This window comes from Vigna unguiculata, chromosome 11, assembly GCF_004118075.2.
Source record: "Vigna unguiculata cultivar IT97K-499-35 chromosome 11, ASM411807v1, whole genome shotgun sequence".
NCBI classification, from domain to species: Eukaryota; Viridiplantae; Streptophyta; class Magnoliopsida; order Fabales; family Fabaceae; genus Vigna; species Vigna unguiculata.
In genome coordinates this window covers 37,780,637-37,922,384 of record NC_040289.1, presented here as the reverse complement: position 1 = coordinate 37,922,384, position 141,748 = coordinate 37,780,637, and the positions used below count along the sequence as shown (strand labels likewise).

Here is a 141,748-nt window from a genome sequence, read left to right as displayed (position 1 = left end):
TTATTATACAAATTTCTTTGTTTTGGAATACCATCAACAGTTAATAGTATATTTATTTACAAATCAACATTTTCTTAGATGAGTGCAATGATATATATTCTAAACCAGCTTGAGAAGTACAAGAAGTTGTCAATGTCATGAGAAATAAATTAAGTTTTTTTTTTCTTTTGATGATTTTTTCTAAATTGCTAACTGGTTTGAGGAGAGAAAGGAACCAAGAGAGAGGATTATTTCACAGGAAAACATATATCATCTTTCCTTCATCCACATGGAAGATTAAATTGCATCCTCTCATAAAATCTTGGTCTAAAAATTAATAATATTATCAGAGTTAATGATCAAAACAAAACACACCATTCTCACCAATTTATACATCTTCTGAAGACTTCTTAACACATTTTTTTTATAAATATGAATACTGATGAGTAATCATGACAGGCCAAAAGAAGCATCATGTGTATTGATTATAGAAGTTCTGCAGGCACAGATATATATGCAGCAAGAAAAGGATTATAACCATAAAGAGACATCTATTAATAAAAGGGTTCAAGTGTTCAACAGAAAGAGTGGTTTTAGAAACATGAATAACTCTACAAGATATACTAAAGACCATGATGTTCATGGGTCATATACTATGTAGAGAGATACGTGTGTCTTCCTTCTAACCATGAGCAAATGATTTGAGCTTCAACCCTTTATGGTAGTTTGTTCAGCCATGTGTTCCTGTTCCTTGAAGCTGTTCTATTTTCTCGGCCATGGCATGCTGCTTCTGGTCTCTGGACACAGCATGTGTGTGATATAATATGAGATTAGGTCTTATATCAAAGTCCCGAACAAAATGATCCTTCGCTGCATCTGATTCTTGTGGATCTTGAGCGAGGAGGTCTTTGATCGCTTCAGGCATAGCTTGGCCATTCATCATGTTCTTCCAATAGTCTCCCATGTCTTTTCTTGCATAGCTGAGGTTAACAACCTATTTCAGTCGAAAGAAAACAGAAACATCATCCTTAAACAACATAAAAGAGGCTTCGGATAACACAGAATAATAAACTTTCATAAAACCTTACCAGGAGAAGAGAGAATATTACGAAAAAAGCTAAATGAGACTTCATGTTTTTGCAAAGATACGAAGTTGTTCTCATTGAGTTTGTGAAGGCTAGGATTTTCAGTCTCTGAACATCCTTTTTATAGGCCAGAAGTGACCCTCAAAGAAATGTATTTGTGTCTGTGAAAAAACTTAAAAATAGGAAGAGTAATTAGAAGGCCATGCTTTCCCAAAAAGAAAAAGAAAAAAAAAAATAGTGGTTCAGAACAACTTCTACATTCATCATTTAGGTGCGTGCATTTAAGTTCCAATAGTTCTTGCTCAGTTTTCTTTCTACCTTTAGTAAATTTGAGTTACGCTAATTTTTTATTGCAAAGTAATGATATATACTCCACTAATGCAAGGTGAGGAAACAAAAATGTATATATCAGAATTCAAAATGGGACAACAGAAAGTTGTCTCCTTTAGTTTGTGTGTTTAGAAGAAAATTAAAAAAAAAATGGTGAGAGATTAAGATAATTATATATTATGTATCAGATTATAATGGAATTGGATGTGATTATTAGAGAACTTTATAGGGTCGGTGGCAGTGCTTCTCTACTCCACAGCATATGTTTGCAGAAGTCACGGCACTTCTTCGCTATTGCTATATTATATTTCTAGTAATCATTTCAACTTCATTTAAGTAAAACATGTGAGAGATCTTCATTGAGTTGGTTGGTAGGAAAAGTATATATCACTAGATATATATAAATATATATACATAAATATATAGTTAAATTACGTATAAGAAATATGTTCCGATTCCGACCCAGATTCGTTTGACAGTTATCATTAGGAATGAACTCCGAGTTTTTGAGATGTTGTCCACTTTAGAGTGTTTGAGCTCTGTCACAGTTTTGTTCTTAAAAAACGCATGGAGGGAGGTAAGAGTATTTAAACTTCGTTTGATCTCGACTCCTAAGTGATGTGGAACTGATTGGGTATACCGGAACAAAATATTTCATATCAATAGCATAATTACTTAAAATATTTTGTAAAAAAATTCTCTTCTTTCCTTCAGCTGCACAATTGCAAAGGCTTTGTTTGAACATTAGAATAAACATGCAAAGTAAGCAACATCATCACAACCATTTTGTACACAAATTCTGTCTTATATGCAAATGCTGTGTTTCAAATATTGGATTGACTTTGGAATTAATAATCATGACTGTGACCTGTGTATAAAGTTAGTCATTTAAAAATCCTAATTTTGACACGTTTATATAATTCAGACGCTGATATTTTATCAGTAAATTTTGCAGCAAAAAGTTGTTGTTTTCATGTTCTTGGTATTGGTCTAATCAGAAGTTTCATCCAAGTATTGCATTGAGTTAACATAAAACTAGGTAAAACTAGAACAAGTTCTTGTGCATTCGATGAACCAAGCCTCAAATATCAAAATTGTACATATTTTGAGGAGTAAGGGGTGTAAAGGGTTTACTAATCATGCTTACATACCAAAAACGCATCTGAATATTGGTTTATTAGTTTTTAATTGGCATAGTGTTGCCCCAAGTAGCTTATATATTCTTCTTTTCTACAACAAAAAGGTATGTAGGAAATTTCGTAACCACCATAGATATACAAAATGAAGAAAAACATTTAAGAAGAAACTTGTCGTTCAAAAGTTCAAATCAGTATAATTATTATAACCTTATTTTCTGTATTTCGAACAACACGAAAGATGGTCATATTCAAGACTGTTAGAAGATTTATCAAATCATTTCAAGAAAGACAAAATTCTGTTGAATTTTTTGTTTTATTCTAGCTTCAGTTTTATATAATATCAGTCATACACGAAAATTTCCATACATATTTCAAACGTATCAAGAGTAAAGTTCGTAACTAATTAACATAATCTAATTATACACATTATATATATATATATATATATATATATATATATATATATTAGAAGTGGCTTTAAGTGTAATTCAATCTTACAAAACCGACACATAATGTTTAAAAAAGTTCGCTAGGATAGGCTCTAACTTGACTCTATACTATGTTAGAAATGGACTTTAAGCATAACTAAATTCCACAAAATCGACTTGTAAGATGAGATTTGCACCTTACTTATATATTATGAAATTGTCTTATCTCTAGTCGACGTTTTACTTTCAACTATGTCACTCTTTGTTAATACAAGACTTTAAATGAAAGCACGTTTGTATACAATAATTTTGTTAAATATATCAGACTATTTGAAATAGGGTTTTTCCAAGAGATTCATTGAGAGAAGCCGTTATGAGATAAAGTTGAGAAGACGACAAAAGCCCAGATAAATGCTCCGTTGGCATTTTCTTCAAAGTCAACTTGAATGTGCATCACTTAAAAAAAAAATGATTATGATGCCTATAAAAAAATGGAATAATTAAAAACTTTATTTTGTTTGCTATAGGTTGATGCGTGGCATGTAATTAAGCACTATTTTTGTGAAGATTGGCTTGTGTTTTTCTGTGTCCTGTGATGGATGCGTTGTGATCTATCTGTATGCTAAAGTCAACTTAGTTTCTGCATCAGAATAGCTACTTGTCTCTATAACATATAATTTTCCCAATGGAGTTTCAATTGCTTCAAATTCTTAATTCAATAATGTGCTATTATGTGGTTGAACACACACTGCATTCTATTTTTAATTTTTTTTTGCTTTCAAAAATCTGAGGCTATTTCATCACCCAAAATTAAATTGCCATTGACTATCTCTTCAATTTAGAAATAAATCTTGTAAGTTATTATGGCACCAAAAGTTGCGTACGTCACTCTAATTAAACAATGTTCATTTTTCAACTCATTACAAAATATATATACAAGGGGAGAGATAATTATAAGTTTAGAAGCAACCCATTTGGCAAGTGCTTTTCCATATTATTGGTTAAGCAAAGTTTAGCAATATTATTTGGGAGGATTAGAGAATACTTGGTTAGGGTATAAACCCTAGATTGGGAAGTTGTCGTGTGATTTTGATATAATAATGTTAAATTTTCAGAGCAAAGGAATATCTATGGACGGATACGTATCTATATAAATGGCACAGAACAAGAATGGAATGCGAGTTGGAGAAGAGAACTAGAGTCCTCATTGGCTCATATTAGTTTATGAAATCTTACTCATAATTAATTTGGATAAAGCTACAAGCTTGCTAAGATTTTCAGTTGAGATAAATATTTTTGTTTCTTAACTTCCGCATGAACCCTATATAAATTTATAAAAAATAAAAAGTCAAACAATCTTATTTAAAAGTGTGCATAAATTGGCTTAAATTTGTAAAGAAATAGTTTACATCATTAATTGTTTAATTTTCTCTTGGTTAGTTAAAAATATGGTAGGATCATGCTTTAGATATGTACGCCTACATTCCATATATTAACAATACCGATTATTGAAATATTATTATTATAATTGATGGTTATTTATTTTATTATAATTAGGTGATATATTCTACTCGTCATTTTATATAATTATTTATTATTATTGATGGTTATTCATTATTTTTTGGTAGCCTAATTAAAGTTATGTTTTTTTTTGTCTATTATTCTATAGTCATTGAATTATTTATTAATGTCTAGTTTTATGATTGAAATGTATATGTCTTGTATTGGTATCATATATGTTGAAAGTCTTGCCTCATATAAAAATAAAAATAATTTACAGTATATAAATGAATGAAAATATCACCTTACTCATTAATTTTGTGAAATTGAATTAGGGTTGAAGTTTCAAACTCCCTTTCTCGAATTCATTACCAAATCCTTTTTCCTTCAAGAACAAAAAGATAGGTATGAATATCTTCTGCTGAGCATTAAAAGTACACTCTGTTGGTATTTTAAATATTTTTTTAATATATTTTAAAACATTAAAATTATTAATAATCAGTGTATTATGAAGGTACAATAGAGGAACAACACACAAAAATCCGGCCTGAAAATCCAAATTGTAAATGTTACTAGGGATTAAAAGTGGAGCAATTACACCGTATTTATTTTCTCCCTAATGTAAGAGAGTATTGTGTGTGAGAGAAAAAAAAAAAAAAACTTGCCTACACTATCTATTTAACTTCATAAAACAAACCTAATAAAAAAAAATTACAGTTACTTCATATGTTCCAATTTAATGATAGCTGTAATAATTATGTGAGATATTGAAGAGAAAGAAATTATATAAATAAAGGTTTGATTTGAGTGGTTTGTGTGTGGGATGAGCTAAGGCTTGAGGTGCATGACAGTTGCTGCAGATTCAACAGTTTTTGGCAACAATTTGAGTTTGCCACTACATGGGACGCACAAAGAGTCAAATGATCTGATCAACAAACACATCATATTAGTCAAACATTGAGGAAAGTATATGAATCAAGAAAAGTGATCTATGATCTGTTCCCACTATTCCCACTATTCACTTTAATAGGTCAAAACTAAATGTGGCTCCTTTTTTCTTCTTCCTCCATTTCTTTTTTCATTATTACCCTGTTCATCTGAGAACGATTGCCAGCTATAGCTTTCTCTAACATCATTTTTCAACTCTTTTCTTTTGCCTTTTTGTGCAGGATTAGTACATTGCACAAGCCACTGCTGCTGTATAATGATAGCTACAAAGAATATAAAGAAAAGCATCTACATTTTCAATTTACTTATAAATATCGTACATATCCATAACCCCGAGAAAATGAAAAACAAGGAAATCATATAAAATGTTGTGGTATATCCAACAAGTCTCACACCGTTTAAGAAACCATGATCACAAGTCTAAAATATTGTTCGTTTTGGAGTGTTTGAATTCTGTCATAGTTTTGTGTTTAAAAAACTCTTCGAAAGATAAAAAAAGATAAGAGATTTTAAACTTTGTTTTACCTCAATTTCTAAACAACGTGAAACTTATTAAATATATCGAAACAATATAGAAAATAAGGAAAGGGACAAAAAGATTTGAATTATCGCTGTGGGAATGTGTTATGTATATAGTACTTAGTATTATTGAGGCTGTTCGTACCAAAATTAAAATTCCATTTCTGAAAGTGAAATTAATACGTTAGCTAAATTTCAAATTTTATTACATTCAGAAATAATTTATAACACAATTTTATTAAACACACAGCGACCTAGTAAATGATCTATCAAGATTATCAGTTAAAAATAAAGATTAGAAAGATTATAATTTAATATATATCTGATAAAAATATTAAAACTAAGTGTTTGCAGGAAGAATGGAAGAAAGGAGATTCTTAATACCATAATTTAGATATTTTTAACTGTTTATCTATAATAATATATAAAGATATAAAGAATTTTTTTTTATCTATATTTTAAAATTTTAATTTTTCGAGAATTATCTCTTTTGTGTTTATATTTTAAATTTTAAATTTTATCTTTTAAAATATAATTATTTATTAAATTTTTAAAAATTAACCGTTATTTTTACAAATTTTTTATAAAATCGTTTATCTCTATATTTTTATTTATTAATTATTATTCTCTTATTTTTTTAATATATTTTATTTTATTTTTAATAAATATAATTTTATTTTATATATTTAAAAAATCATACACAAAGTTAGTGTTCAAATAAAAAAAAAAAAACTTAAAACGTAAGTGAATTGCACTTTTTAATCACCTGGTTGTTATTATTCTTGGTTCCAAAACGCTCTTTTATCCCTCATAATTTCGTAACTTTTTCTATTCCTATTTTCGTTTCAGATAATTCGAATATAAAAACATTTTTTTTTATAAAAAAATCAATTGATTATACATTATTGTTTATTTATCCATCAAGTTCCATTTTCTCTTTCAAAATATATTCTGATTTTATTTATTTGTTTAATATTTTAAAACTCAAACATCATTTCAGTGTGGTAAAACGAGTTATTTTGATCTATTTTAGCGAGGTTCATTGTACATAAAAAAAGTTGGAAATCTTAGTCAGTGCCATCAAATAACTGATTGATAGACTAATCTATTAGTACTTTTTTAATTTTTAATGAAATAAATTGAAATTAAAATTATTATTTTTAAATATTAAATTTATTATTTAAAATTTAATTTGTAAATATTAATAATTTAAATTTATAACTTGATGTATATTTATATATTTCAAATAATATAATAAAAATTAACTTTTAGATTAATTTTTAATTTAAAAAAAAACAAACTGATATTTTAGCTCGCCCTGTTAATTTGACAGGTCAATTCAAAATGAGATAACAAATTAAAAATACTAATTTAAATGCGAAAACTTGTATGTAAAATAAATTTACATTTTTGAAAACTTTATCAACTAGAAATTTCTAAATTCAAAACTTATTTTTGTTATGAAGGAAATTAAAAGAAATGAAAACTTAATTGAGTTTTTTTAGAGAATTGATAAAAATAAAAAATAAATCAAGTGTTTTTTTTTAATTCTTTGGACTATGTTAAACAACAAAACGGGCCATAACATAAATGGCCCAAAAATGACCGAGATCCAATGGGCTTGGAGGAACAAAACCATCAATCTAGGTGGGGACGAACTGAAGCTTAGTATCTCTGTTCCATCTTTTTTCGGAGTTTCAGCAATGGTTCCTCAAGCTTTGTCAGTGCCCGCTAGCGCCAGCTTCGCTATAGCTTCTCGCTCCAGAACTCCCTCCCACGTTGTATTTTCTCACAGGTTCATATTCACATTACCCAATTCTGCTTTCTCTCTTCTTCTTTTTTTCCAATTATTTTTCATAACCTGAAATTTGAACTCCCATTTCACCAGAAACCCTTGTTCGGTAGCTTCTTCTTTTCCAAGCCCATATGGCAATTCATCAGAAGTTGGTAACTTTCTAAATTGACAACTTTTGCTTTTGGACTGCAATTCGAGACTTGGTGGATTTTTTATGCTTTGATAGTTTAACTTCGTTTTGGGTGTATTACTTTCTCTTTGCGTCTGCTAACCCTATTTTTAAAGCAATAATATTTCGATTCGTGTGAAATTGAACTAGTTTTATGATAATTAACTCCCTTCCGTAATTTAAGATTTTTAATCAAGAGTTTAATTTGACCGCAATTCCACAAATTAGCAATAACAGTTACTGCTCGTTGTATGACTAGGATTTTTACTTGCTGCCCAGGTTTCTGAACAATTGTTTCCTTATGGTTCACTAATAACTTGAAACTCTATGAACTAAATCCTATAAACAAACATGCAGTTTTTTCGTTTGCGTATTTAGCTACGAGTTATGAACATGGATACACAAAAATATGTTATCGTATGTATATTTTATTTTGTGTAGGGTTATCAAGTAAAAGCGGGGGCTTTCCTTTAAAATTTGATGAGAAAAATATCCATGGTGCAAGCACAAGGTAAAGTTTTGTTCACTTCCTTTTTCAGGCGCTTCGTGTATTATGTGGTTGTTTGATAGGATGCATGTGAATACCTATTGTTGACCATCATTCTTTGTTCAAGGCCTGATTTATCTATGATTACTAACTGGAAAAGGGAAGTGAACTGTGTAGAGGTGAATTAGGTTATGAAGGAGTGCATTTTGAAATACTAATAAAGCTGTAACGCATCTGTTAATAAACAGTGGCATGGCAATAATCATCATGACCTATGTATACACTTAGTTTCTGCAAGTTTCATTGTAGCTAAACTTCCGATTATTTTTGTTAACTTTTTGTATTCTCTCACGGACATGCACTTAGTTTGCCTGCCTGCATTTTTGTTTTTAGTAGTGAATGGATAAAGAACTCATTGATGTTCCAGTTTACTTGTAGTTATGGTGCAATTGAGGCCAAGAAGGGGAATCCATCAATAACACCAGCAGTGATGACTCCTGGAGGACCTCTTGATCTGCAATCTGTTTTGTTCAGGAATCGTATAATATTCATAGGGCAGCCAGTCAATTCACAAGTGGCTCAGAGAGTTATATCACAGCTTGTGACTCTTGCTACTATTGATGAAAAATCAGATATACTGGTTTGTTATGCCTTGACTTGTTACTTTTCTTCTTTCAGTTGTGAAAAGGGATTTATATCGTGCTCATTGTGTGACAGGTATATATAAATTGCCCTGGTGGAAGCACGTATTCAGTATTGGCAATTTATGATTGCATGTCTTGGGTAAGATCAAAGTTTTAATACAAACACACAAGCACTCGTTTTGAGTCCAGTTACATTTTCCCTCCTATTGTAGTTACTTTGATTCCGTATTAGATGTCAATGTTTCTACCTGAAAGAATTTGGTGACTCCATCTTTCAGATAAAGCCCAAGGTTGGTACCGTGTGTTTTGGAGTAGCTGCAAGCCAAGGAGCACTTCTCCTTGCTGGAGGAGAGAAGGGAATGCGCTATGCAATGCCAAATGCTCGCATTATGATACATCAACCACAGAGTGGATGTGGGGTAAGAATGAAACCTCTGAAATTTTGCTACAGAAACCAAGAATTCATAAAACAGAATAATCTACCATACTAATTAAATGCAGGAAGAAAGTAATAAAAATGAAGTGATAAGTTATATCTTAATAATAATAGTAATGTTGAGGTATGAACAAAAATTGATCTTTGCACCATATAGTATATGAGGAAAGTGGTCAAAACCACATCATGTTCCCCTTCCTTCTTACTAGTTACAATTTTTTATGAAACTAGTGGACCAGAGTTTCCTGACTTGAGATTGGAGCTGATGTTCGAATATGTCTGTTAAGTAGACCATTACTTTATTTGACAAGTTGCAATGGATCATCAAAAAGTTATATTGGAAGCCTGATATCTTCCAATCTGAATGTCATGTTTGAACTTTGAAGTCATCTTCCACGTTAATTTTAATGCATTCTGAAATTCGAAATTTGAATTATCACAGCATTTACAAATGAAATTTGATTGATGGCATCTAGGATCTATTTTTGAGCATTATGTAAACTTTTTTTGGTCAATACACAGTAGATATTGTTATTCTGATTGTTCTTAATCTCACTACAGGGTCATGTTGAGGATGTCAGACGCCAAGTGAATGAAGCTGTTCAATCTCGCCATGTTAGTCTTTCTCCCTCTGATTTGCACCATTCTAACAATTTGTGGACAACTTTAATGCTACTCTGATCTTAGAATTCCATTTTTCTGCGTGACACTAAAATCTTCAATTAACATATTTTCTTCATGACGTGCCCAAGTTACCGTGGCTTCTTTCTCCTTGTCATAGCTTTATTTGACAGTTCTTGGAATGCTATGCTCAATTCACTCATTCTATTTGGATTTCAGAAAATTGACAAGATGTATAGTGCTTTTACGGGGCAGCCATTAGAGAAGGTGCAGCAGTACACAGAGAGGGACCGTTTTCTGTCTGTTTCTGAGGTAATGTGAACTGTTTTCCTGCTATAGCAGTGACATAAGAGTTCATTGAATTGGACAAGTTCTCACAGAAACCAAAAATTGTTGTATTTCTAATATGAAATAAAATTTAGAGGAAAAGAAAATTAAGTAAATGTTTCAGTTAAAATTTGTATTGTCTGGTTATTTTATACCGCGTGATTGACTTAATTAATCTATAAAATTAATGCATCTCAAAACACTTTTGGTTCCTGTTATCTAAATAGTCTTTTTGCTTATTTTCTATGAGGAGATTAATAATGTGTTTAATTTTCTTTGTTTCCTCAATTTTTATATCTTACTGGATGGTTTTTGTTATTGCCTTTTCTCTGTGCAGGCTTTGGAGTTTGGTCTTATTGATGGTGTCCTGGAAACAGAGTATTGAATTCAAATTATTTGCAGGATATATATCTTAAAGTGGTTGAAAATGTGAATTTCTGTCAAATTGATATTGTAGAATTTCATTAATTAATGATAATTTGCAAATGTTGAGAATTATATTTTTTTTCTCAGTTCCCCCCGTAGTTGCTATTATTGAAAATTACTTCCATGGAATGGTTTGATCACAGTGTTTACAATTATGTAGTTCCTTTCATTTCGTTACTTAATCTCTCTCATGTTTCCTTTTTTTCCCATTTTGGGGTATTCAATATAGTATTAAAGAGCTTCTGAATCATCAAATGACTATTATATCTTTGTTAATTTTGTCATAAACATAAATAAGTTTCTTTAGATTCTGCGATACCTTTCCATCTTTACTATGTCATAGGTACTTGAAAATTTACTTAACATGGATTTGTGAGCATTAAACCTTAGGCTAAAACAAAAGCTACTAATTAAGAGTGGTGTTATCTAATCACTAGTCATATTTTAATTTAAACAAAAACATATATAAAGTGTTAATATTTTCATTGAGGATATTTTAATTTGAACAACTATTTCATCCTGTTTATAAACATATAAAAACCACTATTAAATAGTTATCATTTCTCTTTTTCTTTATAATTTTGAGTTTCCTTTACCTTTAGATAAAGATAGAATGGATCCTTCTTCCCTCTCTCGTGAACCAAACAAAAAATATTTATCATCTCTTTTAATATAATTATTTTAAGTACTATTTCATCTTGTGCCATTATAATAAATACACACACTCACACTGACAACAATAACTGTTTCAAGTTTTTTAATTAACTCCATATCTTCTTTCTAACTCCATCTATATCTTACACCAAACTTCTATTTCACGTGTATATATATATATATATATATATATATATATATATATATATATATATTGAATTACATATTTTTTAAAATATATTAAAATATGAATAACCTTATATTTTTATTTGATGTTTTTGATCAACTTTGAAAAAATTGTTAGATCAAGTGCTTTATATGAGTTCAAAATATATAACTATTAGTTAAAAAACAATAATTGTAATCACAATTATGTAGAAGAATGGATAAACTAATATTTTATATAAAACTATTAAAACCACAATAATGGAGGTAAACTACACAAGCTTATCACGTGCACTTGTCCACATGTGAAGCAAACTTTCTACTTTTTTATTTTGTTAGATGGGCCTTATCTACTTTAGTTTGTGGTGCTGAAGACGGGTATTACCTATAATTAATTACTATTTGCAATATTTTGTGAGTAAAAATAATTTGTTCTATGCGTGCACTTAAACTTATCTCAAAACAAATTATAAAAAATCTTTCTTAGAGTTGACAAAGCCCGATTGTAGAGGAGTTTTTCTCTCCAATGACGAACGTTTTTTAATTGATGAAGCCGTACATCACTTTCTCTCACTATTAAATGAAGATGCCTTTTAACGTAACTGTACATCTACTGTAAATTAATTTTTAATTTAATTTTTTATTATCTTATAAATTTAAATATTTTTAGTCATATTTCTACAAAGAAAACTTATTATACTAAATATTTAAAGTATTTTTTATTTTCATCTCGATCTGTATTTTTATTTTCTGATTTTTTTTAACTTATCAATCAATTTATATTCTAAAACAGGAAAAATAAGTTACCTATCAATAACAAGATAGAAGAGACAAGAGATGGAAGAAGATTTTAACAATAAGTAGAAGACAAAATAAAAATAAAAATAAAGGTCTAAATTTTGAAATGTATTTTGAACATTTATATAATAATGTTTTTAATAAAAATTCAATTTAAAATGTCTAAATTTATGAAATATTTCAAAATTAATTTGATCTCAAATTTGTAATGTATCATCTTAATAAGGAAAATAAGGCTATTTTACTCATTCATTATTAAAATTATTAAAAATATTGTGTCAATAAACAGAGAAAAAAAATTAAAATTGAAAATGTCAACTATTACATAGGAGATAATGATTGCTTTAAATGATTGAAGAAACAACTTATTTACCTACACGAAAGAAGCGAGACACAAAAGTATCACAAAAGGAAAATATTGGATGAAATTTTCTCCTTAATGTATTATTGACAGGAATAATATATATATATATATATATATATATATATATATATATATATATATATATAAAAGACACAATAATATAATATATTAAAAAAATATTTAAATATGAGTTAAAAATTGTATATCTAAAATTAATAAAGAATCTATTAAAGTACGTAATATGAGAAGTTATTATTTTCTTTCTTAGATGAGTTTTATTGATATTTAACTTCACTGTAGTTTATACCATTAACTTTTTCATGTTAATACTAAAAACATTGTTTCTTCTCACATATAACTTCAGCAAACTAAGCGATATTTCTTTTACGTAAATAAGGAGAAACCATTTAAATGATCAAATTTATTAAATAATATTTTTAATTAAAACAATAAAATCAAAGATATTTATCAAAATATAAATTAATTTAAATCACTTTTATAAAATTAATTTATAATAATAAGTATTTAAAAATAAACTTTAAATTGATATGAAATACAGTTTGCATCCATTTTATATAATGTAGAATGCTTTATCTTTAATTGATACAAAACTTCCAACTAAGTATATGTCTTGTATAAAATTAGATATTAATAAATATTTCGAAAACATCTCAATGTCAATATTAGTAGTTGACACAATAAAATAAACTAATTTTATGAATATAAACTTATAATATCTACGAATTTAAATTTAACTTATTCTCAGAAGAGTAATGTATTGAATGAGGATTGTTTTTATTTATATTTATAAGTTGACTTCATTTTATCTTTATCAAGGTGATGTATATCTTTAATAATTGTTTAAATAATTATATTGTATATTTATATGTTCGTTTTTCAAGTATTGGGGGATTGGGTAATATTATTATTATTATTATTATTATTATATAACCCACATGCATTAATTAATGGATAAAACCCGGTGTTTAGCAGCTATAAAAAGGTTGGTTAGTTCTGATCTCAGTGCACTCTCATCTTAGTAAAGAGACTATCTTTCATGCTATATAGCAAAAACATGTCTTCTACTCATGCCCTTCGCTTTCTTTCTCTTTTCCTTCTGTTACTAATTATGGTAATTCAATTTATATTTGTTCCTAAGCTTGCAACTTTGGTTCAAATTTTATATTTCATTATAAGAAATAGATCTACTTCTCCACCGTTTAGAAAAGGATAATAATATTTTAATCCATATTTTTTTATTTATTTTTAATTCATCATTCTCGTCGTTCTTAAATTATTTATTTTAATTTTTTGTAATCATATGATGTGATGTGATGATTTAAATATGATGAGAGTGGTAGATTAAAAATGGATAAAAAATATAGTTTAAAATATCATTATCTGAAAAAAAAAATGTTCTACACTATTTCGAATATTTGTGTTTTTTTTTTCCTGACACTCTCTCACTAGATCACTCATCCATATCTATTTATTTTCTTTTGAAGGTTACATTTGTTAGTATTGAAATATTAATGTAGTAGTAAGTCTATTGTTGGGGTCGGGTTTAATATGATCTATTCATTCTTATTTTACTATGAATTTCTAATTTGAAAAAAAATAAACGTAGTTAAATGACAAAAGATTAAATGGCTAATTTATTAAAATTGACAATTTTTTTTTATGAATATGGTTATTGATGATCTTATGTATACTATATCCAAGTTTTTTTTTTAATGCAATATTTGAGATTTTGTGATAATATCTTAGAAATAGTTAGTGTTTATATTTTAAAAATAATGCAATTTTTTTTACTGATACATTTAGCATATGTTGTTTTAAGACACAATTTACACAACCTAATTAAGACTATCTTTGTTTTCCTTCCGTTGATATGTATAACCATCATATAAGTATCTTTCCCGTGTGGCACGATGAATTATGATGTAGATTACATTAGACATAAGAAAATGTGACCTAAATAAAAATAAATGTTTGTTTAAGTTGTCTCGTTTGATTTTATATTCATATAGATTAAGACTGAAGTGACGTGTTTATTTTTTTATATTAGTTTTTGTTCTAAATTCTTATATTTCCCTAAAGAAAAATTCCTTTTTAATTTTATAATAGTGTGAATTATTATATATTTCTATAAATATTTATTTATTTTCATTATACATGTTAATATAATCATATTGAGTATTTTTTTATTTTTTAATTAAGAAAATACATGTAAATCGGTGATCTAACACAAGTTAAATAAAAGTTATTACTCGTTCTAAAATAGAAAAATTATACTATAACAATTAAATTTTGAAAACTTTTCCTTACAATTTAGGGTGTCATTTTTTGAGTGACTTTTCATTTTCTCATTTTTCTATATTTCAAACTCACTTAAAATATGTCAACTCAAATTGTAAAAGAAAATTGTCAAGATTTAGTTGTTAATATCATTATTCTTTACTTTAAAATATAGTTCAAACTCAATTGTTAAATTCTTTGAACTTATTTGGTAAAATAGAAATGAACATCCATTTTGAGAGGATTCTCTCTCTCTCTCTATATATATATATATAAGTTATCGCTTATTTAATTTTGGTTGACTGAATTTTATTGTAGAATGGGAAGAACATTGAAGCAAGAGATATGAAGATAGAACTGCAAGATGAGAAGGTAGATGAAGACAAAACCACAATGGTATCTAACAATTCACCTTACCTTGTAGGCTACAGAACCATTTCAAAATCTGTTGAACCAAATTACATAGATTCTGCTAAAAATCAAAACCATCACCAACAAAAACTCACTCAGCCTTACACAACAAGTTACAGTCATGCTCATCAACTCAATCACCCTTACATTACTGCATATGGTGCCGACAAAACTCCCAAAGAGTCACACAATAGCGATGATGCCTCTGTACCTTATATAACTAGTTATAGCGGCATCACTCATTCCAATGATGATACCACTAAACCTTACATAACACAATATGGTGCAACCAATGAAGCCAATCATCCTTACATTACTGCCTATAAGAAAGTTCCAAAGCAATCACCCCATGTTGATTCTACTGTGCCTTACATTACACAATATGATAGAAACATTCATGCCAATGAAGCCGATCATCCTCAAATTACTGTCTATGGTGCCAAGAAAGTTCCGCAGCACTCATCCTATGATGGTACCTCTAAAACTTACATAACACAATATGGTGATTCCAAAACTGATATGAAAAAGTCTTCCAGCGTGGATCATTCAGAGGCTTTCAAGGTAGGATTTTTCGCTTTGACTGATCTTCATGTTGGGAATGTGATGACACTGCAATTTCCCATTGGAGAGGTTTCTCAGTTTCTTCCCAGAAAGGAAGCTGATTCTATTCCTTTCTCAACCTCACAACTTCCCAGTGTTCTTCAACTCTTCTCGATCCCAGAAGATTCTCCCGAAGCCGTTGCCATGAGAGGAACACTTGAACAATGTGAAGGAGAACCCATCACAGGAGAGACCAAGATCTGTGCCACCTCTCTAGAGTCCATGCTGGAATTCGTTAGCACCACCATTGGTTCAGAGACCAAGTGCGATATTCTCACAACCACGCTCCCCACAACCGCAGGAGCTGCTCTACAAAAGTTCACCATTTTGGAAGTATCAGAAGATATCAATGCTCCCAAATGGGTGGCTTGTCATCCCCTACCTTACCCTTATGCCATTTACTACTGTCACTCCATAGACACAGGGAGCAAGGTGTTCAAGGTCTCATTGGGTAGTGAGAATGGAGAAAACAAAGTTGAAGCTCTTGGAATCTGTCATTTGGACACATCAGATTGGGATCCAAACCACATTATATTTAGGCAGCTTGGAATCAAAGCTGGGCAAGATCCAGTGTGCCATTTCTTCCCCATAAAACATCTACTGTGGATTCCCCAACCTTCACAAGCCACCATCTGAAGTAACTTCGCTAGCTTCCGCAATAAACATCAATCTCAGTAGAGATGATCATGTTCCCTCTGCGTTTCGTCCTTGTGTTTAGGTTTTTGTGCCTTGTTTTATGTACAATAATGTGTTAGGCAGAAAAAACCTCCTTGTTAATGTTTATGTTTCTTGAAAGAGCTGCACAACTACAGTGGAATGGAAACATTGACTTGGTGCAATGTTAAATTCACAATGAATGTATTTTATCTAGTTGAGGCTAGCGAACTTAAAATGTTGTTGTGTTCTTATTCACAATGAGCAAGACGTGCAGTGACCTATGTATACACTTAGTTTCTGCAACTTCAGATTATTTTTGTTAACTTTGGGTACTCTCACGGACATGCACATAGTTTCCCTGCCTGCATTTTGTTTTATAGAAAATGATATTTTAATCCACTTTTTTTATTCACTTTTAACCTACTACTTTAATCATCATTAGATCATTTATTTTGATTCTTTTTAGTGATGTGATGTGATGATCTAATGGTGATTGAAGTTATGAGTTAAAAATGGATAAAAAAAAGTAGGTTAAAGTATCATTGTCCTTTTTTTATTTAGTAGTTATGGATAAAGAACTTATTGATGTTCCAGTTTACTTGTGCACATGTGAAGGAAAATTTCTATTTTTATTTTTTGTAGGGTTAAATATATTTTTTCTTCGTTAACTTTCATTAAATGTTAGAATTAGTTTATTTTAAAATTTTGGATGAATTTAGTCTTTCAATTTTCAAAATACGTGAATTTAGTTCTTTTAATCAAATTTTGTTAGGCTTATTTGATGTTTAATTTTTTTTTTATTTCGTTAGATGGGCCTTATCTACTTTAGATTTTGGTGTTGAAGACGGGTATTTCGGGTATAAGGTCCTAACACTTATCTAAAAATACTTAATTTGTCCTAGTTCACTTGTAGTTGCAATTTCTTCACGTTCTATCTCCTTCCTTTCTCTCCCGATCGGTTGTCCAGACGATCGGGGTACCTGTCAATAAGGCTATAATGTTTAAGTAAGTTAAAGTCCGTTAGGATGAATATAATTAATGTTGTAATAAATGCGAAGTAAAAATGTTTACCAACTTAAATCGGATTCCTATTTACAGTGTTTAACATGGGTTTGTGATTAGAGTTTTCTTAATCACGACCCAATTGCTTTTTAAACTTGATTACTGATTTGTTAATTTACAGATTTAGCTTTGATGCAACCGCCCATAATTATGTTATGGCGACAAAGTTTCATTATGACGAACGGCTATGGCCACTCGGATCGTGAGCTCTTAAAAATCACTCGAAAGAAATTGTCACATCAACCCTCACAAGATTATTCACATGTAACAGACAGTCTTGAACCGCCTGAGCAAAGATCTAGCTAGAAATATCGTTAGGTCATACTGTACATAAGATATTACCTATAATTAGTTGCTATTAGCAATGTTTTGTGAGTAAAAATAATTTGTTTTATGCGTGCACTTAAACTTATCTCAAAAGAAATTATAAAATATATTTGTTAGAGTTGACAAAGTACAAGCATGGCTCGATTGTAGCGGAGTTTTTCTCTCCAATGACGAACGTTTTTTAACTGATGAAGCGATACATCACTTTCTCTCACTATTAAATCAAGATGCCTTTTAACGTAACTGTACATTTACTGTAAACAGAGAAAAAAAAGTAAATTTGAAAATTTCAACTATTAGATAATGACTGCTTTAAATGATTGAAGAAACAACTTATTTAGCTACGCGAGAGAAGCGAGACATTTTAATAATATTTAATTGAAAATATCACAAAAAGAAAAGGACAATAATACTATGCTGGATGAAATTTTCTCCTTAATGTACTTTCTATCTATACCATTAACTTTTTCATGTGAATATTCAAAATATTGTTTTTCTCACATAAAACTTCAGAAAACTAACCGATATTTGTTTACGTAAATAAGGAAAACCATTTAAGTGATGAAATTTCTTAAATAATATTTGTAATTAAGACAATAAAATTAAAGATTATTATTAAAAAATGAATTAATTATAAAATTAATTTATAAGGATAAGTATTAAAAAAAATTTAAACTCAACTTAATATACAATCAACTTATAAAATATAAAATAAAGTTTACACTCATTTTATATAATATAAATTGACTTTATCTCTAATTAATATAAAATTTTAATAATAAATTAAGACGTGTATATATCTCGTGTAAACTTAGATATTAATAAATATTTTAACAACGATTCAATACTAGTACATGATACTATAAAATTAAGATAAACTTAATATCTATTTGAAAAAGTGAATTTAAATTCAACTTATGACAAGTGTATTAAAGGAGGATTGTTTTTATTTATATTTATAAGTTCACTTCATTTTATCAAGGTGATATATATATATATATATATATATATATATATATATATATATATATATATATATATATAATAATTGCTTAAATAATTATATTTTATATTTATATGTTCGTTTTTCAAGTGTTGGTCCGGGGAATTGGATAATATTATTACTCCATAACCCGCATAACCCACGTGGTGCATTAATTAATTAAATAATTAATGGATAAAACCTGATGTTTAGCATCTATAAAAAGGTTGGTTAGTTCTGATCTCAGTGTACTCTCATCTTGGTAAAGAAACATGTCCGCTACTCGTGGCCTTCACTTTCTTTCTCTTTTCCTTCCGTTACTAATTATGGTAATTCAATTATATTAATTATATATAAGTTTGGTTTAAGTTTTATAACCATTTAACTATTTAGAAAATATGTTCAGCATATTTGTTTTCTTTTTCCTGATATTCTCTCACTAGCTCACTCATCCATATCTATTTATTTTCTTTTTGAAGGTTATATTTGTTAGTATTGAAATCTTAAAGGGGTCGGGTTTAATATGATCTATTCATTCTTATTTTACTATGACTTTCTAATTTGAAAAAAACAAACACATTTAAATGACAAAAGATTAAATGGCTAATTTTCATGTTGCACGATGCATTATGACGTAGATTAGATTAGACATAAGAAAATGTGATCTAAATAACAATAAAGTTTGTGTAAATTGTCTCGTTGGATTTTATATTCATATAGATTAAGACAGAAGTGACGTGTTTATTTTTTTTATATTAGTTTTTGTTCTAAATTCTTATGTTTCCGTAAAAAAAAAATCATTTTTAATTTTATAATAGTGTGAATTATTATCTATTTCTAGAAATATTTATTTATTTTCATTATACATGTTAATATAATCATATTAGGTATTTTTCATTTTTTAATTTAAAAAAACCTGTAAATATGTGATCTAACATATTATTAAGTTAAATAAAAATTATTACTTATTTTAAAATATAGTTCAAACTCAATTGTTAAATTCTTTGAACTTATCTCATAGAATTGGAACGAAGAAACCACTCATTTTAAGAGCTTTTTCTTTATATATATATATATATATATATATATATATATATATATATATATATATATATATATATATATATATATATTAAATGTTTCAAACATGTTTCATAATAATATTTGAGTTTTTTATATTATTTGACACATTTTCACTTCAATATAAGTTAAGAAAATATAACAAAACGTGTTTGAACGTTAAATAAACTTAATAAAATCTGATTAAAAAAACTTACACATTCTAAAGTTTGGAGACTTAATTACACCAAGATTTTAAAAAGGAACTAATTCCAATTTTTACAGAAAAATTAGAAACAAAAAATATATTTAACCATATATATATATATATATATATATATATATATATATATATATATATATATAAAAGTTATCGCTTATTTCATTTTGGTTAACATGAATTTTACTGTAAAATGGGAAGAACATTGAAGCAAGAGACATAAAAGTAGAGCTGCAAGATGAGAAGGTGGATGAATACAAAGTCACAATAGTGTCTAACAATTCACCTTACCTTACAGGCTACAAAACCACTTCAAAATTTGTTGAATCAAATTACATATATTCTGTTAAAAACCACAACTATCGCCATCAAAAGCTCACCCAGCCTTACATAGCAGAGCTACAAGATGAGAAGGTGGATGAAGACAAATCCACAATAGTGTCTAACAATTCATCTTACCTTACAAGCTACAAAACCACTTCAAAATCTGTTGAACCAAATTACATATATTCTGCTAAAAACCAAAACCGTCACCATCAAAAGCTCACTCAGCCTTACAAAGCAGAGTTGCAAGATGAGAAGGTGGATGAAGACAAAGCCGCAGTGGTGTCTAACAATTCACCTTTCCTTACAAGCTACAAAACCACTTCAAAATTTGTTGAACCAAATTACATATATTCTACTAAAAACCACAACCATCACCATCAAAAGCTCACTCAGCCTTACAACATAGAACTGCAAGATGAGAAAGTGGATGAAGACAAAGCCACAGTAGTGTCTACCAATTCACCTTACCTTACAGGCTATGAAACCACTTCAAAATCTGTTGAACCAAATTACATATATTTTGCTAAAAACCACAATCATCACCATCAAAAGCTCACTCAGTCTTACACAGCAGAGCTACAAGATGAGAAGGTGGATGAAGACAAAGCCACAGTGATGTCTAACAATTCACCTTACCTTACAAGCTACAAAACCACTTCAAAATCTGTTGAACCAAATTACATATATTCTGCTAAAAACCACAACCATCACCATCAAAAGTTCACTCAACCTCACACAGCAGAATTGCAAGATGAGAAGGTGGATGAAGACAAAGCCGCAGTGGTGTCTAACAATTCACCTTACCTTATAAGCTACAAAACCACTTCAAAATCTGTTGAACCAAATTACATATATTCTGCTAAAAACCACAACCATCACCATCAAAAGCTCACTCAACCTTACACAACAGAGCTGCAAAATGAGAAAGTGGATGAAGACAAAGTCATAGTAGTGTCTACCAATTCACCTTACCTTACAGGCTATGAAACCACTTCAAAATCTGTTGAACCAAATTATATATATTCTGCTAAAAATCAAAATCATCACAACCAAAAGCTCACTCAGCCTTACACAACAGAACTCCAAAATGAAAAGGCGGATGAAGACAAAGACACAGTTGTGTCTAACGATTCACCTTACCTTACAAACTACAAAATCACTTCAAAATTTGTTGAATCAAATTACATATATTCTGCTACAAACCACAACCATCACCGTTAAAAGCTCACTCAGCCTTACGCAGCAAGTTACACTCATGCTCATCAACTCAATGAAGTCGATCATCCTTACATCAGTGTCTATGGTGCCAAGAATGTTCCAAAACCGTCATCCTATGATGATACCAATAAACCTTACATAATACAATATGGTGGAACCGATCCTAAAATTGACATGAAAGTGTCTTCCAGAGTGGATCATACAGAGGCTTTCAAGGTAGGATTTTTCGCTTTGAATGATCTTCATGTTGGGAATGTGATGACACTACAATTTCCCAATAGAGAGGTTTCTGACTTTCTCCCCAGAAAGGAAGCTGATTCTATTCCTTTCTCAACCTCACAACTTCCCAGTGTTCTTCAACTCTTCTCGATCCCAGAAGATTCTCCTGAAGCCGTTGCCATGAGAGGAACACTTGAACAATGTGAAGCAGAACCCATGAGAGGAGAGACCAAGATTTGTGCCACCTCTCTAGAGTCCATGCTGGAATTCGTTAGCACCACCATTGGTTCAGAGACCAAGCTCGATCTTCTCACAACCACCATTCCCACACTCTCTGGTGTCCCTCTCCAAAAGTTCACCGTTTTGGAAGTATCAGAAGATATCAATGCTCCCAAATGGGTGGCTTGTCATCCCCTACCTTACCCTTATGCCATTTACTACTGTCACTCTGTAGACACAGAGAGCAAGGCGTTCAAGGTCTTGTTGGGTAGTGAGAATGGAGAAAACAAAGTTGAAGCTCTTGGAATCTGTCATTTGGACACATCAGATTGGGATCCAAACCACATTATATTTAGGCAACTTGGAATTAAAGCTGGGCAGGATCCAGTGTGCCATTTCTTCCTCGTAAAACATCTATTGTGGATTCCCCAACCTTCACAAGCCACCATGTGAAGGAACTTCGCTAGCTTCTGCAATAAACGTCAATCTCAGTAGAGATGATCATGTTCCGTATGCGGACTTTCTCCTTGTGTTTAGGTTTTTGTGCCTTGTTTTATGTACAATAATGTGTTAGGCAGAAAAAACCTCCTTGTTAATGTTTATGTTCTTGGAAGAGCTGCACAACTCAACGGGAATGGAAACATCGACTTGGTGTAGTGTTAAATTCACAATGAATGTATTTTATCTAGTTGAAGCTAGCTAATGTAAAATGTTGTGTTGTTCATCACAATGAGCAAGACGTGCAGTTTTGATAATTATTGGTATTTTTCGGTGTTTGCAAGTTTTTTGTTAAGATTTTTAAATAAGAATTTGTAGAAAGAAAATTTAAATTTGAATAAACTTTGATAAATCTGAATGGAAATGCATAGATTAAGAGTAAAATAGCATTTTACTTTATCTGCTACAATAGTTAATGTTTTTAATTGCATTTGAAGTTTGTAATTATAATTTAACTAATATATAACATGTTTACTTTGCATCAAGAATCAAATAAAATTTGTATCCAGATTATCTTTCAAATACGTGTCTCTGAACATTTTTTACAAATATTGATACTACAGAAAAATATGTACGCATGCATGACATTACTTTATAAAAGAGTTAGAAAACACTCAAATCCTCTCTTTATCTTTAATTAATTTATCTTTTGTTTGATAAAAAAATCAAATAAAATGTAGAAACTTTATTTCTCTTATGAATCAACATAAGTATAAGTTATTATTCAAGGTTTTGTCTTGTTGTACTACAATTAATTAGTATCTTTAAAAAACCTTATTATTATATTATTTTTTATCAGCTTGTATATTATTATGTAGTAATTAGCTATATGAACGTAATAAACCACAATTGGGACAACCAAAACCGTCTCTGTCACATTCTGCCACCCAATTATAATCCATAATAATTATGTGATAAGTGTGTGTTTTAATTTTTCTATCGTATCGTCAACGTGTGTATGAATGTTCATACTCAAGTTTCTTTCATTTTCTTTTTCATTTTTGGGCCAACCAACGCACCTACCACTATTTATGTATTTATGGAAGACTCTTTTGTATCTTGCACGAATTAATATAATTAAACCAGTTCTTTCATGAGACATGGCCAAAAGATTTCATATCATTGATCATGAATATATTTATATAAAAAATCAAGAAAAAAAATACTTTCCTTTTTTGTATTTATTATTAATTCGTATATAATATAGGGATTTCTAGTTAGACTTTAATTTTTAACATTGTTTTTGTTCCAATTTGTGACTATGAAAAAGTTAAGAATCTATTTATGTGGGGATCACCCTATTAACTTGATAATGTCATATAACGACTTTCTGGAGATGGTGTGGTGTAGGACAATTATATTTACAAATTACAATGTCATGTGGAGTATATTTGCTTCAACAATTATAGATCCACTATTCGTGTTTAATTCATGATTTTCAAACTGCCAGAAAGGCAAAAGTTACATCAATATTGAAAAGATACACTACAAAATTCTCATAAACAAAATTAATTTTAATTATAAAAAATTGTTAATTATCATAATGACTAACAATTTTTTATCACTAAAATTATTGTTAACTGTAATGATATAACTATAAGTTTCTTAAATTAAAAAAAAAAAATTAAATATGTTTTTGGTCCCTTAACTTTCAGTGAATTTTGCAATTAGTCTATTTCAAAATTTTAAATTAACTTAGTCCTTTATCTTTCGAAATACGTGAAGATTTTGTTAGGTTTATTTGATATTTTGTCCGCATTTCAAGATTGTATTTGAGTTATTTATACTGTTTGACACATTTTTACTTTAATGTTAAGACAAATATTATTATTAAACGTGTTTAAAATGTCAAATAAATTTAACAAAAATTGATTAAAAAAACTAAATTCATGTATTTAGAAAGATAAAAGACTAAATTGGTCCAAAGTTTCGAAATAGACTAATTCTAAAATTTATTGAAAGTTAACAAAAAAAAATATATTTAGAAAAAAAAAAACTTCCTATATGTAAAATTATGAAAATCTGATAAAATATAAGAATGTTTTGAAGACATTTTTATTTCATCTATTTATAGACACACTTCCATTACCTGTACTTAAATTTTATTATAAAAAAACATACTTATCTAAAAATAGATAATATTTCAAATACAACCACTCATTCAATCAATATTATTTAAACTTAAAAAGTCAAAATCTCTCTCTATATATATTGGAATCATTACTGCAGGAGCATTAAATGCAGAAAGCAAGTTACATTGTGACAGGAAGTTAGGGTCTGTTTCTGATTATTGTGAAGAGAGTCCAATTGATGCAATAAGTGTTGATAGAAAAGTGGTCCACTTCTTCCCATGCCCTAGACAATAATGCACTACCTGCATGTGGAGCATAATAATATACAAGTTTTCAAGCTTTGTCCTTTTTAGGAATTTTCACGGCTTTCACATTCATTAGGTATACTACAAAACACTTCACTTTTTCAAATTTAGACCATCTTTTGTATTTGGTGTTCACAAATCTGCATTTACATTCCACAACTGAAAAAGTCATATTCATAATTTTAAATTTAATATCCCACGTTAAACTTGGTTTATATGTATATTTGTAGGTCAATTACGTTAAACTTGTTATTGAGTATACCATATGCATATGTTGATATGGCAGCAGGGTTGGTCATAAGAAACATACACTATATACTAAAACTAAAATCTAAATCTAAATTAGAGTATATCCATATATAAATAACACAACTACCTTTATATTTTAATTTTAATAAATTAAGATAAATTTAAATCCATTTTCTAGTATTAAAATTATGCTATGATGCACCGATACTTTAATTTGGATTACGTATTTGTATCTGACACATATTCATGTCTGATACTTGAGGATACCTTATTGATACTTATCATTGAAGTATCTAATTTATAAGTCGTAGTATATTACAAGAAAATATTTTAATAATGATCAATTTTAGTGACAACAAATAATTAGTCAATATATATTGATCAATTTAGGTACCAATCTAAAAATTAAAAATATCTGACAACTAAAATAGTCTCAACAAAATATAATTGGTCTCTAAATTGATAATTAAAATAGTTTTTATTATAAATTTATTTCTAAATTGGTCACTAACATTAGTTACCAAAGTTTTGATTACCAAAATAATTAGTTTCAAAATTGTTCACTAAACATTAGCTATCAAGGTTTTGACTACCAAAATAATTGGTCTCTAATTAGGAAATAGATCTCTAACATATTTTTTGTTATTAAAATTAATCATTATTTAAGTGTTTTCCTGTAGTAGCACTTTTATGACGACAAAAATTTATATTTTTTATATTAACAACTTTAACAATATAGTTTTAATTTGGATTTACACAATAACAATCTTATATTTATAATATTTTTTAAGGATTATTATATATTTTTTAATATTTATAAATCACATATTTATCATCTATCGTATTTATTATTTTCAAAATAAACTTATTGATCTATGGAATCCAGTACCATAGGAATTATGTCTCCTCTGAGAAGATAGATACAGTATCGCGAGTGCATCTGGTTCTGAAGACAAACTTTCACATGCTATGCTTCTCATAGTGCTTGCAAATTATTAAGGAATCGGTGCACCCTACAGCTACAACTTCAGCATCTTTTGTCGCAGTAGTGGATCTTTTTACTGTTAAGGCACTCACAGACAAAGTAGGATCTATGTAATGGTTTACAAGGAACGAACACATGAAAACACTGTCTAGTTTTTTTGTTTCTATGTATTTTCCAGCTATTTTCGTCTTCACTCACAGTTGGCCATGATTGCGCACGAGTTTCAAGTCCTTTTAGTTTGTGTCGGCAAATTCGTATGAGAAACCTAGAAACTAAACTATGAAAACTTTTTTTTTCTTTGAGGTGATAAATTATTGTTCATGTTTCACCTTATATTTACCATCCTTTTAAAAATGCGATTCAAAAGTAGGGTTCATAAAATGGTATAAGTAAACGTTTTCAATTGAAAAAGGACCTCTGGTATATGTCACAGAAGACCCCATGAATCGTTTTATGAGACTGACTTCATAATGAAAGAAAAAGTTACATAAAACGAAAAGGAAACGTGAGGTTATTGTAACCTAACTTTGCACAGGAGAAAGATCGACCACATTTTTTGTGAAGATAAACAAGGATTTTCAAACACAATAAATAGAAAAGAAGAAAAACAAATTGTAAGAAAAATAATAGAGTTATCTCTTGGATGTTGTTGGAGCTAGTGGCGTTACGTACCTCACTTTCACTATCCATGGTGGACCCTCTAGTAGGGTTTTCCTTTTCAATACGCTCCTTTACGTACATCCATTATTACACTCAGTCAAACGTGCCTAAACCAGTAGCTCATGCATAATTTTTCTTCCTTTTTTTTTTCTTTTCTGAGGGATGCCTTGTACAAAAATGAAGAGATTAATTTTAATTTAGAATTTTTTACGAGTTTCTTTACGATTTAAACTTCACACAAACGAGGTTCTTTTTCAAAGTCTTATTCCTCTTTTTAATATGACGAAAAAAGAAGAGAAACAAGTATAGGAAAAGCATATTCCTTAAATAAATTATCCAACCCCTTTATTCCTCGATTATAAATTTTGTGGAGAAAAAAATGGGTATTCTTAAAAGCAGAAAAAAGTTCACCTAATTAAGACTTGAGAGACTTTTGCATTGATCATTCAAGTAATGGAAAAAAAGTTTTGAAAGTTGTTGAAATATTGGGTTTTTTTTGTTCAATCCAAATAGATAATTAAAAAAATACATATCCAATGTCATTCAACAAGATATATTATATTTCCATAATACGACAAAATATTAGTATAAATATAAAATTGTCTTAATGTCAAATTTAAGTGTCATTTCCTTAAAATAGTTTTTTTTCTTTTCCCGCTTTTTCCTGTCATATAACTTTTCTTCCTTTTCTTCTCATATTCAAGCAAATGTGTCAGGTAGTTGTCTTACAAAGTTGTGTTTTTCATCGCTTTCTCACTTGCTGTCATTTTATGGCGGAGTTTTTATCAAAACATAATATTGTTAGCCATAAAATTCTTAAAATATACAAAAAATAATCATGAAAATAACTGTATATAACTGAGAAACTAATATCTCAAACAAGATCATGAAATTAGGTGTAAGAGAGAAAACCTCAATTGCTTTTCAACCTTTTGTTATTTATAAAAGTTATTGTATTTCATACACAAGTCACTTTGGAATCTAATTTTTTATTTAAAAACTATACTCTAAAAAGAAAAAAAACACACACACACACACAATCACTAGATCATAACACGACGTCGTAATTGTCATTAAGTGCTGAGATTGGTCCCCAGCTGAACCTGTGGCACTCTGCCATTTCCATTTTCTACTCCCTTGTTTTTGGAGTTAGATTTACCTCCGAAATGACCGAAAGACCCTTCCATTTCTTCAAGCGTTTTACCACGTGTCTCGGGAAGCGCAAAGTAGAAGAACAACCACCCAATCACTGCAACACCAGAGTAGAGGAAGAAAGTTCCACCAAAAGTAATGGCTTTCGTGAGGGACAAAAACGTCATTGTCACAACCCCACTACTCACTCTATTCACCACCACACCGGCGGCCACACCCTGCGCCCGCAACCGCAACGGAAAAACCTCAGCGCTGTAAACCCACGTGATGGGTCCAGCACCGATGGAAAACGTGGCCACGAAGGCTAACACCATCGCTATGCTCAATCCAATGCCCCACATCGGTTTACTCTCAGACCGCTCAATGATGGTAAAGCCTATTCCCAGAGTGAGAAGCGACACCATCATGCCCGCAACACTAGACAACAACATGGGACGACGACCCACGCGGTCCAACACCAAAGAAGAAAGTACGATGAACAAGGTCTTCACGAATCCAACGGCCACGGTTGCAAGAAGCGTGTGTGTGTCATCGGTCATCCCAGCATTCTGGAAGATTCTCGGACTGTATAAAACGATGGCGTCTACGCCCGACGCTTGTTGGAAGCAGTAAATCCCGAGCGCTGCAATCACGATGTGACGAACCGCCGGCGTTGGATAAAGGAACAGCTCTTTCCACACGTCCTTGCCCGTGCTTTGTTTGGTTACCTGAACGACGTCGTCGTTGCAGCTCTCTGGGATCCCTGCGGCTTGTTTGATCTCGGCCAGCCTCAGTTGAGCTTCTTCCTTGCTGTCGGAGGTTTTGTTAAGCACTTTCGCTGCCTCTCCCAAACGCCCGTTCATCACCAGCCACCGTGGAGATTCCGGCATCGCCAACACTCCCAGTGTTATGAGTGCCGAAGGAATTGCACCCACCCCGAGCATCATTCGCCATCCCAACTTCAATGTCATCTTTGAAAATGCGAAGTTTGATATGTATCCGAGTAATATCCCTCCATTAATAAAAGCCTGCAAAATCATGTTTTTGTAAATAAACAAATGAACATACATACATAACGAAATCAAAGTTTGATTGAATTATATTCAGGAAAAAAAAAATGATTACATCGGTGAAGGAAGTGAGGAAGCCACGATAGGAGGCTGGGGAGACCTCGGCGGAGTAGACGGGGCCGATCATGAGGGCGTAGCCGATGCCGATTCCGGCGACGAAACGGCCGAACATGAGAAACGCATAGTTGGGGGAGAAACCCATGAGAATTGCTCCGGCGAAGAAGATGGTGCCGGCGAAGACAATGGTGTATCGGCGGCCTATCCAGTCGGAGGTTCTGCCGGCCAAGCATGAGCCTATGAGAGAGTAGAGGTTGATGATTCCCAAGAGTATCTCTATTTTCACATCCGACACCTTTAGGTCCTTCTTTATGTATATGGCTGCACCGGTCATCACCCCAATATCTGTAACAATAACAACATTCATCGTAACTACACATACACCACAATTTACACATTTATAATTTGGTTATATCAGGAGATTCCCTTTCTCTAAATAAAGAATCTTGCAAACATTCTTTTATTTTTTCTATTTGTTTTCTCACGAAGTCTTCTTCCCCTTTTCCCTTTTCATACTCAACTGGATATTATAAGTGTTACAGGACAATTCTGGTCTCTGCACATGTTACAGCGTTAAGAAATAACATGGATATAGATAAGAAGACTGACCATAACCAAGTAAAATGCATGTAGTGGAGGCCAATATAGCGCAGCCAAAAGCATAGAAGTTTGTTTTGGGCTTCTTGGGAGGATCGAAATCATCAAGTGCTTTATGAGTTTCAACTCCCTTTCCCTCCTCTGCCATGTTGTTGACTTGGTTGAAGGGAAAATGTGAGAGGAGAGGAGGGAGATGAGAGAAAAGCGTGTTAAATTGGTAACATGTGTTTATTTTTTGGGTAACATGAGGTGAAGAGAGAAAAATTAAGGAGTTGCTATGTGAAAAGAAAGGTTGAAGGAGGTGCTTAAATAGACCATATTGCCATGCAAATGCATCCCTCACCATAAACAGAAAGAGTGTCACATGGTGGGAGTAAAATCCCCAACACTCTCTCTTTACCTAAACAAATAGTTGTCACTTTGTGTGCCACTTGTTTTTGTTTTCTTTTATGTACTGTGTGGATATTGTTATTTTATTTTTAATTATATTTTAAGATTTTAATCGGTCGAATGTTATGATAAGAGATGTCGTATTGTTATTTTATTCTGATTTAAAAAAATATACCTTTAGTTTAATCATAAAAAAAATTGAAACAAACCAAATCAATTATTAGTCTAAAAAGAGTCATTTTTACGTTTCGTTTAAACTCATAAAAGACCAACATAATGCATCATATGTAAAAAAAAAAAAAGAAAAAAAAAAGAAGAAGAAGCTAAATTATTCTATGTCAGACTTTGATGTGACACAAAAAAACAAGTTTTACATTGAATTAAAACACAAATAAATAAATAAATAAATAAATATATATATATATATATATATATATATATATATATATATATATATATATATAAAGTATGAATGTTGACCAAGATATATGATCTCTAACCATTAGTTTTGAATTAGGAATGGTTTGACAAATAAGTTATAAAGTGATCGTTCATAATTATATTGGGTTAGGCCCAACATTTCCAACCCAATACCACTTAAGAGTCCAAAGTCAAGCTAGATACAAGAGAGCTTAGGAAGAAGATGTGACCCTCAATAACTAAAAACCAAAATTTTAAGTGATTACGACATGGTTCTAACCCACCTTAATTCGTTGGTTCTACATTTTGGATGGAAAAGGTATTTTTAGAAGAAGTAGAAAGAACTTGATGAAACAATACAATTACTTTCCCATCCATTGGTGGGCCCTGTTGTAGGGTTTCCTTAGGCCCACCTTCTTGGGCTCCTTTTGCATAAGAAAACGAAGAAGAGATTAATTATATTGTGGAGGGACAGAGTCCATTTACTTTTTAATATTCATGTTATGTAATTTAACTAATTACATTAATTTCAAGATACAATCGCCTCTTTCTCTTAGACTTCTTTACAATATATATATATATATATATATATATATATATATATATATATATATATATATATATATATATATATATATATATATATATATATATATATATATATATCACAATTAAGTTTTGAATTGAGATCAAAATAACTAAATATTTAAATATGACAAATAACGCACTCTTATAGTAATTGGCTAGATTCACATTGAGTTAGAAGTCTCGAGATAGATAAATAAAGATGAATAAGATATATTTTTTAAAAGTCTCACTAATATATTACTTCAAAATTGTATTATAAAAGGGGTATTTTAATTGTTTAAATAATTTCATTATCAGTGAACCATGGTAATTGAATATAATTAAATTTTAGACAGATAAATAAATACATAAAAAAAGAGAGATGTAAATACGTGTATAACTTTATCATAAATTCAGAATGAGATTGATTATGATGAAAAAGAACTAAACGTATCGGTTTAACATGGTTCATAAAAAAAAATCTTATGATTATAGGAGTCTTTTCTACTTAACAAAACACGATATTTTTTTCAAATTGCATTTTTTAAATTCTGCTCTTTTATTTTATTTTTTTCAGTACGAGGAATAAAGAGAAGGAGAATCAAGTATAGGGAGAACTGTATGGGGAAAAATAGACGATAACCTACATTTATTCCCTCATTATAAATTTTGGGCGGAAAAGGGTATTGAATAACAATATATCCAAATAAATAACTAGTAAACAATATATAATCTAATATATGTTGACATAATACTTTATATTTCCAATCATACGACAAAATATTTGCACAAGGATAAAAACGTCTTTGTACAAAATTTAAGTGTCATTTTCTTTCCTTTCTTTTTTTCTTCTAAATTAGTATTTCTTTTCTTTCTTTTTAACATTTTTATTGTCCCTACTTCTCACATTGAAACATTACCTTCTATATTCTCATTTCTTCTTCTCTTTTCTACCATTTAATGCATGAGTTTATTTGTATAAAAAATGATATTGTTAGTCATAAAATCTCTTAAAATATCATTATTAAATAATCTCTAACTGATATCTTATAAGATTTTGAAAAATAGTTGAAAGCAGAGCGCCTCAACTATTTTGAACAACCTTTTTGATCCATTCAAAGTTATTGTATTTCTTTCATACACAGGGTCTCTTTGGAATCCCATTTTGATTTCAAAAACTACTCTAAAAGAAAATAAAGCACAAGCACTAGATTATTACACGATGCCGTTTAAGCCTGGAGATTGGTCCCCATCTGAACCTGTGGCACCTTGGCATTTCCATCGTTGGTGGTGGTGTTGGATTTGGCTCTGAAAGTGCCGAAAGAACCTTCCATGTCTTCAAGGGTTTTTCCCCGTGTCTCAGGAAGCACAGTGTAGAAGAATATCCACCCAATTGCAGCAATGGCAAAATAGAGGAAGAAAGCCCCACCAATGGTGATGGCTTTAGTGAGGGACAAGAAAGTCATTGAAATAACCCCACTTGTGGTTCGGTTCACCACCACACCCGCAGCCGCACCCTGCGCCCGCAACCTCAACGGAAAGATCTCGGAGCTGTACACCCACGTGATGGGTCCCGAACCGATGGAAAACGTCGCCACGTAGGTTAACACCATCGTTATACTCAATCCAATGGCCCACATCTGTTTACTCTTCGACTGATCAATGATCGTAAGGCTGATTGCAAGAGTCACAAGCGAGAGCACCATGCCCCCCACACTAGACAATAACAGGGGACGCCGACCCACCCGGTCCAACATGAAAGTAGCCACCAAGATGAACATCGTCTTCACGAATCCAACGGCCACCGTCGCAAGAAGCTTTTGGGTGTCGTCGTGAATCCCGGCCTTCTCGAAGATTGTGGGGCTGTATAAAACGACGGCGTCCACACCCGACGCTTGTTGGAAGAAGTGAATCCCCAGCGCCGCAATTACGATGTGACGAATCGCCGGCGTTGGATGGAGGAACAACTCTTTCCACACGCCCTCGCCGGAGCTTTTTTTCGTCACCTCAACGACGTCGTCGTTGCAACTCTCTGGGATCCCTGCGGCTTGTTTGATCTCGGCCAGCCTCAGTTGAGCTTCTTCCTTGCTGTCGGAGGTTTTGTTCAGCACTTTCGTTGCCTCTCCCAAACGCCCCCTCATCACCAGCCACCGTGGAGATTCCGGCATCGCCAACACTCCCAATGTCAGGAGTATCGAGGGAACCACACCGATTCCAAGCATCATTCGCCATCCCAACTTCAATGACAACTTTGAAAATGCAAAGTTGGATATGTATCCGAGCAATATCCCTCCATTGATAAAAACCTGCAAAATCACGTTTCAGTAAATAAATATAAAAAATTAAAAAAAAAAACAGATTTTGATTCAGCAAATAAAGGTGACCGACCTCGGGAAAGGAAGTGAGGAAGCCACGGGTGGAGGCCGGAGAAACTTCGGCGGTGTAGACAGGGGCGATCATGAGGGCGTACCCGATGCCGATGCCGGCCACGAAACGGCCGAACATTAAAAAGGCATAATTGGGGGAGAAGCCCATCAGAATTGCTCCGGCGAAGAAGATGGTGCCGGCGAATACAATGGTGTATCGCCGCCCTATCCAGTCGGAGGTTCTGCCGGCCAAGCATGAGCCAATGAGAGAGTAGAGGTTGATGATTCCCATGAGTATCTCGATTTGCACGTCCGTTATCTTTAGGTCCCTCTTTATGTATATGGCTGCACCACTCATCACTCCGATATCTGTAACAATAACAGCATAGTCATTCATCGTAACTACAGCATTTACAAATTTCCAATTTTTTTGTATTGGGAGATTCCCTTTTGTTAAAGAATCTCGCAAAATCTCTCCCACCAAACTGTATTTGTTTTCTCAGCAAAAGTCTTCTTCCTTTTTCACTTTTCCCACTTAACTGGATAAGTTTTACAGTACAATTATAGTGTCGGCACACGTTACACCCGGTTTCCCTCCGAACAAACTATATTAATTTCTCCGATACAGTTAACAATTTGATGTTTCAGATGTGTTTGATAATAGAGAAAATAAGACTCACCATAGCCAAGTAAAATGGATGTCATGGAGGCTAAAATAGCGCAACCAAAAGCATACTTGTTTCTTTTGGGCTTCTTGGAAGGATTGAAATCCCCCACAGTTTTCCCAGCTTCAATTCCCTTTCCCTCAGTCATGTTGTTGACTCGGTTGAAGAGGGAAAATCTGAGAGGAAGAGAGAGAGATTATATAGAGAAAAGCGTGCTAAATTGGTAGCATGTATTTAATTTTTGGATGATTTAGATGGAAGCATGAGGAGGATAAGTGAAGAGAGAAACTAAGCAGTGGAGTGTAAGGTTGTGAGAGTGTGCTTAAATAGAAGAAATTGGCATGGAGATGCATTCGTCATGGTAGACTAAAGAGTCGCACATGCTGGGAAGTTGAATCCTCAAATCTCTCTTTTGACATAAAAAAAAAAATGATATTTTGAATTTTTTTTATAAATTGAGATGACATTTTTAAATAATTTTAAAATATAAAATGATAAAAATATTAAAAATATTTAAAAATATTATCTCAAATTATCAGAAAAAATTGTTTAAATTTATTCTGTAAATAATCATTTTTCTTGATCTAATTAACAAACAAATCGTTGCCACTGTGCCGTATATTTTATTTATTTCCTTTCTGAAAATATTTATGATATTGTATTTATTTCCTTTCTGAAAATGATTTATGTAAGCTCCATAAGTGTACACGGATAAGCTCTGTAAGCCTCAGTCACCACTAGTTTTTCTCTTAAATCTTAGTTTATGTATTATATATTGCATCATGTGAAGTGGTGAAACAGTAAAAGAAGTTGTTTTCAGGAAAATTATTTTTTAAAAGTTAAATTTTGATAACTTTTTTTACAATATAACATTTTTTAGATGGTTTCTTTTTTTTATCTTTTAAAATTATTTAAAATATTTTAATTTATATTATTAAAAAATTATTAAAATTTAATTGTCAAAATATTATTATTATGTCTTCGTAAGTTATGAGTACGAGGGGAAGTAACTATGGAAGTAAAAGCAGAAAAAATTTGAATGTTCCACTTCAATAGTATTTCTTTGCTACGACAATCAAAAGAAAATGAAATCAACAAATATTATATTTCTCTTTAGATTACTATATGTTGTAAAAGTTACTCCTTTTTATCACTATATTCCTTAAACTTCACGAACACCTCTTTGGTTAGACGAATCAGTTACACTGAGACATTAGAACTTATTTCAATTACCACTATCGTTTAAAATGTTCATTAATATAACTCATTTTACTAAAACCTACCTTTATAAACCCCAATCTACTGTCTCGACAAAGTTCAAATTATAATAGCGTGTTTTATTAACACAATAAACATATCCACTTGTACTTAATTTTTAAATATTTATAAATTATTTAAATTTTAAAAATAATAAAAAAGTTGACAAAATAAAAATAGTAATATTTATAAATATAATTATAGGTAAAATAAATTGTAATTATTAAAATAAAAAATGTTGTAAATAATATTAATAGTTATTAAAGTAATAAAAAGTAAATAATTTTTTTTATAACAAGTAATTATTCAAATTAAAAAAATAGCAATTAAAATAATAAAATTAGAAATAACTTTTTTATTATGAATAATTATTTAAATTTATAAAATAGTAATTAAGAAGATAAAATTAAAAAAAGAAAAAGAAAAAACATTAAATTAATTTCTTTATATATAATTATAAATATTATCCATTTTTTAGTGTGTACTACTGAATACATTTTAGCAATCATTGAAAACTGATTTTCATTGTAGTTATTTATTACATTTTTTAATTAGAAAATAACTTATATTTAAAAAATATTAGTTCTATTTTGATACTATTTTAATTTTTTATGGTTTTTAATTTAATAATTATTAATTAGAATTATAAAATTATATTTGTAGGTAATTATAATATTTATTTTGTCTTTACAAATTATAAAATATTGCATTTGAATTCTTATGATTAAATTTATATTTTAAAATTATTTCGTATTTTATTTAAAAGTTAGAACATAAAAGAAATAATAAAATAGTTTTACGATTAAGTAAATTAATAATAATAATAATATAATAAGGAAGGAGAAAAAACAAATTAAAAAAAACAACTAAAAACATAAATAAAAGATAACTATTAAAAATAATAAAAATAGTATATTATATATATATATAAATTAAATAAAAGAATCTTTAAAAAAAAATCTAATCTTATCTTAAATATTAGAGATAAGATAAGATTAGAAAAGATAAAAAAAATATCCTTTCATCTAATGTATACAATCATAACTGTGTATTTCATTAACTTTATACTTATTTTAAATTAAATATTGTTTTACTTTCTCCTTTTTTTCTATTATTTAATATATTATAGTAATATATTGATTCATTCTTGTCTTACTTAATTAGTTTATAATTGTTTAACATATTTATTAATTATGAATATATCATTTGATATATCCTTAATTATTTACTGGTCTTATTTATTAATTTATATTTATGTTATTTAATTTATTTATATTTAGTATTCTCTATTCATTTATATTCATATCATTTAATATTTAGTTTATTTAGCTTTGTATGAATCTCTTTATTAATTTATAGTTATGCTATATAAATTATTTTTAATTACACGTTGACACCATTTAATCTTTGCTCAATTAGATACTGTCTTATCCTTTAATCTATATTGAGTTTATTTCGTATTTGTCTCTTTATTCATTTAAGTCATTTTATTCTTTTACATTTTTATTATTTATTAATAACATGATATATGCCGTCTCTTTTTCATTCATTTGTATTTTTGTTATTTTATTTGTTTTCACGTAGTCATTCAAATATAATTATTTATTTAAAGTCTCCGATTCTTATGTTATTAAGAGAAAGATATAAATAATAATACTTAAAAGCAAGTATATTTTTTAATTTGATAAATTTGGATAAAAGAGAATTATATGTATCCTTTATTATTAATGTGACACTTTTCCAAATTTATTTATATAGTTTGTTTAAATTATGTATATAAAATATTTGTAAGATAAACATGACATATCTTAGTGGTGGTGAAGTTATGTTATTTTTTAAAATATTTATGTTTGAAAATATCAAGTTATGTTATATTTGAAAATATTAAAGAGTATGGTATAGTTGAAAAAATAAATTAGGTCTTTTGTCAATGAGATGTGAACATTTATAACAATATATAAAGATAAAGATGATTCTTTTTTTTTGTCTATATTTCAAAATATCAAATTTACCCTTTAAATTATAATTATTTATTAAAATATCAATAATTTTTATAAATTTTTTTATAAAATTATCTATCTCTGCTTATTCTTTTTTTCTTTATTTATCAACTGTTATTCTCTCATTTTTTCTTATATATTTCACTTTATTTTTAATAAATATAATTTTATTTTATATATTAACTTAATAACATTATTACAATATTATCACCTACTAATATAATATCATACATATTTAAAAAATACGTACATATGGGCTATCGCGTCTGTATTTATTTTAATTATAATAAATGTGTATCTATATTTTGATAAGTCATTCTTTGATACATACATTCCGAGATCAAAGACATATATCATGGTACTAAAGAATTACTTAACAAATGAGTTAACTTTTAAGTAATATTTTCTAAAATGTTTACTCATAAATCATTTAGTTTTAACATCTTAAACTTTGTTTTGACTTAGAATTTTCATTATTATTATTTTTTTCAATAAAAATATAAATATTGATATTCGTATGCATTTATAATATTATCGTCTAAACAAACAAATTTATTCCTAACTTATAATTAAATAATATTTATTTATATAATAATTATGTGTTAAAAAATTGACTTTTATCATGGCATTATATTGAAAGGCCTTAATTGAGTAAGTTATATTAATTAATATTTTTAAAGGATAGTTATAATTTGACCTATGTTTTGAAGTTTCGGTCTAACTTATTCACATTGTAAAACCAATAATTATTTGCATTGAAATATGCATATTTTTAATTATTGACAATATATTATCCATCTTAAGACATATTTATTATTTATGTAAAATATTTGTTTGAATAAACATCATAAACAAGAATTTATTCTTTTGGGAATAATTCAACCATTTATCTTAAAAGTATATTATATAAATGAATTAGTATTCACATATTAAATGTTTTTTTATTGTAAATACACTAAAAAAATATGATTTTTGTGTTAGTTTTTAGTCGTCAAAATAAATTTTTTAGTGGTTAAAATAATTGTCAAAATCACAAATATCAAAAACAATTTGTAACAAAAAAAATTTAACCGTTTGTTAAAAAAACAATTACTCTCTTTCACATTATAGGTATTTTTCTCTCTTTTAAACATTAAATTTTTTTGTTTTGCCACTTGGATACATTGCTTATTTTATTCGGGCCTTTTTGGGTGCTTATATATTATTTCAATACATGCTTCTTATAATTTCCTAATACTAGGATATTTACCAAATTGAGTTTTCGTATCTATAATGTAATCTATTTATAATGTAACCTATTTATGTGATTTTAAGATCTGGTATCATGCACGAAATTAGGATATACTATAATCACTCACCTCCTATATCGAGATTCACTAATGGTGACAAAAATTATATCAAAACTTACCCACTTAGGAAAAATCAAATCAAAGCAATAATGTCAAAAATCAAGAAAATAAAGAAAAATGACAAAAATTAGGAAAATGCTGACTCGTATTAAAACTAGTCTTATGTGAATCCTAAAGGGATAAGATAAGATAAGATAATTATAAATAAAAAGTAACTATTCATATAAGATAACAAATTCATTGTTTCATGAGTCAACCCTTTTCGTTGGAACAATTTCTTTTCAATTGGTAAACAATTTTGATAGCAATCGGCATGCATTTAAATATAAATGGAATGGGCATTAAATAATAAAGTTTTCACCTTGCATAACTTTTTTATTTGAGTTTTAATTAATTATTTTTTATCAATTTCTACAACGATCAATTCAAGTTAATTTATTAATTAAAATTTAAAGACATTAAATGAAATAAAAGGTATGGAAATTTACATCATTTTACTTATGTCTTGTTAAAAACTGATCAGGAATACCCTTTAATTAGAATATTTAAATATATCGCATTATGATGATTTATTTTCTAAATTTTGTTTAATCCAATTTTTTTCCTAAAAAAGATAAATTAATATAATTTTTTCATCAAATTTGTGATGATAATGTTACTCATGGTACTGTTTGAGTTATATATGTTTTTAATTTCTTAATTTTTAATAAAAATTAGAATGAATATTTTTTATATTTTGACTCAATTTAATATTTAATTTTAAAAATAAATTTATTTATTTTTAACTAAATTTTGATAATTTTTTTTTGACATTTTAATGCGTTGTATAATAATATTTGAGTTGTTTATTTGACACATCTTATTTTAATAAATTTATTTTGGCTAACGTGTGATTTGTTATTTATATTTATTCTATTGATTATTTTAAATTATTTCTAAAACTATGAATCAAACTAAAAATTATCATAATATTTCATTTCATTGAAAACTAATTCTTTATATTTTTAAAATCCATATAAAGTTTAATATATTTAAAAGTGTATGATATAACTACATTTTAATTTTAAAAGTTCATATTATAAGATTGTGTAAAGAATGGACAGATCAAAAATAGGTTATCTTTTTCTATAGTTAGTATTTAAAATAATTTACTTAACTAATTTTTAAATCTGTAATTCTTTTGAAGGAATTAGTTATTAAAAATATCTAAATATTGTAAAATAACATTAGAAAAGTAATAAAAGAAATAATAAATCTGTTAATTTACTGGTATTATGACTTCTATGGGTCAACAATGACGGTGAGATTCGTATATAAGATGGGCCCCACCGAAGACTTCGAAAGTCTACTTGTGAAGTATCAAACAACAACAAATTGCAACTTGCTTTGGTTACGGCGCTCCACTTAAAACTTCAATTATTGTTCTTTTCTTTTTTTTCTTTCTTTCTTGTGTACACAAAAGACGCACTTTGTTTGATTATTCATTTCTCTAATTCTATTTTAATTTGGGTATATAAAAGATAAAAATTAGTTTTATATAACTGAAATAATAAGTTATAATTTTAATATATAAAATACATTTTTACGGCTTTAAGACATGAAGAAAACTTCCAATTCTTTCTTAAATTGAAAAAATCTTGATATATAAATTATAGAAAAAATAGTATTACTTATTGTTTTTTACATACCTTCCAAGTATGGTATGTCCCAAGCATAATAGAAGTTTTCAAAATAGTGAATTATTAGTCAACAGAAAAAATAAAGTATAATAATAATAATACCATTACCAACTTATACTTATCAATAAATAATTGTTTTTTATTCAATATTACAAACATGAACTTTATGAATTTGTACAAATTTGACTGCTTTTAACTCCAGTAATGAGCGTCTTATCATTGAAACAGCATCATAACATTTAAATAAATAAAAAAACATTGAAAATTCGCAATAAAGATACATTTATAATTAGATTTTAATTTATTTTGTCAACATTATCCTAAAAGTGATGATTGAAATTTGCAAAATGATCCGGAATAATTTGATGTCATGGATCACATGGTAAGTCACTCAAGTCAAAACATTTGAAAGAAGGTCCAAAGTGATCTCAGATTTGTATAAGTTGAAGAATAATAGGTTTCCTTGGTCTTTGAGCATGCATATCTTTTAACAATTATATAATGGTCCACATTTATATATTATTTACCCTTATCTTTATCTCCACGGCCACCTCAATACCCATTTTAATAAAATTGTGGGTCGGGATCAAACTACTTTTTGGTTTAGGAAGTAACCTATAAATAAATAGAAAAAAATATTAAGATTTTTCGTAAACTATGTTAAAAATTAATTTTATATTTAATTCAATATTTCTTAATGATTTAATATCAAATAGAACGATAAGTTTAATAAATAATATTATAATTAAAAAATAAATTTTAAATCTAAATTAATAATTTTATAAGATATATACTGTAAATTGATTTTATCAGTGTTAGACAAATTTTCTCTGGATATTTGTAGTTATATTATTGACAATGTAGATTTACAATATTTATACTGAAAATATCTTCGAAACAATAACTAATTATACCTAAGAAACAAAACTATCTAACAAACTTTACACTATTATATGATTTTTGTGAACATTAATGTTACATAGCAAGTGTGCCCTTGTTAATATTTATAGGCACAACATGTTAATCATTAACTGGTTATCATTTACCAACCAACCAGACACGTATCAATGCCAACACAGCGGGAAGGAAGAACAATCAATAAATATGTTGTTGAATAATAAAAGAATGTTAGACATCTTTTCAGGATTTTAGCTGTTCTTGGATAATTCAAACAATAAATATTACAAATAATTGAAGAAGAAGAATAATAAGAATAAAAAAATAATATAACATACAAAAATAATATAGTTTAATTGAGATGCTACTGAATTATAATATAGATATATTTGCTAAAAATAAGTTTTTTACTTTAAATATTGTTTAAATAATGTTTTGATGATCTTAATAATCTCACATTTTTTTAGGAGTTGAGGTTAATGCAAGGTTAAATATTTTTCTTTCCCTCGTGATGTTTTAACGAAGCTTTATGCATATATATATATATATATATATATATATATATATATATATATATATATATATATATATACATATATATATAATAAATTTAATTAATTTCGTAAATTATATTGTATAAAGTGACCAATTTAGATATTAATTTATAAAAATAAAAAATATTGGTTACTAATCTAATTGGTTGTTAAATTTATCACTAATTAATTAGAGACTAATTTAGAAACCAATTCTTTTGTTAACAAAAATCTTGGTAGTTAATGTTTAGTGAGTAATTTTCTTTAGTAGCTAAATTTTAGAAACCAATTATATTTTTTTATTCATAATAGTGACTATTTTAATAATCAATAGTTTTTTATTTATAAATTGGTATCTAAATTGATTAGTGACTAACAACTTTGAATCACTAAAATTGATTATTAATGAAATATTTTCTTGTAATAATGTAATAACATGTGATATGTGTCTTTTATAATTATAATAAGATAAAACCTAGATAATTATAAAATGATGATAGACACTTATTTCAAAGAAATATAATCAATTACATCATACTAAATGATCCAATACATTTAATAATTTTATACTTTAAGAAAATTTTACAGAAATGTTTTTTTTTTTTTTAACTAGACCAATATCTGGAATCTCAAATGTATGATATACTATACTATTTCAATACAGTTGAGGTTAAAACATTAAATAATTCGATAAACTAAAAGGTAGACAATCTTAAACAAGCTAAAAAACCAACATGGTTTTTGTAATGTTTTGGTTTTTTCTTCATTAATTATATTATAAGTATGGTGCAATCCTTTGAAGCCTGAACCATATGTTTATGTTGCATACACACAATACAATAGAGGTTTTTATTTTTGTCAACATTCATACGTTTTTACGAACTAACATGAATTACTTATCATAAAATCTTAAGCCGCCAAACATCACACTGTACATAGATTCCTAATTAATTCCTAATACTTTAGACAAATCAACAGCTCAAATATTCAAAGCCAAACTAATATGAATTTTATACGTATTAAACAATGACGATAGATTCTTTGACTCATCCTAGTTTATGTTCCACGAATGGTTAATATATTCCCATTATGATATTACTAATTATTGCTATTTTTTTTTTCTCCTCTTTAACTTGTACTCTATTACACGTCTCAAATATCTCTTTCGTCTAAGCATAGCCTATTCATTTAGTCAAAATTGTCTAATAATGAATACATATAAAATGTAACAATTGATGTGCTTTTCATATATAAATAAAATAACTATAGGTGTAAAATCAAATACGAACTTTTTACTATTAAAATGACGAAAAACAACGAAGAATGTAAGAAATAGGAAAGTTAATGGTAATGACAGTTTAATTTTTAAATACCAGTTTTCTCTTTATTCCTTTCAAGGTGACTCGTGAGGATGGGTATATACTTTGTAATTATGTAAGTTAAAAATGTGTTAGCTTTATATCTCCATAAGATTATGTTGATAAATGAACATGTAACTGTGGTGCAATTGTCCTTTTAATCAATAACTTTAATTTGCTTTGTGTCGGATCTTTCGAGTATCAAGACTTTCGGTACAGAGTCTGGTTTAAGTTGGTAACCACACGAACTTGATTCTGATATCACTTGTTAAGTCTATAAAAAAAGTTTTATTGAAAAGATACAATATCAATGAATCTGAATTTAACCACATAAGACATTGACATCATTCTCAACACAAAACTTTAACACAATAAATTTATGAATCTTTTATTTTTATATAGTGTTCTACTTTCTTATTTTTAATCAACGTAGGACTTAGACTCATACTTGAATACCTAACACTGTGGTTCCTTTTATGGTACATACTAAACTTATTTCTCAATTTAATTTTAAACTTAAAAATACTAATATATGTTATTATATTACTAAAATGAATTCTCCATTTTTTGTTTGTTTGAAAAAGTGTCAAAAAGTATAATTTTTTAAAGTAAAACACTGAACATTTCAGCCATGTGTGGTACGCATATATTTTCTTGTGTGGTCTTTTCAAAGTTTTAAATTTTCATCGTAGTCGCTATCGCATGTGAATACATCCAAGACCACATTTATAGGAAAAAAGAAAAGTTGTAAAACGATGAACTGCACTGCAATTATGTCTGTATTGCAATGCTTATAAAAAGTAAGACTTCCAAAACTTGATTTTTCCACACTGTGCGTTTTCTTCACCTTGGCAATATTTTATGCTTTCCATTTTTTTCCTTTTAAAATAAATAAGCTTAACAATCATTATCTTTAATTACTTCAAGATCGACCATCTTGTCAGACATGCAAAATCGAATGTTTTTGTGTTAATGGGTGAATCAAACACAGTTAAAAACAAAAATAAACACGATTTTGTAAAGTTAAACTAAATCTAAATTCATATATATATATATATATATATATATATATATATATATATATATATTGAAATATTATCATAGCATATTTTAATCTGTCAAACAGATCATCCATTATATTATACGGGCACCAACTTCAATAAGGAGTGGTTATCAGTATTTTTCTCTCCTTGAATTGAAAGTATAAAATTGCTTAATTTTTTAACGATGAGCACTAATTGTACCAACTCAATGATTCCAGCTGAACGTGCAACTTTTTCTTCACAGATGACGGAGAGAAAAATCATTAAACTAAGTTGGTGTTCCAAACCTATGTGAAGTCCCACGTCATTTTCTAGGTATATATATATATATATCATATCATTTAAAAACAATACTAATTTAAAATATATAAATCGTAAACTTAAAACCTATTTCTTAATAAAACTACATATATAATCAGGTTTTTTCTGGCACAAGGCTGCAAAACCTTATGTTGGTGTTGATTGATGATTTTCTATTTCTGCTGTGTGGTGTTACCTATGCTGACAAAACAGACACGCACGCATGTACAGAAGATGCAATTAAAAAGGTTTTGGATATGGCTGGTCCATCAACAATGACACAAATCCTTAGCAAGTTCCTTTCATTTGTGTATTTCTTATTCCGAAATGATTTAAAAATAGAAAGAGCATGGAGAAAGAGAACAGCGTGACACATAGGTTAGTGAATAATTTGAGATGAAAATGAAGTTTGGGGTGAAAACAGAAAGGTTTTCCCAGAAATGTGTAACATGGGTTGCAAGGTTCCCGCGGTGGCTAGCAATGAGCATCTCTCATAATGCATTTAGTTATGAATTGTCGTTGTTTTCAGAATCCTTATCGTGGATCCAGGTTGGTCTACTCTTCAGCTTTATGTTGGAATGGTGGAGTGAACTATTCGCTAAGCTATCAAAATGGATTAAAATTCGCGAGTCAACCTGGCTCATCACGGAATGGATCGAGTTGGATTGAAATTTTTTACAAATTTCAATACAGGTTAATTTTTGACCCGGCTCACCTAGAATCCGGCTCACCTAGAATCCGGCTCATCTGAATTGAATTTGTGGCGAGCCGGTTTGGCTCACCAACCCGCAAATAAAGAGTCACACAAGTATTTTTTTTGTTAAGTTGGATTTTGCATTTAGGTCATGTTAGGTTATTTTTTTTAATCAACACATAGATAATTTGTATTTTTGTGATTTTTGTTTGTATTTGGATTGTATAAAAGTTTATTTAGATTTTAATTAGAATTATAATCTAGTTTTGACTAAAAAAAATAAAAAAAATTGTATTTTTTTATTAAGTGAGCCCGTGGGACAACCCGTTTAACCCACCAACCCGCGGTGGGCCGGGTCGGGTTAGAATTTTTTTGACTTGCTAATTAGTGAACTGGGTTGGGTTGGCTCACTAAGTGATCAACCCGTGGTAGGTCGAACCAGATTACACATTTTGACAGCTCTATTATTCTCCCGGAGAGTGTAACTAAAAAAAAATTAATTACTCATTTTGTTTATCGTGTTTTTTGGTCAAAAAATGTTGTTCAATTCTTTATTCCATTTAATTTGGTATTGATTTGTGAAAATCGATACTATTTCATCTTGATTTGTGAAAAATTAATGCAATTTGATATTTTTGTTAAATTTTTTGATACAAACTAATTTTTTTTTATTATAACTGAAGTTGTTAATTAAAATGGTTTATAATTATTTTAAAAAATTTACAAAAATAACTAAATTATCATTTCTTTTAAAAAAAAATTAGGTCCAAATTTCGTTGATTTTCACTCTAGAACTCAATGATCCAAAAACGTAATTAAAGAAAACAATGTAATGGGTTGTATTTGATGCATGAATCGAATCGTACCAAACATCAATAATGTCAACCCTAGACAATGATGTCAACCCTAGACGAGGTATGGTTGTTCAGAAGTCATCATGGATGATACATTGTTACCATGCCCCGTTTCAGAAATTGTACACATTCTGTTTGCAGAGGAAAAATCGTGAATACAGATATTGGTTTCATAAGGATTATGAAGTGTAGAAAAAACAAAGTGAAGCCAAATGTTTGAGTTTGCATGTCACACAATGGTCTTTCGAGAAGCAGAGAGAGAAAGTGTGGAGGTTATTGAAGGCATCATCATGAAGAACTTTGAACTAGTGTCAGACCTTAAATCCAAAATTTTGTAGACTATTTTCAGTGCTTTTGGAGCGGAGAGAATAATCATATATGCAGACAAGAAGAAATGTGGAAACTAATTATTAAAATTGACAACATGAAAGCATAGATCGCTATCCTATGAAATTAATATTAGAAATTCAAGTGTCAGTTTAAATTTTATAAATTTTATATTGATTAAAAATAAAAAAGTAAAATATTATATAATAATAAAAACTGATAAGCTCATTACATTAAGATTTTGAATTAAAGATGATATTAATGTTTTATATAATTGAATTCAGATCTCCTTAACATTTTATTGAATGGATATTTTTTAAGGTCTCGTGTAAAGTAATATGAAAATAAAAATATGATAAAAAAAGAAATTGTTTTGAGAGTTGTGATCTCAACTCAATAGTAAAGATTTTATAACAATTTTGTCTAAACAAATTATATTAAAAGATTTAAAAATTTTATTAGAAAAACTATATAAGAAAGTTTATGATATTTATCTATGAAAATGTTTATTTGTGTCATAGAAATTATATTTATAATTTTTGCTACAAAAATTATATAAAAGATTACAGTTTTTATTAAAGAAATTATATATATGATTTATTTGTTTAAAATATTCTTGAATTTTACATTTTTAGTTTGGAATTAAGTCTTAAATTTAATTAGGTACATGATGAACGAATATATTATATGTTAATAATTTTAAAATAGGTTATGATAGTGTGGTTGTAGACTTTTTAGTCCATTCCTATGCATACACCTGTGATGACTTAAGGCGTCTACTAATAAAGGAAATAGAGAATCTCTAAGGTAATCAATTAATATGAAAATTCTAATGATGTCACTTGTTAAGTAAATATATCCATCCACAGATAAATGATAATCAATGGAGATAATGACATAATATGATGGATCCCAATAATCACACTTATAATTTGGTAAAGATTTCCTCATATAAATGCTAATTAATGAGTTAACCTAGACTATTAAAAAAATATTATTCCTGCTGCTACTTATGGAATGAATAATTGAATTTATAAATTAAAGACAGAAATCAATGATAATTGGATATAAATCATGATCAGTAAAAACAAAAACCTTAAAAATCTATTCCAATCCATAATTCAACATTTAGAGTTATTTCTATAGTATATCTTCAAAATACTATGATGATCACTAATTTTAAAATATATTAAAAAAATTGGACTCAAAATAACTTTTAAGATTATTTCGAATTTAGTTATATTTGCTAATTTGTTTTTACTGTCAATCCACGTGCTACGTGAGTTTTTATAAAAGTGACATTTTTATGATAAAAGTTGGAAAATCCAATAAAACACATATCATGCTATTGTCTTCAATGTCAGTGACTCAACGGAACATCACTGCAACATGAACAAATCACGACAAAGAACAAGTTGAGCACAAACAACTTGTTTTTTTTAGTAAATTCATTAATAATATTTGCAGGTTGTATGTGACACACATTCAACAAGTTCCAGAGTTTACGTGAAATACCCTACTTTGACCGATTTTAAAATCTATATTTAGAAAGAAAAACAAAAACAAAAACATTAACATATGACGAACATTATTTTTACTGTCGTGTTAAGTGATCAACCATAGGAACAATCTAACTTTAGGTTTAGATAGTCACCACCAAAAACAACATATACACAAATAGTAAACATCATATACTATTTTACTCTCACAGGTCATTATCAAGAGAAATAAGTACTGACTCGTTTTCCGAATAAGTGACTAAAATTGAAAATACTTAAAATAATAAAATATAATTAAAAAAATTTGAAAAAAAATTCCAAATTCCATCTATAATGCTAAAAAATTTGTGTTAATTAATGAAAAGGTGGATATTAATTAGTCAACATGATCTGCACATGTTTTGAAATTTGTAAAAAAGTGACATTTAAGCAACATAGGGTCCCCTCTCATTGATTGTTCATTGAAACCGACCCATCAACCAGCAATTAGTAGATGTATTATTGTACGTATTTTTTGACAATTCTAGAGATAAATATACACACTCACTCACATGCATTATTATAGGTTCAAAGCAAATTTATAACTAATGATATACATGTACAATATTCTTGATTGGAATTATTTTTAATGGGACGTGACCAAAACTTGGCTTGCCTTTAATTTTTTAATTTTGAGGTTTTTTTTTTAAAGACATTTATCATTTTGAACAATAATCGCGTTTCTGAAGTATTGTTTATTTTGAAACAGTGTGAAATTCGGTCATGATTTTGTCCTAACAAAACGCTTCAAAGGGTAAAGAAAGATAAAAGTATATATATTGTGTTTGACTTTGACTCCTAAACAATGTGATACTTATTGGATGTATCGGAACACTAATAATAATTGTCAAACAAACTTAGATCGGATCCGAACATACAAGAAAAATAAAACATCTATTATTAAAATCAAGGTTATCTTTTAGATCAGAGTATTCAAATTTTGATACATTCCATATAAAATATCATCTTCTTAGACATTGTTATCGCTTTAATTTAATTTTCATCACATGGTAAAGAATAGTAACAAAGCCACGCGTATTACTCAAGAAACTAGTTAATGTGTTTACTACTTTTTAGTGTTAGTTTGTATAAAATAAGAGCTCATCACTGACCTAACCTTTGACCATTAATGTTTTTAATTTCTTCAGTAACTGTGCTGTAGTATAAATTAACAGCAATGATTAAGAAAATGAAGAATAATTGAATAAACTAACTAAATTAACAACGGCTACTTCAAAGCTAGTCTAAAACGAGTCACTTAACTTAAGCTAGTAATTAATTATGACCAGCTTGTACTAATAAATAACATAAAATTTGTCACAAGAATCAAGATCTCAACTAGTATATCTCGTTGTTTTCTTCTTTCAGCGAAACAATGCATAACATCAATGCCACGATAGGGACAACAAAACTTAAAAACAGTCACGTCAACTTGCTTATTTTAGATACTTCAAGTTAAAAAAATTGATACGGAATGTATAAAAAAACTGAATTATTCAAAAGATAATTAACTAAATTGTTTATCATATTAAAAAACATGTTCTGAGATGAAACGTTAAGTGATAATAATAATTTAAATAATTCACATCCTTAAAGCCGTTTAGAAGAAGGTTAAAGTAGTTTATTTTATTCATTTCGATCTGATTAGTTTAATTGTTCCAAATGGGTACGTAGGATAAAACACTTTTAGCATTTAATTAAATTTTATAAAAGTTGAATTTGGTTTATGCATTTTAATCATCGATCTTAATCTTTCAAATACTATAGTCAACACATTGAATGCTTTGAAATATCTGGCAAAATTGAAGATTCCAACACGAGTGGCACCACAAAATTGGAAGAGGCTTAAACAATTAAAATAATAAGTTGTTTAATTAATTGATTAGAGTCAAGAAAGTGATTATAAATAAGAAGAACGATCGAAAATGAACAAGTTCCTCAAAAATCTGTATGGTTGTTCCACAACACACTTGTCGATCTTCAATACCTTAAGAACTCATGCTGAGGCATGCGCATGTGAAGATTAACTTTTTTTTTTTTTTCTGAATTGGGTTTATTAATATATCACCATCAACCATATAGGTGTTATCGCCATTGGAAACCCAAACTAAGTTCCAAAACTTTGGTAGGGACATGCTGATACAACAGTACCTTTCCTCTGTTTACTATTCTCAACAACAATAACGTGACATGATTACCAAATAATTTGTCTTTTTTAAATATGTAATGAGAAATTTATTTTTTATTTATGTTAAAAAAAAGTATATTTAAGTAACTTAATCTTACTAAGTTTAACTTATTTTATCAGTAATTGACGTAAGATTAGACATTAATGAATAAGTGACACAATAAACTCAACAAATAATAAATTTTAATAAATAACTTAATAAATCAAACAAACAACAAATTTTATTATGATAGACTTTAAAAAATAAACTTTAAATCTCACTTAACCTTATAAAATTGATCGATAAAATAAGTTACATCTATTTACGTTGTCGTTATTGAACCGGAGAAAGAAAATATAAAAAGCAAACACTTGGATCCTCTATTTGTTTGGGGGACCAAAGGCCCAATAGTCCAATTCACGTAACAGTGATGTGAGTAATCAATTTGAGTCCAACTTCTATTGATCTTGTGGTGTGGCTTTCTTCGCCTTTTGTTTCGTACGGTTAAACCTATGTTCATGTTTGCTTTTCCCTGTGGAAAAAAAATGTGGCAGAAAAAGCATTGGACATCATAGTGAAGATGTTGGAAAAGAAGGAAGGAGTGGTCTTAAATATATGTAATTGAAAATAAAATAAAATTAGTTTTATCGAATTTATCATAAATTATATTATTTATTATCCTATCATTCGTTAATATTTAATTTTATACACCTCATTTCAGTTAATAAGATTTATCATTATATTAACGTAATCATGATTTACATGAAGAAGGTTGTGGCTTTGCACTGTTAGCAATTTTAAAGTTGTGGATATCATTTGTTTTTGCTTTTCCATCTTGTCATAATCTTTCTGAGTGATATTTGATAAATCGCCCACTAACGAAGAACCAAACAAACCTTTCATAATCGTAGAAAAATGTCGAAGACATTAATTAAGGACAATTTTTAATTCTTTCATTTTTTTAAAATCTTTTTAATGTCATGTAGAAGATTAATTTATAAAGTTTGTCCTTTTTTTTACGATAACGTGTATATTCTAGAAAGAAAATCATATTTATGTAATTATGATAACGAATAATTTTTTTGATGAAGTAAATTTTTGTTCTGATTTTGAATTGTATAATTTAAAAAAAAAAACTTTAAGTAATCTGGAAGCCAAATTTTTTTAGAAAGATTTTAAATTAAATAATCTGAAAGTTAAAAATGACTTTCAAATTATGTGATTTAGAAGCCAAATGACTTTTGGGTTTTATAATTTAAAAGCCATTTTTTAGGAAAAAATTAGTTTCAAATTTTATAATTTGGAAATCATTTCTAACTTTCGAATTAAACAATCCAAAAAAAAAAATCATTTTTCATAATTTGAAAATTTTTTAGATTGCATAATCTGAAAATATTTTTTTAATTACACAATTCAAAAAGGGGTAAAATGAAAAGTCTATTACCTAAGGGGTGCAAGAATTAACTTATGGAGGTGCAGAAAGAAACTGTATCTCCAATCATTAACCAATCCTCACAAGCCCGTTTTGGAATGATCCACAGCTGGAGGTTTAATATTTCTTTGGATTGCGCTTTTTTCATCCCACATCTCCATCATTAATAAAATAATCATTTTAGAAAAGTTACTACCGGTTACCTTTGTTAAACAAGTATTTTAGAGTTTTCAGAAAAACTTTTTTAGATTAGGATTTCTAAAACAAATTTTCTAGAAAAAGTTTCTTGGAACATATGAATTGCATTATAGATCAAGTTTTCTAAAATATAAATTCTGAAAGAAGTCCTTTTAAAACTTATATGATACTTGTGGAACGAGAGTTTTAGAACACGTTTCCAAAATAAACTTTTCAAAATATATCAAATGCGTTCTAAAATATGATTTTCAAAATAAGATTTCTGAAATAAACTTTTTGAAACACATAAAATATATTTTAAAATAAGCTTTTTAAGTCAACGAACGAAGATGAAAAATAAGTGTACTTGATAGCATAGCAGGGTTGCGTGTTACAACCAATAGGGTATTTTAGTCATTTCCATAGGATCGGGTAGCGATCACGGAAGTGCAGAAAGAAAAAATTTGTTTAAGCTTAGTTCGCATATCTGTATTCCATAACAGACTTTGGTTCTTCATCATCTTCTCATCTATCTTCGGCTCTTTCTTCCTGCACCCATCAAATTTTCTTCTGTTTTGGTAGTGCTGGATTTGACCCAAAATTTACCAAAACACATGTGCATTTCTTCAAGCGTTTTACCTCGTGTTTCGGGAAGTACGGTGTAAATGAAGACCCAACCACATGCAGCAATACCAGAATAAAGATAGAAAGCCCCACCAATGGTAATCGCTTTAGATAAAGACAAGAAAGTGATCGAGAGAACCCCGCTTGTGGTTCTGTTCACCACAACTCCGACGGCCATACCCTGTGCCCGCAACCGCAACGGAAATATTTCAGAGCTGTAGACCCAGGTCACGGGTCCCGCACCAATGGAGAAGAAGGCAACATAGGATAACACCATGGTTATGCTCAATCCAATGACCCATATCAGCTTTCTGTGTGAATGATGAATCACAGTGAGAGAGATAGCAAGTGTGAGAAGCGAGAGCAGCATGCCTCCGAAACTAGACAGCAGCAATGGCCGCCGTCCGACACGGTCCAGCATGAAGGTAGCAACCAAGATGAACATGGTCTTCACAAATCCGACACCCACTGTCGCAAGAAGCTTATACGTGTCACTGGTGATCCCAGCCTTCTCGAAGATCGTGGGGCTGTACAAAACGACGGCGTCTACGCCCGACGCTTGTTGGAAGAAGTGAATCCCTAGGGTAGCCATTAACATGTGACGTATTGCAGGTGCTGAAGAAAAGAACAACTCTTTCCACACACCCTCACCTGTGTTTCTCTTGCTCACCTCGACCACCTCGTTGTCTTCGTTCTCCGGGATTCCCGCGGCTTCTTTGATGTCGGCTAGTCTCTGTCCAGCTTCTTCCTTCCTGTCGGAGGTTTTGTTAAGCACTTTTTTCGCCTCTCCCAAACGACCCCTCATCACAAGCCACCGTGGAGACTCAGGCATCGCCAACACCCCCACCGTTAAAACCATCGAAGGAATTGCGCCGATTCCAAGCATCATTCGCCAACCTAACTCCAGTCTCATCTTTGAAAATGCGTAGTTGGATATGTACCCGAGCAATATCCCCACATTGATAAACACCTGCATTTTGCATGGATTGGATTAGCGTGTTTCACTTCACATGCATACGCAATTTCTTTGCTGAAGAAAAAAATATATATAAAGCAACAAACGAACAAACAAACATCAGTGAAGGAAGTGAGGAAGCCACGAGAAGAGGGTGGGGCAAGTTCGGCTGTGTAAACGGGAGCAACCATGAGAGCGTAGCCCATGCCGACGCCGGCGACGAAACGGCCGAACATGAGAAAGGCGTAGTTGGGAGAGAAGCCCATGAGAATGGCTCCGACGAAGAAAATTGCGCCGGCGAGAACAATAGTGTAGCGACGACCTATCCAGTCGGAGGTTCTTCCGGCGAGGCAGGAGCCGATTAAAGAGTAGAGGTTGAAGATTCCGACGAGGATCTCGATTTTCACATCCGACACTTTCATGTCTCTTTTTATGTATATGGCTGCTCCACTCATCACACCGATATCTATAACATCAGAGTGTATAAATTTGTGTAATGATTGAGTATTATATTGTGTTGAAATAGAAATGGATGTGACTGACCATAGCCAAGCAAGATCGAAGTGGTGGAGGCCAAGATAGCACAGGCCAAAGCATAGTTGTTGAGTTTGAACTTCTTTGGAGTTTGATGAGGTTCTTCACTTTCTACTACCTTTGATTCACTCATCGTCTTCACTTAAGCAATGTGGGACAGAGAAGCGTGTTAAAATGGTTTTTTGGGCGATATTGTTGATAATTATGTTAAGAGATTAGGGAAACGATGAAGGGTATTGTGCTTATATAAACCAAAGCCGGCCAGAAGCGGGTGGCGGCTAAGAAAATTAAATTCTTCAAATAATTGTGCTTAAGGAAAATGATTTTTTCAATTTTATGTAGTATTTTTTAAATAATTTTTTACTTTTTTTATTTTCTTATTTTTAATATTCTAAAACCATTTAAGAGACCGTATTATTAAAAGAATTATCAAAATTTAATAATCAAAATAAATATTATTGTCATGTTTAAATATTCCTTTGTACTGTTTTTTTAAACAAACATGAAAAATATCTGATTCCATATTTTTTTTATACTTATTGTTAGGTTGGTAACTTATTTTTATACATACTTTTCTATGATTATTTTACGGTTATCCAAATGTTATGTGATATATTTTTGTATTTATAAAATTATAAATTTATATTGATATTTAATATTGAAAAATGTGCATTTTTTATATTGAATAGTTGATTATACCATTTTTTTATGATGTGATTTTTATTTTTTTCAAAATAATTATTTAATTAATATTTAAAAAAGTAAAAATAATTTATATGTTTGTATGGATGAATATATCTTTTCACGAAAACATAGAAATGAGACAAAAATATTATATCTTTAAATGTAAGAATATAAGAAAAATATAAGCGTAAGTCTATGTTACATATTATGTAGAATAAAAAAAGCTTAGCAATATATAAGGTCAAATAAGTTTATTGTTTTGAGTTTTTGAGTTAAAAATAATAATAATCTCTTATGTGGATAAATTTTCCTCTCAGTCTCTCAACAAATTTTCCTCTCTATATATAAACCTATCAAATAAGAATAAATATAATATTTATTTTGGAATAGAACTTGATCAATATTGTCATTCATAAATGTGTGATAGTTGATAGTAAATTATGGAAGAGCTCTAGTGGGTTTTATAGTGACACATAACCATCATCATGTATAAAAAATAGAATCGTATAAATTATATTAAACTTAAACCACAAATATAATTGTTTGAGTCGTTACTTGTGATCCAACTCTCCCTAAAAGTATTAACATAATTATATTTTTACGACCTTTAATTAAATTAAATCATTCTATATCAATTTATTTAAGTTTAGAATTTTTTATTTTCTAAATATAATAATTATACATTCAATATAAGTTGGTATAATGATTGAATATTATTATGTCTTATTAACTATATAGTGGAAATGTTAAAACTCATGGTATGATTATATAATCACGAGCAGCCAGCTTGTAACATTTTTAACAAAACTACTTTTAAAATTTTGAACAATTAAAATTAAAATTATTAAAGTGCGAATTCTATAAAAAAAACATATTAAAAATAAATCATAACAAAATTGAAAAAGTAATGCGACAAAATAATATTTATATAAAGTGAAATAAGATTATGTATTTCGTTTATGATAAACTTATTTTCTAATTTGTTATCGCAGCCACGTGGTGACACACCAGATCTTCAATACAATATTTTTATCTTTTATGTTATTACAATTCCTTTTGGTTCATGTTATAAAAACTTCACTTTAATCTTTCTATTTTGGTCAATTTTTCCATAAAAACAGTGATTAATTTATACGCACTCATTAAAAATCGATGTTTCTCTGCAGAAGTGTTAAATATTAGTTGGTTATCGTTTCACAATCACATCCCTGTGAAACAGACACGTACAAATACATTATTCATAAAGTTTATTTTAGGATACATTTCTTTGTTTTGTTGAAAAGAATAAATCTTGAATAATAAATAACTGTTTGGCATATGTATCTGAATTATTGCAAGATTCAATCCATGAAGCACGCTGTTAAATGTAAGAAGACAATTTAAGGTTTTTGTTTATGTTTTTTAGGGTCAATAACATTGATTTTATGAATTACTTATACTAAACATGCCATCAAATACCAAAGACCTTTGAGACTAAGATGTTTACCCTAAATTGCATATTGGTTTAAGTATTTCTCTCTCTTTCGTTATATCATAGTAATAATTATTTAAGAAAAAGCTAAATATCACAAAGATTAGGATTAAGGAAAGAGAGTAGTTATTGTTATTGAACAAATTAATTTGATTAGTGAAACATTTAGCAAATATTTGTCTTGTGAGTTTGTTACAAGTCCAAATTAAACCTTTCATCAAAATTTCTTCGTGACATTTGACGACACTTGTAAATAATATTGTAATTTTAGCAATTAATATTTTATGACGTGAAATATCAAATCAAGTTACAAGCGCATAGTATATCAAGAAAAAAAAATCACAACAATTATTTAATGACAATTAAATAATATTACTATGTTTTTTTACAACACATAGAAACCAATTTCTCATGTCTTTGATTTAAATATACTCGCATTTTCTAAAACAAAAAATTTCAATCAAACCTTATAATATTCTACTTTAAGAATATAAGAAGAATATGAATAATTAAATACAAAATATTATAGAGTTTAAGTCCATTATATAGCTATTAATGTAGAACAAAATATATTTTTATCAACTCATAAATCACATAAAATCTCTTTTAATTCCCTACAAGACTTGGACAAGACGCGTATAAGAAAAATAAATTAACTTTAATAAATCTTCAATTATGTAAGACTTGAGAGAGAAGAAGAAAAATAGAATGGTAATATTCTGAGGTGATTGTATATTCAAGAGAAAGGAGAAGAACCCTATATAAAGGGTTGTAAGTTTTATACAACTAATAACAGAAAACTAAACTAACTATAACAGAACTAACAAAAGCTACTTAACATCCCCCGGAAACTCATGGTGGATAGACAGTAACCACTGTGAGTTTCTGACGAAAGTCATGAAAAGCAGATCCAGAAATGGGTTTAGTAAAAGCGTCAGCAATTTGGAACCGCGCTGGGATATGACGAACAAAGACTTGTTTGTGTTTCACTTTATCAAGTATGAAATGAAGATCTAATTCAAAGTGCTTTGTTCGTGAGTGCATTATTGGATTGGCTGTGAGGAGAACAGCTCCAAGGTTATCACAGTGTATGATCGGAGTGGGAACAACAACATGAAGTTCATGTAACAGGGACTGTATCCATGAGATATCGGTCATTGCGGATGCAAGGCTTCGATATTCTGCTTCGGTCGAGCTGCGAGAGACCACTTTTTGCTTCTTGGATGACCACGAGACAATGTTGTTGCCGAAATAAACACAGTAACCTGATGTTGACTTACGGTCGTCTGGGTCAAAACCCCAATCTGCGTCAGTGAAAGCCTGTAAGGATTTTGAAGAGGATGGAGAGAAACGAATGCCATGGGACTGAGTGCCTGCTATATATCGAAGAATTCTTTTCACAGCTTGTCAATGATGTAGTTGTGGATTGTGCATAAACTGGCACACCTTATTAACAGAGAAGGTGATGTCAGGTCTGGTGAACGTAAGATATTGAAGAGCTCCGACGATTTGTCTATACAGAGTGGGATCGGAGAAGGCTGTTGAAGCATCAGCAAGAAGTTTTAAAGAAGAAATCATTGGCGACGGTTGTGGTTTGGCGTCAAGCATTTTTGCTTTATCTAGAATCTGTTGAATATATTTTGTTTGAGTTAGATGAAGAGCCCCTGTGGGTGACCAATGTGCTTCAATGCCAAGGAAAAAACTGAGCAAACCAAGGTCTTTCAAAGCAAACTGACTGTGAAGAGTTGAAATCAAAGATTTGATGTGTGTGGCATTGTTTCTTGTGATCAAAATATCATCAACATAGATTAAAATTAGTAATATAGAATCTTTATGAAAGCGTGTAAATAATGAAGCATCACTGATAGAGGATGAAAAACCCATCTGAGTAAGTGTTGTGTTGAGCTTATGATACCACGCACGTGGGGCCTGTTTAAGGCCATACAAAGCTTTACGCAGAAGACAGACCTGCGAAGTATTGGATGCAAATCCTGGTGGTTGACTCGTGTATACAATTTCTTGCAAATCACCATGCAAGAAAGCATTGTTGATATCAAGTTGATGAATTGGCCACTTTGCGGAAACTGCCAAAGAAAGAACAATACGAATAGTAGTTGGTTTGACTACAGGACTGAAAGTCTCAGTGAAGTCCAAACCTTCAACCTGATTAAAGCCTTGAGCCACTAGACGTGCCTTGCGTCTTTCCAGAGAGCCATCTTTATTATATTTATTTTTGAAAATCCACTTACAACCAATAACATGTGAACCGGGTGGGGGATCAACAAGAGTCCAAGTATGGTTAGCACATAAAGCATCAAATTCAACTTTCATAGCTTGATACCAATTGGAGTCTGTGAGAGCAGCTTTGACAGAAGTAGGCACAGGATTGGTGACAATGGTTTGAAAGCTTTTGGGTTTGAAAATACCAGATTTCGCACGGGTTTTCATTGGATGGATGTTTGAAGGTGGGGGAGGTGAGGGAACATTACTGTCATCTATTTGAAAAGGTGCAGAGGCCGAAGAAGGATTAGAGGTATCAAGGGAGGTGTTTGTGTTGGGCTCAGTAATGGTGTTTGGCTCAGTAATGGTGTTTGGAGAGGAAAAAGGAGTGGAAGATAAACAGGAGTTGTTGGAATGGTCAGGGTGAGGCGGAGGGGTAAGAGATTTTTCTGAGGGAAGAACAATTAGCGAAGGTGGTAGAGAGGTAGCGGGTTGCGAACACTCAAAAGGTTCAAAGGGATTGGGTGTAGTCTTATAAGGAAACATTTGCTCATTAAACAAAACATTACGTGAGATGTAGATTTTTCCTGAGGGATGTAAACATATGTATCCTTTTCTATTAGAGCTATAACCAAGAAATAGGCAACCAGATGATTTGAAATTGAATTTGTGGTTTTGAAAAGGGCGAAGTAAAGGAAAGCATAAACAACCAAATATGCGAAACATGTTGTAATCAGAATTTGTGTGAAATAAAGTATGATGTGGTGTGTTATTATTCAAAATACGTGTTGGAAGATGATTGATAATGTGTGTAGCACTGAGAAAAGCATAATTTCAATATTTAAGAGGGAGACCAGCATATGCAAGTAAACTAAGACCAGTTTCAACAACATGTCGATGTTTGCGCTCAATAGAGCCATTTTGTTGATGAGTGTGTGGACATGTATAACGGTGAACGATGCCAGCAGCTGCAAGAAACTTATCAAAAACCTGAAACTCTTTAGCATTGTCACTTTGTATGGCTTTGATCTTTAGATTCAATTGATTTTCAATAAAGATTTTGAATCTTAAAAACATTGTAAAAGCTTGAGATTTAGAATGTAAGAGATAAATCCAAGTGTATTTTGAGAAAGCATCAAGAAAAGAGATATAGTATCTGTCACCCGAAATTGAATTAACATGCGAAGGCCCCCATATGTCTACAAAAACAAGTTCAAGAGGAGTAGTATAGATAGTGGTGGAAGAGGGGAAGGGTTGTTGATGAATTTTAGAAACTGCACATGCATTGCAAAATTCAGAAACATTGTTAATATGCAGATTACAAGAGTGAAGAATATGTTTGATAGTATTGTGGGAAGCATGTCCCATTCTTGTATGCCATAGAGCAAAAGTATTAGAGCTTTTTATAGTGGAATTCATGGTGGGTAGCATGGTGCGTGAGGTAGTTGACTGAAGAGGAGGAAAGACGTATATCCCGTCTTTAATTCTTCCTTGAAGTAGAATCATTTTGGAGTCCTGTTGTTTAACATTACAGAAGTCAGGATAAAATTCGAAAAACACATTGTTATCGCGTGCAAATTGAGATACACTTATAAGATTCTTTGTAATGTTAGGGACATGTAACAGGTTTTTCAAAATAAATCGTGCATGGTGATTATCAGAGGACATAATGGCAGAGCCAGTGTGAGAAATAGGCAAACCTGAACCATTGCCTAATAATATGCGTGCATTACTAGTATAGGAGTTTTGAGATGAAAAGATGGATGGATCACTTGTGACATGGTGTGAGGCACCGCTATCTGGATACCATAGTGAGTCAGCGACCGTGGAAGCGGAGGAAAGCTGATCAAGACTTTCGCAAACAGGTGGAGAGGCTTGAGCATTGTGGACTTGTGGTTGAGGTTGATAATCTGGAGTAAGCCTGTACCAGCAATCAGGGGCACCGTGACCCATTTTTAAGCAGATTTGACATTGAACGTTTCTTGAATTGGATGAACGAGGTTGATTGTTTTGAAAAGATCGACCACCACGCGTTTGAGATGAAGATCTTGATCGAAAACGTCCACCACGATTATTTGAGCGACCACGTTGCGAAGGATTATTCCAAGAAGAAGAGGTGACATTGATCTGAGAGGAAGTAACATTGGTTTGTAAAGCAGGATTCAGTTGTTTGTGTTTTTCCAGACGTTCTTCTTGGGCTAGGAGAAGCGCTTCAATCTCATCGACGGTGTAGGGATCAATGCGGGACAAAACAAAAGTGATAAATGGGTCGTACTCTTCTGGGAGGCCATCCAATATAGCCTCAATGTGATCTTCATCTGTAATGGACGAGCCATTAGCTGAAAGGGCATTTACTGATTTCTTTATATCAAGAAGGTATGCAGGAACATCACGTTCACGTTTGGGTGTTTTGAGTTGCAATTTGAGCTTCTTGACTCTGGCTCTGGAATGACTTGCGTAGTATGTATTCAGTTTCTTCCAAATCTGAGCAGCTGTGGTAAGGCCCACCATTTGGTTGAGCATTGTGGGAGACATAGAGGCTAGTAGCCATGCTACAAGAAGATGGTCTTGACGTTGGTGATGTAGAAAGTGGGGATTAAGGGTTGCGGTGGCAGTATCGGGGTCTATGGAAAACTGGGATGGAATGTTATCACCTTCAAGAAAGTGCAAGAATTCTAAGCCTTGGATGGTGGCGAGAATTTGCTGTTTCCATATCAGGAAATTATCTTCAGTGAGTTTGAGGGAGACTGGAGTTGTGAAGAGATGAGGAACGAAGGTGAAAGTATTCATGGGTGATTGGGAAGGGTGGGATGTTTGAGTGGATGTAGTTTCGGAAGCCATGAAAAAAGATCAATGAGCTCTAGATACCATGTAAGACTTGAGAGAGAAGAAGAAAAATAGAATGGTAATATTCTGAGGTGATTGTATATTCAAGAGAAAGGAGGAGAACCCTATATAAAGGGTTGTAAGTTTTATACAACTAATAACAGAAAACTAAATTAACTATAACATAACTAACAAAAGCTACTTAACAAATTATAATAATATTCTACAATATAAGGCATCAATTACATCTTGCAAGCTAATATATTTATCCAAACATCTCTAATGTATTAATGACTTATTCAACATTATGTTAAAAAGGAAGAGGATGTGCAATTTACTGTAATGGGGGTGTACGTTATTAAAGAAAAAAGTATTACTTAATCACAATTATTGAATGAAAAAATCAAGGTTGATTCAATTAATAATAATTTGGAAAGTCAACTTTGATTCGTCACATCAAATGAATATCAATGGATAATAAACTAAAAAAGAATATAAATGATAAAAAGATGCTCTGAATAATTTAGCTTATAAAAAACTACTGAAAATTTTAAAATAAAGGATGAAATTATCTATCCCCATTTTTTCTATCAATTACCACAACCCTACTAAACAAAGAAGAGAATAATAACTTGGGGTGAGTATTTATTTACATATACTTTATCACTATTATTTTACCTTTTAATTTTTCTTTTACAAATATATAAATTAACTTTTTTTAATAATCAAAATATTTCTTAAAAAATAGATTATGAAGTATTCTGGTGTTAAAAAACCTTTTGCTTATGATTATTGAAATCCCTAGCCTAAAGTTTCCCTCTTTCATTTCATGCCTTTACTTTTATCTTTATCTTTACCTTTACCAGAGAATTGTTACTCGTCATTCTCTGTTTCTTCGCCATCACACCAATTCAAGCTTTTTCTGATTCTGTTCTGAGATCGATGCAGCTTGGCTTGAGACCGTTCCTTTCCCCTGTTGCTCCCAACCTCTTTCTCCGCACAGCATGGTATGCATCGTTTCCCTTCAATCATATTTTCTTAATTCTTCTAAACTTCACTAAAAATCATATTTTTCGTACTCAACACCAACTTCAATGATATTGGGTTACTCGTTGCAGCTGTTCTATAGGGCTTGCGCTTCCCGTGTATTCCACGTTTAAAGCTATTGAGGACAATGATCCATATCAGCAACAGAGATGGCTATTGTATTGGGCAGGTTCTAATTATTCTTCAACCTACATTTCCTTGTTGAAGATAGTTAAATCGATCAATTCATTTTCTGTTGTTATATTATTCTATATTGATTTGATTGGTATTAGACTATTAGTGATGCATGCTACATTGCAGCTTTAAAGATCTGTAGAATACATGTATCGAGATCACGGATTAAGACTCAAGAGGACTGTTCTGCTGTAATTTTATTTTATTTCACCTTGTTAGACTTATGCAAATTTTGGTATCATAGTATGAAGTTATATATCGTTCATATTTTTGGATGATTAGTAATGGATTTGGATTAAAACGTTTGAAAGAGTTCTCTAGTTAGTATGATAAGAGTAACAACTCCTGTTAATTTTGATGTGCTACTGTAGAAGTTTTACTTTGATGGACTTGTCTGAATGTATTAACACTAACACTAATCTCTCTCGTGTTTTTCAGCTTATGGATCTTTTAGTGCTGCAGAAATGTTTACCGAAAAAATATTTTCCTGGTATGAACAAGTTTTCCATAGGTTTTGTTGTTTTCAATTTACTCTTCTGGTTTTTAACTATTTTTTTCACGGAAACTTACCTCTGTCTATTTCCGATTTCCATCGATAACAAAGTTATGTCCCTATTGTATTTATTTGTCTTGTGATCCCAGTTTCCTGCAATTTATGACCTTGTGAAGGACTTTACCAATAACAATAAAGATTTCAGTTATGATTTGTTTGTTTGCTTTCACGTTTTACTTGAGGTATTATGATCTAACAAGGATTGTTTGCCATATTTAATTAGGATTCCATTCTATTACCATGCAAAGTTTGCATTTCTTCTTTGGCTACAACTTCCCACTCTCAATGTAAGAAGTTTAACCAAACTGCTCAACTTATTCTCTTCCTGCTATGCTTTCTGAATTTTCTGTCTTAATAACCTTAACTTGGTTGCTTTGTTCTTGTATTGTTATTTTAAATTTTGAAGGGAAGTTTCTTTGATTCTGTTCTTTTACTCCTTTTTTACTTGTTTTCGAATAAATTTCTTCGCTATCAAACATAATAAAATTAACAAAACGTATAAAACTTGTTGAACAGGGTGCAAGACAATTGTATTCTAGTCACTTGCGTCCATTCCTGTTGAAGCATCAAGCTAGAATGGATGTGATTGTTGAATTTGTGTATGGTGTAATGGTAAGACACAAGTTCATAGATTTCATTGTTGCTGAAAATGCATTTTTTTATCTTATTTATAAGAGATGAAAAAAATCGTTCATATTCATGAAGAGATGTGACTCTTTATGAAAAAATATGACTTTTTATGAGAAATGCTTCATCAATTAAGGAAGCAATTCCATTATGTACTCTTAAAAATACAAATTCTTAAAAAATAATATTATAATTGACTTCTGATCTTGCAGAGTAAACTTATTCGTGATCACCAAACTGAGTTGCAGCTTGCAAGAGCTCTAGCAGTGAAGTTTCTAGTGACAGGTACGCATGTGTGAACTCTGTATCTTTATATCTGCCGCCATTAAACTCTCCATCTCAGTTCCAATCTGTTCTAAAGGAAAAATATGTCAACAGAGCTATTCTTTGTTATGGATACATTATATGTAGTAGTAGGTATATAATATGCTGTCATTAGAACCTTGGGAACTTGATGCTATTTGGGTATTACTTATTGATTTTTCAGGTAAGAAATCTGTGTAGTAATATGGTTATTTTCTGTATCAGGAACTCAGATGATTAGGGATCTCATTCATCCACTTGGGAGGGAATCTAATCACATTGAACCTCAAAAGAGGCAGGTTCAGGATTCAGAATCAGAAGATTAATGCATTTTTCTTTACCTTTATTGGACAAAAATACGTTGGCTACTGAGTTTTGCATTATTAGTTCTGCAAAATTGTTTGGTCATATTTATTTTCTTGATTTCCACTCGCTGTTCACAGAAAATAGGCATATTTCATGTAAATACTGATTTTCACAGCAGTTGTCTTGGAAGTAATATTGGTAGTTAGGCCCACATTTGTGTTTGTTGACCTGTAAGCATCTAACAACCGCATGATTATAATTTATGCATTTTATGCTTTGGGTTTCGACAAAGGAGTATGCTAACCGGTGCCGGCACTGGTTAAGGAATAATAAATGTACTTTGATATCATCATTTTTACATTGAAAGCTGAAATAATTAAATACAGTAATTAAAATAGTATAAATGCACATAATAAATTTTATAAAGACAAAAATACCCTTTTAAATGTGTAGACAATAACTTACTGTTACAAAACAAGTTTTTGGAATTTGTAAGATTTCTACTAAAAAGAAAAAATCAATTATGTCTTAAATTGACTTTAATTATTCTTTTTTTGTAACAATTTTTAGATATTTAATGGCATTTTTTGTTGATTTTTCTGTTAATTTATACTTTCTTATGTTTTTTTTTAAGTTTTAGATGTTTAACACTATTTTGTTGTTGGTTTTTTGTTAATTTAAATTTTAACATTATTAAAATATAGTTATTTTATTATTTAATTAGTTTTTAAATTTTATTTGTGAATATTAAATAAAATATTAAATACACATGTACAATATTTATGGGCATTTTTGTCTTTTAAAGAAAATAAAGTTGCATTAATGGTTATTAGGTCAGATTTTATTTAATATTACACTTATCTATGTATTTTTGTAGGATCCAATGTATATTAATTATCCTTAACCAGTGCCTTTAGGACCCTTCGACAAAAGCTCTTCTGAATGTATAGGGATTCACTATTTCATCTATTATTGTGTGATTGGTTATGGAGGTTTGAACATCTCTGTATCCCTTTCACGTATATACAGAATCAATTTTGAATATATATATATATATATATATATATATATATATATATATATATATATATATATATATATATATATTTTGGTCAAAAGTTTTGAAAATTAAAATAATAGACTCAAAATTTTCATAATCAATTACTCATATATTTAAATATTATAAATACAGTAAATATTAATTATAATCTAGTATAATTGTAACTAAAAAAAATCGTATCTCTTTCTAAATTTTGTTGACTTCTCGATAATTAAATCGAAACTAATAGTTTTACTTTTTTCTATGCAAATAATTAAAAACTCATCTTTACAATTACCTTAAAAATAAATTTATTATTATATATTTCATCAACATACATATTTTTTTAAAATTTAAAATTAAAAAATTATTTATTATAATCTAATATAAAATTTCAGAAACGTAATTATTAAAAAAATATATATGATAATGAACTCATCCTTAAAAATCAATTATGAAAATTCCAACAGAATACATCTTCCTAAAAAAACACGGTACATTACTGGTTATCAAAAAAATTATGTTAACATATATTTTACATGTATTAACTTAACAGCATATTGGATCCAATAAAACTTGTTTTATTCATTTATACTATCTTATTTTATAAAATTACTTAGAAGTGAGAAAAATAAATTCAGAAACAATTTTCTTAATGTTTAACAAGATTTTTGAAATAAATTGGAATATGGAAAGTTATAGTTCTTTGAAAAAAAATATATTTATAGTTACCAAATTTAGTTGTGATCAGGTTATCTAGTTTTCTGTGATTTTATAATATATATATTCTTTTTATTTCCAGCTTTCAACGCTTAATCAACATTTAAAGCTTTTACTTCCCTTTTTTTTTTTGTATTATTAGTTTATTCATGAGCTTTAATGCAGCTATTATACACATAATTTAAATTCCTACATATAGTGTCTATTTTTCATTTGACTTTTATACAATTAGAAATTATTAATATTCAATTTAAATCCTTACAATTATTTCCAAAAATGTTTTTGTTTTCGATATAGTATGTTAGATTTGTATGAATTTATGTTAACGTTCAAGGATGAAATTGAAAATGACTTTTATTACGCATACGAACGAAATATAAAAAAGGTTCCTTTATAAACTTGACATTTATTTTTAATTAACTTTTCTAGAGTCATAATTTTTAAAAAACGATATCATAATTGTAATTGGATAACGTGAATCATGTAAAAAGATAAAATGAAAACAATTTGTCTGAAAAGAAAATCTGAATTAAATATTAAAAATACATTCTACCCGACTATTATGTTTGTCTATTCTAATGTTAATTCTCATTAGTAACTCTCTTTTTTTTGTTGTTAAAAGTAAGAAAAGTAATTCGTGCTTTTTTGTGAAAGAAAATTAGTAGTATTACTTTGGTCCTTTATATTTATTAACTAATAACTTTTATGAAAAATCTAACTGGTTATTTTTAATATTTCTTTCTTTTTAGTTGTATTTTTTAAAATAAACAGATTTTTACCAACAAAAATAAAAACACGATGAAGGTACTCTTCCTGTAGTTTTTTTTTAAAACTAAAATTAAGTAGGGTTTTACTTTTGTACTTATTTTAATTTAAATTTAATTACAAGGCAAGTCAACTTTGATTTTTTTTTTCTCTCTGCACTCGCGATTTGATACCTTCTCAATAATTACATGAAAAATTAGAAGAAAAATATTAGGTGTGCGTGTAAGAAGAATCTGGGAAACTTGTTGCTCAATCACGATCACTCTCAGAGTTCAAAGGGAATGAATGCTTTTTCTCAGAACAATAACAACAACACCAACTTTAATCGTTCCATTGTTGTTTCCCTTTAACCCCAAATAAAACCCAACAACACCAACTATAAAACCCAACAACCATCGGGTTTCGGAGATACAATGATTGGGCGCAGAGACAGAGAGGGACCCTTGATGAGGAACATCAACCCAAATTCTCTACGCAAATCCAGGGTCCTAACCGCAGTTGCAATTGGCGTCTTCATTGGATGCGTCTTCGCTTTCTTGTACCCCAATGGCTTCTTCGTTTCTGACTCTGTCGCTGCTAATCGCCGCCTCTCTAACGCGGGATCCATAACCCAGGTTCCATTTTCGTCAAAGACTCTGCCTTTTTGCTCTTTCTTACTGTTTCAGCTTTCGGGTCTCCTTGCAATCTTCATCACATATGTGATTGCCGTTGACTGGGATTTCCCAATGTTCTGACCAACTGTTTTTTTTTTTGTTGGATTGTGTTTGATCTTACTGATCTTGCTAGTTTTCGATCTATATGTCCTCATCTCTTCCCTGGCTGAACAATGCACACTTGTTTCATCTTTTTAAGATTTGTGGATTTGTACGGTGGTCAATTTTGCTTGTCGAATTTGGTATGATATAGTGATGTTAGTATCAATGTGTGCTTATAAATGGTCGTTTTGTCTACATTAGTATATCCTGAAAATCATGTCTGGTTGGTTTCTCTGCCTCGGGATAAAGCAATCTCCTGGCTTAGATGCTAAACTGGAATTCTGTTTGTATGGTGATTGGAATTTGGAGATATACCTGACATTGTTGAGTTTCTTCAGACGAGCTTACGAGGCAATCTAGGCATAATGCACAAGTCTGCCTACTATTCTTTTGGCTTTATTTGAATAGGCAGAGTTTGATATTTCTTTGATTGGCTTACACGTGATTTATAGGATTGAAATTTAGCTATGCACAAACTCATTTGATCTTGCATAAGTATCTTTCTGTATGAGGAGAAGTACTAGTAGAAGACTCTGTAAGACTCTTTATCATCGGTTAAAATCTATTGAAAAGAAAATTGTAACTAGGAATTTTAAAATGGGAAGTGTGTTCCAAAAAATATGTAATTTCTGGTGATCTTCAACCAATAGTTAAGAGTGTGTTCAAAAGGATGTGTTTGATCCTATATGAAAGAAGAAACAGCATCATTTTCATTGTGGATTTTGTTTGGCAGGAAAATTCAGCTGGATGTGAATCCTCAGATCGGGTCAACCTGTTGAAATCAGAGTTTGTAGCGGTATCAGAGAAGAATGCTGAGCTAAAAAAACAGGTGAGGGAATTGACTGAAAGGCTTCGGCTTGCAGAGCAAGGGAAAGACCAGGCTCAAAAGCAGTTCCTTACGCTAGGTAAACAGGTTAAGCCTGGACCCTTTGGTACTGTAAAGGGATTGAGAACCAACCCTACCGTTGTTCCTGATGAGTCTGTGAACCCGAGATTGGGAAAGATATTAGAGAAAGTTGCAGTTAAACGAGAGCTTATAGTTGGACTTGCAAACGCCAATGTAAAGGAGATGCTGGAGGTCTGGTTCACCAACATCAAGAGAGTTGGCATAACCAACTATCTAGTTGTTGCTTTAGACGATGAGATTGTAAAGTTTTGTGAATCAAATCAAGTGCCGGTGTATAAAAGAGATCCAGATGATGGTGTTGATGTAATTGGAAGAGTCGGGGGTAACCATGCTGTCTCTGGTCTTAAATTTCGTATTCTAAGAGAGTTTTTGCAGTTGGGATACAGTGTTCTTCTATCAGATGTCGACATTGTATATTTGCAGAATCCATTTGATCATCTATACCGGGATTCAGACGTGGAGTCCATGAGTGATGGTCACAATAACATGACAGCATACGGCTACAACGATGTGTTTGATGAACCTGCAATGGGTTGGGCTAGATATGCTCATACTATGAGGATATGGGTTTACAACTCTGGTTTCTTCTATATCAGACCAACAATCCCTTCAATTGAGCTTTTGGATCGCGTGGCGACACGGCTTTCGAAAGAGAAGGCTTGGGACCAAGCTGTTTTCAATGAGGAACTGTTTTACCCCTCACATCCTGGTTATGATGGCCTTCATGCTTCCAGAAGAACTATGGATATGTATCTCTTCATGAATAGCAAGGTTCTGTTCAAGACAGTGAGAAATGATGGTAACCTCAGCAAATTGAAGCCTGTAATTATTCATGTGAATTATCACCCTGATAAGCTTCCCCGAATGAAAGCAGTTGTTCAGTACTACGTTGATGGGAAGCAGGATGCTCTCAAACCTTTCCCTGATGGCTCAAATTGGTAACCTTGCTGCTGCTTCTGCTGCTGCTGAGGGTATATTTTCTTCTTGTTTAGACCAGTTTCACAGTAGATTTCATTAGCTACAAAGCATCTGTGTAGGTAAAAAATGATATCATTTTATGAGCACACTGAGTTATATGCTTTTAGGCCCCATTCTGAGATGGTTCGGTTTTTTCTTCTTTCTATTGATTTTTAATGCATGCTTTTTGGTGGGGCTTACATGAATTTTGTTCTGTAACATTTGTTGTATGCTAATTCGAAGTTTTTTGTTGTTTTTATGTCAACCATTTTATTTAGGGATCCATTCTCCATCTCTTTTCGTTCTTTAAACCAAATCAAACTTTAGACTGGAAGAAGATTTTTCAAGAAATTTTAACCATAATTCAATGGAAAATTAACCGAATCAAGTAAAAATAAAGTCGAACGGTTAAATATTAAGTAAACGACTAAATTTTAACTTTTAACATTTGTAATCAAATTAAGTTCACTTTTTATGTTTGGCTTTCTAAGCAAATTTTAAAAAAATATCTTATTTGTATACATCTGTGTTGTGTTTGGATGAAATAATTTAATAGAGTAATTCATTTATTTTGAGGATTTGAAATTCTTTGAAGTAAAATGATTTGTTTGCATGAGAAAATTAAAAGGAAATTGAAATTGAGAAATTTAAAGAAGGTATCCCAAATAATTAAAGTAGTAGAATTTTAAATTCACTCAAAAAAGAAGGTAATTGAAATTTCACTCCTTTTCACTCCTCTACCACTCCATTCATGAAGGTTGAGTTGAGTTGACCTGTGATGAAGGGCGAGTTAAGTCAGTTCGAGGTGAATGTCAAGCTGAGTTAACTTAGGTCCAAGGTTGAGCCCAATCGGCAAAGGCCGATGGTCGAGCCGAATTGAGCCGGGTCGACGGTATAATCGAGTTGGCCCGGGTCAAAGGTCAAGCCGAGTGGTCCAGGCCGCAAGTCGACCCAAATCAGTTTGAGCCGAAGTTGAGTTGAGTCAGTCTGGGTTGAATTTGAGCCAAGTTGGTTCGGGCCGAAGGTCATGCCAGACCGAAATTTTAGCCAAGTTGGCCTTGGCCGAAGGTCAAGCATAATTGCTCAGGTCGAATCTTCGTGAGTTGAGACAAGTCGTCTCAGATCAAAGGTCGAGCTAATTTAGCTCAGGCTCAAGGATATAATTGTATGAGTGGCAAAGTGGGTTGAGCCAAACGACCCAGCCCACCAACCCACCAAAACGAGGTGGGCCCGTTTGCCTAGCCCGCCCCTGGCTTACTTTTATTTTTTAAATTAAAAATAATTAAAAAGATTAAATCTATATTATATTTTTGTAAAGATGTAGATATGCAATACTATTATAATTTAAATCATTAACACTTACAAACTAAGTTCCAATTATTAGTTATAATAAAGTAAGTTAACATATAAATGGTATTAATTATTTTAATTAATCTAATTAAAAATATTATTTGATCTAACTAAAAACTTAGAAAATACTTATATGATCAAATATGCTTTAAATATTCATTTATAAGTACATATACAAACAAATTTTATAAATAAATAATAGTAAAATTTTATAAAAAAAAAGTGACGGGCCAACTCGTCAGCTCACCTGTGGCGGGGTGGGTTGCAATTCCTAGCCTGTTTTATAGTGGTGGATCAATCTAACTCGACTTGCTTTTGGCGGGCTAAGGGTGAGGTGGGCCAAAACGGGTTCGTGGCTAAACGGTTTTGCCACCCCTATAGAATTGAGTTTATTTTAAAATAAAAATTAAATTCCTTTATTCAAACAAAAAAATTGAATTATAAGATATTTCAATTAGGGATGACAATGCGAGTCGGGTCACCCTGTTTTGGCTCGCCCCACATTTGGGCAGCATAAAGTGGGTCGAGCTGGCCCATCCCGTCTTACATAAAAAATGCAAGCTAATTTCTTTAGCTCGTCTCACATAATTTTTGGCATGCAGGTTTGCGGGCCAGTTCGCGACCCGCATGATAAAATATTTATTTTGTATTTTTTTCACCAAAGTGTAAGATTTTAGTAACCTTATTTTTATTTAATTAAATTAGTAAAAATAAAAAATTTCTGTAAGCCTATTTCTAAAAAAATAAGTAATATTCAAATTATAGAATTCCTAATTTTTAAGTATATGTATGTTGAAAATAAAAATGATAAAACAAGAGAAGAAACACAAACAATAAAGTTGTATTTGGATAGACTAGAGAAAAAACTCTAGTGGATAACTTTCTTATAAGAAACACACACGATATATTGTATTGGTGTCACCATATTTTAAAAGTTTAATTAATGCAGGCTCACCAATTACTGGCCCACATTAAGCGAAGCAGTCAACGAACTAAAATACTCTATCCATCCTGCACTTTTTCTTGGAGGCCTAGGCCTACGGGTTGACTCATCCACATTAGACTCTTTAATTTTAATTAATCAATCTAAACAAACTATTTAAAAAATTAAATGAATTCGATGATAAGGATTTCTATTTCATTAAATAATGTTTTTAAGATATTAATTACTTTCTCCTATTCATGTATAGATTTTATTTATCATAAACACGTCTTCAGAAATTTAGAAGATTTGCATTAAAATGAATAATTTTTTTACGAGAGTTCTAGTTGGCAAAGTACTGGTTAACATTAATCTCAGACTTAAAGTGACCAAGATATTTTCCTCCTGTCGATTCGAAAACTGAAATGTTAGAAACACAATCTCTCACATATTTTTTAAAAATATTTTTATTTATTAAAATGTGTTATAAAACATAAAAGTATAACTCTTATTCAATGAGTCTACTAATAATTTTTTGTATTTTTTTAATAAATTTTAGCTATATAAAAAGCATGTCAAGAGAAATATGTCAACAAATGCTACAAAAATACCCCTTTCAAAAATAGTCAAATGCTACTTATATACAATAATGGAAACTATGAATATAGTCAAGGGAAAAAAAGTTAGAAAACTTAAGGATAGTATCTTCAATAATGTTATTTAATTAAACTATCATCCTGATATTTTTTTAAATATTTTAATACAAATATTTATTACATAATAACATTTACTTTGATTGGAAAAAAACACAAACAGTATTAAGTACTAAATCTAAGTTTTGTCCTCTTATTTATTCTCTATTACTTGTAAAAAAAGCAGCTTGGAGGAGAAAAACACAATCACAAAACTTCATAACAAAGTCTCAAAATGTCATCCTAAAAGAATAATCTCAATGTGAAACCAAAAAAATTGGATACTACTATGAAATTAAGGAAAATGCCAACCATTACCTTAAGAGTAGGACCATAATGTAAAAGTTTTGAAAGCTAACAGATAAAAGCTTTAGTGATGTCTACAAGGAAAGGCAATTATGGCTTGTAATGTGAAAATGATAGATCTTAGTTTAGATAAGTTGAAATTTGAATCCTCATCTGTCATTAGAGTTTTGATCATCATCATCAGCATCTGATTCAGCAGACTTCATATTCAAACCTTCCATTACTTTTTCTTTACCAAACATCTCATTGAGTTCATCCTGTATCCATATATAACACATCACATCAGATGCTGAAGTTTGTGGTGTATCAGTATCACGTTTCCTGGTTTAGGTAAATTATGTTTATGTTTTACTATGTTTCTATATAATTAGCTAAATCTCTTCAAATTGCTTCAAAGAAAGAATGTACTTAGTCATTGAACTTAAAAATCTATGGTAACAGGAAAATAGCTTGATAAATAAGGATTCAGATGGCATACCAGTAAGGAATCGTTATCTTCTATCATCTTATCACACTCATCCATACGGTCATGAAGCTCTTTTCTGAGTGCAGCATTTTTGGCATATAGATTTTTAATGGAAGCATGTAGCCTTTCACATTCCATCTGCCAAGATGAAACACAAAAGTTATAGAAAACACTAGGACTAGATAAGAGTGGAAGGGTATACGAAAGTGCTCAAAGATCAGTTTTCCAAAATTTCATAATCAATTTGGATGTATTTCTATTTTATGTTTTCCCTTGTTAGTGTATTCATGTTCAAGTTTAAATTTCTAGAATACAAGGTATCAATTGTCCTGTGACAGAGATTAAGTGGATCAGATCACAATCGAATCGTGACGTTTGGATTGTTACACTCTTAAGTAAAAAAGAGTTGCGCCCTGATTAATGACTACAACTTTTAGTTTAGTGGTAAGGACTCGATCCTGACGGGAAAGATGTCATGTGCAAATTTATGCCAGAAAATTCAAGTGCATTTATCATTGTCTTGTCACCTCATGTACTCTACAAATTTGTATATCTTTATTTTTGTATAATCAATATAGCATATGATAAATATGTTGGGTACCTTCATCTTCATCCTTGATCGCTTAGCTGATTCCTCCTCTGATTGCTTTCTTCTTTGTTCTTTTGCATCATCACTTTCCTGTCAAAGTAAATGCAGACCAATTGGAAATAGTGGACATGAGTAATGATTAAAAGCAAAACTATAACTATGACATGTATTTAGCAAAGAATTAGTAAAGATAATACTGCAGAAGCCCCTCCAACAAGCCATACATGGTGGTATGTAGATTTGATGATACTTATATTTAAATTTTGGGTTGATGAAAAGTCCCACATCGTTTAAAATAAGTTAGGGGTAAATGTTAATGACTATATAATGGACTCTAAGTCTAAAATATTCCTTGTTCCAAGTCAAAGATACTTTGAGCTAGTGTTCCTCGGATTGAAGACTTTCTTTCATTTTCTTTGTATTTGGAGTTTTCACATTATATTCTTGTGTTCTTTATATTAATTTTATTTATCTATTAATAGGGTGATTTTTAGGAATAAAGACGATAATGTTTTTAATTGGTGATGATTTTTTCCAACATTAAATAAACCAAATCATGTAGATGGTGTAGGTATAAGCATATTTAACACATTTAAACATGAAAGAAATCAACGAGGTGAATCCATGCAATGTATCTTTGGGCCATTATAACACCAATATTAAACCATTGATAGTTGAATATCATAATTAAATTCTCCTTTTGTACACAGTTAAATTGGTACATATAAATTTCCTTCCAAGGTAATACTACCTATTAATTTCACTTTCCCTTTATCTTTTGAATTCATTAAGATCAAGTTCCCTTCTCTAACATAGAAAGTTAACCAGAAAGATAATATGTGACATAATATAACCCTCAAAAATTCAGTACCTCATTTGCAAGTTTAGGATTAGTGGCAGATAGTTTTGCACTCAAGTTCCTGTTCCTCTCAGTTGGATTTGCTTCAAAATGATTCGACCCAATATTTGCTTTGTGTTGAACAGAATTACAATTTCCAATACTAGTCACATTGTTTCCACCTCCCCCTGATCAAATCTCATAGATCATAAGACAGTGATTTTTCTTCTTTTATACATCAAATCACAAATTGATGAACTCAGAACATACCATTTCTGGTTGTCACACTGGATTGTTCTTGCTTAGCTGAAAAGATATCCTTCAACTGAAAGGAATCATGCTAATAAGCATTATGAACTGTGAAGGTGACAGCCAGTGTATATCTACTGTACAATAAATATGCATGTATACCTTCATCATCTTCACCTTTGGTCTCTTACATGATTTATTCATCACCTTCCTTTTTCTTTGTTCTTTTGTATCATCGCTTTCCTGTTAAAGTAAGTAGGTATCCCTAAGAATTAAAAGCACAAACCATTGGCAAGTACTTATCAAAGAAATTCATGTTCACTATAGCACACATCACGATAACAATAATGGTGGTATTTTTTTCATCAGAATGACCTTAATTGACAAGGAATTGATGTAGAAAAAGTAAAGCCAGTGCAAAATTGAACGCAAGTTTAGAAAGTATAAACATATGCAATCAGAAAATCATAATATTCCCCCTGCAATAAGCCACACTGGGTGGCATGTAGATTTGATGATACTTGAATAAACCAGACCATATAAATGGTGTAGCTATAAAGGAATTTAATAAACTTAAATATGGAAGACATCAATGAGGTGAATCACTGTAACTTCGGACCATCATATCATGCAATTGTAAACTAATGGTAGTTTAACACGATAATTAAATTCTGCTTTTTGATTCAGTACAGTTGAATTGGTAAGTACATATTTCCAGTAACATTACAAACGTTGTGTGTGAAATTTTTTTCTTTCTGGAAGAATATTAAAAAGAACTTTTTAGATTTTAACGAATTTATGATATATATCTATTATTGGAAAAAAATGAGTTATTCCATGTTATTCTTTTCTAGGTTAAATATGTATTTAATCCTAAACTTAGACGTGAAATTAGAATTCATTATTTTCTTTCGTTTTCATATATTTTTGTTCTAAACTTTAAAAAAATAGATATAATTTTTTAATCTAACTACATAATTTCTTTTTTTAATATGTCGATGATGTTTTAAAATGCCGTTTAAATTGTGTACCAGGTCTATTAAATTTATTTTGCCTTTATATTAGGCATTCATTCAGAACCTTGTTTCGATTTCCTAATATAAAGGTTAACCTCAACATGTGACATATAAACTAAGAAAAGTTTAGTACCTCTTCAAGTCGAGGTTTAGCGGAAGATGCTTTTATACGCAAGTTCTGATTCAGATCACTTGGATTTGCTTCAAAGTTACCTGTTTCAATATTTGTATTTTCATCATCAGCATTCTTGGCATCTCCCACACTGATCAAATCTCAGTTCATCAAACTTGAATTTTCTTCATAATTAAATGACAAATTGATTAACTTCAAACATACCAGTTCCAGGCATCGTCCTGGAGTGTTGTTGCTTAGTTGAAGAAATATCCAGCAGCTGAAAGGACCAAATATTATAAGCATCTTGAACTAAAACATTAACATGTTTTTATTTTAATGTTTTATTAAATTACTGGTCTTTACGAGTTCTAAATATAAACAGTGACAATGTTGAATCATATTCTATATCTGATTGTAATATTCAAACACAGTGAAAATACTCTAAAATATATCGTGCAGAAAATATACAGTACTGTTCAATGTAAAAAATTTAAACTATGTGACCTCATTTATTCTCTTTATGCTTGAGATCTTGGGTGATGTATGCTCTGCCTTTCTTTTTCTTTGTTCTTTTGTGTTGTTATTTTTCTGTCAAACAGTTCAGCAGGAAATAGCAGACATCAATAAGAATTCAATGGAGCAACCGTAACACTTTCTGAAAAGTATTATCAAAAGAAATTCATTTTCTCTAATTCTTCTTACATTGCAATGTATATGCACCTTTGTTGATCCACCGTTATTCTTATTATCATTGCATGTAACAGTTGTTTCCTTGCTTTCAATAGTCACACTGTGCACAAACAATTTGAAAATTACTGTTGAAAAAAATGCAATGGTGATATTCACCAGCAGAACAAACGTACCTCCTTGTTGATCCTTTCATGTTGGTTCCTTGGATTGAAGGCCTTCTTTCATTTTCTTTGGCTTTGGGAGCTACGTTACTTGTTGGTTGTGAGATCTTGTAAGAATGGTTCCTGAAACGCATGTTGTTTTCAGCAGAAGCTGATAGAGAACTCTGACCAACCTGCAAAATTGTGAATATTCAAACACATTCATCATGGAAGTTATAAACCTATCAAATGACTGAGGAATTATAGTTACCCTTGCTGCCATCATAGGGTAATTGGAGAACGAACTACTTTGATGGAGAGAACCATATTGAACTGGCCTATTCCACATCTGGATCAAACAAGATATAAGAAGAAAACAAGTGTTATTTTGGTCCAATACACTCCTTCACGTTAAGGTATATACATCACGTGCATGAGACTAGACATTAATAGGTAGTCTGATAACAGGTGAAACTATATGTCCAACAAACACAAATCTCGCTGGTACGAGAAGCTCCAATTATAATATGCATGAATACATATATCACTACCTGACTTCCGAACCGTGGGGAATAAAAGCGAGGACTGGATGGAGTTAAACCGGAAGTTGGAGTGGACCCAAAATTACGAAAAGCGGAAGCCTAATTAAAAATTATGAGTGTGTCAAAGTGTTTGTTTCCAATGAGAATAAGTATAAAATGTCTCAAAAAGAATGAAACACTGATACCTGAGAAGTAGACCAAGGAGTTCGGCTTTTGGGAAGGTTTGGTATTTCCTGTTAGAGAAAGAGAATTAGATTCAAACAAGAGAATGTGTATATCATGGTGTGAGAAGATTGCAGAAACAAGAATTCAGTAGAGATGGTAAATATGATGTTTGCTTACATTCATAGGAGAAAAACTTCTGTCATCAGGCTTGGCAACTGTCTTGTTTTTCTCCTTCATGATGATCAGGAATGAACTCAGTATCTGATTTAATGAACAAATTGCTTTTAGATCAAATGCATTGAACAAGAGATAAAGGTGACCGTTTATTCGAAACTTGCTTTGAATACAATATATTATTTGAGAACAAAATCATTGATTTTCTTTGCATTTGTTTCTCTTGGTGAAACTTATAGGATTAATCTGACTAGCTTAAATGGTGCATGTGTGGGGTTTATCAATCGCCCGCATTAGTGCTCTTCATAGATCCTATCATTGAAATAGAAGTGATAAAATTCAAAGTGACTAATCTGTGGTTAACGATCCAAACTTATGCTGTGTTTTTAATTTATTCTGAACACTTGAGAATAGTAAATCATCTCGAGTGTGAATTAGATATCAATGGATAAGTGTGCTGGACATTAACGTAGGGTGACAATGCGGACTTGGCGGTCCGGAAGAGAAACAAAAACGGATCGAGATATTGAACCTGCTGACATAAAAAAAGAAAACTTGCATTTTTTATATTGGTTACTTTTCTTCTAAACAATTTTTGTATGAACGTTCCAAACTTTTGTATGAGTGAAAAAAATAAGTGTTATATATTTTTGAATGTGCTAAAATTTGAATAATATATCGTTTACGTTAAAGTAAAAGTACAAATATGATGAAAATGTTGAATTATCAATTTATCATCTAATATACAAGTACAAATATAATGAAAATCTTTAGAAGCTTTATCATAAAAATTTAAGAAAAAAGAAAGTGAGCCAAAACTTATGCAAGGTGGACAAACTTTTTAGCCCACATTTTCACTGCGGGTGGACCAAACGTGGGGTGGGTCTAAACGGACCGAATCGACCCACATTGTCATGCTTACATTAATGGATGATCCAATCAAAGTCTAGTAATACTTTAACTGAGAATAAATTTTGTTAAGATAAACTCTAAATTATAATTCTAAAACTATGTTAAAAAAATAAACTTTAAAAGTGTAACTAAATTTTATAAAATTGATTTTTACGGTGAAATTTACATATCTTTATATATTTTAAAAGATCCTTATATGGAACTTTCAAAAAAACCATTTGATGTAGAGGAAAATACTGGATTAACAAGGCACGTTTAAGAAGAACACAAATATCTTTCAACATCTTAAGTGAATCCCGTCAACCCACAACAATGAATATTGTACAAGCAGAAATTTCACCAAAAACCGAGTTTACACAGTTTAAGAATAAAAGGAAAAGATCTTTCAACATCCTAAGCCAGTCCAATTAGAAGAAGTATCACAAATTTCACCACAAACAGAAATTCAGTTTACACAATTTGCTTTGAGTATTTCTGTTTTTATTTTGGTTTATCAGCTATGAGGACATGAAACACAAATGATAAACCAAAACTAACATCCAGAAAACATAACTGAAAGAAGAACGTTGAAAACAGATTTCATGTTTAAACCAATATGAATAAAATGTCCTGTGTCTGCATCAAAAATCAGAGAGAAAAAGAAGAGAACAAACCTGTGTGTGTGTGGCGCCAATGCAAGTGCTTACGAAACTTTATGAAGTGTTGTTGTCTATTGATTATGCATGTTTCTTCTTATATTCACACAAGATACGTTACATTATTATTATTATCATTGCTAACGAAAATACTGACGCCGTATTTGTGTTCGTATTTTTAATTTTTATAAAAATTTGAGTTGAAACAAAAAATATATAATATAATTTTTAAAATAATTATTAAATATAAAATTAGAAAAATAAAATATGTAAATAAAAAAAAATTAAAGTAATTTTTAAGAAAAAAAGTTAAAATAATAATTAAAGATAAATTATTTATAAAATAATTAATTTTTAAAATAATAATTAAAAATAAAATTGAAATAACAAAATATAAATATAAAAGAAAATATTTGTTTATATATCGTTATAGATTATTATTATTATTATTATTTTATATATATATCATCACATTTAATGCACAACATTGGTGTATTTTATCGCTGTTTGTAAAGATTGGTAGGCATGTCTTATTTTGGTTCCCACCAAAGTGTATGAACATTCATATTTAAGGAAATAAATAATTTACTTCCTTTATGAAACTTTTGAACTGTAGGAGTATAAAGAAATTTGAAAAACTTGTTGAATTTGTATTTTGATATTTACTTTTCAGATTTGCACTGTGATATATATACCTCCCTATCCATATAGATATAACTGAATGTGTTTTCAAAACCGGTAAAATAATAAGTTTTTGTATGCTTGTTAAAATTCGACTTCATTCTTAAACTACAATAAAAAGGAAAACGTCGCAATAAATATTTTTTTCCAATAACATTAAATACAATAAATGTTAAGTATTTAATAAGCATTAAATACTTTATCTTCTTTCTGATAATTTCTTTTATTTCTTTAATTGCATAATACAATGACTATTTAATGAAAAATAGAACAACGGATAATATATTATAATTTAAATTATTTTAAACTAGTGAAAAGACATGATCATAATTATAATCATTTTTCTATAATAATAAAAAATAATAATTTTTATTTATTTTGTAAGTAGTTATATAATTAAAAAAATATTAAGTTTAAGAAATGTCAAATAAATATAAAGAAATAATAATTTAAAAAATAAAATTGATAAAATGATTATTTTAATTTTAAAAAAATATTTAAAGGATAATTTTGAAAAATAAATATAGACACTAAAAAATAAATTTCATTATATAAGTATAAATATATAGGTAAAGATGATAAATTTAATTTGTTTAAAATATTTTATTCTGCTTTTAATAATTCTTAATAAAATATTTATTATTTAACTTAAAATTGTATATGTCCTAGTCAGTTGTTTTCCTTTCTAATTAGAACAGTGATTATTTGTTGGAAAAAAAAAGTATCAGAGTAGGCTTAAAACTTTAAACAAATATATTTTAGATTAAAGGATAATATTTTTTTAGATAATAATAACTATAATTTTAACCTTTGCAAAGCAAGAAATATTTAAGATTTATCTATACTTACTCTAAGGGACATTCCAATTTTTTTTTACATATTTCTATTTTCAATTTTGCTCTTTAATAAATAAGTGTTTGTTTAAATTAAAACAATTGTTTGACTTTTTTTAACTGTTTTATTAAATTTAACTGTTTCATTCATTTTTTTCTTAAATTAATTATTTTTAAACTAAAATAAGTATCTTTAGTAAAAAATATTTATAATAAAATTTTAAAAATTATCTAAAGCAATTAATCAATTATCTAAATCTAGTTAATCTAGAAGATCTAAGAATTTAATCATAACATCTGATTTCTCAGATCATTATACTAAAATTTTCATGTTAAGCTCAAAATTTAATCCAACACACTCGTATCTATTCCGAGCATTTAAATATTTTGGATGATGTGATTCAATATCATATTTAACATTTGTTTTTCAACCTCAATTTAAATCAATTAAATATGAGTAATAAATTCCTCTAAACATTTGAGAACAAATTGAAATCATTAACATGAGATAAAAATGTTAATGAATGAATTTTTCGCTAAAGTAAAAATGTATCGCTTGAGCGAATTCTTTTTATTAACTTGATTTGAATAAAATTTTCTTCTGTTTTTTCATTTTTTAAGTCTCTTATAAAATATTTCTACTCTTGCAAAGAGATACAATAGTGATCATTCTAAATTCAGAGCAATTATAATTAAAATTTAAAAGAATTTGTATTGTTAAATATTCAATATCAACTATATATAGTTTTATTGAATTTTTACACTTAACAAAGTATGATCATGTCTATTATTTGTTGAAACTAATTTTCATGAAATTTAATTTTTATACTCATTTAATATTATTTTAAGTTTGAAAAGTAAATATAAACTTTTTTTTTTCTTAAAACACTTAAAATGAGTAACTATAAGAGCTCTTCATAAAATCTTTAACAAAACTCTTATATGTATACACAAATTTAAATTGCATAATCTTAGTAATAATAAACAAAATATAAACAATAAAATAAATTTAGAATTAAACCACATTTAAATTAAAAGTATTCTTTATATAATCTTATACCACCACTTATTTATGGTTCATTCGATCTTTATTTAAACTATAATTAAATATTTAATATAAAACTTTAAATAATTACTTAATGAACTTAATATTCTAGGTCAATGGAAGTTTTCTTCATCTCATTCATGTGGCCACATCAGTGGTAATGTGAAATGGGCACATGTATATATCTTGATTGGGTTTTGCTTCTGCAACCCCATGATTTTTAAATGCACTACCATGTTTATATTTTTAAATTTAAATTTATTTTTATATAATTTATTAAAAATTTAATAAAAATTAAAAAGAATTAAAAGAAATATATTTAAAATAACAAATATAAATAATATATAAGTAATCAAATTTAAAATAAATTATATGTCACTGGAATTCGATTTTCAAGAATATTCGTATTTTTTTTATTTTAAATTTGATTATTTATATATTATTTATATATGTTATTTTAAATATCATTTTTATAGTTCTTTTGTATTTTTATTACATTTTTAATAAATTATATAAAAATAAATTTAAATTTAAAAATAAAAAAATATATATAATTAAAAAAATTAAAATTTGATTAAAATTAAATATTTATATTTTAAACAAAATTAAAAAATTCAAATAAAATATAAAATAATATACATGAAATATATAAATAAAATAATTATAATAATATCAATAAAATAAGTAAAAGTAAAAATTAAATTAAAAAATAATTTAAATTAAAATAATAAAACTTTATATATATATATATATCATATTTTAAATTATTTAAAGTTTTATTATTTGAATTTAAATTATTTTTCAATCTTGTTTTTCAATTTTTTATTTAGTAATTTTATTATTTATTTTTTTATTTTTTAAAGTAATTTTTTTAAAAATTTAAATGTTCTATAATTTTGTATACGTATTTTAAAAAATTAAATTAAATAAAATATATAATATTTTTTATATACGGAAGTCAACTTCCGTAATGTCTTTTGACTTCCGGAAGTCTCGGTAATATTTTTGACTTCCGGAAGTCGATTTTCGGTGATGATTTCTAATTTCCGGAAGTCGACTTCTGGTGATACATTTTGACTTTTAAAAGTCTACATAATTTTGAGAGTGTGGTATCTGTGGAGTTTATTAAATGGTCAAAGAGTTTTATAGGAATTTAAAGAAAGTTTGGAGGTACAGGAAGAAAGATCCAATACTTTTTCCTTTTCTCTAATTTACACAAAAATATTTCATATTCATATAAGAAATATATAGTAGTTTCGATACTGATTATTGAAAGCATAATATTAATAAAATATCTTTGTACGAATATCAAAATCAAGAACAATATGTGATTAAATCATTTGTTTTTACAAGAAATCACCATATCAAATAACGTATGATAATTTTCATATAGGCATGTAGGAATTGATAAGTAAAGTGATATTCAATAAAAGAAAAAAAAATTACATATAAGAATCAAATTTAACTTTATTATAACTAGAAGTATATAGTTAAAGCTATGAAATTAAATGTATTGATAAACATTTGCACATAACTATTTCTAATTCATGTTTTCCCCTTGTTTGACCTGACGAGAAACTCTCATTTTTCACTTTTTTTATATAATACAATTTAACCAACACTATAAGAAAATCTTCTATTAATAATTAATTTTAGTGATAAAAAATTATTAATTATTATAATAATCAATTTAAATATTAATTTATAAAATAAAAAAAATTATGGATTACTAAAATATTCACTGTTATAAATAAAAAATATATATTTTATCTTTAAAATTTAGGTACACGATTTCGACTACCAAAAAAAATTAGTTTATAAATTGGTTTTTAAATATTAGCTACTAAGATTTTAGCTACAAAATGAATTAGTTTATAAATTAGTTTCTAGTTAATTAATGAACAATTTAACGATGAATTATAATTTTTTATTTATAATAATGATTATTTTAGTGATCAATAATTTTTTTTTAAATTGGTATTTAAATTTGTTATTATAATTGTTATTAAAATTCATTATTATTTAAGAATTTTAATTATAGTTCTGAAACTTTCAAAAATTGTTATAAATAATTTATTTGTTAATCTTAATGATTAAAGAACATGCAGAAGATAAAAATTAATAAAAGTATTATATTAAATTAAAGAGTTTACTTTGATGCATTATGATAAAATGGTATCTCAACCTTTAAATTAAGAGGTGAACCCACATAAAGTCCTTGTTTCTTTTAGAGGAAAACGATTTAAGAGTGGTGTCGAATTATTGTTTGATAGAAAATTAGGAAGAAATTTTGAATAAAATAAAAAGAATTGACCAACTCACTATTGGGTTGATGAACAAAAGACGAAACAACGAAATAAACAAAATTGGTTAACAATTATAACACATCACATTTTAATACCAAAATCATAAAAAAAAAAAAAGTTAGAAAGATAACTAGTAGTTTTAAGATTAAATGGACTTTTTTTTTGTAGTATTATAATAATTTTGCCAATCTCGTCGCATTATTTTGAATCTTTAATTTAATCTTATTTTTATATAAAAAAAGAGAGTTAATGTAGTTGTTGCTATTAAATTCATGATGACAATATTATAATAATGTTACATGATATTTATTGTATATATGTTATGTGTCATCTTCGTCAACAAAATTTTGATTACTAAAGTGTCATTTGTTGTTATTAGTATTATTGAGGAGTTGTTGTTATCAATTTGAAAAAAAAAATCATATTAATGTATACTAAAATCAAACAAAATTAAGAATATTTAAATCAGTGAGACAAAAAAAATCATCCTAATATTATTAAAAAGCATATTCAACCTAGTTCTGATTATCCTAGGTTATGAAACTTCCTATTCATAAAAAATATGACATTAATGTCACACAGTGATCATAAATCATTTAAGATTATTTTTTTCTTCTAAATTTCTTCTCTTAAAGGAGCTAAAACCGGTTATGAACATAATCTAGTTATGGAATCTGAATTATTAATCATTGCGTTTTAGAAATCATTATTCATGTAACATCAAATGCAAGCTGCAACAAAAGTCATACTTGTCACTTAGTTGTGAAGGTATGAAGCCATTTTTTTGTGGAAACATTTGTCACAATCTTAGAGGGAATTTAACACCAAAATGGGTTAAACACACAAAAAGAACAATGTAAAATTACTAAACTGATTTCAAGTATATGCGTGAAAGTTTGGATAAGTTACTCCGAATTATGTTTGAAAATGATGATGATATTTGAAAAAATGAAGTCTTTGTTGACTTGAAATTTGAAAGCTTGTGCACTTGCATTTGTGTAAGGAATAATCTGAGTTAGGTAGAACTTACTAATAATTGCTTAAAAATAATGGCTTGTTACACATCATTGAGGAAACTAATATATTATTATCATAGAAATTAATTGCTATCTGTCAAGGAAAAGAATAATCAGAGTTTCAGTTTCTACCTTCTGGCCACTAAAAAAGAAATATTATCCTTAAGAAACAGCACTTTGACACTGTCAATGAAACGAAGTTTTCATTTACTAATATGTTCTTAGAGGCTTCAACTAATCTCTTTTGAGTCCACACATGTCATTTGATTCTTTGCAATTTTGTCTAATTAGGCTGCTATATAATTTTCTTAAGATGCCACACTGCACTCTTTCACCAACAAATAAACCAGAAAAAACAGTGTTTAAACTTTTTTTATCAGATCTTCCGATTATTTGGTAAATTAATTATACCCTTTTACAATTACTTGAAAACTGATAATTGACTTAATAATTCAAGAAGTAGCATGCCAGCCAATAGCCAATTTATAATTCATAGGTAAAGTCAAATCCAATCTTCTTCACGTTACACGTTTTCTCTCTTCCTTTTTCTGCTCTTTTCTTTTTGTTTTCTTATTGCAGTTTAGGCAGGCCTATGATGCAAACTTAACCAACATTTTATTCCATTCTATCTGTTTCTTTCTTCTTCTTCTTCTTCTTCTTCCAATTTCTGTCTCTGTATCTTGTTTGGCAAGTAAAACAAGAGTGGCCTTATACTTCACAAACTTCAGAAATTTCATATATTTGACAGTATTCTCACAGACTTGAATTTCAATGGGGAAAGGAGGTGGTTGCTTTCCAAGCAAGACAAAGGCACCAGTTTCTGTATCAGAGAGAGATCCAGTTAGTGTTGAAAGTCCAATCCCAGCAAATGATCCAATTAGCACAAACCAAGAGGATCCAGCAACAGCAACAGTAACAACAGTAACAACAGCAACAGCAACACCTGAAGCAGTGAAAAAGCTGAAAGTTTTCATTGTGTTCTACTCAACTTATGGTCATGTGGAGTCATTGGCAAGGTCCTTGAAGAAAGGGGTTGATTCAATTGAAGGAGTTGAAGGGGTGTTGTACCGTGTGCTGGAGACACTTCCTGAGGAGGTTTTGCAACTCATGAAGGCACCTGAGAAAGATGAAACGGTGCCACTCATATCTGCTGAAAACTTGGTGGAGGCTGATGGCTTGCTCTTTGGATTTCCAACAAGGTATGGAAGCATGGCAGCACAGATGAAAGCGTTTTTCGATTCAACAGGTCAGTTGTGGAGAGAGCAGAAACTGGCAGGGGTGCCTGCAGGCTTCTTTGTCAGCACTGGCACACAGGGTGGAGGTCAAGAAACCACAGCGTAAGAAAAAAAAAACCCTTTATTTTCATCCATCATTGTTAGAAATTTCATATCCGACTAGAAATAAATTCAATTTACAATATATAAATAATCAGCTGCAATATATAAGTGAGTACAAATCTTGTTTGAAAATGCATAAATAGTAAACAATTTTTGGATTGCTTTGAATTTAACAAACCTTGTTTGAAAATGTTGATGTCTCTCTTAGAGACAATTGGTCGAATAGGTTGTGTGCAATAACTAGCAATTATAGTAATGTAGCACTGTTGGTATTTGAATGGTGACATAATGTTGTAAATGGTGAGCATAATGATTGGGAGACAGAAGAACAATGAGTAACATGGCTTTTTATGACTATTATTATAGTTGGACAGCAATCACACAGTTAGTCCACCATGGAATGCTCTATGTTCCTATTGGTTACACCTTTGGTGCTGGAATGTTCGAAATGGACTCAATCAGAGGTGGGTCTCCATATGGAGCTGGAGTTTTTGCTGGCGATGGCTCAAGGCAAGCTAGTCAAACAGAACATGACCTTGCAGAGTATCAAGGAAAACACATGGCCACAATAGTCAAGAAGTTAAGCCACTGAACTTGGCTTTTCAATTTCTCATTCAGTGTTAAGAGGGTTTTCAATTGTTGTGTTTATTGTTTGTTTCTACAAGATTAATTGTCACAAGACAGATGTTAAGAACAACATAGTTTCTGATGTTTTTTTAACACATTGTCTCTGATATTCATGAATTGTACACATTGTAAACTTGATGTTCGTGATTCTGTTATGTTTGATACATTTGTAATTGAGGTATTATTCTTGGTGGGGATTCAGAAATTGTCGATGTCTTTTTTTCAGAAATAGAGGGTACATGTTTTAACGAATTGCAGAAAGTGCTCCAATTAATTCCATGAAAAATGGAGGAATAGGATGTGACATTCAAAATCTATGTTGCGATTGGTATATAGGAATTGGTGACTTAATGGATTCAAACAAGAAATGGTGTGAAACTGGTTATTGACTAATCATTGAAAGGCTCTCTAATATGCTAGATATTAGAGAAAGTATTTTTTTTTTTCAAAGAATCGAGTTTTTCAAAGAATTGAGTTTTTCAAAGAAAAACAAAAGTATATTTTTTATTATTTAGAAAGCAGAAATTCATTTTTGTATAATCCGCACAATTTTAAAAATAAAATAATTTATTTTTTACTTTTTAACTTCTTTTTTTAAGCGGGTCAAAATGGTTCATTGATCTAACTTATAGTCAAATCGAAATTAAAAATCGCAACTTATTTAAAATATGAATTAACCAACACATTTTGTTAAGTGATTTATCAAGTCGGATCAACTACCCATCTTACCGGAAAAAATTAAATATTTGCATATATTATAAAGTAAAAAGAAACATTATTCTAATAAACAATTAAATGATTACGTAAATAATTTGTTTGTATTTTGATGAAAAAAATGTCAACATTTTATATATATATATAATGTTTTAATAATATATTAATAGAAATTGGGTTGATTTGTCTCCAGTTCAATTACACTAATATAAAATTTTGAGAAGGAAATAATTTTGTAGAAATGATGCTTTAGAAGATGAAAAATATAATACAGTTTTCTTAAATAGGAAGACTATACAAAATTATTAAATAGCAAATAATAATTTTTTTAAGGACCAAATATTATGAGATAAAAATAAAACAAAAAAATAATTATAAAAAATAACATCTTTTATATATAGAAATATATAGATAAATAAAATTATATATATATATATATATATATTAATAATTTAAAAACGAAAAAGATGGTTTTCTCAATTCCAGCACGTGTACAATGCAGGTGGGTGGTTCCCATTTTCAGACCGTAGAGTTTTCCTTATATGGGAGTGCAGGAAGAAAGTTATGGGGGTGGAGGCAGAATTTGGCTGTAGCGGCCCGAGTCCATTAAAATGGGGAAAATGATAATTTTGATTAATTAAGGGGCTGAGAAAGGTAATTTGTGAAAGATAGCGTAGAAGAAGAGGACCCTGTGAAAGTCTGAGATTGACTCGCAGTAGAGAGAGGTGTGGCAGTGTTGTTGGTAGCAATGTCGAAGCTCATCTTCATCTTCCTCTTCCTCGCTTTCATTCCTCTTCTCTGCACTTCCTTCACCCCAGAGCGACCCTCAGATCGGCGCGTTCTCGTTTTACTCGATGACTTCGCCGTCAAATCCTCACACTCTCTCTTCTTCAACTCCCTCAAATCTCGAGGCTTCGATCTCCATTTCCACCTTGCCGATGACCCCAAAATTGCGCTTCAGAGATACGGCCAGTATCTCTACGATGCCCTAATTCTATTTTCCCCCACCGTTGAACGTGAGTTTTCCACTCCGCACCCCTCCTTGCAATGAGTTTTCATTTTTTTCTGAAAGCCTTTGAGATCTTGATTTGTGTTGCCATTTTGCAAGTGGGTCTCGAGGATGTGCGGGTTTTTGTCTTGTCTTGTTTCGAAGTTTTTATGTTTAGCTAGCTGAAACGAAGGTTTTTAATAGGTTTTGGAGGATCCGTTGACGCTGCAGCAATTTTGGATTTTGTTGATTCGGGTCATGATTTGATTGTTGCTGCTGATACCAATGCATCTGATTTAATCAGGGAAATCGCCACCGAGTGTGGAGTGGACTTCGACGAGGTGCTTGCAATCAATTTGATTTTATTAGCTGAATTGATTTTTTGTACATGGTTTTCCTTCCAGTGTGGTTGTCGTGTTCCATTCCTGTGCTGTACTACGTTCCTTATATTTGCTTAGTTGTTGTTATTTGTGTGTTTATTTTGGTATTTTCAACTCAAACGATAAGAATGGAAATCCAAAACGAAATTAAGAAGAAATTTTCTGAGTTCGAGGCCTGGAGGAACCTCTAGAAAGGAGTGGGAGAGTAATAGATTTTCTAAATATTCTTTGCCTGCAACCTTCTTACCATCCATTAACATATATGCCAAACTTCACTCACACAAACATAACGGTTTCTGACAGAATATCAAAATAACAAACATAATGAAATAGGAGAAAATAAAAAAATTACAATGCATGAATTAATGAACAAACCATCTCAACCATGAGGGCGCATAGTCGTTCTCTTAGGCCTCTGATCCTCAGTAAGATCAGTAGCCTCACTCCCCACTCATGTACCTTGACCAGTTGGGCCTGAATTGCTACTAATGGTGCTGTAATTTCCTTAGGTGTTATTTGTATGTTATGTTGGCGCATTAAACTTTGAAGCCCTACACTTTGCTTCTGTATTTTTTCTAGGATCCGGCTGCCATGGTTGTGGATCATTCTGGATATGCAGCATCTGCTACTGAAGGGGATCATACATTGATTGCTAGTGATGATTTTATCAAGTCTGACGTGATATTGGGAAGCAAAAAGATTGAGGCAAGTGAATTGTTAAATTTGTTAAGAACTCTGTTCTGCACGATGAATGTCTGAAGCACTTATGTTTGCACTATTGTTTGTGGTCATAAAGTTCGTGTTTTTTTTTTCCTTTGCCGTTTTTGTCCTTTTTCTGAATGGGGTGAGGTTTGTATGTTACTGGCAAATGCTTCTTGCACACTGCAGTGTTCTTTTCTGAATTTTCTCACTACATATGACAGGCTCCAATACTTTTCCAAGGGATTGGGCATTCACTAAATCCTACCAATAGGCTGGTAATATTTATTTATCACGGTTCACATGTTGGCATTAGCCATATTGCATTTATAAGTTTACATTTAGTTTGGTTACACTTTTTCTTGTGTTTCAATCCAGGTGTTGAAAGCTCTCTCTGCATCTCCTTCAGCCTTTTCTGCTAACCCTAAATCTAAACTGACAAGTCCTCCATCACTCACTGGATCTTCGATCTCTTTAGTTTCAGTTATACAGGTATATTATTTCATCCTCCACTTTTATTTCTTGTGTGTGTGTGTGTGTGTGTTATTTACTACCCTCATTTGTTTATTTCTGGTTGTCTTTTAACATACCCTAGCTCTTATGGATTTGAAAAACACAAGCAAGGCCTGATTCTTGATGTTATTTTCATTCCTTTAATTGCTATTACCCTTTTGGTAGTACAATTTACAGTAGTTATACACAACAAGGTAGTTTCAAAATATCCGTTGTTAGGTTTACAGAATAAAATAACCTGTTTCATTAAATGTGCTGAAAACATTTTGCTCTTCGTTGCATGTTTTGTGGACTTTAATTGGGAATCCATGCAGTAATTACTCACATATTCTGTTCTTTTTCTTTATGGTAGGCAAGAAATAATGCCCGGATATTGGTATCTGGCTCATTAAGCATGTTCAGCAACCGGTAGGGAAGCTCACTAGTCTATCAGGGTTGTTTTGTACTTACTAATATGTAAGATCTGAAGCTCATTTTTCTGTAAACTGGAACTTCTGCAGATTTTTCAGGTCAGGTGTGCAGAAGGCTGGGAGTCCAACCAAGTGAGTAAAGAATTTTAAGCCTTTTCTTACTCTCTGTTTTCTGTCAATTTTCACTGCTTTACTAGCTGCCTTCTCTCTTAATATGACCAATATATGGTTTCTATCAGCGATATTGCATAATGAGCAGACATGAAAAAAAAAAATAACAGACATTTCTGCTAAGAAATACTTGCTAACTCTTTTTTGTTTTTGGAATAACAGACATGAAAAGTCAGGTAATGAGCAGTTCTTCACTGAACTTAGCAAATGGGTTTTCCATGAAAGAGGTCACCTCAAGGTAAGAAACAAAAATCTAGAAGACAATTTTATTGTCATTGTTCATTTATTTGATATTTGACATTTCATTTAGCATCATTACTAATTAATATGTTTACGTTTCATGTTTTGATATATAGGCATTGCAGTTGCAACATCACAAAGTTGGGGAATCTAGTGAACCATCCATCTATAGGATCAATGATGATTTGGTGATTAAAATGTTCCAATTTTGATATATTGTTCGTCATGGTTTCTCAAATTATTACATTTCTTTCTGTTGCCACCACTCATTTGTCCAATCTTGTTGTAAAGGAATTCTCTGTTGAAATTTTCGAGTGGTCTGGGACATCTTGGGAGCCTTACGTAGCTGATGATGTTCAAGTGCAATTTTACATGATGAGCCCCTATGTCTTGAAGACTTTATCGACTAATGGGAAGGTGCTTCTAAATTTCCTAATGGCCACACTCTTATATTTTTCTCTGATAAACCCTTATGTAAAGTTCACTGGATTGTCTGATCTCTTTCAGGGCCGTTATTTCACATCATTTAAGGTTCCAGATGTCTATGGTGTTTTCCAATTTAAAGTTGAGTACGAAAAACTAGGATATACAAGCTTATCTCTATCAAAGCAGGTAATTGCTGGTGCTCTAAATTATTCTTTTGTATTTCTAAGCCATTTTACCAAAACCCCCTTTTCTGCATCATTTAGATTCACTTGTGTTTTACATCTTTGCATGCCTCCATATATAAAAACTTTACAAACACAGTAACACCTGCACCTTTGTGTGTTTAAGAATATCTCTTTCTAATGACTATCTAATTAAAGTTACCTTTATGGTACGTAGTTTTTCCTAGCGTATACAGTTCAAGCAGTCGTATTTCAGAATTAATTGCCAAATTAGAGTTCCTTCCTACTAAATCAGTTTGAATGCTAATCTTTGGCATCAGTTGTGAAACTTCTTCGCTGGAGTAAATACATTATAATAAACAGTCATGTAAACAGTGTTTATAAAGAATGTTGAATTTTCCATGTAGATTCCTGTTCGTCCCTTCAGACACAATGAATATGAAAGATTTATACCAGCAGCTTATCCCTATTATGGAGCAGCATTTTCGATGGTAAGGATCTCTCTCCTATTATTTCTTCTCGTTGGATTAAGTTAATCTACAAATTGGGAAATATAGTTCAATAATCAGCTAACTTTAACTTGAAGTTTGTGTAGTAACTGAGGTGGTTCGGTCTAAACCACCTAATAATTCCCTTCAAAATAGAAATAGGAGAGTTTACCTTTTTCTTCTAATGACTGAACTGCTTTTAGAAACAGTTCTGGTGAAATATGGTTAGCCCTTCTGTTAATGTCCCTTTGTAATTTTCAGTTGTGAAGTTGTCATTATGCCTATGCATGTTCTGTTCTATCTCTAAATGGCTTTTAGGTAATGAAACCTTTTGATTTTGTTCCAGATGGCAGGTTTCTTCGTCTTCACTGCCGTTCATCTATACAACAAGTAGATGTGAAGCTTTGGTTGAAGATACTGTAGTCTGTAGTACGGGCTTGGACCTATTTTGAGATCGAAAATTTTGATTAGGCAATGATATAAACGTATGGTTTCTAATTTATGATAGATGCGTTACTTTCTTAAATCCTACGGGCCTTGCATTCTAACATCATACTGTTTTTATTTTACAGTAAGCATCATTCGTGATATTTAACTGTAAAGATTGGCCTATTTGTCTAGCCATCTTTTATATGAGATCTAAGGATTAGCTTTAAAATAATCGTTGTTTACACTGTTTGAAAGGATGTTATAACCAAGTTAAGTTTATGGATTTTGTGGACAATGGTTACTTGGAGTAATTAACATAGTAAAGGTGGAAATATGAGTTATACACAGGTCATAGTAGCACTAGGGAAAAAAATTTAAATAAATCCATATTTGAAAAAGTAGTAAGGTATCTGGTTTATTTTTTCATGCTTATAATGGATTTTTTGCGGGGCCATGTTGTAGTCATGATTTAAGATTTGATATATTTGAATTTGAATCAAGATGGGGTCGACTTAAATTTGATCTGTAATTAATCTCGGGGTGATTTATCTAGTGACTACTATATTTCTTTGGTCACTCTTCCAATGTGATGCAAAAAAAAAGAGATTACGTGGGGTGCAAAAAGTTTTCAATTTAATTTATACTTCAATTTTTTTTTTCATCATTTGCTTAATGTTGAGAGATGATAATAACTAATTAAAAGTGTTAAAAGGTCGTGTTGCCAACATTCTTTGTAGTTGAAAAAAAGCTTCCAAATTTAAAAGAAATTTGTATTTTCTTTTCATGTCATTTATGGTCAAAGATTTTTTTTTTCATGTTTTCTTGTAATAAATAGTTATGTTATTATTTCTTGTCATTTATTATGATAAATGAATGAGTAAAATATTTAAAAAATATTACACATAAGGGTATGTAATAAGAAAAAATTATTATAGATGTATTTTAAATTTAAAAAGAATATATAAGAATTTTTTTCCCAAAAGTGAAGAAACTAAAACAGAACAAAATAATAGTAATAAGCAAAAAAACACTTATTTTATGAGAAGCAGTGCTAGAAAGAAATGGATCCAGATTGAAATTGAGGGTTTTGAGCATTCAAAATAAACAAATTTTGATAAAATTAAAATATTTTTAAATTTAATATATTCTAATGTATGAAAACTGGTGTAGTTTAAAGTTCCAGAGAGACATTACCAATAACCTTACCTAAAATTACAATAATAAGGAGATAGATCTTTCCTTATACAAGTTATTTATTTATTATAATTTTAAAAAATAAGTATTCACTTAATATAAACTAATATTGAAAATAACTTTTGATAACTTCAATTTATGCTTTAATCTTTTATTATAAAATAAAAAAATAACTTCAATTTATGCTTTAGTATCACATGTTACATAGTATTTTATGTAAGAAAAATATTTATTACTTATCTTGAATTAATTTTTCCAAACATAACTTTATATTTCTTCCATCGAGAATAAAATTATAAGTATTTTATGAAAGAACAATATTTATTACTTTTCTTGAATTAATTTTTCCAAACATAACTTTATATTTCTTCCATCAAGAATAAAGCTCCCTAGCCATCTGTTCCAATTAAAACCAGATATCTCAGTCTAATACTTCATCTAAGTCTATGAACAACAATTATATAACTAAACAAAAAGGTATATTGAAAGTGGTAAGAAACACAACTTTATGTAGAAAATAAGAATCTGTCATTTGATCCTATGCACTTATTCAAAAAAAATCATCAACTATTTCTTAAACACTGCAATTTAGAAAATCTAATTTAAAAACTCTGAAATAGTTTATTAAAAAGTTTAAGAAAAGTGTGTAATTGAAATGATGAATAATAGTATTTGAATGTGAATGATTTGAGTGGAAAGTATATGGTAAAGTTACTAGTAAACGCCTTGATGTAAGAATCAGAAATAGGCATTTATCAGCGAAACTTCCAAGATTCAATTTGGGCCTCCCATGAATCAGAATAAGCACTTCACACTGAAGCTTATCTGGGATTATGAAGGCCTATACCAGACACAAATGCAAATCAGAATCTTAAAAGAAAAACGTGAAGAAACACGAAACACAACCTTCGTAGCTGCTACAGAGTTTAATGAGCGAAGAAGATAAAGACATTAGGGTTTTTCTGCGACTTAGGCTTCTCTCGATAGATATATATAGAGTTGCCAAGCTGAACCCATAATCGTTGGGCCCAAGAAAGCAAAAGCATAGAGGTAACCCGGCCCAAAATATTTGTTCCGTTAGAAATAGAGAGAGGAAAAAAAACATTATAGTTATTTTCTCATGTTTTAAAAATAAAGAGAACGAAAGATTTTTTTTTTTGAACAAAAATTATGATTCTTTTATTCATTTAACTACATATTTAACTCCAAATAAATTACTAAATTTTATTTTTATTTCTAATACTTTTCAAATATTTTTTAGTTTCAAAAGGACTATTTAAAATATTTAAATAAAAAAAATAATAAAGTAAAAAAGTTATCAAAAAAAGCTTTTTTTTTCTTAATTATTGAATTAAGCACATAATTTGATAATTTTGTAGAGTTTAAAAATATATTCTTCAAATCTTAATTCAAATTGTAAAATTTTCTCTTTTTTTTTTCATGTTTTGTGTTTATTTAAACACTTATTATTGTATTTGACTGTTTGGAACCTTCTAGTACTCCCACGTTCTCACCCAACTTGTGACATTTTTTAAGTGAAACTCCAAGGCTGAATGTTAGCCAAATTACTAGGTATCTGTCAAATTATATAATTTTAAATTACTTCAAATCATGTAGTTGATTTGCGTACAAATGTGTTTTATCATAAGTAGTTTTAAAACCAATACCCAATTAAATGGTAAAATAAATAATTGAAAAGATCAATAATTACCAACTATTTACATTTGCTTAAACATAATGGTCTTTCATAAAATAAATATAAAAATGTATCCACGTTTCCATTATTTTTTTTTTCCTTTCTACTTTTCATTGTTTTTCTTATATCAATTATCATGCAAAATTATTTGAAAATCTTACTTTACTGAATTAATTGGTTCTCTCAATTATTTTTGCAACATAAATTATGTTTCGTGTCGATTTTTTTTTAAAGCAATATAATAAGTAATAACTTATTATTTCAATCATTTAATAATCGACCCATAAAGTTTGCATAAATAGTAAACATAACTTATTTTGTGAATTATTTAGTAATCAACCCAACAAGTTAATTAGTGAATTTAGTTTTAGAACCGATAAGATAAACCTTATTTAACAAGTATAATAAAATTTACATAATAAAATTTACATAAGGACAATGATATTTTGACTATTAAATTTTGACAACTTTTTTTTATAACATGAGGTGTCATCTTTTAAGTAATTTTGAAATATTGAAAATGAAAAAATAAAATAATGAAAAATCACTTAAAAGATGTCACCTAAAATTATAAAAGAAAGTTGTCAAAATTTAATAATGAAAAAAAAATCATTTTTTTATTTTATTTTATGGGTGCGTTTGTGGTCACTTGGTCGGGAATGTTTTCAAGAGATATCCTTTTCATTCTTTTATCTGGTAATCAGTCACATAATATGGTTAGTAGGAGTTTTTTTAGTTTATATTTAATTATTCGTTTTATTTTGTATTAATTTTGTATTCAATTAAATTAAAATTAATTTGTTAGGGTAAAAAAAATGAAAAGCTCTTTCAAAGAGGACGATCGACAAGTACATTAACAAGAAGAAACCAAAATAAGATGTACACATAAACTAAAGAAACAGCGAAACAAGCAAATCACATCATTACAACAACACCAACAGCAACAAACAAAAACAGATAACATTAGAAAGCATAAAAAGAAAACATAAACAAGAGTACATAAGAAAGTGTCTCTAACAGTGGAAGGAGTCGACAAGCTTGCACTTAACAGGGAGTTGCATGCATTTGTTGGGATCAACACCATAGATAGAGAGCAACCCCGAATCCTTGTAGCGGCAGAAGCACTTAAGATCAGCTTTTCCGATGGCTGAGCAGCAATCAGAGGTTGGATCACCAGGGTTCTCCCCACTCACACTTCCCAAGCATGCTTTCAACCCATCTTTCGGCATGCCACAGAACGAGTAATATTGCGCATTCGCTTCCATCATCACAGTGCCCAACACCATCATCACCACCATCAAAACCTTCGTCTTCTTGCATGCCTCCATTATCCTATTTTCTCTGCTGAATCTGATTCACTCTTGTGTTTTGCACTGCATTGTGATTTCAAGTGTGAGAGTTGTTATATAGAGAGAGTATAGAAGTCCCGTGACATAGTGTGTGCTGGCTGATTCGCAATACCATGGGAGTATATGGGGCCACCTATCACGGGCATGCAACTCTTTGTTTTTCTTGCTTTGCTTCCATGGGAATAACTCCATGTTCGCACTGTTCTAGGTGGTTTTTGCTTTTTTTAATGTAGTATAATAATATGTAACATAGTCACATGTGAAGTGGAGTGTGAATACACTTGGATTTCCATGAGAGAAGAAGCTTCACACTGGACATAGCGTACTACAAAATATTATCTCCAACCACGTTATCTTAACTCAGATAAAAGGAGAAACTAGTTAAATTTATGCCAAATGAGTGTAGAGAATTTTTGTAAACAAGACAAAACAGAATTATTTATATTGTTATTCCATTTTTTTAAAAGATAATATTTTATTAGGGGAACACAGTAAACAAATATAAATGGGTGATATTACGTTCACACCCGTCAAATCAATAACATTTACTTTACAATCTTAAATAATAATTTTCATTATACTTATATTTATTTTTTAATTTAAAATCTTAATATATAGTGGCGTTTTTCTTTATCGGCAAAAACATTATTTATATTTATTTATTTATTTGTGTGTGTAGAAATAATATAAAAGTAGTCAAACCTAATTGGTAGCGGAACATAAACTATGAGTGTATATATAAATATAATTTGATTTAAATACTCTACCTTTCATATTACGTTATCCCTTTCGTCGTAAGGATTATAGTGAGTTTCCTCCAAACGAAAACATAAATGAATCAAAAAATCAGCAATATCAAGTAATAAGATAATTTCAAAACTATATTAATAATAAATAAATAAATAAGATAATAGACGGCATGTAATTTAAATTGAGCAGCCAAGCTTATAATTAACTAAACCAAATGATCCACATGTTTGGGATGTGAGTGCCTAACTTACATTATTTTTTAGGTGACAATGAATTTAGTATGGTTTTTGATATAGTTAGAGTGATAATTGCTTTGTCTTTCCATAAATAATGATAATAATGAATTGATCAGCACATTCCGTTACACTACCAAAGTGAAACGGCACGAGAGTTTAGATTGACGTGACCACAAATATAACACATGCAATTATCACAACCGTCAACATCCATATATAACGACAGTTAATTTCAAATATTCCAACATGTAATATTTAATTATCTCCAAATTTATCAGATAGTAGTACGGTACGACCCATTCAAGTGAAATCACAACGATTTAAATGCGTAACATGCAAACAATGTCCAAAACAAATAATGATGTGTAGTTTTTAGTATTGGTCGAGGTAGATTAATTACGTGTGAGAAATGAAGAAAAAAGTTAGTTAAAACGAAACGAAAAGAAGAGTTGGGTGAAGTAATCGACATGTGCATGGGATAATATATAATGTTTGTTGGGTTTGATTTGATGAAAATAAGGTTGGAACAATGTAAGAAGGTGGGAAGTGATGGGAGATGATAGAAAAGAATGACAAGTTGCGAAGAAAATGTGTTGCTTCAAAGCATTTAGATTGAATTATACACATTTTTCTAAGTTTTAAACCTACATACAAAGCATCTAGTGCATATTTCAAAACGTGGGGTCATAGTCAGCAAATAGAATTAGCAAAGTCAGCAACAAACCATCCAGTTCAATCAGTTTCAACTCATGGGTGGTGAAAGTGAAAACCAGTGAATTCGCAACACGTGTCAGAAGAACGAGGTCCTAGATTTCATTGGTTCAACTCAGGATCTTGTTGTTGGCTTCATTGTTAACTTAACTCACTGCAAAAACGATGATGTTGGACAAGTTCAGTGATCGCACTAGATCGTCTAAAATCTTATAATTATCTCATAAATATTATATTAATTTCGTGCGTGAGACTAGAAATTAGTAGATGGTTCATTAGTAGTCTAATAACGGGTGGAACCAAATATCTAAAAAAGTTCGTTAAAATATACTATAACTTGGTGGTTAGGATAAGCTTTAACTTGGCTAAAATTACATGTTAGAAATGAGTTTTAAGTCTAACTCAACCCCACAAAACTAACTTGTAAGATCTAGTCGATGTGAGACTTCCAACAATAATGATGATGAAAATAATGTCTTAGTGATCATAGTTATGGGTGTTTAGTTGAAACAAGTTTTTTAAAGTTATGAAATCATTTTTCTATTAGGATAAAGATTACGTGTGAATTTTATTTTTATGAAGGAATATCTAATGCTTAACACTTTCTGACCGAGAAAGTGAAAGAAACGTGGTGGATATATAATAATAATAATGGTATATGTTTGTATTCGAATTGGTTTTCTGTATTAGGTGAAAACAATAATTTCTCCAATCATGTTTTTGCTTGGAAAAGTAGAAAACTATGAAAAAAATTCCAACTAGCTAGATAGATTTAGAAAAAAAATAAAAATATTATCTGTTCAATGTTTTGTGGCTTATTATCATCACAAGATAAAAACAAAACAAAACAAAAGAAAACATCCAAATTTGCATAAATTTATAGTTTGATCTATGTTGAGTTTGATATTGCATCTAAAGTGATTCAAAATAAAGTAAACACTACTTTTGTCCAAAAATCAAACCAAACTACACCATAAATTACATTTTATGAGTTTTATAACTTCTTTTAATTATTTTCTTATATAGCATCGCAAATTACGACTTAGTTTGTGTCTGGCTTAGAGTTAGAATTTTCTATTGATTTTATTCTGTTGTTTTTTTTACTGTACTTTCAAAATATATTAATGACTATTAATTTAAAATTTTAAAATATATTAAATTATTTTTAAAATATTAAAATTGTGTATTTTTAATATTTAGAAGAGAATAGAAGACACAACAAAACTCAACTGAGAAACTGATTACTTCTAGTTTATCTTTTGGAGAAATGTAACGTGCGTTTATAGGAAAAAACTAATTATTGCATTTATTATCAGTAAATTCGTGCAGAGAAAAAAAAAGAAACAAAGATATTTTATATAAACACGAATGCAAAAATGGTGGTATGTTTTGCGGGCGCTACGTAAAGTGGTAACGTTTTTGGAGCAACTCGTAGGTTAGTTTATATATGTGTATACTCTTCTACAACTATAACTTTAAAGCTATGTTCATAATTATAGTATTTTTGTTTTCTAGTTAATGCAAAAATATTCAAATTTTCTTCCACAAGCCCCGGGAAATCATGTTTAGGAGCCTTACAAGTATAATCAATTAATTATGCCAAAAATCAAACTACATTTTTTTTAATCTCATCCACAGTTATTATTAGTCACCTTATTTTTACAAAACTTAAATGCTTATAAAATATTTTTAGTTCGGATCTCCATTAAAAATTTTACAAAACTAGTTAGAAATAACTCACTTTAGTTGAAAACAAAAAGTAACCGGAATATTTAATAAATATTTAAAAATAAAAATAGAATAGTTACAAAAAATAGAAGTTAATATTTAAGAAAAAAACCACTTCAAATGGCGTTGATAGTTATCACAAAAAATTGTTAAACAGTTTCTAGTTAGATTAAACAAACCTCTTAAATAATAAAAGTAAAGTTGAAAACTAACCAAATAACCTGATAAAAATATTATATCTAAATATATTTTCCATTTCTTTTTCATATTTCAACGTAAATGAAAAGTAACGCTGTTTTAACCTAAACTTATCCTGTAAGCTAGTAGAAAAGCAAACAATAATAAATATGATAATAAAAATAATAGATATAGTGAAATTATTAATAGTTTCTATTATTCTAAATTATTAATATCCACCATTTTTAACTATTTTTTCTCATCATACTATACGCGTATCATATTTATTTGTATGTTCCTTTAAATTATATCTATCTAGATGTGATATTTAGAAACTCATAAATTATAAGATTTAAATAAAAATTGGATTTTTTTATTCATCTTTTCTCCTTTTTATCTTTCTGGTGATGCAGAGATGTTCAATAATAATTTCACCCCTACATCTTTTCCTTGTTGAGTAAACACTTATACAATTTTACTGTCTTGGTCCTTTATTCCTATCAATGAAATAACACGTCGAAAAATAAAATAAAATAAAAAAAAATATTAATAAAATGTTTGTAAGGATGAAAGAGAGTGTGCTTTTATGTTACTTTTCCATTCTAAATGAAATATGAAACCAAAAAGGTTTTCGTTAAAATAATTTGAGTAGAGAAATTTGGCCGCCCCACCGCGTTTGGAGACAACCTTTGGAACTTGTTGAGCAAACAACCTTAGTCGGTTGTTCAGTAAATGTGTGGTGTTAAGGTGAAGCTAGCTCTTCTGCTTCTTCACCTTCGCTAAGTTGCTTCTGAAGCCTTCTCTCGTCGCCAATCTTGGTTGCTTTGCGCGTTAAAATTGTGTACTCTGTGGTGTAAATGGGAAGAAGGGGGACACAGAACAAAAAGGGTCCAGTTTCAAGAGAGAGAGAGAGAAGAAGGGTCATTTCCTTGCTTGCAGCGTTTTCCATCTTTTAACACCTCATTTTCCTAATGCGTGCAAGCCATTCTAAAATCTCAACCCACCCACATTTCTTCGTTCTTAATCGCTTTACTTGTCTTTAAGATTCTGCATTCCCTCCTCCACCTCAATTTCATTGATTCATCATCTTCCTTTTCCTCTCTCTCCCCACACACAACACAAAAATCAAAATCCAACCTTTTTGCTCCATCGCCTTTCATTGTCCTTGTCCCAGATTCCCTTACTTCAATCGTTTTCAAAGGCGTGAACTTTTTTCCAAATCTCCATTTGGGTCTGTTTCTATTTGCTTATTCGCTTTGTATAGTCTTTTTGGAGTGACTGGAATGATATTTATGTTTCTGATAGCAGTTCTTTTAAATCACATTTCTTTTCTGTGAAAACTGGACCGAAAAATAGTAAATTTGGTTATGAATCATGATTCACTTGTTTGCTTGGTAAGGAATTAATCGCACACGATTCTGACTTCTGAGTTCTGACTTGTTTTGGTTATTAGATCGTTTGAATGGGGAGTCACATGAGCAAGAAGATGCCTGAAACTTCTACTGTTGGCCTCGGCACCGAATTGTTGCACTACAAAACCGAGTTGAGTTCTTATGAGGCTGCTTGCAAGCTTGATTCTGATTTGCAGTTCTTTGACACCACACTTCAAGCTAGAACAAATGAGGTTATCAATACCCTTGCTGCTGGTGTTGAAGTTCGAGCTCTTTCATTTGATTCTCTAAAACAGGTCACAGAGTGTCTTCTGGAGATGAACCAGGAAGTTGTGAAGGTAATCTTGGACTGCAAGAAAGACATATGGAAAAGTCAAGAACTGTTTGAACTGGTTGAGGAATACTTTGAGAACAGTCTGCAAACGTTAGACTTCTGCACTGCATTGGAAAAGTGCCTCAAACGTTCTCGTGACAGTCAGCTGCTAATCCTTGTGGCTCTTCAACAGTTTGAGGAGGAATCAGGGTTGGGTGACAACCGTTACGTGAGAACATTGCAAGAATTTAAGAATTTCAAGGCAGCTGGTGATCCTTTCACTGAAGAATTCTTCAAGATATTTCAATCTGTTTACAGGCACCAGATAGTGATGTTTGAGAAGTTGCAACTGAGGAAGAACAAGCTTGATAAGAAGCTCAAATACATCAAGTCTTGGAGGAAGGTTTCGAGTATGATCTTTGTGGCTACTTTTGCTGCAGTCTTGATATGCTCCGTTGTTGCAGCAGCTATAGCAGCACCACCTGTTGCAGCTGCAATAGCTGCTGCTACATCGATCCCAATAGGGTCAATGGGAAAGTGGATGGACTCTCTCTGGAAGAACTATGAAAATGCATTGAAGGGGCAGAAGGAAGTGATTAGTTCAATGCAGGCTGGAACATATGTTGCTATAAAGGACTTGGACAGCATTAGGGTTCTCATTGACAGGCTTGAAATTGAGATTGAATCTCTGTTGCAGAATGTGGATTTTGCCATTGAAGAAGGAGCTGTGAAAGTTGCAATAGAGGAGATCAAGAAAAAGCTTGGAGTGTTCATGAAGAATGTTGAAGATTTGGGAGTTCAAGCTGATATGTGCAGCCGTGACATTAGGAGAGCAAGGACAGTGGTCCTGCAGAGGATCATAAAGCATCCCCACAACTGAACAAAGTCTCATGTCATGTCTAATCTGCTAGTAGAAACTGATAGATGGAGAATATACACCTTCTCCTATAATAAATTTTCTAGATTCATAGGTTCATGTTAAAGGAATAATTTACCTGGCATATTTGATATGCCTTGATTCTTGCATCCATTCTTTAATTCATGTCATAATAGTGCACTGATGTAAATATTTATTCTTTGTTCATTTTATGACTTGATTTGGTTCTTAGTTTGCTGAAATGTGAAACTCAATTTCGAGTCTTTATATTCACAAATCAATTCAACAACCGAGACAAATATCTACTAGGTTCATACTGCAACCAAACGTTAAGCTGCAAACAAACAAATACTTGCATGCTAAGTTTGACGTGAGCTTAACCGAACCTGTGATCAGTTTTACTCTGTCAGAGAACTTGTTCTTGGAATAATCTCCCAAACAGTATCTTTTCATTATCACTATGATAATGATATACTTGTTTTTTCTTTCGTCCTTTACTTAAGGTAATCTTGCTAGATTATGGTAAGAACGCCATGTTAGAGTTTTGTAAGAGCAATAAACTCTCTCTTCCCAGATAATTATATATGTTAGAATTGTTAGTTAAATTAAAACAACGAAACTTGTGTTAGTCTATACATGCATTACGTAATGCATGGATACTTGTGTTAGTCTATAGTATAATTAAGTTTATATTAAGACGTCTTAATGAATAAATTTTGTTCAAATGCACTTTGACCGTGTGAAAAAAATATAACTGGTTGTAAAATTTATTCTTTGACCTTTTTTTTAGTAATGTTTAAATGTCTAACCTTTTTCTGTAAACTATTAATTATCTCGAGGATAAATCCGAAAATATTTATTGACATATTTAGCAAATAATATACAATTGTACATATTATTTATGATAATAATTCTTATTAAGATCAGTTGAGTTTCTCCTCTAAGGGAATAATTATTGCCAAATGTGAGTAAACTTTGACCCTAAGGAACTCTTGAAACGTGATTTGGGGGCGGTATCTTATAAGTCATAACTTCCTTTAATTCTCGTGCGTAAAAGAAAATACCAAGTTGGAACTAACACGGAAGTGCTGAAATAAGGATTACAGAAACTGAAAATGGCTACCAAATTTGGGTTGCATCGTTTTTTTTTTTTTTTTTCTTTTAAATTTGTTGCGTTTCAATTTGGTACTTCAATAGAAGAAAATGGTAGTTTCCACTCACTTTATCTGAAATTCTCTTCAATAGTTCTTAACGTTAGTCCAATAACGTTACAAACGTTCAACATCTTTGGTACGTACAACTCAAGTTGATATCAACTTAATACTGCTATGAAGTTTCTGTAATTATTTTTGAAAATTACCAAAAACATCAAGGTGATTTCAAATAAAAGTTTACAAAATTAGATAAGTTGTGATAAGATAACGACTTCAATGTAGAAATATCATGATAAAATGACATAACTACATAACTTTGTTTCAGGGAACATGGGAACATCAATTATCCTGTGACGGATACCAAATAAACAAGTCACAATATCGTGGCGCTTTGATTACTGTTACGCTATTAAGTAGAAAAATTACACCCTAACTAATAATTATAACTTTTAATCTTTTAATCTAATGATAAGTGTTTGATCCAACAATTGGTATAAGAACCAACAGACAATTGCTATGCGAGATAAGAGTTGCGCTAACTAATAACTATAACTTTTGACATAATGATAAACACAAAACCAACAAACTTTACTTCAAAACATTTTAAAATTATGTCAAATTAGCACGATTTCAATTTAAAAAACACGACTTGTCTGCTTTTGTAACTTTCTTTTTAAATCTCCCCTTTTTTTTATTAATTTTGAAAAAAATAATTGCACCGGTTTGGTGATTTTGCCCACATGCACCTTTATTGGTACCCAAAGAAGGAGAAGGCACAAGCACTCATTTTGATGTCTTACCATTTATCAAAACTGTACCTTTGCTTGCTTAGTAGTTACTACTTTTACATCTCATACTTGTAACTGCACAACCACCTATGTTTATATTACTGCTTTGACACGCGAAGATCTTGTTCAGATAAAACCACTGGCACACCGAATATTGTGACAAAAACTTGTTACATATTAAACAGGAAAGAGGTGGTATAAAAAACATAAGACCTGTGAAGTTGCAAATTATGCTTGAGCAATGAGAACAATAAGCCAAAACGTGGTAATATCAAGTTCCATACTTGTATACTATAACAGCAGTCATACAACAAAAGACAGTACCTTCCAACTATTCATGTATTTGAAAGGTGGCAACTTGATCTCATCTTCAAGAGGCTAAGAATGGGCTGTGGCCGAATATTGAAATAGGTGGCTGGAACCAAATAAGCACAGACTAGAGACACATAAAGTTTAAACCAGACAGAGGAAAAACTGTAGTACATGCATGTGCCTGTCACGGCAACAATTGTCATACAGTTCAAAATGCTCTTCACACTAGACAGGTCCCTTTGTGTTGCTGGATCAGGAAACTGACCTTGGACTTGAAATTTTGAAAGCAACTGGTCCTTCAACTGGAATCTATTTATCAACCAAGTGGACATTTCAGTTTCAGATTCTGGGATAGTATCGATGGGGATGCGGTGAATATGTATATGAACTTCAGAAGGATCCACCCCAAAGACATTGTCCAAGAAAGAAGGGCAGCGGTTTTTGTAGCCAATGGTAACATCATAAACTGAATGAAAAGTTAGAAGAATTTTAGTGGCAGGATGATATGATTTACCATTGTTACACTTTCAACTTTCTATTGATTGATATCATTGCAAATAACACTATATATACCATTTTATCCAAAAGGGGAAAAAAAAGGCTCATTTAAGATCTCCTACATTCATCAGTTGGTTCTTGCAAATGCTAGAAGATATAGACAGATGACAATGCTGCAGATTTTCCATTATGGTATCAAAAGGGAAGAACAAAGTAGCCTATGAACAATTCTTGAATGAGTATACGGACTAACTATGAATAAACTAATGTCAAACACTTTATCAATAATTATATAGATAGGAAATATGGACAAACAAGATAACCTGCAGTGAGAGATTCCCTCAACTCTTGCAAGCAGGCGCAGAAGCCCTTTGTCTTTGGAAGTAGAACATTTTTCAGAACTGGTAACCCATGTTCAGCAGCATATTTTTGACTCCGAAGGCACTTTTGGTCACTGCAAGAAGAAATTTTCAACAGAACACACATACAGAGTTACATATGCTACATCAACTGAAACTGGGAATGAAGGTTGTTTAGTTTCAAAATCACCATTTGAAGAGTGGTGACAGCATATTTTTTACTAACTTGTTTTATGGATTTTTCAAGAGAAAAATAGCAAGATTATAAACTTAAATAGACCTGACTTTTTATGCCAGAATAAGCAATGATCATAATCAAAGATATATAACAGTGTATCAAAGATTTAGCTGATGATTGCCATAAGGTAGGCAAAAAGAAAAGGCATTAGCCAGTGTCTTACGTAAAATCAGTGCCTTCTGGGAAAAGAGCAAGCCAGAGAGGATCTTGTGGATTCTTGAATGTTGAAAGCATATGGCGCATGATTGATTCATCTGCCTCCCACTTTCTTTCCACTGGGATGAACTCTAGTATGTGAAATGACCAACCAAAAACTGGAAGTCTCATCAAGCTGCTCTTAAGTATATATTTTATGTATCCAAGGCATCCCTTCCTCAAGGCAAGGTCCCATAAATACATCCAATCAACCTCGGTTCTATGATTCGCGATCAGTAAGATCCGTTCTCTACAAGGAACATCGTCTCCAGAAAACACAACCTTAGTCTTGTTGATCTTTTCAAACAGAAAGGGCCACAAGGCAAGCCAAGCACCAAAGAAAAAGGAAGTTGCTCTCCTGCTGTAACGGACACTAAGAAGTCGAACTATAACAGCACTTATAAAGCCAAAGAACACTAACATTATAAATGCTGTTGAAAGCAGAACCAGTAGACACACCAGACCCCTTAAAATTCTCAATGGTGCTAGAGCCTGATACTTCTTAGCTCCAAAACATGAACTTGGAGGTGTATGAACAGCCATATCCTATATCAGAAGCAATCACAGAATACAAGAGGAAAATACTGCACTGCCTCTTCCAGAATTGCCTCCTCAATCAATTGACCAAATATGATATGAGATATCAATGATCCTGGATTGGCAAAACAGAAAGAATTGCTCTGGCAACTGGGTTTCTGGTAGTGAAGCTGACAAAAACAGCTGGACTCTGCCAGCTGTTTTGTCCTTGTAGTTGATGACTCAATAAGAGAATGATTTTTGACAATTTTGGCACAGAATGAATGCACCTGAAAGAAAGTCCAGCATATCTTTACCATGAAGGACATCGAGTATCATGAAGCATGAAAGTGGAGAGAACAAAAGAATTCAAAAAAAGAAAGCCTACAATATCTAATAGAGAACAATTTCAGCATATGCAAAATAAAACATGGTAAGGTGTCATTACTTGTAATAACTTGACTAAAAGAGGATGAAGGAGTAAATAAACAGTAATCTTAAGAAAAATCAACCTTTCCATAAAGCCAATGCCAGAGCAACATTCTTTTCCAGCTGGGCCAAAATAATTCAATTGTTTGACAGCACTATATACTATACTATAGGAAAGACAATCAAAGCATCCAGCATGTGTGATGTGTTAGAGTAGCAACGAGATAAGTACCTTATGATGCAAAAGGGGTTTGCTGTGGGGAAAATAAACTAACTTTGCTATCACAATAATAACACCACTGTTTGGATAAGTTATAAGAGGAGAGTGTGGGAGCATGAGAGAAACATTTGTTCTATATCCTAAAGACATGATGCACCAAAATCGGGATTTTACCACCAACTAAGACACAAACTCACATCCAAATGTATGACTAGACGGCATCTTTCCTTGTCCTTTATTTCTGGTGATCCTTGCAATAAGGCTTCATGGAAACCCCTATGTAAATCAAGTCAAACTCCACCCAAATAAAGACACAATCTCCCTCAATCTCAACATACGGTAACATCAGATAGGGAACAAAAACATAAACATTACATGACTAAAACAGATAAAAATGACATGCATCCAGCGTCCTAGCAACACGTAACATTATTTATGATACCAAGTATGATCACAGCAAAAAAAAAACACGACCACTTGGGACACTGTTGATGACCTTGTGTACAAAACAAAACCACATTATGCAGGAAGGGTATTTTCTTCTTCTTCTTTTTTGCCATTTTAGAAAATAAGGGAACCCCCATTTACAAAAACCTTACGGTTGCAGGAACTGTTATGCAAGCTCGGATTTTTCTTTTCTTTTTCAAAAGCTTGTAACTTTGGAAAAGAACACTGATCTCTTGCAAAGTTGGAAACAACAAAAACCTCTGAGGTGTCGAGCTAAGAGAGAATGATGCAATGAGGCTGAACATCCTCACCTTTGATCAATGTTGTGGCATTTTTTCGGCCCCAGAAAGACAGTGAGTGAGATCAACAAAACACAAGGTGAAAAAATGAGGTTGCAGTGGTTTGGTTGAACAGTGAGATTGGATAGAAGTTAGAAGTAAAGTGTAGAATGTGGGTAGGAGAGTGTTCTTCCTTCAATAATAGTACTCTCATCACCACTACTGATGTTTCGAGTTTAACAACACACAGTACTGGTGAAAGAAAAGCCTCCAAAATGTATGAAACTACACCGCGTGCCACCTGCTTTCACGGTACGTTTTAATGTTCCAAAGAAATTTCATTTTTTTTCAATGATTAAAATTTGTACGGTGTTATTATTTGAAATAAGAAATTTTTTCACAATATTCGATGAATATTAAAATAATATTATTTTAAAATATATATTATTTTTTATTTATAATATTGACTAGTTTACTGATTAATAATTTTTTATTTTATGAATTTATATCAAAATTTGTTATTATATTAACTAACAACTCTTTATTATTAAAATTAGTTAGTAATCAAGTAATATTTTGTAATGATTCAATATATCAAAAGTGGATTATGTATATATATATATATATATATATATATATATATTAATTAAGTTTTTTTTTTATGTAATATTTCTAACTCATCTTGAATTAATTAGTATGTCTACTAAATATATTTATCTAAAAGGAAGGATTTTGTTTCAACTATAAAAAAAACTCACACTAAAAAAAAATGTTAGAAATTTAAGATGGATGAAATTGATAATATATAAATAAAACAACTCATAAGTATATTACGTTAAATTTTTTTATTAAATATAACATTTTATTATAATTATTCACAATCTATCGTATTAATTTTATTTGGTATCTCCCTGCTTTTCCTTTAATTTTGTTTCCGTAAGTAATTAAGAAGAAAATTAATAAAATGTAAATAGTTATATAACATGGAACGTTATATGACTAATGACTAATTTTTCATTTAAATTAATTTACATTTTATTCATTAAAATACATGAAAAATAAAAATTGGATTAAGTAGTCAAATTATCATGAATTTTAAAAGCACGTAACTAATTTACGTGATTGATAAAAGTAATTTCACGACGTTGGTGGGAGAGACAATTTTCACCTTCGGAAATTATATTTTTAAGAATGATTATTTTATGCTTATAAAATTTCTAAAAATCAAAGAAGAATGTGTTATTTGAATATAAATATTTGATTATTATCACATTTATTTACATGATCTACACATTCAATAAAACTTGTTTCATCTTGTTTCTGTTGTTGGGACCAGGTTCGGTGGAACAAACCAGGATCGAATTATAACGTTTGAATCACTGTGTGTTTACGTAAAAATAAGTTTTTACGCTAAATATAAAGTGATTGCATAAATTGACAAAAAAACATATTTTATTAGTTATAACTTTTCTAAGAAATCAACTCTCCTTTCATAAATTTACATTCTACGTAAAAAAAATTAACAAAATTAGAATTTTTTTTATCTTGTTTTATAGAAGATATGATTCACAAACCAATATATTTTTCAAACTAACATAAAATAATCTATTTAACTAACAAAATTTATAAAATTCAAGTCCAAATTAGAAAACAAAATTGAGGGTGTGAGAAAAGAAAATAAAGTTTACTATGATTGAAATAATAAAAGAAAAGAAAACTGTACAAATAAAAAATAAAAAAATGTCAACATATAAATTATATTACAATTAAATTTCATAACTTTTAATATAAATTACTTTATAGACTTACAATAAATTATCGTCCAAGATTACTTTTAACTATTGATGACATATTTCTAAAAATATTAAAAGTGAACTTATTTACAATGATAAAAAGATACATTGATAATGACTGTTAAAATAATTATCGGTTAACAAAAAATTAAAAAAAAGTATTTTAAAGAGTAGATAATTTATGCTAGTATTTTAAAAAATAATTCTATTTGATTTCAAAATAACCTCCTAAAACAAAAGTTTTTATTTATTTTTATCTCTCCTATAATAGTGGACTCGAAGAAGTAAACTCTGTAGCCCAAAACACGAAAAAGAAAAAGAAAAAGAAAAATCGAAATAAAAAGGAAGTAGAAGAAGAGAAGCAAGCAAGGAAGCATTTTTCTGTGTTGTGTGTAGCGATCCTCAAACCTTTCTCTCTTCTTCGATCACATTCAAATGGACATTGATTTCAAAGACTACCAGTTGCGCTGTGAGCTTCGGGGCCACGAAGACGATGTAAGATTTATCTTTCAATTCTTCATGTAAAATCTTCAAACTTCCAAAACTCAAAAATCGTCGTTTTGCCTTCTTTTCCTTTTTCATTTCAATTTGCATTGATTGGTTGAATTCAGGTTCGCGGAATATGCGTTTGCGGCAGCGAGGCCATTGCGACCTCGTCGAGGGACCGGACGGTTAGGTTGTGGTCTCTGGACAGCAACCGCAAGTTCGTGAGTTCCAAGATTCTTTTGGGGCACACGAGCTTTGTGGGACCCTTGGCGTGGATTCCCCCGAATTCGGAGTTTCCGCTTGGTGGGATTGTGTCTGGCGGCATGGACACTCTGGTCTTTGTCTGGGACTTGAACACTGGTGAGAAGGTTCATACTCTCAAAGGCCATCAGTTGCAGGTCACTGGCATTGTGTTTGATGAAGGGGATGTTGTGTCCTCTTCTGTTGACTGGTAGGGTTTTCGTTTTTTTTTTAACAATATCAATTCTTTTGATCCTAGTTCTTTTTCAGTTTGCTTGGATTCCTTGTTTCAATGTCTCCTAAAAGTTGAAACTGATTTTGCTTCAATTTTGATCCATTTTTTGCACTCTTCACTGTTGCATAGTACCTTAAAACGGTGGAGAAATGGGCAACCTGTAGAGACGTGGGAAGCTCACAAGGCACCAGTCCAAGCAGTTATAAAGCTGCCATCAGGGGAATTTGTTACTGGTAGGCATAGTATAGTATAGCTACTCGTTAATTCATTTGGCAGGAATTTTTTTTATTATCTTTTGTCAGTTTATAGTAATGTTTTAAAGCGAAAATTTATACTTGGGGTTTTGCCTACGTGTAGTGAGATCTTGTTAGCTATAAGGCTTTTATTTTTTTAGAATGATATGGAGTGAATTAAGTTTGTTAAACTTATGGTCTCACAATTTTAGGTTCAAGTGACACTACTTTAAAGCTTTGGAGAGGAAAAACTTGCGTACATACCTTTGAAGGACATTCAGGTTTGTTTTACTGTGTTTCAACATGCATGTTGCATTTTATTCTTTTTTTTTTCAGAAGTTTACATTTGTTTCTGTATGCATGTGTTGTAATTTTTAGATCTTCCTTGTACATATTTGTGAGTGGATTTTATCTTGGAAACATATTATCTTATCAAATTGGTTGTTTTCTGCGAATTTCGCTAGTGTTTTTGAAATAAATGAGCGCCAGAGAGGTTGTAAGCTTGTAGCATTTATGCTACCTTGGTAACTTGTTTTAGCAGTCATACTATATTCTTTTGTCTTTAGGGACTACATTCCCATCCACCTGTTATTGTTAATGTATCTGCTAATGCTGATGACCTTTGAGGAGTGTACAGATACAGTTCGTGGCTTGTCTGTGATGTCTGGTCTTGGAATCCTATCTGCATCCCATGACGGGTAGGTTCATTTCTGCTCACACTCCTCTTGATCTAATAAGTCAATCCCTGGTTGTGCTTCAGAAAATATATGTGCCTTGCCTTTCTTGTTTTTGTTGTTACAGTTCTCTTAGATTATGGGCAGTAAGTGGTGAAGTGTTAATGGAGATGGTTGGTCATACTGCTATTGTTTATTCAGTTGATTCACATGCATCGGGACTTATTGTCAGTGGTAGCGAAGATCGTTTTGCCAAAGTTTGGAAAGGTAATTACCTTTTTATTGCTTCTTGTGAATCGTCGTGACAGAGATCATATGGAACATTATCACCATGTATTACTTCAGTGACAAGCAATAATCAAAACTTACAAGTTTAATGGCCCTGGTTCAGTTTTGGGAGTTCCAAGTGAGCTACAAAATTAATGTCGGTGTTTGGTCTTCAGGAAGTGTAAAGGGAAAGCATTTTTGGAGGGTGTGTGTGTCATCTATTGCTTCATATATTCAGAAAACTACTTATTCTTCTTTTAATCAGTTATATTATATTTCATTCGCCATAAATTTTACAATTCACAGGTTCGGGTTTATGTCAATATCCACAATTTTTGCAACTGTTTTTCCAAATATAAATTATTTTTTGTAAGAGTACAAGTTTTATTTTCTAGTGTCATATGAAGAAACCTTTCTCTTTCATTTTCACCATTCAACTTGCCATGTACATGAATCTTCCAAGGTTGTAAGAAGCTCAAAGGAATCAATTTTACTTCACCGGGCTATTATTTTGGTTTTTTGCCTTAACTTATGTATCTCTGGTTTGAAATCAACATACTTTTTTCTCTTGAAACTTTTTCAGATGGAGTTTGTGTTCAGAGCATAGAACATCCTGGTTGTGTTTGGGATGCAAAGTTTATGGAAAATGGGGATATTGTGACAGCATGTTCAGATGGAGTCGTACGCATTTGGACTGTAGATCAGAATAATGTTGCTGAACAGCAAGAGCTTGATTTATACACTTCACAACTTTCTCTATACAAATCTAGTAGGTATGTTCTGTTTATTTGGTTGTCACAATGTGCTGGCTACCCTTTTGTAACATCAGTTTTTCCATTTCTTGTCTGTCCATATTGTTAATTTCTTAACCAAGATTTTCACTTGACCATGGTAATATATGGTTCATTTGTCCTTGGTGAATAAATGGCTTCCTTTTCTTGTGAACATTTTACACCTTGAAAGTCCAAATATTTTTTTTATTTTTTAAATTTTAATCTATCTATCTATCTATCTATATATATATATATATATATATATTATGTTATGTTATGTTATGCTTGGATTAGCTATGTCTTGCTATTATTGATGAACTTAGCTTGATCTGTTTATTTTTGCTAGGAAGAAGGTTGGAGGATTGAAATTAGAAGAGTTACCAGGATTGGAGGCACTGAAGATCCCAGGTATACTTTTAACTGTTTTCTCTTTAAATTCCATTTAGCATAAGCGTTACCCCTACCCACACCATTTGTTTCTTCTTTTGAAGTGTTGGGATTGGGGCTGGGGAGACAGATGTAATTTGCAAGTGATGGCATCACATTGGTTAAAGATTGCCCACCTTTTGTAAATCAGATGCTATTTTCAGTTTTGAATGTCTTTTCAGATAGGAGAGCCAAGCTTGGTTGAATGAAATTGTAGCATTAAATAAGTCATAACTTACAGGTTTTCAACAGTTCTGTTATACCTGTTGGCTAATCACATTCTGTAATTTATACATTTGCATGATACATGGTTCAAATATATAACATTAGGGGGGGGGGGCAATATAATTTTTTTTCAAATACATAGTAATAATTTTAACAAAATCAGGGGGTGCACCTGTACACTCTTGTATATATATAGGTCCGCCACTGGTTAGAATGAACACCCCCTCCTCTTTTTAACTGTGTTATAATATTCTTGCATATTTGAGCATCCCTATTTGTCATGGTTTCTGTTTTAAGCATCTTCTGGTTCTGAACAGGAACAACTGATGGCCAGACGAAGATAGTGAGAGAGGGGGATAATGGGGTGGCATATGGATGGAACATGAGAGAACAGAAGTGGGATAAAGTAATTCCCTTTGTTCTATACAACTTTTAGTTTCTATATTTTTGTGTTTCACTTAAACTATCTATTTCTGTTATTTCAAATCCAAGTTACAGTGGCAAATATAGATGATATTATAAGATTTTTATATTAACAATCCACGTTTACTTAAAGATCGGTGAAGTTGTTGATGGACCTGAGGAATCAAATCGCCAACTGTTTGATGGTATTCAGTATGATTATGGTCAGTTTTCTTTGTTTCCCTGAACACTTAATTAGGTTTGCCTTCTTCAGATTCATTTCTTATAAACTTTGCCTGTGTCTATTCAGTGTTTGATGTGGATATTGGTGATGGTATGCCTATCCGTAAGCTGCCATACAATCGATCAGGTACACGTTTTAACCTCCAGGCAGCATGTTTAATCTTGACTTAATAATGAACGGATTCACTTTCTTGTGCCACATCAGGAGTAGTTATCTTGTTGTTCTATAAATGTTTTGGAATAGTGACTTTAACCGACTTAATAGGGTCAGTAGAAACGTATTAATTATTATTTCATTAGTTCCTTATGTGTTGTATAATTCAATTATGAAAACTTGGAGAAGTAGATGGATTTGTTCATATTCCACTAGAAAATCTGGATTGTGTAACATGAACTACTCTGGTCAAAGTTATCAAAACTGTTATGGTAGATTGCATCAGTTTCCAGAATGTGTGTGTCTGTGTATACTTGGGCAATGTACTAATGAAAAGAAAGCAGTTGCCCTGTCCTGTATAGAAAAAAAAGGAGGTGTGGTAGTAAAATAGCACTCAAATATTTTTGTTTTTTTTTGCATTTGATTTTCGCTTATGCTCTGGAGTCACAATACTTTTAAGATAATAGAGAGATATTTATGAAGAAGAGAATGTGCCAACCTTTTCAAAATATTTGTCCCTTATTTGTCTGTGATGTGAATATACCATTCTCTTTTATGAGTGGTTTAATTATTAGGACCTTGGAAGAAGATTAATGTGGGTTCTACGACATCATTTTAATGTACTTATCCATTAAGCTTTATAGGACACTTTATTGCCGTTTTATGCTTTAAGCCTTCATGTCACTTGCAATTGTTTGTCTTATTTGACTCATGCAAGATGGTAAGAATTTTATGCCTGCGAATGAAAATTGCTGACTAATAAAGAAAACTTTAATATGTCTCCAGATAATCCATATGATGTTGCTGATAAATGGCTACTCAAGGAGAATCTTCCACTTTCTTTTCGTGAGCAAATTGTACAGTTCATTCTTCAAAATACAGGACAAAACAATGTTACTTTTGATGCCTCATTTCGTGATCCCTATACTGGCTGTAAGAATAGTGTCTGTTAAATAAAAGAATTGATGGTGGTCAATGACGTACATTATCCTTGTAGTCCTCATTTTTAACTTAATTGCTTTTTACTTTCTGTTTCAGCCAATGCTTACGTACCAGGACAACCTTCTCATTTGTCTGGTAATAAAAACTCAGCTTTATGTTGTCATTCATGAGTTTCATCATGTCCATCTTGTATTTATCTCGTGCTTGTATGACTATTGCCAATTATTATTATTATTTTAAATTTTTAATGACAGATATTTCCGCAAAACCCACGTTCAAGCATATTCCTAAGGTGTGCTTTCATACCCTTTGTATTGGATGTGGTTGACATATTTTGTCTTTGGGAAATACATTTCAACCTGGGAGTTCTTGAGTCTGGAAAATGCAAATGATCTGTTTTATCTTTTACTTAGTAAAACTTTTTTTTTTCCTTTTTATTAAAATTAAAAATGCATTTTTATTTTTTAGCTGGGGTTACATGATATGTGGGCAGTTAAAGCCAGGCTATGTAGCAAAGTCCTTGGTCCCAGCATGTTATATTTTGTGTGCCCTAACCTAAGCACCTGATCTGGCATAAGCAATTTGTAAATTTTTACTTTGCTGTAATTGTGGTCTATGTATCCTACTGTCTCTTTGTATTAAAGATAGGGATTCCTTGAATCGTTACATGGAGAATATTGCTCTAAATGGAGCTCAATAGGAAGAAATGAATATTAATGTTTCTTGATGATGCCCTAGTTTATTAGTTGCAAATAAGGTTTCACTTTAGAAAATTGGTGTCAAGTAACTCTAAAGTTTTGATTTCATCGTAATTTGGCCTTTATGGTCTTGCTATTATTATTAGCTCATTATTACTGCTACTATTATAAGAAGACAAGCAGTCAGACGTGCCAGCATATCATCTTTATAGAATGTTGCTCAATGGACGAGTAATTTGATTCCATTTGGAAGTGGATGGTGCTAAAAGTAGTGTAATAGTTCTTTTAACGCAATTTATGTGAGGAACTATGTACTTTTTCCCTCTTTGAGTTAATCATGTAATTTTTTAGCTCATACCCTGTTATTAATTCTGTTGTCAGAAAGGGATGCTTGTTTTTGATGCTGCTCAGTTTGACGGGATCCTTAAAAAGATTATTGAGTTCAATAATTCATTACAATCTGACCAGGTAGATATCGTAGATGTTTTAGTCTTCTTTGGTTATTAATTTGTTATACATACATACTTTTGGCAAAAGGAACTTCAAAGTTGAGATGGTCAGGATTGGGGAATGTTTTAATCTTCCATGTCTGCTTTATCCATTCATTTCGAACTCCAATGTACTTGTTGATGATGATAACTTAAAATGCCTTTTGATTAAAGACTTGAAATCCACAGGTTATGATGTCCTTTAATACAATGGACTTAAACATGACTTCCAACTACCTAAAGAGAAACTCTGCATATGAACTATGTATAAGAATTAATAAAAATTGAGCTGCATGTTTTAGCAAGTAGGCTTCAACTTTTAGGGAGCATACATGAATTCAAAAATCAAATGTGCTGTGCGTAAATTGGTTATATTTTGTCAATCTCATGCAGGAAAAGCAGAACTTGTCTTTGACTGAGCTCAATGTTTCCAGACTGGGTGCCATTGTTAAAATTCTGAAAGATACTTCACATTATCATTCTAGTAAATTTGCCGATTCTGATATAGACTTGTTACTGAATCTTCTTCGATCATGGCCTACTGCAATGATATTTCCTGGTTAGTTACTGTCTCTTGTGTTGCTCCTTTTCGTTGTACTTCAAGAAATTTTCATTGCTAATTTGACAAAATCATTGGAATTTCTTTTTTCATATTTTTATCCTCACTTAAATTAGTGAACTTCTCTAGTCTTTAGGAAAATGGTCTCCTTACTTATTGTGCTTTCTCTATGCAGTCATTGATATCGTAAGGATGATAGTTCTTCATCCGGATGGGGCTATTTTACTTCACAAGCATTTTGAAGCAGGAAACGGTATCAATGTTGCCATCATTTTGTTTTTTGACATTAAATTATGATAGCAATCAATAGAATCCCTTTTTTTTTTATGTGAAATTGGTCTGAACATTGAGAGAAGTGAGAACCACTCTAGACTCCCATGCTTGTAGTGTGAGACTCACGTCCCATACCTTGTAATTGAATCCTAGCATAGTAGCATCTCATCATGCTTCCCCTGCACCAGTACACGTGGGCTGTCTGTACACTAACTCTTTGACTAGTCACACGTAAGCATTGTTATGTAAGTGGTACCACCCCACACTGCTTGTTTGCAGTTGAGAGACTGAAAAGATTTATACCAGTTAGTATATATGCTTTCAGCAGTTACCTTAGTAGTTAGTTATGTTTCCTCTCCCTTAGTTTTGTTCCTCCACATTGTGCCCCTTTCGACCCCTTGAGTATACACTTTGATTATCCTTGTGTTTCTACCAGAAATATGCACAAGTTCTGATACTCCTTGATCTTGTATAATATTTTTTTCCCTACCTTTCTGTTGGTTTGTAATCTTTCATTGATTTTCTCCTGTGTTATATCCAGACATTCTAGTGGAAGTGATTAAGAAAGTTACTGTAAGTCCGACAATTCCTGCAAATCTGTTGACCAGCATTCGTGCTGTGACTAATCTCTTCAGGAATTCATGCTACTACAATTGGTTGCAGAAACATCGTAGTGAGGTTAGCACCTCTTCATTGTAATTTTCTTGGAATTTTTGAAGGATTTGAAGAAATGCTTGGTAGACTAGCATTAATGTAGAAATTTTTCTTATGCAACATTGTTGTGAAAAAAAAATCAATTATATTACGTTAAGTAAAAAAGATTCATGAATGCATGTTTTATGTGATGAGTTTAGAACTTTTTATTTTTCCCGTGTTCATGTGTTTTTAGTGATATTCATTAATTTGAAGATATACATCCACTTCTCAATGTGTCTTTTAATAATTTTTCACAATTCATCTCTACTGACCGGTATCAATTCATTAATTCAATGGCCAGGCTATCTTATATTGTTATTTTTGCTTAACAAAATTTATTTCTGAAGGATTACAATTCTTTCTCCATCTTTTACTTGACCAGATACTTGATGCTTTCTCAAGTTGTAGTTCATCTCCAAACAAAAATTTGCAGTTGTCATACTCTACCTTGTTACTAAAGTAAGTCCTTTTTTTGGTACAAATTATCTAGTCTTATCTTGACTGTAAGTTAGTGCACATTGTTTTGGAAAAAAACTGTATATGATAAATCATTATTATTTTGCTGACATAATTCCACTATTAGTTGTTCATCTAGATATACTTTTTTTATAATTCTAGTTTAGCTTTTTGGAATTTCTCTTTCTCTCTGTGTTGGTTGTGTTAATTCCAAATAGAAGATACAGTCTCTATGTTCAGGTGCAGCAGTGCTTCAGTGCTTTCTGGTTTTTTTATTACCTCTTCCCACTTCAAGAAAATAAAAGAAAGATCAAATGAATTCTATTATCTTTGTGGGTGAAAATAATGGAAGGGAGGGTAATTCGCATCTGGATTTCTTTTTTTCTTGGTTTGTCACTCTACTTATCCTGCTGCATGAACAAAAGTATAGACATGAAATGTGGTGGTGGCTTTTACGTATTTAGATCTCAGTTCACATTTCATCATTGCAGCTATTTTCCTTTAGAAGTGCAATATTAATAGTCCAGAATTTAAGTATGCAATAACTTTTCCTTGTGTGGTCCTCGCAGTTATGCTGTGCTGTTGATTGAGTCAAATGATCAAGAAGGTCAATCTCAAGTTCTATCAGCAGCTCTTGAGGTATTGCTTATGCTGTTTTTACCTAGCTATGACAATTGCCACTACATCCCTAAACCTTCTCCTACTAGGTAAATTTGAATAAAATTAATTAGCACAAGATTTGAATAAAACCATTTAGGACAAAAATTATTCATCCTTTTTCTTCAGTATTCCTTCTGGGGTTCAACTCTCGTTAATTAGATTATCTTGGACTCTCTCCCTCCTCTTACTGTTGGCTCTATTGTTCCTCTCACATGATCAAACCGCTTGTAGGATAATCTTTGGGTCTATTATTATACTTGTCTTGTAGAATTTCAAAATCAAGATTTGAGGGACTTCGCAAACATTTGCTCATGTCATCCACTGATATTGAATTATATGTGTGGCATCCCCATCAATATTATATCTAAATAGTTCAAATTTCTACCACTAAATAATGCTAATTTTTGTCATAATAAACCGGCATTTCTCATGCACTGCCATATTCCCCATAAATAGAAAACCTCCAAATTCAAAGCTTCTCCACTCCACACTTGATAAAAAAGGACCTAGTCAGTGTTGCTTTACATTTTGTACGTGTCTGGATTATTCAAAATCAAATATCCCACCTTTTAATGTTATTATTTTTAAACTACGCATTTTGTTTTCGGTGCAGCTTGCCGAGGATGAAAATGTAGAAGTTGATTCCAAATTTCGTGCTTTGGTTGCTGTTGGATCTCTGGTAATATTTAGTTTTTATCAGTTGCCTTGTGTTTGATAATATACATTCTTTTGTATCTATACAAGGCAAACTGTTTTAAATGCTTCACTAAATTTTTTTGTGTCTAATCTTCTTCAAACAGATGCTTAAGGGTCTTGTCAGAAAAATAGCTCTGGATTTTGATGTTTTGAACATTGCAAAAGCAGCTAAGGGTTCTAAGGATGCCAAGATTGCTGAAGTCGGATCTGACATTGAGCTGTTAACAAAGCAGAGCTGATGTGGTGTTCCGCTCCTCCAAATAAAATGAAGGTAAAAAGAAGAATGATTACGCTCATCTTAGTGACCCCTAACGGGGCACATGCACACAGGGTTCCTTTTTTATTGTTCTTGGCGTTGTCTTCGGAAACGGAAATTATTCTGTGTACAGCATTTCTAAATCCTTTTCCAAATTCTGTCGCATATATATTGAATTTTCAGTTTCATTCAAAATTCAATTTGGTACATATTGTATTATTTTCATTATCTACATTCTTTTACTAATAGACTCCATCGTCATCTTCATGGAAAATAGAATGGAAGTATGAGAAAAGAGAGAACCGTCAACTGAGCTTTAAGTTTGTGTAATATTTCGTTCTTAGTAACCAAGTTTCCTATAAAATAAAATTCATAACGATAATCAAATTATCAAACTTCGTCTTTAGTTCCTGCCACAGGGGGCACTTTTGAACACGTTATCATAGTCATGCTTAGATTACGCTGTTAATTTGCATTTTCTGTATTCGCAGGAGTACTTTTTGAACTAAAAGGATGTCAGCAACCAGTATCATTGTTTAGAGTGTAAAACTGACATCATTTTCAATTTCAAAACAAGGAGCTGTTTCATTTTAGAAGATTCCCTGAAAGTGACTCAGCAGCAGTAACCTACAATTACAGATTTCCACCGTACTGTGATCATTATAGTTGAAAAATTATGAGATATTTATCAGATAGATTGTGTAAGCCAATTGAGAACATTGTAGTCTTTTTCTATCATTTGCTTTAATATTAGGTTATTTAACATTCGGGGACGTGAATGAAGTCTTTGTGCGACCTGCGAGTTTGTTTTTTCTATTTAAGAATGCACGATTTTAAATTATCATTTACGGACTTAACATACTATCTGTCTATTGTCAATGCGATAGTCACTCAAAACTTCATAAATAGCTTTGTAGTTTCCTTAGTAAAGTTTTTTTATTTTTTTATCTTGCAAGTTAAAAAATTAGATCTTTAGATAAGTCTTTCCTTTCAACCACACTTTAAATAATAATTTTAGAAAGTTTGTAATTAAAGTGATTATACTTTAATATTTTATTTTTCCTCTCCTTTTTGGTTTTAAATTATTTTTAAATTTAATTTATATGCACACTTTATTCTTTTCATCACATCCTTTTTCTATAATATATTGTCACAGTAAAGGGAAGGAGTTAATTTACTCTACACTTACTCCAACCTGTAATTTTTATCATGTGAAAAAATTACTAATCTAACCATTGAGTCTGTGATTTTATCTTAAAAATGATGAGGCATACAAACTTTTATATAATTTGAATTTTTATATTTATATACTCTTATAATAAAAAAAAACTTGCTTATATTTGAAAAGCACATTTTTCTTTTGTTACAGAAAAATGCGCCTTATAAAATCAAAAGAGTATCAACAGGAATAACAATAATATTCGTTATCTTAAAAAATTCTTATGTGAAGTAATTTAAAAAAGAGTTCTTGTTTATTATTTTATATATTATATAGAAATATCTAGCATATGGATAAAGAAACTGGTGTGGTCGTTATGGGTGACACGCAGAGAGCTAATCAAGAATCCTCAACACACAGTGTTCTCGAAGCTTGGATCCATGAAGGCTTTGAGTGCCATAAACTCCACAAATCCATGTCTTCCCAATACCCATTTCCTCAAAGTCCCTATCTTTCATCCCTTCTTCAAATTCAATCCATTCTCACAACCGTACAACGTCCATGGCCACGCCGCAAACAGAGCTCACAAGCTTCCATTCACCATCAGCTGCAAGCTGAAAAGCTCTCGAGATGTGGAAAACAAAGGGAAGAGCGTTGCCCAGAAGATTGTCTTATCAGAAGCTTCCCCTCCACCACTCACTGAGGATGATGTCACCAATGGTGACACTGGGAATGTTCCACAAAGCTCAAAGAAAAAAAGGGAGGCCCTTTTGGGTTGCTCAACATGCTCAGAAGAAAGACTTTGCAGATTCTCTCTAGTTTGCCACTGGCTATTGCGGACATGTTTGCTGCTGCTGCTTTGATGGCTTTGGGTATGCATATATGCTTCACTTTTCCTCTTTTCTTTCTATTACTATCAATTAACCATATGTTACCTATGCTTCAATGATAAGTCATTAGTATGCATTAAGTATCCAAACCTTTCCACTGTTTTTCTTCATTAAGCATACAATTTTGTAAGATGTAAATATACAAACATTGTCAATTAATTAAGAGAATTTTAGGGAAAATATAATTAGTGCATCATTCAACTAAAAATATCTTACAGCAAATTTCTGAGAAAAATGTTATGAATAGTGATGTAGGGAGTAATTTTGTAGTTTGGGCAATGTAAAAACTGTGTTTTTATATATTTGAAGTGTCGTATTTTTTATTTTTCTATTTTAGCTATCATTTTTAAAGTTTAAGACGACATAAATTATTCTTTAGTTATTTAAACCTTCATCCTTTATCTAATGTATGATTAATTTAAATATAGACATAAAAATAATAAGCAATTTTAATATTTTATTAAAATCATGAAAGTTTGTTGTTGATTTATATGTACAAAGGGACGAAATGAGTACCATTTTGTAATTGATAGTAGAATAGAATATGAAAACATGAAATGTTTACTCGAAACAAACAAATGGTGGTCTTTGTGAATTCATCTTTGCCTATTGTGATGAAACCAGTTCCTAGAAGATATACATGATTAGTTTGTTCGATTCTCTTTCAGTCCCTTTTTCTCTAATTCAATGGGCTCTTTTAGATATTTGAATTAAGAGTGTTCCTTAATTGAGATTCTTTCTCTTTCCCTCTCTTTTTGTAACTGCAATTGCAACAAGAAGATTAAAATATAGAAATATAGAACTTCGAGTGAACTATCTAATTTTTCTTGACTAAGTGTATTCTAGAAGATTAACATTAGAATTCTTTTAGAGACAAGGGGCATGTGGAGAGAAAACTCATCCATAACACTTAGAAGAGAAAGAAAAAATTAATTTTTCTATAAGCTATATTAGCTTATGCCTCGGTTAAAACTATAATTTTATCGTTACTAATACAAAAGTAACTTCTACAAATTATGTATAAGTTATTTTTAGTTTATAGAATAATTGATTTCACTTTCATTCTAGTTTTTCTAGTCATGTATATGAGAAGTTCGTTCAAAAGAACCAAACATCTTTAGCTTTTGTTGCTAACATATAAAACCATGATCTTATAGCTCATACCCGATTATTTTATTGGTAGTGAAGTCCGTGGTAAATCAAAATGTGCTCTGTATAAATATTTGTCACGTTTATCCTTGTTACTATTTAGAGGATCGATGATGAAGCAGAAGCTTCTAAAATTTTTGGGAGATCTTATAATGGCTTAAGGGATGCTATTTTAACTTTACATACTATCACTTCAGTTTTCTGTGACTGCAAAATCTGCTTTAATATGATGACAATGACTTAAACTTATCCTTCTATGCCAGGAACATTTATTGAACAAGGTGAAGCTCCTGACTTTTATATCCAGAAATACCCTGAAGATAATCCTGTGTTTGGATTTTTTACTTGGAGATGGATTCTCGCCCTTGGTTTTGATCACATGTTTTCGTCCCCTGTATTTCTTGGAGTGTTGGCTCTCCTGGGTGCATCACTCATGGCCTGCACATACACAACTCAACTCCCTCTCATCACGGTTTCTAGAAGGTTAGTTTCTCACTTTTTCTGTATCCATAATGCCTGAGTTGGGAAGTTTCTTTTCCACTGAAGGCCTAAATTGTTCCATAGATGGTCATTTTTGCATTCTGCTGAGGCTATACGCAAGCAAGAATTTTCAGAATCATTGCCAAGAGCATCAATCCAAGATGTTGGTACTATTTTGATGGGAGCTGGATACGAGGTTGTAGTTCCCCTACTCATGTTCAACTATTTGCTTTTCCTTATATCCTTTAGAATCAAACATTCCATTGGACACATTTACGAAAGTATTTTTTATTAACCAACAACAGTAACAACAAAACATTATTTCAGTTACTAAGACTGGCTACATGGTTTACATAACTTTGTTGGAGTCAGTTAAAGGCAAAATTATCACTAATATACTTACTCATCATAAGATCTCTCTTAACAATTCCCTTCAATTGTTTTTAGGTTTCTCTCTTCATAGACTCAAAATCCATGCAATACTCTTTTCAACAGTGTGTCTAGTGATCTTCTTTACAAATGTTAAGACCACTTTAACTGATTTTTTTGCCATCTTTCATCAATCGGTGCCTCACCAATGCCTCATCATACGCAATCATTTTGTATGTTGTTTTTGTTTATATAAAACTGTTCACAAATCTATCTATGTTAACATTCTCATCCTTGCTCTTCCAACCTTTTTTCTGTTGTTATGTTATCCCTTTAAAACCTAATATTCACTACCATAAAATATTACTTCATTCTCATTGTTACTGGCCAACATTGAACTTGAATAATTTTGGGCTGATAAAAGTGTAATTTTGGATGACAGGTATTCTTGAAAGGACCATCTTTATATGCCTTTAAAGGACTTGCAGGTCGATTGGCCCCTGTTGGAGTTCATATAGCACTGTTACTTGTAATGGCTGGAGGAACTGTTAGTGCTGCTGGGAGCTTCAGAGGTTCGGTCACTGTGCCCCAGGGGCTGAATTTTGTTGTTGGTGATGTTCTGGTTCCTTCTGGCTTTCTCTCCTCTCCAACTGAGGCTTTTAATACAGAGATTCATGTCAACAGATTCTACATGGATTATTATGAGAGTGGAGAGGTAAAAGAGATTTTTGTTTTCTATGAAATTGTCATAATGATACTTGAAATTGCAATTGAACTATTATTCATGAAATATCAGCCTGAAAAGGTCTCTAAAATGTTGATTCTTGGCTTATGTTACAGGTTTCACAGTTCTACACTGATCTTTCCCTTCGTAACATGGATGGGAAAGAAGTAATGAGGAAGACAATCAGTGTAAATGACCCTTTAAGATACGGTGGTATCACCATATATCAGACAGATTGGAGTATTTCGGCTCTGCAAATTCTTAAGGATAATGAAGGACCGTATAACTTGGCTATGGCACCTTTACAGATCAATGGAGATAAGAAACTTTATGGTACTTTTCTACCGGTTGGAGATATTAACTCTCCTGACGTTAAGGGAATGTAAGTTTTTGGAAATTAGGTGTGATACCAAAACATCATCCTCATCTCTCTTCTCATCCCTTTTACTTTCTTGTGTTGTGTTGAATTTTAGATCCATGCTTGCTCGTGATCTACAGTCAATTGTCCTTTATGATAAAGAAGGAAAATTTGTGGGAGTTAGACGCCCTAATTCAAAGCTCCCAATCAATATTGATGGCTCAGAAATTCTCATTGTTGATGCAATAGGAAGTAGTGGCTTGGACTTGAAGGTGCCACCTTAAAGTCAAAACCACCTTAAACTCAACATTGAGCAGGTGTTTCAACTTTGTCATTAACTCATTGTTTTATTTATACAGACTGACCCTGGTGTGCCAGTTGTATATGCTGGATTTGGTGCTCTAATGATCACTACTTGCATCAGCTATTTATCTCATTCACAGGTGAATTTTCTTCTAATTGTTTGACATTGTCCATTCTCTCTCCATGTGATAATGGCGTTTTTCTGACGAAGAAGCAAGTGATAGTGACTTTTGGCTAAATAATATTGCTATATCATCTGAAAATTTCCATTCAAGGAAATGTCAATGTCAAAGTAGCACATACATTTTTGAACAAATAGCATGATTTATATGACCAGGACTGAAAAATTGCATATGATTGACCTTTTCAATTTTTTTATTGGTCAACTCACAGATATGGGCTTTACAAGATGGAACAACAGTCTTCATTGGAGGAAAGACTAACAGAGCAAAGATGGAGTTTCCGGAGGAGATGAACCTCTTACTTGATAAAGTCCCTGAAATTGTTGAATCAACTCTGCCTAAGCAAGCTGATAGCATTAGTGGTTAGCTTATGGCTTGAGACATCAAGATGGGTAAAGTTGCTCTTCAGTTGAATGACTGCAACTTATAATGGATTATTATGATCAATTTGGATAAATTTGTTCATTAACACTTACAGAAAAGAAAACAAAAAGTAAATGAATCAAACTTATGAATTAAAATCAACTTGTGCATCTCAACCTTTTTGCAAATTTTTCATAACCTTTTTCAAAAGTTGGGGATGTTTTGGTTGATTTTATCATGTTGAAGTTTAATTCATTTCACTTCTTTATTTCTTGTTCATAAGTAGTTATTGCAAATTTTATCCAAATTAGACCTATATAGAACTGATAAAGTACTTTGGCATACAAATACATAAACTCCATCAATGAAGTGCCCTGTTACTTGATCAGCTAAGGATTTACAAATGCTCGAAGGATGCCTTCCAGAAGCAACTCAAGAAAACATTTACAGTTATAATGCATGACCTTATTTAGATACACTCAGTTCAACATACATGTATATTTACTGTACACTCAGTCCAACATACATGTATATTTCCTGTATTTTTTTTATCTATAGAGCCAACTCAATCAACACTGGTATCTGTTTTGTTGTTTTAGCTCCTCATTTTAGTTGAAAAGAGAATCAAGTAGAATTTGAAATCTTTTTATTCATAAACTTGGTCCACAAAATATCCCAAAACTCACAAGCAAAAGATTAATCTATATGCTCGCGGAGTGTGACTTCTGCTAATCAAGCTTTTTTCTGTTTTAAATTTGATTAGTCCATAATGTACAGGTTGCTATTGTAACTGCACTAAGATGAAAACTCTTGTGTTTTCCATTTATTGTATTAAGATATTCCCATTTCCATTGTAGTGACAAAGGCATAATCAGAGATCTTGTAGCCAAAATATAAAGGTAATATGGCAACATTTATAAGAACTCTTGAACTTTTGTTATTGATAATAAATTCAACAATACATGGGCTGTAAAACTCCTATGAAATAAATCCCTCGTTTCATGTATACATTGACAATGTATGTATGCAGACCTACTCTACACAAGTTGCATAGCTTCTTTACGTTTCAAGTCAAAAACCTTGATGAGCGCATCTTCAACAGCCTGTTTGAAAACCAATTATGCAAAATAGTATTAAATGACAATGAATAGAATACTAACAAAAAGTGAAAGCACACCGCATCATTAGAAATTTAAACAAATATGACAAGGTCACTTGTATCAGATATTTCATGGATAAGTAACCATCTGAGTTGGACTTAGCACGATGGTTTAAAATAGGAGCTAAAACTACATTTGCTAAACGTTTAAAAAATGTAGAACTATGCTGAAGAAATCCACAAAAATGAAGAATGAAAGGCTACAATTTACCTTGTCTGGAGTGGATGCACCAGATGTTACACCAATTGTTATTGGACCTTCTGGCAACCAGTTTTCTTTCTCCACTAGCTCTCCATGCTGATAGTCCAGAAAATTCTTATCAATAACAAAGCTAAAATGAGCTAATAACTTTAACAAGGTACAAATCTCTGTATGCATGCTTACGTTCAACTTGTGTGCTATTTTGTTTCCGGGACCAATTCTTTGATCACTGTCAATCCAATAAGAAGGGATTCCATATTCCTCAGCTATCTCTTGCAGGTGTGATGTATTGCTAGAGTTCCATCCACCAACTACTAATATAAGATCCACATGTTCCTCCACCAGTTTGTACATAGCATCTTGTCGTTCCTGAAAGAAAATTCAACTTAGCTGTTGAATAGACAGAAAGCTTACAGAACAGAACTGACCCGCAATTATGTCATGTATGCTGCTAAATTAACAAGCATGCCCATCACAATAGACAAGGGGAGTGAAACCACACCTGTGTAGCATCACAAATTGTGTTGAAGCTCATGAAGTGCTCGTTGATGTTCTCCACACCATATTTGCGCATCATAGTTCTCTCCAGTAGTTTCCCTGCGAAATGTTCAGTAAAATAAATTCCATAAGGATTTATGATAAAGATACGTGAGGTACACACTACCCACAACACACCCTCCCAAAAAAAATACAAACCAATCTCTTCTGTCTCTCCCTTGAGCATCGTTGTCTGATTTGCGATGCCAAGCTTTATCAGGTCCTTGTCTGGATCAAACCCCTTGGAAACAGCAAATTTAAATTTCTGCACATAAATAAATAAGTAAATAATCATGACAGTGAAAACCACAGGATTTAGAAAACAAGATTAGTCACATGATAACAAAACCGTACCTCTAACAATGCTTCTTTGGTTGAACTGGACCCGTTAAGTTCACCACCAAGAACATAGTCACAAACATATTCAGCCTGTATAAAGTAAAAGTCATATAAAAATTACAACAAATTCTTGAAGGCATTCACCACACACAAATTGAGCATAGCAGCAACTTAGGACAGACCTCTGACATATTCTTCACAATTATATATTTTCCAGCAAAAGAAGCAGTTGCCACAGTTTCCTCATGGGCGTATTTACCATGAATTACAGAGGTATAATCTCCTTGCTTGTGCTTTTCAACAGAATTCCATACCTTAAAAGACAATTTATTGAAGAAACAAATCTCAGTATTTGCTGATACATGACAGTATGAATTGGAGTTATGTAAATCAGCACAATATCAAACCATATATACAAAAAAAAAGAGCACCTTTGCAACCCATGGACAAGTTGTATCAACAATCCGAACATTTTTCTCACTCAAAGTTAACATCTCTTCCACTGCTGCTCCAAAAGCTGGCAAGATGACTACATCACCGTTGTCGATAACATCAAATTGTTTAGAACCGTCTTCCAGAGGAACATTCTGAACTTTCATATCCTCTAGCCTCTGCATTAATAACTTATCAACATTAGAAAACAGTGTGTTCAAGAAAAAGGGCGGCAATCGACCATCAAATTCAGGACATGAATAAACTTTTTTACCAACTTCCTGAACAATGGCATAACTTCAAACTACCTATTAAAAAAATCGACATTATTGATGGGGAAGAAAATCCAAAGAGACCTTAGAAACGGTAGGATTGTGGATGATTTCATTGGTGAGCCATATTGTCTCAGTAGGAAACTGTTTTCTGGCCTCGTAAGCAATTTGAACAGCCCTCTCGACTCCCCAACAGAATCCAAATGCTTCAGCCAGCTTCACTGTGACATTACCCCATGTATACTCGAACCCATTTTCCTTCAAAGTCTTAATGATGTCACCTACAATTACAAAAAATAGTACACATGAAAAAAATCAGTACAACAACTAAGAAAACATGACATGCAATTACACAGGAGCATATCTCAGGTAAACCCCCAACAATAAAAACAGCTAAAAATTAACTAAGAGTTCAATTTCCATGAAACGTAAGAAAACCGTCCCAACACAAGAATACAACCAACGACAAGTTATCCAATCTCTCTCCCCCCTAACTCGGAACCCAAATAAACGCATGCCCAGAAAGAAAGTACCAAGCTTTTTCATGCAAATCAATTCAAAATCACATCAAAAGAAGTCAAGCACCAATTCTGAACTCAATCTAAGGAGACGTACTGGTGTATTCGCGATTCATGAGTTGGAGGGTCTCTTCCTTGTACCCAAAGCCTTTGCGGTTATAATTCTTACTCCGAGTAAGATTCTTCCGAAACAACTTCGGGTTGAACTCGGAATCCACAGACGCAGAAGGGGAATCGCCGGAGCATCGGATGGAGAAAGGTTTCCGGCATCGGATTCTGGTGAGAGATTCTGGTAAAGCGATGTCGGCACGTGAGGCAGGGAGACGGCAAAGATGCGCAGAGAAAGCCATGACAGATAGCATTACAGAACTTCAACCCAACACAACAATGTCTCAATGTGCGTCAGTTTTTTATGGCTGCAAACTCGTCTTCCCTGTTTTATTTTCAACTTTTCTTTATTTTTTTTATTTTTTTTGTTCAAAGCAGCCTTTTTTTATATTATTATTATTATACATTAATATAATGAAATGTAATATGAAATCTTACACTTCATTTTGAAATTTGTTTTTTTATAATGTTTCCTTTTTTCTGGTTAGGTTCCCGTTGTTTTTTGAGCTGACTAGGATGCTGACCATATTAAACCCTTCCCAATGCCCCGTGACTTGGATTAAATTTTTTTTTTCTTTTATTTGTTTCCTGACTCTACAAAGATAAAAAAAAAAAAAATCCCCTTTTAATGATCTTAATTTTCATTTATGATAAAAAAAATCCCATTTTTTTCTTTGTTTAGGGTTACCAAGAGATGCATTGATACAATTTATCCTTTCAATGTAGAAATGAACCTAACATGTTCTATAGTTAAATCACAAGTATAGTTTTTTTTTTTTTAGACAACATAAAATATTAAATTAGATTAAAGTGAGGTGAAATTGAAATATAACTAATATTAATGCCAAATTAGCCTCTGTACAAGATAATGTGTGTTTGGAAAACCATTTAAATCCCTTTCAAGGGGGTTTTTGGTATTCCAAGAAAAGTAGATTCTGAAGTTGCATTGAATGCAACTGATCACCAAACACACCTTAAGGTGGTGGATAAAGTAAAGAGATTCATCATACTACTTCAATAATTGTTATATACATATAAAGTAATTAACAAAAAAATAAAAACATAAAAATATTACCACATATTTTTTTATTGATGTGTCATTTTAGAATAAACTAGACATCTCTAAAGCAGCTTTTTAAGGAAGTTTTCAGAATAAGAAAAAATAGTTTTATTTTATTTTTTACTTTAAAGAGTGGTGAGTAGGCTGCCACCCAATTTCTTACAATACTCTAAATAATTTATTTTTCTCTAAAATAATTTAACAGAGAAAGAAAAAAAAACACATTAAATATTAATTAAGAATTCAAAATATTGAAATTTCACATGTCTCTTATAATCCTTAAAGAGTGTGTCAAAAACACTCCTTTTACTGACACGTACTGACACGTGTGATCAATGCCAGTAATTACTGTTGCTATTTAATTGGATAAGCAAACGGTTGAAAAAATAATTAACTTTTCTTGGAGACAGCTATTACACAACTATTTATGTAATTGAAAAATTTTATTTAACTTTTAGAGCTAAACAAAGAAATTTTCGTGAATTATGATAAATATTATTTATGCTTTTATCATCTAGTGCAAAATTTAATAGAATCATTTATTTTAAATTAAATATGACTTCACTAAAATTGGGCAATATCCATATCTTTAATAATATATACTTCAAGAAATTAATTTATTTAATATAAATATAATATCATGTCATCCAATATCTTATTTATTGAGTTGAAAAATATATTATTAAGAGATATTTTTGATATTAAAGCAGACTAAAATTACTTAAAATACAATTCATGTGCTTAAAAGACCGCGCCTAGTTTCTTAAAAGCTGAGTCTAATTTAATAGGACAAAAACTAGGTAGGTGCTGCATGCGTAACAAGTGGCATGAACTGTTAAAAAGACTATAATGAGAATTTATTATTTTATTAAAATAAATAATAGGAATTTGAACTTTATCCAACCTCGAATATTGTTTTTTTTTTCTCTTTTCCTAGAAGCTTCATCCATAAAAATATCTGCAAATTAAGTAAAAAAAATATCACCAATAAGGTCAAGATTTTATTTTTTTTTATTTTGTTGTCTGGCTGCGTAAAACTATGTTTAAATTTTCATTAGGGTTTTCAAAATCGGGTAGCTTTGACTTTATTTGTTGTAGCGTCTTTGACTGTACAACAGCTCATAATTTCAGAACAATAGTCTAATTAATATATTAAGATTCTTTCACGATAGTATTTAATTGTTCTATTTTTAATGTAATTTTAAATAAAAATCTATAAAATTTCCTTTTTTTATCCCAAAATTATAAAAAATAACGTATAGAAAAACAAAATTTCCTTTAAAAAGTGAAGGAAAACATTTTTTTTTAATTTATCTCGTCAATATGTGTATGTGTGAAGACTTTATTGATTTGGAAGCACAAAGCATAATATTGTGAAGAGAAAAATGTTAGGACTTGGTCATTATTGACTAAAGAAGCACCCTAGATTAAATAATTATTTTCTCTTCACCAGGTCAAAGTTTCATTAAATTATTTTAGAAAAAAAAATGTTTGAGAAGAAGATAATACGTAGTAGGTATTTGAATTGAACCTCGTATGGTACCTGTATGAACTGTTTGCTCGCAGATATGTCGGGTTCGGCAAGTTTTTAATTTGGATATTTTGAGGATGCAAACTCTTTAACTCAGGTTCACACGATTCAAATATCAGGTGTATTTGCAAAACAGACAAATTACATATAAAATTGTATCCTTAAGTTTTTTAAATTAAAAATTATTTTATTTAAATTTTTTATTTGTTCATTATTTGTGAAATAAATTATGTGAACAATCTTCAGATTTTAAATTGAAATATTTAGTTTACTTTAGTTTGTTGTTTATTATTTGTGACTTTTTTGTATTGTAAATAAAGTAAGTAGTTATTTAAAGTAGTAATGGACTCTTCGCTTTAAAAGATTTTCTATTTGAAGGATGGATTATCAGGTAATTGAGAGTTCTTTCGAGTTCGGGTTGAAATAAGGGTGAGTGATTGCAGCGATTTGTTAGATGCACTCTTTCTTTAATTAAATGGGTAAAGCGAATTTAAGAGAATTATTATAGTAAAGACTCTTTTATCTTAGGTCATGATTTATTCACATGTTACATTTGTGGTGAGTTATTTTTATTGTTTTCTTTATTGTCTATATTTGTATGTGTGCGTGATTCATATGAAAAATGTGACTATGGATGGTAATGAAGAAGAACATGGTAGTCAATAATGGAGTGTGAATCATGCATGAAGTTGTGTTGTTCATGACTTTACGGTGCAAGTTGTGGCAATCCACTTAAGGATCGGTCTATAGGTCTTTGGATCTGATCCCATGATTGTCTGGAATAGATTTGGTAAGTTTGAGAGTAGAATGGATCGATTCGTGGATGGTTGGAATCAATCCCAACATACTAGATTCGAGTTTGGTGAACTTGGAGAGTGGATTCTATAATAGTCTTCCATATTATTGTTATTATTTAAAATAAAATGCCTTTCACAATTGCTTTGTAACATATTTTTACAATATACTATGAAAAATTAAATTATTTTATTAATTTTTATAATTTATTTCTTTCACTTGTAGTAATAAAAAAATTAAAAATAATTATAACCCATACAAATACTAATTTATACTACTTATTACATAAAGGACGGTATGCTAATCTATCTTTTATATCTTTTAAAATATTTTTTTAATCTATCACATCAATCAAATCACTCATAAACTCTTATAAACTTTATTTTCAAATATATTCACACTCATCTCTAAGGGTTTGTTCACTTTAAACAATTCTCTATTTGAAACGAAAGTAAAAGATGGATTAACAGGTGACAACAACGTTCGTTTGGGTTGAATCAGGGGTGAGTGATTGCAGTGATTTGCGAGATCCATCTATTTTGTAATCTCTTGGGTGTATAGCAGATTTGAGGGGATTATTGCAACAATGATTGTTTTACCTTGGGTCTCACGATTTGTTCATGTGTTGTATGTAGCAATGTAGAGCTTGGTATGTTGGTGCATAGATCATATGATGAAATGTGAATGGTAATGGAGGAGAACATGGTTTAATGGAGTGTGAATCCATGCATGAAGTTGTGTTGTTCATGATTTCGTGATGCAAGTTGTTGCAATCCAACGATCCATGGGTCTTTGGATCCAATCCCATGGTTGTCTGGAACAGATCTGGGAAGTTTAAGTGTAGAGTGGATCAATCTGTGGTTCGTTGGAATCGATCCCAACATGGTAGATCCAATCCTTTGTTGCTTGGAACGGATCTAGTGAACTTGGAGAGTGAGATTCTTCCATACTATTAATATTATTTAAAATAAAATGCCTTCCACAATTCCTATGTAACATTTTTTACAATATGCTATGAAAAAATAAATTATTTTATTAATTTTTATAATTTCTTTCTTTCAATTGTAGTAGTAAAAAATTTTAAAAAAAATTGTAACGGATACAAATACTAATTTACACTACTTATTACATAAAGGGCAATATGGTAATCTACTTTATACATTTGTTAAAATATTTTTTTTTTAATCTATCACATCAATCAAATCACTCACAAACTTTTATTCTAAATTCACTCACAATCACCTATAAATCTCTTAAAAAAAAATAACACACATTTCACTCTTAAATTCACTCAAACCCATCCACTCCATCTCCCTCAAATTCATTACTCAAGTGAACATGCCCTAAAGGTGTGTTCTATTGAAATAGTGGATTTGGATTAATTTGAATGAATTTGTGTGAATTTGAGTGAATAAATTTTAGTTGTTTCTTTTAAGAGATTTGAAGGTAAAGTAAGTGGATTTGAGAGTGAAGTGTGTAAAAATTTGTAAATGAATAGATTGATATGATAGATAAAATTAATATTTTATTATATTTATTTATTATTATTTATTATAATAAAAAATTATTATCAGTATTTATTATAATAATTATTATATATTATTAATTAGATAATATAATTATTTACATATTATTATTTATTCAATATATAATAATAATTATATGTATAATAATTAAAGATAAATCTATCGATCTTCCAAATATTCTTTATTTGGAGAGATGACTATCTTTCAAATTTACACCTGCATATCATCTCAAATCTTTCAAAAAGAACAAGATTAATTGAGCAAATCTTTTCAAAAAATTATTCATCTACGCACATCATATCAAGCGAATAGATCATAAATCCTTTAAAACCACTTAAATTCATCTATTTTCTCTCAAATCTATCTGTTAAACAAATCCTAAAAGTTAAAAAACAATTATACTAGGAATGTCAAAAAAATTTGTATCCATGAGTATCCGCGAATAAAACCTACAACGGGTAGAAAACAGATATTAAAAATGGATACCCGCTACCCGCGGGTACGAATATTGTTGATACCCGCATGTTAACGGGACGAGTACGAGAATCATAGTATTCGTACCCGTGGATACCCGTATCCGTATTCGACACGATACGTGTCAGATACGGATACGTGACCCAAATTGAAATATCGGTGCATCATAAATCATAATATAAAAGTATTATAGGATGTTTTTATGAAGTTTTAGTTTATTTTATCAAACTCCTATTACGTCAATTATTTTTTAAAATTTTATTGCAAGTTTTATTTCAATAATAATATCTTATTTAATGGTTTTTCTTTGTACTTTAATTTTACAACTTAAAACATTAATTTAATGACACCATATTAATTATATATATATATATATATATATATATATATATATATATATATATATATAAACTTTTCTATTTAAACCCAAGTCTTTAGTTTAGAAAATTTATTTAGAATCTGCATTAAACATACTCTTACGAATTGAAATTCATAATATTATTGTATCCTAATTTTGTTTTCTTTAATAAAATTTGGGTAAGTTAAATCAAGTGAGTACATAAATCATCCTATTAAATAAAAAAATTAAGTACTCATATTTAATACTAAACATTTTTTAATACGAATTATTTAATATTTAATATTTCGTTAATAAATGCACAATTTTGTACATATTTAATTAAAAATATTTATAAATATGTAACTTCATTTATACATATTATAATTACAATTTAAGATGTTGGTTTATTTCTCTTTTACTAACCAATTTGAATGTTTACCAAAAAAAAATGTAGGTATAATTATGTTTTAAGTTTCCAGTAAAATTTTGAAAATTTTTAATTGAATCTCTAATAATTTTTTATAGTTTATTGATTACTCAATAAATTTAATTATTTTAATTGAATCCTAGTTGTTCACAACCTTTGCTAAATTAGTGATGTGATGGTTAAGTAGAGATGACAAATAAATTTGGTTTCCTTAATATTGTCTGAACTTGTACATATTCTGACGAGAAATCTCTGCATTGACTAAGTATAATTATAGATATAGAAAATACACGACTTTTTGAATTGGGTATGAGGATGGAGATGAAAATGAGGATGTACATATTTGATGTAATATAACTTTTATTAGTATATAAAAAACGAAATTTCATTAGAATTTAAAAAATTGAAGTAAATAGATATTTAAAATAATTTTTAATTTGAATATATATGTTTTTTAAATATTTTTACATTTTATAAATTACAATTTCATTAATGTTTGCAAATTTAATAAATATTTTGGTAATAGTTAAAATTTATTTAATATCCTAATTCGAAATGTATATAATTATAATAAAATTATAGTCAAATTTATTATAAGCGATAAACAATAAAGGGGATGATAAACGATAAGGGATAACCGATAAAGGGATGATAAGGGATAACCGATAAGCGATAAGGGGATGATAAATGATAAGAGAATGATAAGGGATAAACGAGAAACGATAAGGGGATGATCAGCGATAAGGGGATGATAAGTGATAAGCGATAAGGGGATGATAAGGGATAAGCGATAAATGATAAGGGAGTGATAAGAGATAAGGGGATTATAAGTGATAAGCGATAAGGGGATGATAAGGGATAAGCGATAAACGATAGGGGGATGATAAGTGATAAGCGATAAGGGGATGATAAGGGATAAGCGATAAACGATAAGAGGATGTGATAAGCGATAAGGGGATGTGATAAGCGATAAATGATAAGGAATAAGCGATAAACGATAAGGGGTAAGCGTAAGGGGATGATAAGCAATAAGTGGATGATAAGCGATAAGCGATAAGGGGATGATAAGCGATAAGCGGATGATAAGGGATAAGTGATAAGGGGATAATAAGGGATAAGCGATAAGCGATAAAGGGATGATAAGCGATAAGATAATGATAAGCGATAAGCGATAAGGGATAAGGGGATGATAAGCGATAAGGGATAAGGGGATGATAAGCGATAAGCGATAAGGGCATGATAAGCGATAAGCGATAAGGAGATGATAAGCGATAAGGGGATGATAAGCGATAAGCGATAAGCGATAAAGGGATGATAAGAGATAAGCGATAAGGAAATGATAAGCGATAAGCGATAAGGGGATGATAAGCAATAAGCGATAAGAGGATGATAAGCGATAAGGGGATGATAAGCGAAAGCGATAAGGGGATGATAAGCGATAAGCGATAAAAGGATGATAAGCGATAAGCGAGAAGGGAATGATAAGCGATAAGCGATAAGTGATAAGCAATAAGCAAAAACCCTAATCCTTTTTATAAGTCAACGCCCATCAAGTTGGGCCAAATTTTATTTTATTTTATTTTGACTTCTCGTAATAACCAATAGGTCCTTATATTTTATTAAACACATTCAGGCCTATCATAATATTTCAAATGAGTCACATAATAGAATTAATTCGTCAATTAATTATAACGATATAAAATCCTAACACTATAATGATATGACGATAAAATTACAAAATTATAAAATAATAAATTATAAAATTATAATTTATAATTTATAATTTTTTAAAAATAGTAAAATAATAAAATTAAGTGTAGTGACAGCTTAACAAAGTAACATGGAAAATAATAACATTATGATGATAAGCGATAAGAATACAACATTATGATGATATATGTAAATAAATTGTAGTTTTCATACTATCAGTTCATAATAGAAAACTAGTATAGGATCTTACGATTCTTGATTCTCACACATCCATAGTAAGATACTAACCTTGATCTATAAGAAATCCAACGAGAATGTGTTTGTTCTCCAACCGCACATTCACAAACATAAATCATAAGAGATCCTATGAGAATGTTTTCTTCAATTTATTTGTTCTCTAACCGCCATTTTCCAATCTATCTCTTTGCTTTTCTTTATTCTCTCCTAAGTTCTTGATGGCTTTTTCTTTTTTCTCTTACACGTTCTTCATGACTTACTATTAAATAACCTTATTGCCGGAGACAAAACCCTGATCCTTTTTATAAGCGAACGCCCATCAAATTGGGCTGAATTTTATTTTATCTTTATTTTATTTTAGTTTGACTTCTCATAATAACCAATAGGTCCTTATATTTTATTAAACACATTCGGCCTATCATAATATTTCAAATGAGTCACATAAAATAATTAATTCGTCAATTAATTATAACGATATAAAATCATAACAATATACTGATATGATGATAAAATTACAAAATTATAAAATAATAAATTATAAAATTATAATTTATAATTTTTTAAAAATAGTAAAAATAATAAAATTAGATGTAGTAACAATTTAACAAAGTAACATGGAAAATAATAACCATATTAATTACTTAACCGAAGATTTAATTGAAAATTTTAAATTTATTAAATACTCAAAAATCATAAAAATTAATTAATGGATTCAATTGAAAGTTCTCACATGAAATTTAAAACATAATTAACACATAATTAAACCAAATTTATAACGAGAATTCTCATCATAAAATAAAGATTTGAAATCATATGTAAAATATGGTTCGGATTATAAAATAAATTCTGGGAAAGACTACATTTTGTACCAGAGAATAAAACACACTGCATTGCTACTGATACACTCAAATTAAAACAAACTTCTTCTCTCTGTCTCTGAAAAGTTCATATATTCCCATGGAGCATCACAGCCTATTGTATACTTATAAAACAATAATTTTTTATTGAAGTGAAAACCTTTTAGGTTACTTAAAATCAAGTTACTTGTTTACGTTAACATCACTAAAGATGCTTTAATTTGTACATTTTTAATTACTAAATCTTACTTTTTGAATATTATTTTTTATTAAATGTGAATTTGTATTTGATTTAACAAATAAATATGTTTAATAATATATATATATATATATATATATATATATATATATATATATATATATATATATATATATATATATATTAGATCGAGCATTTACCCATTAGATTAAGAGATATAATCAATAGTTAGGGTACAACTCTTTTTATTTAAGAGTGTAATAGTCTAAACACTATGATTCGATTGTGATTCGATCCACTTGATCTCTGCCACAGGACAATTGATGGCACCTACAACAATCTCCTCCTCAACAATTGTTCTACTAGAAATCTCACTCTTCGATTGCGACTTAGCCCACCTGGTCTCTGCCATAGGACAGTTGTGCAACCCACAACAATGCCCACCAAATGTTGGGTTGATGAAAATAACACGTCTTGAAAAGTCTCACATTGCCTAGGATAACCAAGGGAGTGAGTGTTAGTGACTATATAATGGGCTCTAAGTCTATGATGTTCTTTGCCTCAATTAAACACACTTTAACTTTGTATTTGACTTTTCTTATAGTGTTGTGAGATTTGAGTTTAATTTTTGTTTTGGAAAGTGTGGGTGTACTTGAAGTCAAAAGGCATGGGATGGTAGTCTATGGGTTGTACAAATTTTCACATAGTGTTATTTTCTGACGGTAAGAATTTTTATTGATAATGCATTTTTTTCCAACAAAATATAAGTTTAAATGTGATTTAATAAAATAAAGAGGATTATAGATTATGAGAATTTTTTTTTTAAAATTGACACTTAGTTAAACGAAAAAAAAGTAAGAATTTTGCCTTTAATATAAGTTTTTTTTTTATCTGTTAACTATCAAAATGTGTAAGACAAGAAAAGAAAGATTTGGGAAAAAGAGATAGAAGTACTTATATTTATTAAGTTCTCTCATAAATTAAGGCAACTCTCTCACATCATTATAATTTTGTGAGTCGTAAATTTTAGGCATAAATAGTCATTTGGTCCTAGTTTTGGTCGATTTTTTTCACTTTGGTCCTACTTCTGAACTTGTTTTTAATTTGGTCCTACCTTTCGTTAAATTTTTTCAATTAACTCCTTTTCGTTAACTCCGTCTAAATGGTTAACGGAACAGTGACCAGCATGGTTATTTTTTGTGACGTGGATTGCTGTTCAATGACGTGTCTGTTTAATTACTATGCTGACCATTTAATTGTAATTGCAGAATCATTTAGGGTTTAGGTTAATTGAATTGGGTTTATGGTTGTGTTTGTCGAATTGGGGGATTTGGTGTCCAATTGGGGATTAGTTCGTCGATTTGGGGATATCTTTCAATTGGCCATTTCAGATAAACTTCTGCCATCCAATTGACGCTGATCTTTGTAGAATCGTTGGCGGAGGGTTGAAGGTGTTGTTCACAGAGGTATGTTTTGGTTTAGGGTTTGATTTTTGCTAAGTATTGTTTGGGATTAGTGTTAATGATTAGGGTTTATTGACGTCTCTGCAAACAGAAAAAGAAGATGAAAGTGAAACACTGAAAGTGAAACAATGAGAAACAAACCTTAAAGTTCGCACAGCCCCAAAATTGTTTAACCAAGTTCTTTGTAGTTCTAGTTGTGCGCACCATTGCAATGTCTCCGCAATCGCAAATTGGGGGTGAGCCTGAAACCCTAGAACCACCATGGCATGAATTGCAAGCTCGGTGAACCCATCTATTGCAAGAAGAGGAAGATGCCCCACGAGACATTCCTTTTCAGCTGAAGATGGATGGAAGACAATCACAATTCAAGAATACACAAACCCTAATTTTCAATTATAACATCTGCTCTATGCATGCAGTGAAAACGGACATGTCACTGAACAACAATCCACGTCACAGAAAATAACCATGTTGGCCACTGTTCCGTTAATCATTTAAACGGAGTTAACGAAAAGAAGTTAATTGAAAAAATTTAACGAAAGGTAGGACCAAATTGAAAACAATTTCAAAAGTATGACCAAAGTGAAAAAAGTCCACCAAAATTAGGATCAAATGACTATTTAAGCCTAAATTTTAAAATTCTTGTCATAGTATTTTTGTATTGCAAATGTACAACTTACATTTTATTCCAATATATTTTAAAAAATTGGGTGTTTCATTTTACAAACATAACGTAATATATATATATATATATATATATATATATATATTATTTCATTTTATTTTATTTTTAAATGATAAATGTTTTTTTTATGATATCTGAAACTCTACGATGAATTATAATATAACCTGTATGTGTTTTAAATTATACTATCCAATTTTTTAATTAATTTTTAATTTAGCGGATTTATATTTAATAAAATAAGATCGGAATATATTAAGTATTGATTTTGAAGTGTACCTGGGACATGAAATATATAACTCGACTATGTGTTCTATGTGTTCTATTCACCTCCATAGACATTAATTACAAAATAAAAAACATGACAC

The 141,748-nt window shown here is 30.5% G+C and overlaps 17 protein-coding genes and 1 non-coding gene across 21 annotated transcripts; 9 read left to right on the top strand and 9 right to left on the bottom strand.

Annotated features, from left to right (window-relative positions):
- Window positions 1-510: 510 nt before the first annotated feature.
- On the bottom strand, window positions 511-1,316 carry LOC114170032 (organ-specific protein P4-like). Its single transcript, XM_028055498.1, has 2 exons — window positions 1,068-1,316; window positions 511-973 (listed from the first exon to the last, which is right to left on the bottom strand). The coding sequence occupies exons 1-2, from the start codon at window positions 1,140-1,142 to the stop codon at window positions 710-712; spliced, it is 339 nt and encodes a 112-aa protein (XP_027911299.1). The 5' UTR covers window positions 1,143-1,316; the 3' UTR covers window positions 511-709.
- Window positions 1,317-7,564: 6,248 nt separating this feature from the next.
- LOC114168680 (ATP-dependent Clp protease proteolytic subunit 6, chloroplastic) lies at window positions 7,565-11,010 on the top strand. Its single transcript, XM_028053583.1, has 9 exons — window positions 7,565-7,723; window positions 7,817-7,875; window positions 8,334-8,403; window positions 8,818-9,019; window positions 9,097-9,162; window positions 9,302-9,442; window positions 10,021-10,074; window positions 10,300-10,392; window positions 10,745-11,010. The coding sequence occupies exons 1-9, from the start codon at window positions 7,632-7,634 to the stop codon at window positions 10,790-10,792; spliced, it is 825 nt and encodes a 274-aa protein (XP_027909384.1). The 5' UTR covers window positions 7,565-7,631; the 3' UTR covers window positions 10,793-11,010.
- Window positions 11,011-13,842: 2,832 nt separating this feature from the next.
- On the top strand, window positions 13,843-23,015 carry LOC114169907 (protein RAFTIN 1B-like). 2 transcript variants are annotated; one of them, XM_028055296.1, is made up of 3 exons: window positions 13,843-13,946; window positions 15,431-16,466; window positions 22,574-23,015. In XM_028055296.1, the coding sequence occupies exons 1-3, from the start codon at window positions 13,872-13,874 to the stop codon at window positions 22,864-22,866; spliced, it is 1,404 nt and encodes a 467-aa protein (XP_027911097.1). In that variant the 5' UTR covers window positions 13,843-13,871; the 3' UTR covers window positions 22,867-23,015. The 2 variants fall into 2 exon arrangements, with proteins under 2 accessions (XP_027911097.1, XP_027911096.1); XM_028055295.1 differs by lacking the exon at window positions 22,574-23,015 and having other exon boundaries at window positions 15,431-17,067.
- Window positions 23,016-28,103: 5,088 nt separating this feature from the next.
- On the bottom strand, window positions 28,104-30,393 carry LOC114168664 (polyol transporter 5-like). Its single transcript, XM_028053564.1, has 3 exons — window positions 30,050-30,393; window positions 29,439-29,785; window positions 28,104-29,341 (listed from the first exon to the last, which is right to left on the bottom strand). The coding sequence occupies exons 1-3, from the start codon at window positions 30,381-30,383 to the stop codon at window positions 28,256-28,258; spliced, it is 1,767 nt and encodes a 588-aa protein (XP_027909365.1). The 5' UTR covers window positions 30,384-30,393; the 3' UTR covers window positions 28,104-28,255.
- Window positions 30,394-32,438: 2,045 nt separating this feature from the next.
- Window positions 32,439-34,757, bottom strand: LOC114169606 (polyol transporter 5-like). Its single transcript, XM_028054844.1, has 3 exons — window positions 34,461-34,757; window positions 33,803-34,149; window positions 32,439-33,720 (listed from the first exon to the last, which is right to left on the bottom strand). The coding sequence occupies exons 1-3, from the start codon at window positions 34,591-34,593 to the stop codon at window positions 32,644-32,646; spliced, it is 1,557 nt and encodes a 518-aa protein (XP_027910645.1). The 5' UTR covers window positions 34,594-34,757; the 3' UTR covers window positions 32,439-32,643.
- A 17,665-nt stretch (window positions 34,758-52,422) lies between these two features.
- Window positions 52,423-54,361, bottom strand: LOC114170071 (polyol transporter 5-like). Its single transcript, XM_028055552.1, has 3 exons — window positions 54,174-54,361; window positions 53,750-54,096; window positions 52,423-53,645 (listed from the first exon to the last, which is right to left on the bottom strand). Exons 1-3 carry the CDS (start codon window positions 54,295-54,297, stop codon window positions 52,581-52,583), a joined length of 1,536 nt encoding a protein of 511 aa, XP_027911353.1. The 5' UTR covers window positions 54,298-54,361; the 3' UTR covers window positions 52,423-52,580.
- A 7,799-nt stretch (window positions 54,362-62,160) lies between these two features.
- LOC114168939 (HVA22-like protein k) lies at window positions 62,161-64,642 on the top strand. The gene is made up of 7 exons (XM_028053925.1): window positions 62,161-62,372; window positions 62,484-62,581; window positions 63,025-63,076; window positions 63,363-63,426; window positions 63,656-63,751; window positions 63,979-64,051; window positions 64,295-64,642. The coding sequence occupies exons 1-7, from the start codon at window positions 62,308-62,310 to the stop codon at window positions 64,393-64,395; spliced, it is 549 nt and encodes a 182-aa protein (XP_027909726.1). The 5' UTR covers window positions 62,161-62,307; the 3' UTR covers window positions 64,396-64,642.
- A 2,441-nt stretch (window positions 64,643-67,083) lies between these two features.
- Window positions 67,084-69,783, top strand: LOC114169794 (arabinosyltransferase RRA3-like). The gene is made up of 2 exons (XM_028055100.1): window positions 67,084-67,513; window positions 68,388-69,783. The coding sequence occupies exons 1-2, from the start codon at window positions 67,313-67,315 to the stop codon at window positions 69,501-69,503; spliced, it is 1,317 nt and encodes a 438-aa protein (XP_027910901.1). The 5' UTR covers window positions 67,084-67,312; the 3' UTR covers window positions 69,504-69,783.
- Window positions 69,784-72,937: 3,154 nt separating this feature from the next.
- Window positions 72,938-77,835, bottom strand: LOC114170414. Its single transcript, XM_028055891.1, has 14 exons — window positions 77,776-77,835; window positions 77,619-77,666; window positions 77,443-77,532; window positions 77,163-77,240; window positions 76,925-77,085; window positions 76,782-76,851; window positions 76,284-76,338; window positions 76,080-76,159; window positions 75,093-75,173; window positions 74,952-75,006; window positions 74,715-74,869; window positions 73,856-73,933; window positions 73,267-73,392; window positions 72,938-73,045 (listed from the first exon to the last, which is right to left on the bottom strand). The coding sequence occupies exons 1-14, from the start codon at window positions 77,833-77,835 to the stop codon at window positions 72,938-72,940; spliced, it is 1,245 nt and encodes a 414-aa protein (XP_027911692.1).
- Window positions 77,836-85,703: 7,868 nt separating this feature from the next.
- Window positions 85,704-87,387, top strand: LOC114168298 (probable NAD(P)H dehydrogenase (quinone) FQR1-like 2). Its single transcript, XM_028053054.1, has 2 exons — window positions 85,704-86,537; window positions 86,904-87,387. Exons 1-2 carry the CDS (start codon window positions 85,972-85,974, stop codon window positions 87,127-87,129), a joined length of 792 nt encoding a protein of 263 aa, XP_027908855.1. The 5' UTR covers window positions 85,704-85,971; the 3' UTR covers window positions 87,130-87,387.
- A 1,173-nt stretch (window positions 87,388-88,560) lies between these two features.
- LOC114169999 (dolichyl-diphosphooligosaccharide--protein glycosyltransferase 48 kDa subunit) lies at window positions 88,561-93,083 on the top strand. The gene is made up of 13 exons (XM_028055450.1): window positions 88,561-88,894; window positions 89,071-89,207; window positions 89,826-89,951; window positions 90,170-90,223; window positions 90,324-90,437; window positions 90,811-90,866; window positions 90,959-91,000; window positions 91,202-91,277; window positions 91,396-91,467; window positions 91,571-91,696; window positions 91,787-91,891; window positions 92,295-92,378; window positions 92,722-93,083. Exons 1-13 carry the CDS (start codon window positions 88,627-88,629, stop codon window positions 92,767-92,769), a joined length of 1,308 nt encoding a protein of 435 aa, XP_027911251.1. The 5' UTR covers window positions 88,561-88,626; the 3' UTR covers window positions 92,770-93,083.
- Window positions 93,084-94,694: 1,611 nt separating this feature from the next.
- Window positions 94,695-94,830, bottom strand: LOC114170960. The gene has a single exon (XR_003601310.1). It is a non-coding gene; the product is annotated as a small nucleolar RNA snoR83 (small nucleolar RNA).
- A 1,690-nt stretch (window positions 94,831-96,520) lies between these two features.
- LOC114168913 (putative lipid-transfer protein DIR1) lies at window positions 96,521-97,088 on the bottom strand. The gene has a single exon (XM_028053886.1). The coding sequence runs from the start codon at window positions 97,020-97,022 to the stop codon at window positions 96,708-96,710; it is 315 nt and encodes a 104-aa protein (XP_027909687.1). The 5' UTR covers window positions 97,023-97,088; the 3' UTR covers window positions 96,521-96,707.
- A 4,300-nt stretch (window positions 97,089-101,388) lies between these two features.
- LOC114168954 (UPF0496 protein At4g34320-like) lies at window positions 101,389-103,433 on the top strand. Its single transcript, XM_028053948.1, has 2 exons — window positions 101,389-101,876; window positions 102,099-103,433. The coding sequence occupies exon 2, from the start codon at window positions 102,108-102,110 to the stop codon at window positions 103,227-103,229; it is 1,122 nt and encodes a 373-aa protein (XP_027909749.1). The 5' UTR covers window positions 101,389-101,876; window positions 102,099-102,107; the 3' UTR covers window positions 103,230-103,433.
- Window positions 103,434-105,322: 1,889 nt separating this feature from the next.
- LOC114168896 (probable 1-acyl-sn-glycerol-3-phosphate acyltransferase 5) lies at window positions 105,323-108,936 on the bottom strand. 2 transcript variants are annotated; one of them, XM_028053867.1, is made up of 5 exons: window positions 108,694-108,936; window positions 108,133-108,211; window positions 106,739-107,576; window positions 106,302-106,432; window positions 105,323-105,946 (listed from the first exon to the last, which is right to left on the bottom strand). In XM_028053867.1, exons 3-5 carry the CDS (start codon window positions 107,311-107,313, stop codon window positions 105,504-105,506), a joined length of 1,149 nt encoding a protein of 382 aa, XP_027909668.1. In that variant the 5' UTR covers window positions 107,314-107,576; window positions 108,133-108,211; window positions 108,694-108,936; the 3' UTR covers window positions 105,323-105,503. The 2 variants fall into 2 exon arrangements, with proteins under 2 accessions (XP_027909668.1, XP_027909667.1); XM_028053866.1 differs by lacking the exon at window positions 108,133-108,211.
- A 1,804-nt stretch (window positions 108,937-110,740) lies between these two features.
- LOC114169752 (phospholipase A-2-activating protein) lies at window positions 110,741-121,394 on the top strand. The gene is made up of 23 exons (XM_028055038.1): window positions 110,741-110,948; window positions 111,065-111,390; window positions 111,544-111,647; window positions 111,860-111,928; window positions 112,285-112,345; window positions 112,449-112,588; window positions 113,172-113,361; window positions 113,708-113,769; window positions 114,330-114,418; window positions 114,569-114,638; window positions 114,725-114,784; window positions 115,598-115,744; window positions 115,850-115,888; window positions 116,008-116,045; window positions 116,833-116,919; window positions 117,333-117,498; window positions 117,674-117,751; window positions 118,313-118,449; window positions 118,850-118,926; window positions 119,493-119,562; window positions 120,197-120,262; window positions 120,384-120,550; window positions 121,027-121,394. Exons 1-22 carry the CDS (start codon window positions 110,889-110,891, stop codon window positions 120,516-120,518), a joined length of 2,271 nt encoding a protein of 756 aa, XP_027910839.1. The 5' UTR covers window positions 110,741-110,888; the 3' UTR covers window positions 120,519-120,550; window positions 121,027-121,394.
- Window positions 121,395-122,046: 652 nt separating this feature from the next.
- On the top strand, window positions 122,047-127,169 carry LOC114168769 (cytochrome c biogenesis protein CCS1, chloroplastic). Of its 2 annotated transcripts, XM_028053698.1 has the most exons (9): window positions 122,047-122,566; window positions 123,997-124,216; window positions 124,298-124,409; window positions 125,025-125,297; window positions 125,423-125,688; window positions 125,780-125,936; window positions 126,024-126,107; window positions 126,361-126,541; window positions 126,902-127,169. In XM_028053698.1, the coding sequence occupies exons 1-8, from the start codon at window positions 122,479-122,481 to the stop codon at window positions 126,514-126,516; spliced, it is 1,356 nt and encodes a 451-aa protein (XP_027909499.1). In that variant the 5' UTR covers window positions 122,047-122,478; the 3' UTR covers window positions 126,517-126,541; window positions 126,902-127,169. The 2 variants fall into 2 exon arrangements, with proteins under 2 accessions (XP_027909499.1, XP_027909498.1); XM_028053697.1 differs by having other exon boundaries at window positions 126,361-127,169.
- Window positions 127,170-127,406: 237 nt separating this feature from the next.
- On the bottom strand, window positions 127,407-130,393 carry LOC114168768 (4-hydroxy-3-methylbut-2-enyl diphosphate reductase, chloroplastic). The gene is made up of 10 exons (XM_028053696.1): window positions 130,069-130,393; window positions 129,538-129,734; window positions 129,181-129,360; window positions 128,932-129,063; window positions 128,765-128,839; window positions 128,570-128,675; window positions 128,376-128,470; window positions 128,057-128,242; window positions 127,883-127,969; window positions 127,407-127,615 (listed from the first exon to the last, which is right to left on the bottom strand). The coding sequence occupies exons 1-10, from the start codon at window positions 130,331-130,333 to the stop codon at window positions 127,550-127,552; spliced, it is 1,389 nt and encodes a 462-aa protein (XP_027909497.1). The 5' UTR covers window positions 130,334-130,393; the 3' UTR covers window positions 127,407-127,549.
- Between the last annotated feature and the right edge of the window lie 11,355 nt (window positions 130,394-141,748).

What these genes read in the sequence shown, in the direction of transcription:
- LOC114170414 (XM_028055891.1), bottom strand. Translation starts at nt 77,835, where the DNA reads ATGAAGGAGAAAAACAAGACAGTTGCCAAGCCTGATGACAGAAGTTTT. An exon ending in GATCAAGGATGAAGATGAAG is followed by an intron (nt 73,393 to 73,855) that starts GTACCCAACATA and finishes TCATCTTGGCAG; the next exon opens with ATGGAATGTGAAAGGCTACA. An exon ending in AAGATAACGATTCCTTACTG is followed by an intron (nt 73,046 to 73,266) that starts GTATGCCATCTG and finishes ATATGGATACAG; the next exon opens with GATGAACTCAATGAGATGTT.
- LOC114168896 (XM_028053867.1), bottom strand. Translation starts at nt 107,313, where the DNA reads ATGGCTGTTCATACACCTCCAAGTTCATGTTTTGGAGCTAAGAAGTAT. An exon ending in CCAGAAGGCACTGATTTTAC is followed by an intron (nt 106,433 to 106,738) that starts GTAAGACACTGG and finishes TTCTTCTTGCAG; the next exon opens with TGACCAAAAGTGCCTTCGGA. An exon ending in GAGGGAATCTCTCACTGCAG is followed by an intron (nt 105,947 to 106,301) that starts GTTATCTTGTTT and finishes CTTTTCATTCAG; the next exon opens with TTTATGATGTTACCATTGGC.
- LOC114169999 (XM_028055450.1), top strand. Translation starts at nt 88,627, where the DNA reads ATGTCGAAGCTCATCTTCATCTTCCTCTTCCTCGCTTTCATTCCTCTT. An exon ending in ATTTTCCCCCACCGTTGAAC is followed by an intron (nt 88,895 to 89,070) that starts GTGAGTTTTCCA and finishes GGTTTTTAATAG; the next exon opens with GTTTTGGAGGATCCGTTGAC. An exon ending in TAAATCCTACCAATAGGCTG is followed by an intron (nt 90,224 to 90,323) that starts GTAATATTTATT and finishes GTTTCAATCCAG; the next exon opens with GTGTTGAAAGCTCTCTCTGC.
- LOC114170032 (XM_028055498.1), bottom strand. Translation starts at nt 1,142, where the DNA reads ATGAGAACAACTTCGTATCTTTGCAAAAACATGAAGTCTCATTTAGCT. An exon ending in TAATATTCTCTCTTCTCCTG is followed by an intron (nt 974 to 1,067) that starts GTAAGGTTTTAT and finishes CGACTGAAATAG; the next exon opens with GTTGTTAACCTCAGCTATGC.
- LOC114169907 (XM_028055296.1), top strand. Translation starts at nt 13,872, where the DNA reads ATGCTATATAGCAAAAACATGTCTTCTACTCATGCCCTTCGCTTTCTT. An exon ending in TCCTTCTGTTACTAATTATG is followed by an intron (nt 13,947 to 15,430) that starts GTAATTCAATTT and finishes ATTTTATTGTAG; the next exon opens with AATGGGAAGAACATTGAAGC. An exon ending in CATTTTGGAAGTATCAGAAG is followed by an intron (nt 16,467 to 22,573) that starts ATATCAATGCTC and finishes AAGTATCAGAAG; the next exon opens with ATATCAATGCTCCCAAATGG.
- LOC114168954 (XM_028053948.1), top strand. Translation starts at nt 102,108, where the DNA reads ATGGGGAGTCACATGAGCAAGAAGATGCCTGAAACTTCTACTGTTGGC.
- LOC114168769 (XM_028053698.1), top strand. Translation starts at nt 122,479, where the DNA reads ATGCTCAGAAGAAAGACTTTGCAGATTCTCTCTAGTTTGCCACTGGCT. An exon ending in CTCATCACGGTTTCTAGAAG is followed by an intron (nt 124,217 to 124,297) that starts GTTAGTTTCTCA and finishes ATTGTTCCATAG; the next exon opens with ATGGTCATTTTTGCATTCTG. An exon ending in GTAGTGGCTTGGACTTGAAG is followed by an intron (nt 125,937 to 126,023) that starts GTGCCACCTTAA and finishes TTATTTATACAG; the next exon opens with ACTGACCCTGGTGTGCCAGT.
- LOC114170071 (XM_028055552.1), bottom strand. Translation starts at nt 54,297, where the DNA reads ATGAGTGAATCAAAGGTAGTAGAAAGTGAAGAACCTCATCAAACTCCA. An exon ending in TTCGATCTTGCTTGGCTATG is followed by an intron (nt 54,097 to 54,173) that starts GTCAGTCACATC and finishes CTGATGTTATAG; the next exon opens with ATATCGGTGTGATGAGTGGA. An exon ending in TCCTCACTTCCTTCACTGAT is followed by an intron (nt 53,646 to 53,749) that starts GTTTGTTTGTTC and finishes TGCAAAATGCAG; the next exon opens with GTGTTTATCAATGTGGGGAT.
- LOC114168298 (XM_028053054.1), top strand. Translation starts at nt 85,972, where the DNA reads ATGGGGAAAGGAGGTGGTTGCTTTCCAAGCAAGACAAAGGCACCAGTT. An exon ending in GGAGGTCAAGAAACCACAGC is followed by an intron (nt 86,538 to 86,903) that starts GTAAGAAAAAAA and finishes CTATTATTATAG; the next exon opens with TTGGACAGCAATCACACAGT.
- LOC114168939 (XM_028053925.1), top strand. Translation starts at nt 62,308, where the DNA reads ATGCAGCTTGGCTTGAGACCGTTCCTTTCCCCTGTTGCTCCCAACCTC. An exon ending in ATGGCTATTGTATTGGGCAG is followed by an intron (nt 62,582 to 63,024) that starts GTTCTAATTATT and finishes CGTGTTTTTCAG; the next exon opens with CTTATGGATCTTTTAGTGCT. An exon ending in AATTTGTGTATGGTGTAATG is followed by an intron (nt 63,752 to 63,978) that starts GTAAGACACAAG and finishes CTGATCTTGCAG; the next exon opens with AGTAAACTTATTCGTGATCA.
- LOC114169606 (XM_028054844.1), bottom strand. Translation starts at nt 34,593, where the DNA reads ATGACTGAGGGAAAGGGAATTGAAGCTGGGAAAACTGTGGGGGATTTC. An exon ending in ATCCATTTTACTTGGCTATG is followed by an intron (nt 34,150 to 34,460) that starts GTGAGTCTTATT and finishes TTATTGTTACAG; the next exon opens with ATATCGGAGTGATGAGTGGT. An exon ending in TCCTCACTTCCTTTCCCGAG is followed by an intron (nt 33,721 to 33,802) that starts GTCGGTCACCTT and finishes GTGATTTTGCAG; the next exon opens with GTTTTTATCAATGGAGGGAT.
- LOC114169752 (XM_028055038.1), top strand. Translation starts at nt 110,889, where the DNA reads ATGGACATTGATTTCAAAGACTACCAGTTGCGCTGTGAGCTTCGGGGC. An exon ending in TTCGGGGCCACGAAGACGAT is followed by an intron (nt 110,949 to 111,064) that starts GTAAGATTTATC and finishes GGTTGAATTCAG; the next exon opens with GTTCGCGGAATATGCGTTTG. An exon ending in GGAGGCACTGAAGATCCCAG is followed by an intron (nt 113,770 to 114,329) that starts GTATACTTTTAA and finishes GGTTCTGAACAG; the next exon opens with GAACAACTGATGGCCAGACG.
- LOC114168664 (XM_028053564.1), bottom strand. Translation starts at nt 30,383, where the DNA reads ATGGTGAGGGATGCATTTGCATGGCAATATGGTCTATTTAAGCACCTC. An exon ending in ATGCATTTTACTTGGTTATG is followed by an intron (nt 29,786 to 30,049) that starts GTCAGTCTTCTT and finishes TTATTGTTACAG; the next exon opens with ATATTGGGGTGATGACCGGT. An exon ending in TCCTCACTTCCTTCACCGAT is followed by an intron (nt 29,342 to 29,438) that starts GTAATCATTTTT and finishes ATGATTTTGCAG; the next exon opens with GCTTTTATTAATGGAGGGAT.
- LOC114168913 (XM_028053886.1), bottom strand. Translation starts at nt 97,022, where the DNA reads ATGGAGGCATGCAAGAAGACGAAGGTTTTGATGGTGGTGATGATGGTG.
- LOC114168768 (XM_028053696.1), bottom strand. Translation starts at nt 130,333, where the DNA reads ATGCTATCTGTCATGGCTTTCTCTGCGCATCTTTGCCGTCTCCCTGCC. An exon ending in TTGTGAAGAATATGTCAGAG is followed by an intron (nt 128,840 to 128,931) that starts GTCTGTCCTAAG and finishes TACTTTATACAG; the next exon opens with GCTGAATATGTTTGTGACTA. An exon ending in CAATTTGTGATGCTACACAG is followed by an intron (nt 128,243 to 128,375) that starts GTGTGGTTTCAC and finishes ATTTTCTTTCAG; the next exon opens with GAACGACAAGATGCTATGTA.
- LOC114169794 (XM_028055100.1), top strand. Translation starts at nt 67,313, where the DNA reads ATGATTGGGCGCAGAGACAGAGAGGGACCCTTGATGAGGAACATCAAC. An exon ending in ACGCGGGATCCATAACCCAG is followed by an intron (nt 67,514 to 68,387) that starts GTTCCATTTTCG and finishes TTTGTTTGGCAG; the next exon opens with GAAAATTCAGCTGGATGTGA.
- LOC114168680 (XM_028053583.1), top strand. Translation starts at nt 7,632, where the DNA reads ATGGTTCCTCAAGCTTTGTCAGTGCCCGCTAGCGCCAGCTTCGCTATA. An exon ending in TTTATGATTGCATGTCTTGG is followed by an intron (nt 9,163 to 9,301) that starts GTAAGATCAAAG and finishes TCCATCTTTCAG; the next exon opens with ATAAAGCCCAAGGTTGGTAC. An exon ending in AAGCTGTTCAATCTCGCCAT is followed by an intron (nt 10,075 to 10,299) that starts GTTAGTCTTTCT and finishes TTTGGATTTCAG; the next exon opens with AAAATTGACAAGATGTATAG.